This window comes from Bufo gargarizans, chromosome 3 (assembly GCF_014858855.1).
Source record: "Bufo gargarizans isolate SCDJY-AF-19 chromosome 3, ASM1485885v1, whole genome shotgun sequence".
NCBI lineage: Eukaryota > Metazoa > Chordata > Amphibia > Anura > Bufonidae > Bufo > Bufo gargarizans.
The window spans coordinates 364277452-364421630 of NC_058082.1; the positions used below are offsets into that span (position 1 = coordinate 364277452).

At 44.1% G+C, this 144179-nt stretch overlaps 1 protein-coding gene across 2 annotated transcripts; it reads left to right on the top strand.

Annotated features, from left to right (window-relative positions):
* The first annotated feature begins 5252 nt into the window (after window positions 1–5252).
* On the top strand, window positions 5253–117512 carry FGR (FGR proto-oncogene, Src family tyrosine kinase). Of its 2 annotated transcripts, XM_044288025.1 has the most exons (13): window positions 5254–5404; window positions 54835–54881; window positions 64818–65022; window positions 65948–66044; window positions 69256–69354; window positions 75324–75427; window positions 77709–77858; window positions 94408–94563; window positions 94808–94987; window positions 95096–95172; window positions 107698–107851; window positions 116560–116691; window positions 116869–117512. In XM_044288025.1, exons 3-13 carry the CDS (start codon window positions 64821–64823, stop codon window positions 117075–117077), a joined length of 1560 nt encoding a protein of 519 aa, XP_044143960.1. In that variant the 5' UTR covers window positions 5254–5404; window positions 54835–54881; window positions 64818–64820; the 3' UTR covers window positions 117078–117512. The 2 variants fall into 2 exon arrangements, with proteins under 2 accessions (XP_044143961.1, XP_044143960.1); XM_044288026.1 differs by lacking the exon at window positions 54835–54881 and having other exon boundaries at window positions 5253–5404.
* Window positions 117513–144179: the final 26667 nt, after the last annotated feature.

Sequence of the window (144179 nt, forward strand, 5' to 3'; positions counted from 1 at the left end):
GATTTTTTTGACTGGGTGACTAAAATAATAGACGGTGGAGGTGCAGTAGACATCGCATATCTAGATTTTAGTAAGGCTTTTGACACTGTCCCACATAGAAGACTTATCAATAAACTGCAGTCATTGAGCATGGGCTCCCATATTGTTGAGTGGATTAGGCAGTGGCTGAGTGACAGACAACAGAGGGTTGTAGTCAATGGAGAACATTCAAAACAAGGTCATGTTACCAGTGGGATTCCACAGGGATCTGTACTGGGACCAATTTTGTTTAATATCTTCATAAGTGACATTGCAAAAGGCCTCGATGGTAAGGTTTGTCTTTTTGCTGATGACACAAAGATATGTAACAGGGTTGATGTTCCTGGAGGGAAACGCCAAATGGAAAAGGACTTAGGAAAACTAGAAGAATGGTCAGAACTCTGGCAACTGAAATTTAATGTGGATAAGTGCAAGATAATGCACCTGGGGCGTAAAAACCCAAGGGCAGAATATAGAATATTCGACACAGTCCTGACCTCAGTATCTGAGGAAAGGGATTTAGGAGTAATTATTTCAGAAGACTTAAAGGTGGGAAGACAATGTAATAGAGCAGCACGAAATGCCAGCAGAATGCTTGGATGTATAGGGAGAGGTATAAGCAGTAGAAAGAGTGAAGTGCTTATGCCGCTGTACAGATCACTAGTGAGACCTCACTTGGAGTATTGTGCGCAGTACTGGAGGCCATATCTCCAGAAGGATATAGATACTCTAGAGAGAGTTCAGAGAAGAGCTACTAAACTAGTACATGGATTGCAGGATAAAACTTACCAGGAAAGGTTAAAAGACCTTAATATGTATAGCTTGGAAGAAAGAAGAGACCGAGGGGATATGATAGAAACTTTTAAATACATAAAGGGAATCAACTCGGTAAAGGAGGAGAGCATATTTAAAAGAAGAAAAACTACCACAAGAGGACACAGTTTTAAATTAGAGGGGCAAAGGTTTAAAAGTAATATAAGGAAGTATTACTTTACTGAGAGGGTAGTGGATGCATGGAATAGCCTTCCTGCAGAAGTGGTAGCTGCAAATACAGTGAAGGAGTTTAAGCATGCATGGGATAGGCATAAGGCCATCCTTCATATAAGATAGGGCCGGGGCTATTCATAGGATTCAGATATATTGGGCAGACTAGATGGGCCAAATGGTTCTTATCTGCCGACACATTCTATGTTTCTATGTTTCTATGTTTCTACCTGCAGGTCCTCAAAGGATCGCAACGTCTCCTGGGAGTACAATTGTTGAATTGTGTTTATCCTATTATGTTCCCAATTAAGCAGAGATATATCGTCCATTAATCCTTTCAAGGCCTCTAGAGGGGCTGTTGTTATGCAGTCCCATGATGTTTTTCCCACTGAAGAGTAAAATCTACGCCACATATCTACAGATTTTCGTATTACGTGTGACCTCCCTAAATTCATAGTGGTATCTAACATGGAACTATACAGTAAGGCTCTGAGATTTTGGGTCAGGTCTATATTTTGCTCTATATGGACCCAATGTTTATCAGTATTTCCTGTCCACAAATCTCTCAAAATAGAGACGTTGGTAGCTATATAATAATGATGAAGACACGACAACCGCAATCTTCCTCTGCCTCTCCTTCGGATCACTTATTAATGAGTTGTTTAGCTTTCTGAAAGAAACTGGTAGGTAGGGACAATGGAAGAGTCTGGAAAATATATAACACTTTAGGTAATGTGAACATCTGAAAAGTAGCTTTTCTGCCCACCCAGGAGATGTCATGCTTTGCAAAAGTGGATAAGTCTTGTTCTATTGTTTATAGGAATATAATAGTGATCGAGTCTTAGTGAGGCGGATACCCAAGTATTTTATCTCGGTGTCTTGCCAATCTAGGTGAAAGGAAGATTTCATTGCATGAAAAGTATTTTGAGAGATATTCAAGGGTAGTATTTGGGACATGGATAAGTTCATCTTATAATAAGATAGGGAGCTATACTTAGAGATGATATTTAGAGCACACTGTAGGGAACTATTTGGTTCAAAGTAAGGATGATGTCATCAGCATACAGAGAAATAAGGTGTCGTCTGCCTCCAATGTTGATTCCTTTGACATTATCATCCAGGCGCAGATGATGTGCTAAGGGTTCAATGGTCAGTATAAAAATCAGTGGGGATAGAGGGCACCCCTGACGTGTTCCATTACAGATCTGAAAGGGCTCAGAAAGAGCTCCATTAGGGAAAACTCTGGCCGAGGGGTTACTGTATAGATTTTGTATAGCCGAGAGTATTGTTCCTTTAAAGCCCATGTGCTGCAATACCGAGAAGGCAAAGGACTAATTAATACGGTCAAACGCCTTCTCGGCATCCAACATGACTGCTACCTCTGCGTAATCTAGGATATTTAATACCCGCCTGGTATTATCAAAAGCTTGTTGTGCTCTGACAAACCCTGTTTGATCAGATTGTACCAAAAAGGATATAACTGAGGACAATCTAGATGCCAGTATCTTGGCATAAAGTTTAATATCTACATTTAGTAAAGATATAGGCCTAAAGTTCTGGGGCACATCTGCTTGTTTTCCCGGTTTAGGTAATGTTATTATTAATGCAGAGAGAGTATCTCTGATGGGAATGGGGTTCCCGTTGAGGCTTGTTGAAATACTGCTTCTATGCAGGGGGATAGTAATATGGAAAGTTTTTTATGGAATTCGCCTGAAAGGCCGTCTGGGCCTGGGGATTTACTGGAAGATAGTGTCTTAATAGTGTTAAGAATCTCCATTTTTGTGATAGGGGCACATAGAGAAGTTAGCTGTTCCTCTGTCAAGTTCGGTAACTGTGCTTTATTTAGAAAGTCTTGCGTTGAGGTAGACAAATCATCTGGAGGGGGTTGTTGATCTCCAATATTATAAAGATCATGATATTATTCTTTAAATTTAGCGGCAATATCCCTAGGGTCTATATATTTGGTCCCCGTTGTTGGATGATTAATGTAGAGGATTCTGGAGAGGGTGTGTTGGGATTTTAATTTGGAAGCTGGGAGTTTGCCAGCTTTATTGCTTTGTGCATAATATCTGGCTTTAGTTTTCACAAGGGTTCGTTCATAGTCATGTAAGAGTAAACTTCTCAGTTGATTACGAACATCCCTTATGGACTGGGAAGTACTAGCAGTTGGGTTCTGGTTGTTCAGTTTCTCAAGTTTCTCTAGTTCAGTCAATAATGTGGTTTGTTTAGATTCTCTATTCTTTCTATCTTTATTACTAATCTTCATCATGATGCCCCTTATAAGCCTTAAATGCCTGCTATTCAAAGTATACATTAGATGTTGTCCCTGTGTTGAAGCTAAAAAAATCTATTGTAGCATTCTTTATTTCTTTCCCATATAAGGAGTGGCTGAGGAAGAAAGTATTTTCTCCATATTTTATCTGAATTGTTGTAAATTCCCTCTTGGATTACCAGTGTTATTGCCACATGATCCAACCATTTAATTAGATCAAAACTAGTTGAGCTGCTCCTATATAATAATGCACGATTAACTAAAAACATTTCAATGCAGGAATATGCCTTTCTGAGAAGAAAGTAAAATCCCTCTCCGTACCATGGTGTGCCCTCCATACATCAAAGAGTTGTTCTGAATGTACAAATGATGATAGGCCTATGTCCACCAGTCTAGCAGTATTGCTGGTATCCATAGAGCGATCCAAAATACTATTAAAACCCTTAATACTATTAACCATTTTCATTAGTTTACGCACAGGTTGTTTTCTGTGGACAGTTAAGGCCCTTCACATTAAGTGACATAAAGTGGAGCACCATTTAGGTGGTGTATACCTTTATGATAATTCGACTCAGGACAGTGTACATGAATACAAATAAACATGAACAAGAAAATGAGCCAAACTAGGAATGAAATCATTGGAACAGAGTCCCAAAATGTAAAAGGATACACGCACAGCTCCTGGCTGTGATTAGTAAACTGGGGGTTTAGTCCCGATGTAATACCAGAAAGAGAGTTTTACATCTTATTCTGCACCAAAGATCTTGGTAGTACAACATAAGCTCAGCCCGGTGAATGCAGTGAGGGTGAAATCCATCTTCCATCTTCGTTCCTCCCGGGTGATTTCCGAGGTTAATTCGGCTCCATGGTTACCAGACTTAGGTTCCATGAGGATAGCAGCGTCTTGCCATTGTCCAAGGTCTTGATTATATGCACAGTGCCATCCTTTTTTACCATGATCTTAACCGGGTATCCCCAGCAGTAAGGAATATTGCTGTGTCTCAGCGTGGCTGTGATAGGAGCCAACTATTTTCTTTGGCAATGATATGGCGAATATGGTTTACAGTCTTTTTAGACACAACAGAATCAACACTAGTATTTGTTTTCTACAGTGAGAATGGCATTATTGTATTTACTTTATTATTTGTGTTTGCAGAGTGCTGTTGCATTGTGTTTGTTTTACGCTTTCAACCATAGTGATGTGCACCTGCACATTAGGATATGCTGACTTACCCCCTCCCCCCCCTTTTGTCTTTACAGTATGCATTTGGGGGTGTGGCTGTCTCCATTTTGGTCATGCACTCCTAACTAACCCATATTTCCCACAAGCTGATCTTATTTACCGCAAGTATAAAGCTGTAGCCTGCTCTCATTGTATTCAATGGAGGCCATTTGGCACCAGGAAAGGTACAATACAGAGTGGGTTCAATGTATATATGAAGACTACTTTCCCTAAGTATGGCACCAGAGGAGGTAGTATTTAGGCATAGGCTCCTGTCCTAAAGAGATCGCCTTGCCGGGGCGGACAGGCAAAAATAACCTTGTGCAAAATGTATTTGCCAAGAAGCTCACATTTATATAATGAGCTTAACACTGGTATATTTTCTATAGTGAGTATGGCACTATTGTATATATTTTATTTGTGTTTGTAGAGTGTGCTTTGCTTTTGTGCTTTCAGCCATGGCGACATGCACCTGCGCATTCCACCCTTTTTTTTTAGCAATCAAATCAACATGGTACAGCATTCCTGCTGCATCAGAAACGTCATCTAAGACGTGTCACAAAACACATTGCGTAGGCAAATGTGGATAGGTGTACATAGTAAAACCTCCCAGATTTCACAAACGCTATTGCATAAATTGACATTAACTTAATGTATAGAAACTGAGTATGCACATATATCTCATGAACATTTGCAGTTTCTAAATGTTTAACTTCCTTTTATGATGTTAAAGAGGAACGTAAGAAAGGGGGAAGTGTCAGAGAAAAATTTCTTAGTGTGTGAAATAGACAGAAATTTAGAGACATATCCGAAAAGTAGATCACTAGAAAAGCAGGTTAAAATTGAAAGGAAAATCAAATATAAGCGACCGCAGAGATCATCTGATGAAATCCATCACACATTAGAAGGTAAGCAAGCAATTGTCATACACGTATATATGTTCTGTACATACTTTACTAGTTTAAATAAGGGATAGCAAACCTATCCTGGGTTGTGGCAGGAGATACTGTAATGAACTTTTCTGTGAAGGTTCTCATTTATCCAGGCCAGTTGCCTTGATTTATTCTTTACAGATGTAATGAACTTGGGAATAAATAAATCTGTTTTGACAGAAAGGTGTATAAACCATTTGCCATGGTGTACAAATCTTAAACTCCATTGATGAATTGGCACTGAACTTGGCACGTCCAAGTATTACATGGGTGGCCATTCACTTGAAATTCATTTGAAATGTGTGGTTTGCCATGCCTTCCTCTCGTGATGACAGCACCAAAGGAGGCACATGAAACAATGAAAATAGTGTTTTTTTATGCTAGAAACATTTAAAATTACTCTAAACAACCATTAACAGACTTTCAGGACCTTTGGTTATGAAAATGGATATTGGATAACCTATTTAAAATGGTTGGCCACTATCTAATAGTAGCTGCATGTGTTGGGAACAGTACATATATGAATTTAGTAGTAGGCATTATTAAACCATCGGTGCTGATGTTTGATGGTTTAATATGCCTAATTTATGATTACTTGCAGGTCCACTTCCCTGCTTCCCTGTACTGGACTCTCAAAATGGCCACAGATGGAGGGTCATGTGACCAATCGTGTCCATCAGCAGCCTCCATTCCCTTACACTGGGGATGGACAAGAACTAGAGCATGTGCAGTCTGTCCACAATGTAAGTGAAGTGAATGTTAGCCCAGTGCTGCAGCCCATATTTGCAGGCACAGGCGCCGGGCTTCTTTATTCCCTCTTGGTGCTGAACACTGTGCTAACCAGTGCGGGCAGCAGGTAGCTTAAACTGTTGTATCTGCACCCCGTGCCGGAGCTTCCTTCCTGCTTATACTGTTTGTTAGGGCGTGCGCAGGTGTGTCTCTCCTACTTTTGTGAGGCATTACATACACTCCCTCTATATCCCTGCCTATGGCTGGGTTCCAGGATGTATTTAAAGGCGCTTCCTGTTCCAGGAAGGTGCCTGAGCAATCTTGGTCACTAGCCTGTCTAGTTCCTTGTGTTAAGGTGTTTGGAAGTTTCTGTTTTACTGTGTACCGGATCCTGCTTCTCGATTAAACAGACTTTGCTTGATTGCCTCCTACCCCTGACCTTGCACTTCGATTATGGACTTTTCTTGATTGCTTTATTCAAATAGACAGATTTCCAGCACGAAGGAGATAAAATCTTGCATGTTCTTTATTGAATATTCTAAACGTACACATGGTGCAGTGAAAGAGGTCCCTCCATGTCCCTGGTCAGACCGACAGAACGATCTGATGACTAGATCATGACTAAGAGCCGGCTGGCTCGAAACATGTCGCTGAGCTGACCTGGCTTTTCTGTTGCACGACTGAACTGGTGAGCTGGATTTTTATTAATTTATACAAGGACCTTTGCTTGATTGCTGCCTGCCCTGACTCCAGACTTCCTGACCACTTCTTTTCACTTGGTGATTTGCACTGGTATCTCTGACTCCCAGGTCAGTTGCCACTGACTGGGGGACTGCTCTGGAGTGGTACCTGGTAACTACCCTAATGGCCCAAGCCTATCCTCACCTTTAGAGGCTCTAGTGAAGACCAGGTAGTTACTTAGTGGGGTATAGCTGGTCAGTGACGCAGTGGGTCCACCCTGCCTGCATAATAGATGGCCATGCTCAGGCCATGGAACCTGCTGATGTGAACTCACCAAGACTCATCGAACTGCACCGGGAGATGGCTCAAGAGAGAGAACGTCAGGATCAGATTCTGTCCTATCTGCGCAATGTGAACATGAGCCTTAATCACCTAATGCCCACCAACCCTGCACCTCAAGCTCCCCCTGCAATGGCTAACCTGGCAACTGCTCCGCTGACTCCCTATGTGCAAGGATCAAGCCTCATCTGTCAGCTCCACCATGCTTTGATGGAGACCCTAAACAGTGCAGGGGGCTTATTAATCAGTGCACTCTGCACTTTGAACTGTTGCTGCATCAGTTCATCTCTGATTGAACCAAGGTCACTTTTTTTTTATCTTGCACCTTACAGGATAAGCCCTGGCTTGGATCAACCCAAGGAAGTCAGTCCATGGGCCAGTATGTATTGCAGTTCCGGACCCTTACCTCTGAATGGGGTTAGCATAATCAGGCTTTAGTGGCCTCCTTCTGGGAGGGTCTCTCCGGGAAAATTAAGGATGTACTGGCCATTCAGGATGTCCCCTCTACCCTGGATGACCTTATTTCCCTGGCCTCCTGGATTGATCTGCACTTCCTGGAACATGCTAAGGAGGTAGCATGTGAGAATAGACCGTATCATTCAGTGAGAGTAGACCATAACATCCAGTCCCTCAAGCTTCCACGTTTGCTGCTGTGCCAGATCCCATGAAGGTTGACCTAGTCGGACTGAATGAACAAGAACGTGATCACCGTCATAAAAGGAGACTTTGCTTCTACTGTGGCTGTGCTGTACATATTCTCCATTCCTGTCCTCTGAAGTCGGGAAGCTCTTGAACCTAGGGTCTGTTGGGGACGCGACCCTAGGCAAAGACAATTTCTCTCTCCCTCTGACTCTGCCGCTAACCCTGTCGCTGGGAGATGTTCGATTCATAGAGATGGCGCTCGTCCTTCTGGTTTAAAAGCAATCCAGTTCCTGGGATTCACCAACTACTATAGCCAGTTTGTGCAGCACTTTTTGTCCTTGACAGCTCCCATCTCTGCCTTGACCCGCAAAGGAGCAAATCCCAAGAATTGGACAACTGAGGCTAAATTGGCTTTTTAAGCCTTGAAACAGGACTTCTTTGCAGCTCCAGTTCTCCATCACCCTGATGATAACAAGCATGTAAGAAGAGGGAATGTAAGGGGGGAGGAGGTACTGTTAGCCCAACTCTCCGTGCCTCCACTGTTGCCCCTACACGCGTGCATGGGCACCAGGCTCCATCATTCCATCCTGCTGCCATGCTGACAAGTGTGGGCAGCAGGTAGCTTAAACTGTTTAATCTGAGATCCGTGCCGGACCTTCCTTCCTGCTTAGAGTCCTGTTTGTTAGGACGTACATGGGTGTGTCTCTCCTCCTTTTGTAAGGCAGCACATACACTCCCTCTATCTACCCAGCTATGACTGGGTTGCTGGATGTATTTAAAGGTGCTTCCTGCTTCAAGAAGGCCCCTGAGCAATCTAGGTCACTAGCCAGTCTAGTTCCTTTTGTGAAGGTGTTTGGAAGTTTCTGCCTGCCCTGACTCCGGACTTCCTAACCACATCTTTTCCCTTGGTGCTTTGCACCGATATCTCTGACCCCCAGGTCAGCTGCCACTGACTCGGGGACTGCTTTGGAGTGGTACCTGGTGTGACGAACTGCGACCGCCGCGGCCACAATACGTCACGAAACCGTCACAGCGCCCCTAGTGGTCAATCCGCAAACAGGCCCCCCCAGCCACTTCCAGCACACCGACAGTCTAACTTGAGTCCGTACAGTCGATAGGCTGAAAGCGCAGGGAGTGGACCTCCGATTGACCGCAAGTAAGCGTGCGACGAACTGCGACCGGAACTACACACAGGGTAGTTTAACTGCCACCACCTTGCAATTTATGGGAGCAAGGACCCCACTATCTAGATAACACAACCGAGTAGCTTTCCCTTCGGAGAGGCTAGGGTAAGTTTTTGCAGTGTTTGAAAACAGGCATATGGCTAGAGAAATGACTTGGAGGTCATTTATTATATATCTATATACAATACAAATTATCACGATGCACAGTAATTATTAACACAATAATCAAGGAGAGTATAGTCCAATAAACAAAAAGAGAGAAAAGAAAGAAAATACTTAGTTTCCGCAGAAAAGATGTCCGTTGGGGAAATAGTCCGTTGCAGGGGTCAAGTCCAAGAAGCCTTTGTCCAGTGTAATATGCCTACAGCCCACAGGTTCTCTGGCTGAGGCCCTCTTTAGGTGTTGTTAAAAGTGGAGAACTCCTTTAGCAGATTCTAGATGTGTTATAAAGGGTCTCAGAATCAAGGCGGGGAATTGAGAGTCCGCCTGCTGGGGCCGGCTGTATTCCTGAGGTGAATGTCAGTTCTGAAATATGGCATGTGCCATATCGTGGGATGTCTCCGCTGTACACAAGTAACAAGCACATATTCACATTCCCTACAAAATATGGAGTTCAGGGATACCAAATATTACTATTATAACTGGTTCTATGATGGGGTAACACCATAACTTTACCTGGGCACATCTTAGAGTTATGTTTGTCCTATGTAAACAGTCCAGTGAATTCTGAGTGACACGATGATGTAATTTTTACGTCCGTAAGATGCATGGTCTCTCTTGAAAAGGTAAAAATCATATCTCAGATTCATGTTGCAGTCTGGGAAACCTTGGTGCCGGCTTGTCTGCAGCAAGCCAGCTTACAGACCCTGATAGCAGCGACACCAATCGGCTCCCCCCAGGTGCCGTCTTCACACCTAGCTGTGATATCTCTTCAGGAAGAGAAGTTCTTTTGTCAACCATAGGAAGCCAGCTGTAATTGCGTTATCTGCTAGGCATCTATTGACTGACTTGAACAAAAGGACTATGTTGTTCTCTGGGTACAACAGAAGAAGACGCTCTGAATAATCAAATTGTAGGTTCTGGGGCCTAGGGAAATAATTACTGTTTAATAAGGCAGAGTAATATTGATAATATTGGGAGGACAGTTCAATATTCTCGCGGCTCATCCGTGACACCTCCCCCCCGCGTCTGTGGCTAGACATCCGTCCGCAAGACGGGTGGCGTCGCCGCTAACCTGCGCTGATCGGTCTGGATCGCCGTTGCACCGGGATAAGCCATCCGCATTTTGATGTCTGCTGCCTGCCCTGTGCTGGATGGTAAAATCGTACTGCTGCAGCGACAAGCTCCAACGTAGGAGTTTCCCGTTGGACCCCACAGTACGGTTCAGCCAACTGAGAGGATTATGGTCCGTAATGATTGTGAAGGAGCGGCCGTACAGATAGGATTGAAGCTTCTGCAGGGCCCACACAATCGCCAGACACTCCTTTTCTGTAGTTGAGTAGGAGACCTCTCGGGGAAGAAGTTTCCGGCTCAGGTACAGAAGAGGATGCTCGTCCCCTTTTCCATCCACCTGGCTTAAGACAGCGCCGAGACCGTAATCTGATGCGTCGGTTTGCACTATGAACCGACGGCTGAAATCTGGGGCTTGAAGCACAGGGGCGCTAGCTAACGCCTGCTTCAAGGCCCGGAAGGCGTTCTCACACTCAGGGGTCCACGTAACCACTTTCGGGTGCTTCTTACCAGTGGCATCCGTCAGGGGCTTCGCGATGGCACTATAGGCCGGTACAAACTTCCTATAGTAGCCCGCGGTCCCCAGGAATGCCTGAACCTGTCGCTTGGTGATAGGCCGAGGCCACGCTAAGATGGCGTCAACCTTTCCCGTGTCCGGTTTCAGGGTGTTCCCTCCCACTCGGTGCCCTAAATACTGGACTTCCGTCATGCCGATCTGACACTTACTTGGCTTAACTGTCAAATTGGCTGCAGCCAGCCGTTGCAGTACCTGGGACAGATGTTTGAGGTGTTCTTCCCAGGTGGGGCTAAACACCGCAATATCGTCCAAATATGCTGCAGCGAACGGTTGCATTTCCTCCAGCAGGTCGTTCATAGCCCGCTGGAACGTGGCAGGCGCATTTTTCATTCCAAAGGGCATCGTCGTAAATTCAAAGAGCCCGAAGGGAGTGATAAAGGCCGACTTCTGCCGCGCATCCGGGGCAAGAGGGATCTGCCAGTACCCCCGGCTCAGATCCATGATTGATAGATAGCTGGCAGCCGCCAGCTTATCTAGCATCTCATCGATGCGAGGCATGGGGTAGGCGTCCGTAGTGGTTACAGCGTTCAACTTCCGGTAGTCCACGCAGAACCGCGTTGTCTTGTCTTTCTTGGGTACCAAGACGACGGGTGCCGCCCATGGACTACAGGACCGCTGAACGACCCCCAGTTCTAGCATCTCCCCCACCTCACGCTGCATGTCCGCCTGCACCTCCGGAGAGACGCGATAGGCGGATTGCTTGATGGGGGGATGTGCTCCGGTATCTAACCGGTGAGCGACCAGATTGGTCCGTCCCGGGATACCTGAGAAGGTCCGGTGGTACCGACCTAACACCTCCTGTAACTGCTCTCTCTGGGACGGGGAGAGCTGCGGGTTGACATTTATGTCCCCGTCCGTCTCCCGGGTGTCAGCCAGCAGATCTACCAGAGGGTCTGTCTCGCCCTGTTCTAACCGGCTGCACACTGGGAGTACATACTGGGTTCTATCGTGGTGAGCCTTCAGCATGTTAATGTGAAAGGCCTTCTGTTTTCTACCCCCCATGTTCACCAAGTATGTCAGGGGGTTTAAACGCTTCTCTATGGTGTATGGCCCCTCCCATGCCGCCTGTAACTTATTGTGCCGTATGGGAAGAAGGGCATAGACCTTGTCTCCAGTTTCAAATGCCCGGTCTCCCGCGGTGCGGTCGTACCATAGTTTCTGTTTGGCCTGGGCCTGGGCCAGATTCTCTGTTACCATGGCAGAGAGTGACTCCATTTTGTCTCTGAACTTCAGGACGTAATCCACTACAGAGACATCCGTGGGATCACCTTTGCCTTCCCACGTCTCTCGCATCAGCTGTAGTGGCCCTCGGACGTTCCTGCCATACAGGAGTTCAAACGGGGAGAACCCGGTGGACTCTTGCGGTACTTCCCTGTAGGCAAACAGCAGATGAGGCAGGTACCGTTCCCAGTCCCCACCGTGCGACTCAATGAATGTGGCCAGCATCTGCTTTAATGACGCGTTAAAGCGCTCGCAGAGGCCGTTGGTTTGCGGGTGGTATGGACTGGAGACGAGGTGCGTCATCTGGATCTTTGCCGCCAGGGCGTTCATCAGTTCAGACACAAACTGGGGTCCCTGATCTGTGAGCATCTCCGCAGGGAACCCTACACGGGAAAATATGGAAATTAGCGCATCTGCTACCTTGTCTGCCCTCAGGGAGGAGAGGGCGACCGCATCTGGGTAGCGAGTCGCGTAATCCACCAGCGTCAAGATGTACCTCTTGCCGCTGTGGCTGGGAATGGGCAGAGGTCCAATTATGTCGACTGCCACTCGGTGAAATGGCTCACTTATGATTGGCAGTGGACACAGGGGAGCCTTGCGCGGATTCCCAGCTCGTTTAACTTTCTGACAAACCGTACAGGAGCGACAATAATTGATGACATCTATCCTCATTCTAGGCCAGTAGAAATGCCCCTGAATACGGTCAAGTGTCCTGCGAATTCCTAGGTGCCCTGCCAAGGGGATGTCATGTGCGGATTTCAGCACATGCCCCCGGAAGGCACTAGGTACCACAAGCGACTTGGTACTCACGGTCATTTCGCCTTCGGTGGGTTGTATCGCCTCACTATACAACTTCCCACCTTCCCAGTACACTTTGAACCCGGCCCCATCCGCGAGGGGCTCAGCAGCCTGTCTTCTGAGACCCTCGAGGCTAGGATCGGTTTGAAGTGCGTGCTCGAAGGCCGCCTGATCCGTTTCAGCCAGCTGGCCCGTGGCGTACGAGGCCTGTGGCTGACAGTCACCCTCCCTGGGGTCAGAGGAGTGGGAGGAGACCGGAGCCTCTTCCCCCTGTTCTGAGTTCAAGTTTTGGGTGGCCCGACTCCGAGTCACAGCTAGGACAGGTATGACTTCGGAGCAAGGCAGATTAGCATTTTCAATATCACATGTAGAAATCACATTAGCAGGTACATCATGCATATCATCAACATTAATATTGGATACATTCAACCCCCCTCCCACAGACTCTTGCCCCCGGGTGCCAAGCACCTGGGTGGGGGCAGAGGGCGGACCCCCTTCCTGGGATCCCGAGGGGTTCGTGGCGGGTTCATAATAGGATACCAGCTTGCCTAGATCGGACCCCAACAAAACAGGAACTGGTAGCTGGTCTAGGATACCAACTACCTTTTCTTGAACACCCACCCCCCAGTCGATGGAAACCCGGGCTTGGGGAATGTGAGAAAGAGTGCCCCCCACCCCAGTGAGGGTGAGATACTTGTCTGGGATGATGTCCTTTGTGGGCACAAGGTGCGGACGCACCAGGGTGACATCGGCTCCCGTGTCCCGGAAACCGGTGACTAGCTGGTCATTCACTGTAACAAGCTGGTGATTGCTGGTGATGGGGTGAATCTCCTCCCCACCGGCGAACAAAACAGTTGAAGATGGTTCACGCTGGGATGCGCTGGCTGGCTGTGTCTGTCGTGGGCGAGGTACAGGTGGTTCAGATGCTGGCTGTGGCTGTCTCCGCTCAGGACAGTTGAATTTCATATGTCCAGGCTTGCGGCAGTAGTGACAGGTGATTCCATTAGGTGCCCCAGGTCTGGAAGCAGTAGCTGCACTTGGTGGTCTCTGTGGTGGACGGCCCACAGAGGCAGGGGGGTCTGCCCTGACATTGGGCAGACCTCCTCTCCAGTGCGATGGTGCAGATTTACGCAGATCGGGCACTCGGGTTGTGACAAAAGTCTCAGCTAAGTCTGCAGCAGCGGTTGCTGACGCAGGCTTCCGTTCTAGCACGAATTGTCTCACATCCGCAGGGCAAATACAAAGAAGCTGGTCTAGCACCATCAAGTCCTCTAGGATGTCATAAGACCCTTTTGTTAGGCCTAAAGTCCACTGGCGGAATGTAGTGCGTAAGCTGCTGACCACATCCGGATAAGAGTCCGTACGATCCTTTTGTAAGGACCTAAACCTTTTCCGATAGACTTCAGGGGTCAGCTGGTATTTAGCAATGATAGCGTCTTTTATGGCGGAATAATCTTCATCCTGCTCCATGGATAACTCCGCAAACGCGTCCAGCGCTTTGTAGCGCAACAGGGGTGTCAGGTGTCTGGCCCACTGCTCTTGGGGCAGACGATACTGACGGCAGGCTTTCTCAAAGGATCGCAAAAACAAGTCTATGTCAGTGTCCTTTTCAATGGGAGCAAATTTTAATTTTGCACTCACGTGTGATGCTGCTCCTTCTGCAGGAAAGTTGGGTGATGAGCTTCGGCTGGGTTGATGTATTCTGGCCATGCTCAGTTCATGCCGACGTTGGCTTTCTGCAGCAGCGGCCTCCCTCTCAGCTCGGCGTTCTTCGCGCTCCGCCATGTACTGCAGGTACTTTACCGGGTCAGTGTCCATCAGTTTTTGGAGGGCCTGCTGCATCATAGGGTCTGTACAAATAGATAGTCTGGTACTGGCCGGTTCCGGGCGAGTACTTAAAGAAAAATTAGGATCCGTACTGAAATACTGCGCTGGGGGGCCAACAGGGCCCGCAGGATGTTCCCCCTCCGAGTAGTCAGGATTCTCAGTCTCCGGTTCCTCAGGACTTGAGTCAGATGGGCCGGTGTCTCCCGCAGTAGACACATCCAACAGCCGCAGTTGTTGGTTATCCCATTGGAACAAGTCTTTTATCAGGTCGGTCTTCGTCTTGCGACCGACTTCAATGCCCCGTTCTTGGCACAGATTTTCCAGATCTGCCAAAGCCATTTTCTTGTATTCCCCGGACATTTTCACGCCAAATAAAAGATAGATAAAGAAAACAAGATTTCGGGGAGGGTACTGGACTACACAGTCTCTCAGTACACACAGATAAATGTATTGCACTCAGCCACACCACCACCAAATTGGTTTGGTTCTGACAGAGGTAAATTAGTTAATCTCTGTTCAGATGTTCTAAACACATGCAAAAAGGAATCCCAGTAGCTGCCTACCAATATGTGACGAACTGCGACCGCCGCGGCCACAATACGTCACGAAACCGTCACAGCGCCCCTAGTGGTCAATCCGCAAACAGGCCCCCCCAGCCACTTCCAGCACACCAACAGTCTAACTTGAGTCCGTACAGTCGATAGGCTGAAAGCGCAGGGAGTGGACCTCCGATTGACCGCAAGTAAGCGTGCGACGAACTGCGACCGGAACTACACACAGGGTAGTTTAACTGCCACCACCTTGCAATTTATGGGAGCAAGGACCCCACTATCTAGATAACACAACCGAGTAGCTTTCCCTTCGGAGAGGCTAGGGTAAGTTTTTGCAGTGTTTGAAAACAGGCATATGGCTAGAGAAATGACTTGGAGGTCATTTATTATATATCTATATACAATACAAATTATCACGATGCACAGTAATTATTAACACAATAATCAAGGAGAGTATAGTCCAATAAACAAAAAGAGAGAAAAGAAAGAAAATACTTAGTTTCCGCAGAAAAGATGTCCGTTGGGGAAATAGTCCGTTGCAGGGGTCAAGTCCAAGAAGCCTTTGTCCAGTGTAATATGCCTACAGCCCACAGGTTCTCTGGCTGAGGCCCTCTTTAGGTGTTGTTAAAAGTGGAGAACTCCTTTAGCAGATTCTAGATGTGTTATAAAGGGTCTCAGAATCAAGGCGGGGAATTGAGAGTCCGCCTGCTGGGGCCGGCTGTATTCCTGAGGTGAATGTCAGTTCTGAAATATGGCATGTGCCATATCGTGGGATGTCTCCGCTGTACACAAGTAACAAGCACATATTCACATTCCCTACAAAATATGGAGTTCAGGGATACCAAATATTACTATTATAACTGGTTCTATGATGGGGTAACACCATAACTTTACCTGGGCACATCTTAGAGTTATGTTTGTCCTATGTAAACATCCAGTGAATTCTGAGTGACACGATGATGTAATTTTTACGTCCGTAAGATGCATGGTCTCTCTTGAAAAGGTAAAAATCATATCTCAGATTCATGTTGCAGTCTGGGAAACCTTGGTGCCGGCTTGTCTGCAGCAAGCCAGCTTACAGACCCTGATAGCAGTGACACCAATCGGCTCCCCCCAGGTGCCGTCTTCACACCTAGCTGTGATATCTCTTCAGGAAGAGAAGTTCTTTTGTCAACCATAGGAAGCCAGCTGTAATTGTGTTATCTGCTAGGCATCTATTGACTGACTTGAACAAAAGGACTATGTTGTTCTCTGGGTACAACAGAAGAAGACGCTCTGAATAATCAAATTGTAGGTTCTGGGGCCTAGGGAAATAATTACTGTTTAATAAGGCAGAGTAATATTGATAATATTGGGAGGACAGTTCAATATTCTTGCGGCTCATCCGTGACACCTGGTAACTCCTTAATGGCCAAATCCTATCCTCACCATCAGAGGCTCTAGTGGAAACCAGGTAATTACTTAGTCATGCCTCTCCAGGGTATAGGAGAGAAAAAAAAGGGAAAAAAATCACCAAGTGGCGCCTAACTGCTAATATGATGTTGTGGATACTAGAGTAAAATAGGGGGCATATTTGGCGCCCAAAAAATTGTCAGTGTCACTTCCGGAAGAAAAACATAAATACAATTCAAATATCAAGGGAACAGAACACAATATACAATCTATATTGATTCTACATCTATAAAGGTCTAAATAGGCCCTAATTTGAATGTTATAGGGGCCAAAGGGGATATCGGACTGAATGTGAAGTTCCGGAAGAAAGAACTTCCGGTGTGTGGAACGCAACAACCGGAAGTGCGTTCCAAATGCCCGTCGCAGGGTGCAAGAGAGGGCTGAAAATGTCAGTGGATAGTGAGTGTTTACGGGTGGAAGCGTGCATATGGAAACCTAAAGGATAGGGTGGGGGGGGGGCTGATATGAACAAATAGGGACGAGAATAATGGTTCCGATATATGGAACGCATTAAGCGGAAGTTCCGGTGTATGTTAACCTTCGATTTCTGAGGCTGGTGACTCGGATGAACTTATGAAAATAAAGAAAACTCTTTGAATGAGAAGGTGTGTCCAAACTTTTGGTCTGTACTGTATATATATTTATCTATAACCTCTATTTTTGGGGTACATTTTACTCTAGTATCCACAACATCATATTAGCAGTTAGGCGCCACTTGCTGATTTTTTTCCCTTTTATTTCTCTCCTGCTTTACTATATTGCTCTCCTGCATATAGTTTATCACCTAGGCTGCCCTGCTTGATGGTTCTATCACCTCCCTGTTCAGTACTATCTGGACTCTTCTACACTTTTTCACTCCACTGTGGTCTTTACCTCTGGCGCCCTGTGCGTTTATCCCATACCTCCTATTCTAGGAGTACAGGATTAACCCTCTTTTTTTCTCCCCTTACCTCGTCTCCAGGGTATAGCTGGTCAGTGGCACAGTGAGTCCTCACCCGCCTGTATAACAGTGAATGGATGGGACTGGTAAAATGGTTCTCGATCAGCATCCATTATGGCAGTACAGCAATGAGAAGCAGATAAGCGGGCCTGCGAATAAATAAAAATTAAGCATATTAATTCATCAGACAAGCTTTAACCCCCTTCAGGACCATTTTTCACCTTAAGGACCAGGCCACATTTTGGAAATCTGACATGTCAATTTATGTGATAATAACTTTGGAACACTTTTACTTATCCAAGCCATCCTGATACATCATATGACACATTATACTTCATGACAGTGGTAAATTTTGAGTCAATATATTTTACCTTCATTTATAAAAAAAAATATAAGATTTACAGACAATTTGGAAAAAAATCACAATTTTCAATTTCAGTTCTCTGCTTTTAAGACAGATAGTGATACCTCATAACATAGTTATTACTTTACATTTCCTATATGTCTACTTACATTTTGTAAATGTAATGTTATTGTTTTTCAGATGGATTAGAATTTTAGATGTAGTTTTTTAAATTTTTAAGAAAATTTCCCCCCAAAAAAACAGATTTTTAAAGGACCAATTCAGTTATGAAGAAACAAGAAAATGTCACTTCTTTTTACAGATTTTCCACTTTGATCAATTTTTTCCAGTAAGGCAGCAAGGGTTTCCAGCAAAACAAAACACAATTTTTTTACCCTGATTCTGCAGTAATACATAGTAGTACGTCAATTTACGTGAAGTCACTTCCCGCTGAGAAGTATTATTACGTCAAATGTCACCAAGGGGTTAATAATACATATTAACCCTTTTACACATTTCGACGTAACTGAATGCCCAAATTGCAAGTGACTTTCCGCATTTGGACGTACACAGTCACGTCCAATTTGCTTACCGGGGCTGTCACACTATAAAGTCTCCCAAAGAGCAGAGACACTGGGGAAGCCGGCAAGGGACCAATGGAGACTAAACAATTGGAGTGCTTCATTGAGAAAAATTATGGTTTCAGACTGATCTCCACGCTCGAGATCACAGCCTGAAATCAGGCATGACTGCCGCCATGTCCTCTCTGCCGGCTGTGATGGCTGCCATCAGCAGAGAGTGTCTGCTGTAACTTACAGCTGACACTCTGCTGCTACAGCCGAAATCGGTGCTTGCACCGATCTTGGCCGTTTAACTCCATAGATGCCGCGGTCAGCAGCCACCAGCAACCATGGGGTTGAGAGGGAGGGAGCTAAAAAGATTTCAAAAAGTGAATAACTTTTTTTAAAATGCAAATAAAACTAAAATAAAAAATTGTCTTTTCTCATATCCGTTCATTTATGTCATAAAAAAAATTAAATCAATAAAAAACTACACATAATTGGTATCGCATCCTCCGTAACAACCTGGCCTATCAAAATATCATATTATAATCCCGCGCGATGAACCCCGTAAAAAATAATTTAGAAAAAAATTACGGAATTGCAGTTTTTTTCACCTCACGTCCACAAAAAATAAGTGATCAAAAAGACACCCCAAAATGATACCAATAAAAACTACAGCCCATCACGCAAAAAACATGCACCCAAACAGCTACGTTGGTGAAAAAATAAAAAAGTTATGGACTTTAGTATATGGCGATGCAAAATTTAATTTATTTTTAACAAAAAAGTGATTTTATTGCTGAAAAAGTAGTAAAACATAAAAAAACGCATAAATTTGGTATCGCCATAACTATATCCACCCACGGAATGAAATAACCATAGAATATTTACCACAAGAGGAACCCCATAAGCAATAAAAATAAAAAAACACTGTCAGAATTGCCATTTTTGCCCACTTCACCTCCACAATGGTATAAATAGTGATCAAAAAGACAAATGTACCCCAAAATGATACCAATAAAAACTATAGCCCGTCCCGCAAAAAAACAAGTCTCCACACAGCTACATTGGTGAAAAAATACAAATGTTATGGGCCCTAAACTAATTTCAGCAAATTACATGTTAGAAAATCCCAATGCCGCTTTTACGCTTCTGAATGTTGACGTGCCCCCAAACAGTGGTTAATGACCACGTATGAGGTGTCACAAATTTTGAAGTGCATTTTCTCCTGTTACCCCTTGTGAAAATGAAAGATTTGGGGCTAAAGCAACTTTATATTGGAAATAAAAGTTATTTTTTATTTTACACAGGCATGTGTTTCTAAATTCTATGAAACGCTTGTTGGGTCAAAGCATTCATTTCATCGCTAGATTTATTCCTTGAGGGGTAGTTTCCAAAATGGGGTCTTTTTTGGGGTTTTCTTTCTAGGGGTACCTCAGCAGCTCTTCAAATGTGACATGTCACCTGAAAACCATTCCAGCAAAATCTGTCCTCTGTTAACAATATGACACTCTTTTCCCTCTGCACCCTGCCATGTGCCCTTAAAGCAGTTTATGACCAAATATGGGGAGTCCTTAAAAAAGTGGGTTTTGGAAATTTTGTAAAAAAATTTAAAATGTGCTTCTAAACTTCTAAGTCTTCTAACTTCCTAAAAAAATAAAATGACATCTGCAAGATGATGTCAACATAAAGTAGACATAAGGGGAATGTAAAGTGATAACTATTTTATGAAGTATCACTATCCGTCTTAAAAGAAAAGAAATAAAAATTTTGAAAATAGCAAATGTTTCCAAAACTTCTGCAAATTTTTGATTTTTTTTTATGCATAAAGGTAAAACGTATCAACTCAAATTCACCACTAACACGAAGTACGATGTGGGGTCATGAGAAAACAGTCTCATAATGGCTTCAATAAGTAAAAGTTATTACCACATAAAGTGACACATGTCAGATTTGAAAAATGGGGCTCTGGTATTTGGTCCAAACTGGCTGTCACTTGAAAGGGTTAATGCATGTATATGCTGTTCCTAGCACATGTGCAGCTCGTATAGATAGTGGTCAACCCCTTTAACTTAAATGACATTCACATCCATGTCATAAGCACAGGGATTCCATAAGCTGAGACGCGGGGAGTTATTTTCAGGGTTTTCATAATGTAAAGCTGCATTAAAGGGGTTTTCCAAAACTTTTATACTGATAATGAGTATCTGATCCAGAGGATAGGTCTTCAGTGTAAAAGTCTTAGAAAACTCCTTTAACATAGGATACTGTAAGCAGAGAAGGACCCCTGCAGCTGCCCAAGGGCTTGACTGCCTCAGTTACCCCTGAAAGTGTAAACCCTAGTAAAAGTAAGCTATGTTGTGAGAACTATAAATGACTGTGTGGATCATTGGGTCATAACAGAAAATTTGTAATTGTGAAATCTTCACCCACAGCAGTAGTGCTTTGTCGTCATAGACTGTTAAAGTCACACGTCCAGCATCATGAAGTAAAAGTGGACTTTTGGGCTGGGTTCACACCTGACTGATTAACTGCGGATTTGCCGTTGTGGATTTTTTTGCAGCAAATCTGCAGCGTTGTACAATACCAGCAAAGAGGATGAGAATTTCAGAATTCTCATCCACATGCTGCGTAAAAAAAAAATGTAGCAGAAAAGCTGCAGTATTGGGGATTTGAAATCTGCAGCATGTAAATTTATCCAGCGGATTTCATCCTTTTCACTGCATCTAATCTGCAGCTTTTCTGCAACAAAATCCGCAGCATGTGCAAACACCATTTGGTATGTTTTTTTGTGCTGCAGATGTTTCCACATATGGTCCGCACATGGAAAGAAAATACGTTTGTGTGCAAGAGGCCTTAAACAAGTACTCAACAGAACAAGACCTTTTATTACATCTTGTTTTAGATAAAAGCGTTAATTTTTTACGTAAATTTGTTTCCCCTTAGTCCTAACAGCAGCACAAGTGGGGAGTTCTCCCCTGTGAAACTAGTAGGACAGGTGGAATTTTGGATGACAAAAAATTTCCTACCAAGCAATAATTAAATAATTAGTAGAAAACCCACCCCTATAAAGGGCAGACTGCTCATACTTCAGTGCTTTATAACAAGTAGAAACAAGACAAGGGTGGGAAATTTGTGTGCTGCTGTTAGGACTAAGGGAAAACAAATTTACGTAAAAATTAACGCTTCCCTTACAACCTAACCAGCAGCACAAGTGGGGACCTAGCAAGCAACACAACAAATTGGGAGGGCCTTTTCACAGGTACATAATACTGTCCCCTTTTTTATTTTATGTTAGGGCGGGCAGACAGAATGGTACGTCCGAATGCAACCTCCTGAGAGCGCCTAGAGTCTAGGCGATAATGTCTAACAAAAGTGCTGTGGGAGCTCCAGGAAGCCGCAGCACAAATCTGTTCAAGCGGAACTAGATTTTTTTCCGCAAAGTAAGTAGATATTGCCCTCGTGGAGTGGGCGGTGACAAAGGATGGAGGAGCCAAGCCTTGGGATAAAAAGGCTTCCCGGATTGCCTCCTTTACTCATCTACTTAGAGAGGGTTTGGAGGCTTTTAGACCTTTGCTTTTACCGGAGAAGGAGAGCAGCAGGTGTTCTGATTTCCTAAAGTCAGCAGTCCTGCTCAGGTAGACTTTTAGATTCCTGGAAATGTCCAAGGAGTGAAGAGCTTCTTCTTCAGGAGATGATGGAGTAGGACATAGGACCGGCAAGGAAATGGTCTGATTTCGGTTACCGAATGAGGGAACCTTAGGAGCAAAGGTTGGTAAAAATCTCAACAGTACAGAGTCATGGAGAAAGAGGGTATAAGGCTCAGTGGCCGCTAGGGCCTGTAACTTTCCAATCCTCTTGGCCGATGTTATGGCCAGTAAAAATGTGACCTTTAAAGGGGTTGTCCGGGTTCAGAGCTGAACCCGGACATACCCTTATTTTCGCCCCGGCAGCCCTCCTGAGCCTGGCATCGGAGCATCTCATGCTCCGATGCGCTCCCGTGCCCTGCGCTAGATCGCGCAGGGCACAGGCTCTTGTGTTTTCAATAACACACTGCCGGGCGGTAACTTCCGCCCAGCAGTGTGTTCGGTGACGTCACCGGCTCTGAGGGGCGGGCTTTAGCTCTGCCCTAGCCGTTTTACTGGCTAGGGCAGAGCCAAATCCCGCCCATCAGTGCCGGTGACGTCACCGGGCTGCCTGTCAGCCCCATAGAGAGCCCGGTATGTCACCGGAACTCAGAAAAATGCCTTTGCCCTGCGCAATTTAGCGCAGGGCAAAGGAGAGCATCGGAGCATGAACTGCTCCGATGCTCATGTCAGGGGGGCTGCCGGGGTGAAAATGGAGGGATGTCCAGGTTCAGCTCTGAACCTGGACAACCCCTTTAAGGACAGATACCTAAGATCTAAATTCTCTAAGGGTTCAAAGGGGGGAGAACTCCCTACTTGTGCTGCTGGCTAGGACTTAAGGGAACATGGATATTTATTTATGAACTACTTACTTTAGTAAGGGTGTTGCCATACATTCAGGTTTTTTATGCAGTTTTTTTAAAACAAAATCAGGAGTGGGTCATAAAACGAGAGTGGGTCATGAAACGATCCACTCCTGGTCTTGACTTTAACCTCTTAAGGACATAGGGCGTACAGGTACGCCATTGTGTCCTGGTACTTAAGGACACAGGGCATACATGTACGCCCTGTGTATTTTTGATCACTGCCGTGCGGCTGGCAGTGATTGAAACCCGGTGCCTGCTCAAATCATTGAGCAGGCACCTAGGCTAAATGCGCGGGGGGGTCCCGTGACCCCCCCATGTCGGCGATCGCGGCAAACCGCAGGTAAATTCAGACCTGCGGTTTGCTGCGATTTCTGCAGTTTCTGCGCAGGGATCAGAAACTTTAGCATTCCAAAAATATACCTGTATCTCCCCCCCCCCCCTGCACCCCTGAGTGATTTGAGCCCAGTGGGAGGTGCAGGGGGAGGGTTGCGGGTGGTGCAGGCGGTGCAGGAGGCGGGCGGTGCGGCAGGCGGGATCCCCGCCCGCCTCCCCTTGAATAATCGTTGGTGGACAGTGGGTATACCAGGGTGTCAGCACATTGCTGACACCGTGATATAAACGGCTGACATCTGTGCCGCGATGTCAGCCGTTTAACCCTTTCCATAAAAATGAAAAAACACATTTATCACTGATTAACAATTAAAAAAATAAAATTCCCTACACATGTTTGGTATCGCTGCGTCCGTACCGACCTGATCTATAAAACGCTTATGTTACTTTACCCGAACGGTGAACGCCATAAAAATAAAAATAAACAACTATGATGAAATTAAAATTTTGCCCACCTTACTTCCCAAAAAAGGTAATAAAAGTGATCAAAAAAGTTGCATGCACGCCAAAATTGTAACAATCAAACCGTCATCTCATCCCGCAAAAATCATACCCTACCCAAAATAATCGCCCAAAAACTGAAAAAACTATGGCTCTTAGACTATGGAAACACTAAAACATGATTTTTTTTGTTTCAAAAATGAAATCATTGTGTAAAACTTACATAAATAAAAAAAAGTATACATATTAGGTATCGCCGCGTCCGTATTGACCGGCTCTATAAAAATATCACATGACCTAACCCCTCAGATGACCACCGTAAAAAAATTAAAATAAAAACGGTGTAAAAAAATCAAAAAGTCATAAGCATCCTAAAATAGTGCTAATCAAACCGTCATCAAATCCCGCAAAAAATGAGACCCTACTTAAGATAATCACCCAAAAACTGAAAAAACTATGGCTCTTAGACTATGGAGACACTAAAACTTTTTTTTGTTTTAAAAATGAATTCATTGTGTAAAGCTTGCATAAATAAAAAAAATTGTATACATATTAGGTATTGCCGTGTCCGTGACAACCTACTCTATAAAATTACCACATGATCTAATCTGTCAGATGAATGTTGTAAATAACAAAAAAAAAAACGGTGCCAAAAAAGCTATTTCTTGTTACCTGGCCGCACAAAAAGTGTAATATAGAGCAACCAAAAATCATATGTACCCTAAACTAGTGCCAAAAAAACTGCCACCCTATCCCATAGTTTCTAAAATGGGGTCACTTTTTTGTAGTTTCTACTCTAGGGGTGCATCAGGGGGGCTTCAAATGGGACATGGTGTAAAAATAAACCAGTCCAGCAAAATCTGCCTTCCAAAAACCCTATGGCATTCCTTTCCTTCTGCACCTTGCCGTGTGCCCGTACAGCAGTTTACGATCACATATGGGGTGTTTCTGTAAACTACAGAATCAGGGCCATAAATAATGAGTTTTGTTTGGCTGTTAACCCTTGCTTTGTAACTGGAAAAAAAATATTAAAATGGAAAATCTGCCAAAAATGTGAAATTTTGAAATTGTATCTCTATTTTCCATTAAATATTGTGCAACACCTAAAGGGTTAACAAAGCTTGTAAAATCAGTTTTGAATACCTTGAGGGGTGTAGTTTCTTAGATGGGGTCACTTTTATGGAGTTTCTTCTCTAGGGTTGCATCAGGGGGGCTTCAAATGGGACATGGTGTCAAAAAACCAGTCCAGCAAAACCTGCCTTCCAAATACCAAACGGCGCATCTTTCACTCTACGCCGCGCAGTGTTGCCGTACAGTAGTTTACGGCCACATATGGGGTGTTTCTGTAAACGGCAGAGTCAGGGCAATAAAGATACCGTCTTGTTTGGCTGTTAACCCTTGCTTTGTTAGTGAAAAAAATGGGCTAAAATGGAAAATTAGGCAAAAAAATTAAATTCTCAAATTTCATCCCCATTTGCCAATAACTCTTGTGCAACACCTAAAGGGTTAACAAAGTTTGTAAAATCAGTTTCGAATACCTTGAGGGGTGTAGTTTATAGAATAGGGTCATTTTCGGGTGGTTTCTATTATGTAAGCCTCAGAGCTGTAGTGGTCCCCAAAAAATAAAATATCATTCCCAAAATAATTCAAACATGAAGTAGACATATAGGGAATGTAAAGTCATCACAATTTTTAGGGATATTACTATGTATTACAGAAGTAGAGAAACTGAAACTTTGAAATTAAATTTTTTAATAAATTTGGTATTTTTCAATGCAAAAAAAAGGTTTTTTTTTTACTTCATTTTACCAGTGTCATGAAGTACAATATGTGACGAAAAAACAATCTCAGAACGGCCTGGATAAGCCAAAGCGTTTCAAAGTTATCACCACTTAAAATGACACTGGTCAGATTTGCAAAAAATGGCCTGGTCCTAAGGTGAAATAAGGCTGTGTCGCTAAGGGGTTAAAAACTGTATTAGGCCTCATGCACACGACCGTTCCGTTATTTGCGGTCTGCAAACCACGGATCCGAAAAACACGGATGTGTCTGTGTGCGTTCCGCAAGTTGCGGAATGGCACGGACAGCCTTTAATATAACTGCCTATTTTCTTCCGCAAAGCACGGACAAGAATAGTACAGGTTATATTTTTTTTTGCGGGGCCACGAAACAGAGCAACGGATGCAGACAGCACATGGAGTGCTGTCCGCATCTTTTGCGGCCCCATTGAAGTGAATAGATCCACATCCGAGACGCCAAAACTGCGGCTCAGATGCAGACCAAAACAATGGCCGTGTGCTGTCTGCATGCGTAGTTCTGATCCGCGGCCCACAAAGCACTCAAAGTAAATGACATTATCTTGTGACAATGGTACCTGTCAAGAAGTGGGATATATAAGGCACCAATTTCTTGAAGTGGTAAAATAGGGATTGTGTAACATATCCTACATTTTTCAAGCCAGCACCTTGATCTGAATAATTTTGTAATAAAAAAATGAGTATAGCCATTGAGGTATTCAATAAAATGTATCTGTATAGTATCACCTGCTGTTTGTTCTTTTCCTTATTTCTTGTCTATGTCACTGATATGGTACAACGTGCTCTGTTTAAATCTTCAACTGTCATCAGCCATATCTTCTGTTAGAAGTAGGGATGAGCGAATCGACTTCGGATGAAACATCTGAAGTCGATTCGCATAAAACTTCACTTGAAATCTGTACGGAGTGAACGCTCTGTATAGTATTAGAATGTATTGGCTCAGATGAGCGTGACTTCGCATAATAACTTCATAGATTCTTTTTTACTGTAATAAAACATATCCCGAACTCGGGTTCGGTTCCAAGGTACAGCATCTCAGCGTCTTCTTCTGATCACGCATAGTCTGGCAGAGTCTCTCGTACTAAGCACAGGTCCCTAGCTGCAGAATCTCTTTTGTGTATTAACAGTACAAATGAACAAGATACATTACAATAAACATATAAATGCAGTTCTACAATATGGAACAGTATAAGTGCACACAACAGCATAAATCACACTGCAAGTTAACCCTTCAAAGTGCAATAAAGTAGGGCGCTAACGACTTTGCATAGTAGCAATAAGGGCAAATGTCCACAAATGTCCATAGTCTAAAGTACAATTGCTCCAGGGCACTACATGTGTACTAAGAAGGGGGCAGGTAATGGGTTGAATGAGGAACCATATTGTTTTTGGCTTTGTCCACATGTAGCAAGTTAGTAGTGAATTTAATCATAATCTGCGACCGCAAAAAAAATGTCGAAAAGTGGCTAGTTTTTGGAGTGGTCTTGTTGGCAGGGTTGCAGTCAGTCTTTCAATGCTGTCAACCTCTGCATTGCAAGGATATGGCCACACATGATGTACAGTCTCTTGAAAAACGTATCCATACCCCGTGAACTTTTCCACATTTTTTCACATTATATTAACTTAAATGTATTTTATTGGGATTTAGTCTTCCACTATAAATTGACATGCTGCTGATTTAAAACCCACAGTACAAGTCAGTTTATGCTGCAAGGTTTTCTCTGTAGTGTGGTGATGACATTTCTGATACACCCCCAAATTGCGGAACGGGTGCAGACTTATTCATTCTCTATGGGGCAGGAATGGATGCGGACAGCACACAGTCTGTTGTCCGCATCTGCATTTCCGGAGCTCGCTCCCGATCTTCTGGTCCGCGGCTATGGAAAAAAATAGGCAGACAAGAATAGACAGTTCTATGGGGGTGCCGGCCGGGTGTGTTGCGGATCCACAATACACTACGGACGTGTAATGCTAAGTTCTGCACATGGCTGGGCAGGACATTTTCAGAGGTCTTGTTGGGTCCTTGTCCTGAAAGGTGTCTTCAGTGTTATGACTTTTTGTGGATTGGATTGTGTATTGTGTTGGGTTGTTGTATATCTCGGCCCTGTGTTGCTAACTTTGCAGTCTAGAATCCATCATAGCCTCATACAGAGTGAGCATTAGCATTAGATAAACAGCACCTATTCTAATAATGTAATGTGTATAGAGACAGCCTGAAACATTTATGTATAATAAATGGGAACAGGGAAGTAGGCAACTGGCAGCCCCCTCTCGCAGTGGTTTATCTCCCTGCTGAACAAATGAATGGCGCCCAAGGGGTGCACCTAGCCATTCTGCTTCCTCTCCCCACCTGGTGCCACATTCTCAATCTAACCCTTCCCCTTAGCCCTACTGTTAAAGACATTTATGGACATTACATACACCAGTACAAAACATACAGGGTAATACAGAACTACATACCTATTACATAAAGTGATGTCTCCTCTGACGTAGACATTCTCTTTCTGCATCTTCTCCATTCAGACCGGATCGCCATGATGACTTCTTTCAGCAGAGTCTCGTCTCTGCAGAGTTTGGCACACAGACATCTTAGATTCCTCAATTTTCTATCATCCTCCCCCTTTTGTGGCTCTGCTGCACGTAGCAGTCACAACTAAACTGGTGACTTAGTGGGCCCTTTACCTCTGCCATAAAAGACATAACTATTAAATGGTACATGGCCAGTTGAGGATTTGGAACCAAGGTGCTCCACATTACACCTTTGCCATGTTGTAGTAAAAACCCAGATGCAAAGAAAGATTTTCTAATTCTGTGATGAGCTATTCTGGCCTGACTGTCCTGTGATATGTGTCATTGAGGGAGACCAAGATCAGGCATGTTTAATCAGTCAGAAGTGTCCCTCAGCTCATTCTTTCCTCCTATTACAATAAACATGCAGAGCAATCCATTTGTATGGTCTTATAGTCAGCATTATATGTATTGCCTCAGTATCAGGGGCATAGCTAAAACTGACTGGGCCCCACAGCAAATTTTTGCACGTGGCCCCCCTCTTCATGACCATCCTGGCATTGCATGTGTGTATATGTAAGAGTGGGTTCACATCACCATCTGCTTGACGTATACGTTGGGAAAAAGGTATACAAAAATGCAGCACACCACGCTTTTGTATCCTGCAGAGTCCGACAAAAAAATGTGTACTTTCTTTTACAATGGAATCCTATATATGCCACTGTATGACATCAATCGGAGTCATCTGTTAAGGTATACATTTTTGTATATGTTAAACGCATGACAAAAAGGTGATGTGAACCCAGCTTAAGTGTGCCAAAATAAGCATTAGTACACAGCGGAGCAAAATGGCAGAGAAGGGAGGTTGCCATGTACTGTAGGCTATATTACAAAAGGCTGGTCCTGGTGGTCAGTGGTGTGGACTGTGTTTTACAAGGCTTATTTACTCTACTGGGAAATACAGGCCACACTACAGCATAATATACTGGAATCTACAATATACACTGTAAATAGATTAGCCCTCCAACAAAATAATAACACCGCCATACCATGACCGGATAACACCTACATACAGTGACTGGATGACACCGCCATACAGTGACTGCATGATGCAGCCATACAGTGACTGGATGATTCCACCATACAATGACTGGATAATGCCTAAATACAGTGACTGGATAACACCACCATATTGGATAACAACGCCATACAGTGACCGAATGATGCCACCATACAGTGACTGGATGACACCGCTATACAGTGACTGAAATACGCTGCCATACAGTGACTAGATAACACCTCCATACAGTGATTGGATAACAAGCCATACAGTGACTGGACAACACCGCCATACAGTGACTGGATAAAGCCTCCATACAGTGACTGGATAACACCACCATACAGTGACTGGATAACACCTCCATACAGTGACTGGATAACGCCTCCATGTAGTGATTGGATAACACCGCCATACACTGGATAACACCTCCATACAGTTACTGGATAATGCCTCTATACAGTGACTGGATGACGACTTCATACAGTGATTGGATATAGGGTATAAGGGGGCACAGTATAGAGTATTAGAGGGCACAGTACAGGGTATGGTAAGGGGGAGGGTATAAGAGGACATAGTACAGGGTAGGAGGCACATTATAGGGTATAAGGGGGCATAGTAGAGGTTAGGAAGCACAGTACAGGTGTATCCCCTTATACCCTTGTACTGTGCCACCAACAGTGTATGTTTAGGTGGCACAGTCCAGGGTAGGGGGCACAGTCCAGGGTATTAGACTCACCAAAGCTGGCAGGGAGTCTGAAGCAGGAGGGTCCTGACTCCTGGCTCTGGCTTTCCGGCAGGCAGCAGTGGTTCTCAGAGGTGGGTGATGGGCGGCAATTCAGAGCTGTAGCTTGGCAGGCATACAAACGTGCGGCTGGCCAGGCGGCCATACAGTATGGCTGGGTGGAAGGGCGGGCAGCCATTCAACCATGCAGGGTGGCTGAGAAAGAAGGCAGGCAGCCATACAAACGTGCCTCAGCAGTAGGAACCCCCCCCCCCCACCACCACCACCACCGTCAGGGAAAGAGTGGAATAGCACCAGGGCCGTCTTTAATATTATTTGGAGTCGGACCCTGTGCAACCCAAAAGATCATTCCCCCACCCCCCTTGTACTTGTTCCGCTGATCCGCTTGCAGGCTGCTCGGGCATGAGTTCAGTCAGTTCGGTGCGCAATCACGGATTTAATAGGGCCCTGATGCCCCCCCCCCGCTGCTGCTCCCGGGCCCGAAGCAGGCGCTTCCCTTGCTTCCCCCATAGCGACACCACTGCTCAGTGCAGAAAACTAAAAATGGTAATTACACTTAATCTATATTCTTAACAGTACTTTAAGCATACAGCTGTGCAACCTTACACGGTTAGCATCTATACGTTTACACTGTGAGAACTATTGAGATGAAAATTGGCCACAGGAAGTGACCATTTCCGGTAAGTTCTTGCTGAGAATGGGCCACATCGCACATTATATATGAGCTTATGCTTCATGTTATTACGTGTCTCTTTTACTTCCCAAATAAATGTGCTGTTTTTGGAAACTTATATATTGTAATATTATCTGGCTAACAAGCATTATGCCACCCACACCATCAGGCAGGGAGTAGGACCAGTATGATGTTTCTTTATGAAGGTCTCTTCATGGAGTTGCCCATTTGGTCTCCAGATCAATCTCTAGCTATCATTGCATTTGAGACAAAAGCAGGACTCATGGCTGAAGAGGATGGACCTCCATTCCATTATAAAACTAGCTGACTTTAGACATGTGCTAAAGACAACTTTTTCCATTTTTATTATACAAAGTTGTCATTTGACAGAGATATTTCTCTCACTCAGCATGTAAAAATACACCCCAAAACACATTGCCCTACTTCTTCTGAGTACGGCGATACCACATGTGGGACACTTTTTTGCAGCCAAGATGCGCAAAGGGGCCCAATTTCCAATAAGTACTTTCAGGATTTCACAGGGCATTTTTACGAATTTGGATTCCAAACTACTTCTCACGCATTAGGGCCCCTAAAATGCCAGGGCAGTATAAATACCCCACATGTGACCCCATTTTGGAAAGAAGACACTTCTTCTGAGTACGGCGATACCACATGTGTGACACTTTTTTGCAGCCTAGGTGTGCAAAGGAGCCCAAATTCCAATGAGTACCTTTTAGGAGGGCATCTTTAGACATTTGGATCCCAGACTTCTTCTCACGCTTTAGGGCCCCTAAAATACCAGGGCAGGATAAATACCCCACATGTGACCCCATTTTCGAAAGAAGACACCCCAAGGTATTCCGTGAGAGGCATGGCGAGTTCATAGAAGATTTTTTTTTTTTGGCACAAGTTAGCGGAAATTGTTTTTTGTTTTTTTTTCCTCACAAAGTCTCCCTTTCCACTAACTTGGGACAAGAAGTTCAATCTTTCATGGACTCAATATGCCCCTCAGCGAATACCTTGGGGTGTCTTCTTTCCAAAATGGGGTCATTTGTGGGGTGTTTGTACTGCCCTGGCATTTGAGGGTCTCCGCAATCATTACATGTATGGCCAGCATTAGGAGTTACTGCTATTCTCCTCATATTGAGCACACGGGCTGAAAGAAAAAATGAACGGCACAGATTTCTTCATTCGCATCGATCAATGTGGATGAAAAAATCTCTGCCCAAAAATGTGCCAAAAAAAAAAATGAGGTGAAAGGTGTCTGCCAGGACATAGGAGCTCCGCTCAACATCCAAACCCACTGAGCTCGTATGCCCTGGAAAACCCGATTTCTCCATTCACATCAATCGATGTGGATTAGTAAATCATTTCCGGAATTTTTATATTTTTTATATACAAAGTGTTTGCCAAAGCATATGAACACCGCCCCTCAGCTCATAAGCCTCGGCAAACGCATCTTTTTTACTGCAGAGGAGAAATCTCGTCTTGCAGCGCCGCATACACCAACTTTTGTGTAATCTGACAGAAGCGCAATGTCAGAATGCACATCAGTGCTGCAGCTGGCTGATCGGTTGGTCCACCTAGAAGGTAAAAAACAGGCCGCAACGCAATAAATTTATTAACATTAACTTTAGATAACATTTGAAACAGAACATTAACTTTTAAAAACTTTATTGAACTTTTGGAACATTAACTTTTTTGCTTACCTGTGATTTTTATTTTTATTTTTTTACCTTTATAGGACAAACCTCTCCTTCCCCATGGGACAATGTGTAAAGCGCAAATCGCCCAGAGAAGTGGCGAAGTACATTATGCACTTTGTCCCATGTGAAAGGAGAGGTTTGCAGCAGCTGTGAGTGAAAGGGCCCTAAGAGCCCTGTGTGCCTGTCCTGTGTGACGCAATCCCTATACTAATAGTGTACCTGTGTGTGGTACTTCCGGAAACACTCCCCTAAGCATAGGGCAGGGTGGTCAGGGCAGTCAGGACAGAAATAGCAGGTGTCATGCCTTATTCCACTCCTGCTACAGACACAACATTTTTTTCGGGGTGGCGCTTGGTTTGAGGTACCAGCAACGACATTGGGGAAATGTCCCTCGTGTAGACGGCTCACTACACTGGTGGTTGGGGCCACGGAACCTCCTGGATACAGGAGGTTCTCGATGATCTCTTCCTGAAATTTGAGGAAGGATCTTGTTCTCCCAACCTTACTGTAGAGAAAAAAACTATTGTACAGTGCCAATTGAATTAAATATACAGACACCTTCTTATACCAGCGTCTGGTCCTGCGGGAAAGTAAATAAGGAGCCAACATCTGGTCATTGAAGTCCACCCCTCCCATAAGTGAATTATAGTTGTGGACACAGAGGGGCTTTTCAACGACTCCAGTTGCTTGTTCAATTTGGATTGTCGTGTCTGCATGAATGGAGGAGAGCATGTAAACGTCAAGCTTGTCTCTCCATTTCACCGCAAGCAGTTCTTCGTTACACAAGGCAGCCCGCTTGCGAGACGGGTGGTAACGAGCCGTTGGGGGAAGCCCCGGCAACTAGGTCGTGCGGTGCCACAGCAGCCAATCTGTTCTAAAAACAAATGCCTGAAGAGGGGCACACTTGTGTAAAGATTGTCCACATAAAGATTGTACCCCTTGCCAAATAAGGGTGACACCAAGTCCCGGACTGTCTTCCCACTGCTCCCCAGGTAGTCAGGGCAACCAACCGGCTCTAGGGTCTGATCTTTACCCTCATAGACTCGAAATTTGTGCGTATAGCCTATGGCCCTTTCACAGAGCTTATACAATTTGACCCCATACCGGGCGCGCTTGCTGGGGATGTATTGTTTGAAGCCAAGGCGCCCGGTAAAATGTATAAGGGACTCGTCTATGCAGATGTTTTGCTCAGGGGTATACAAATCTGCAAATTTGGTGTTAAAGTGGTCTATGAGGGGCCGAATTTTGTGGAGCCGGTCAAAAGCTGGGTGGCCTCTAGGACAAGAGGTGCTATTTTCACTAAAGTGCAGGAAACGCAGGATGGTCTCAAATCGTGTCCTGGAGAGGTTTGCAGCAGCTGTGAGTGAAAGGGCCCTAAGAGCCCTGTGTGCCTGTCCTGTGTGACGCAATCCCTATACTAATAGTGTACCTGTGTGTGGTACTTCCGGAAACACTCCCCTAAGCATAGGGCAGGGTGGTCAGGGCAGTCAGGACAGAAATAGCAGGTGTCACGCCTTATTCCACTCCTGCTACAGACACAACATTTTTTTCGGGGTGGCGCTTGGTTTGAGGTACCAGCAACGACATTGGGGAAATGTCCCTCGTGTAGACGGCTCACTACACTGGTGGTTGGGGCCACGGAACCTCCTGGATACAGGAGGTTCTCGATGATCTCTTCCTGAAATTTGAGGAAGGATCTTGTTCTCCCAACCTTACTGTAGAGAAAAAAACTATTGTACAGTGCCAATTGAATTAAATATACAGACACCTTCTTATACCAGCGTCTGGTCCTGCGGGAAAGTAAATAAGGAGCCAACATCTGGTCATTGAAGTCCACCCCTCCCATGAGTGAATTATAGTTGTGGACACAGAGGGGCTTTTCAACGACTCCAGTTGCTTGTTCAATTTGGATTGTCGTGTCTGCATGAATGGAGGAGAGCATGTAAACGTCAAAGCTTGTCTCTCCATTTCACCGCAAGCAGTTCTTCGTTACACAAGGCAGCCCGCTTGCGAGACGGGTGGTAACGAGCCGTTGGGGGAAGCCCCGGCAACTAGGTCGTGCGGTGCCACAGCAGCCAATCTGTTCTAAAAACAAATGCCTGAAGAGGGGCACACTTGTGTAAAGATTGTCCACATAAAGATTGTACCCCTTGCCAAATAAGGGTGACACCAAGTCCCAGGACTGTCTTCCCACTGCTCCCCAGGTAGTCAGGGCAACCAACCGGCACTAGGGTCTGATCTTTACCCTCATAGACTCGAAATTTGTGCGTATAGCCTATGGCCCTTTCACAGAGCTTATACAATTTGACCCCATACCGGGCGCGCTTGCTGGGGATGTATTGTTTGAAGCCAAGGCGCCCGGTAAAATGTATAAGGGACTCGTCTATGCAGATGTTTTGCTCAGGGGTATACAAATCTGCAAATTTGGTGTTAAAGTGGTCTATGAGGGGCCGAATTTTGTGGAGCCGGTCAAAAGCTGGGTGTCCTCTAGGACAAGAGGTGCTATTTTCACTAAAGTGCAGGAAACGCAGGATGGTCTCAAATCGTGTCCTGGACATGGCAGCAGAGAACATGGGCATGTGATGAATTGGGTTTGTGGACCAATATGACCGCAATTCATGCTTTTTTGTCAGGCCCATGTAGAGGAGAAGGCCCAGAAAAGTTTTAAATTTGGAAACTTGGATGGCTTTCCACCGGAAAGACTGGGCATAAAAGCTTCCCGGGTTGGAGGCTATAAATTGAGTGGCATACCGTTTGTTTCTGCCACGACTAAGTCCAAGAGCTCCGCAGTTAAGAACAGCTCAAATAACCCCAGTGCCGATCCGATCTGAGTTGTCTCAACCCGAACTCCAGACTGGGTGGTGAAAGGGGGAACTACTGGTGCGGCTGAAGTTGGGGGCTGCCAATCAGGGTTTGCCAGCACCTCAGGGACTCTAAGGGCTCTACGGGCCTGTCTGTGCGGTGGCTGCGACAGGGGAAACTAATGCACGTGCCACCGTACCAGCTTCAACTGCCCTTCTGGTGCTCGCCACTTCACCATGTTCTACGGCAGTGCTGGTACTAGGTCCAGGATGGGCTGAGATGCTGGTGTATGCCTCACCGCGTAATCCGACAGTGCCAGCCCCACTCTGCTGCCCTTGAAGCGGATCCAGTGCAACCTGTGGTCTAGCAACACAGGGCCGGATACGCCTGGTGGTATCAGGGACCTCAACCTCCTTGTCCGAACTTTGGGTCAGACTGCCACTGCTTTCTACAGGTTCGTATTCTGACCCACTAGATTCGTCAGATGAGGGTTCCCATTCCTCATCCGACTGGGTCAGAAGCCAAATAAGGGTGACAGCGCCAGCCCCACTCTGCTGCCCTTGAAGCGGATCCTGTACAACCTGTGGTCTAGCAACATGGGGCCGAGGTATGGGGTATTCCCTGAGACTACCCAAGAAAAAAAGCAAGTCTGTCTTACAAATGGGAGGCTAGCGAAGTAACGGAAGCCGCTGCGATTGAGAAAAAATATCAAAACTGATTTTTTTTATCGCCGCAGCGCTTGTGAAGTGATTGTGCAGTGCTAAAAAAAATCTAAAAATTTGTCACTGCGGCGGGGCGGGCGTGGGTGAACGCACGTGTGGGCAACCGATCAGGCCTGATCGGGCAAACACTGCGTTTTGGGTGGAAGGGCGAGCTAAGGTGACACTAATACTATTATAGATCTGACTGTGATCAGTTCTGATCACTTAGACCCCTTTCACACGGGCGAATTTTCCATGCGGGTGCGATGCGTGCGGTGAACGTATTGCATCGGCACTGAATCCTGACCCATTCATTTTTATGGGGCTGTGCACATGAGCGTTGTTTTTCACGCATCACTTGTGCGTTTAGTGAAAATCGCAGCATGCTCTATATTGTGCGATTTTCACGCGATGCAGGCCCCATAGAAGTGAATGGGGTGCGTGAAAATCGCATAGCATCCGCAAGCAAGTGTGGATGCGGTGCAATTTTCACGCATGGTTGCTAGGGGACAGTCTATTCACTGTATTATTTTCCCTTATAACATGTTATAAGGGAAAATAATAGCATTCTGAATACAGAATGCAGAGTATAATAGTGCTGGAGGGGTTAAAAATAAAATAAAAAAGTTAACTCACCTTCTCCTCTTGATCGCATAGTTCCCGGTCTCTTTACTTCTTGAATGATGAGCTGTGGGCTAAAGGACCTGTGGTGACGTCAGATCACATGCTCCATCACCACGGTGATGGACCATGTGATTGCAGCATGTGATCTGACGTCACCACAGGTCATTTAGCCCTCAGCTAGTAAAGAAGAGAACGGGAACTACGCGATCAAGAGGAGAAGGTGAGTTAATATTTTTTTTTTAACCCCTCCAGCACTATTTTACTATGCATTCTGTATTCAGAATGCTATTATTTCCCCTTATAACCATGTTATAAGGGAAAATAATACAATCTTCAGAACATCAATCCCAAGCCCGAACTTCTGTGAAGAAGTTCGGGTTTGGGTACCAAACATGCGCGATTTTTCTCACGCGAGTGCAAAACGCATGACAATGTTTTGCACTCGCGCAGAAAAATAGCGCATTTTCCCGCAATGCACCCGCCTCTTATCCGAGCCAAAAATAGGACGCCCGTGTGAAAGAAGCCTTACAGATACTATAAAAGTACCAATGCTGATTAGCGATACGCTAATCAGCGAATCAGTGACTGCAGTGCGGTGGGCTGGGCGCTAACCGACGCTAACTACCTAACAAAGGGGCCAAAACTAACCTAAAACCTAACCGTCAATACTAGTGGAAAAAAAAGTGACAGTTTACACTGATCACTTTTTTCCCTTTCACTGGTGATTGATAGGGGTGATCAAGGGGTGATCAAGGGGTTAATTGCGGTGATGGGGGGTGATCTGGGGCTAAGTGTAGTGTTTGGTGTACTCACAGTGATGTGTGCTCCTCTGCTGGGACCAACCGATGAAAAGGACCAGCAGAGGAGCACAGAAGCCATTTAACACCTTATATTTATAAATATAATGTGTTATATGGCTTCTGATTTGATTTTTTAAAAGTCACCAACCTGCCAGCGATGATCATTGGCTGGCAGGCTGGGGAGGAACTTCTGATGCAACGATTCCCGGCCCGCACTGCGCATGTGCAGGCCGGCTCTGATCGAAATCTTGCGTCTCGCGAGAGGACGCCCCGATGCGTCCAAGAGGAACAACAGGGCTGCCGCCATGACCCAATCCTGCGTGTGGCGGTCCTGAGCTGGTTAAACAGTGCTGACATCTGAGCCTAGGCCCATAGGGGGTCATTTATTAAGACCGGCATCTAAAACGCCTATATCTGAAGCAGACCTCGACATAACTTCGACACATCCAGCGCCAGTCTAAATGTAAGCCAGCTTCCTATCTGTCTTACATTTAGACCATTTTCTATGCCTAAAACAGGCGTAGAAAATGATGAATGAGACATGGAGTGAGCAGGGAAAAGTTAAGCGGGTATTTGTTTATTAGTGGGAATAGAGGAGAAAGCATTAGACAACTTTGGCGGCTTATCTTTTAGGATAACAAAAGGATCAGACATTAAATTTGAAAGCACCCAAATCTTTTCTTCCCTGATGTCAACTATTGGGAACGAATTGGGAGCCCTTCCCCATACACATTAGATTGTTGACTGGTGAAAATGGCAGGTTCAGTCGACAATAGCATAATGTGTATGGGGGGGGGGGGTTTAGGAAGGTGGAAGGGGGATGCTGTGACTACTAGGGAAGTACAAAGGACTTTACTACTGTGAGAAGGGGGTGCTAAGTCTACTACCATTAAAAGAAACTTCAAATGAAAAATGTCTGCTTCTAAACAAGTAGAGAATGATCCTATTTTGTTCCTATAATCGGCAACTTACAGTCCAGTATCTCTTTTTTTTTTACATGTTGGTAATTGCAGAAGTGGTTTCAGTGATCTCTTTTGGTGGAGTAGGAGGGACTTCCTGTCAGATAATGGAGTTCTGAATCACTCTGTTAATCATTTCAGCCAAGTTAGTCTAAATTGGGTTGATTTGCAGGGCCAAACTTTTAAAATCAGTACGGTATATTATTAAAATATACTGTACTTTAACAAGTTCTCTCGATTAGTGTTAAAAACCTGCCAGTCAGGATAATATATCCTGAATATACCAAGGAACCCTCATTAGCTGAAGATAATGGGGGAGGGGGGGAATATCTAATTCCCCCATGCCACTTTTCTGGCGTAAAAAAAAAAGTCACAGACCTTGGGAGGGAGCGTGGCCAGTAGGCATATTAACCTTTATTTATGCCAGTTTTCTGAACTGCCGTAGATTTTTGTTTAGGTGTACGAACTGCTGAAGAATGCGCCTAATATATGACAAGCCATGTACCTCACCATAAATTAGGCACATCTTCCAGCATCACAGGGGAGATCATAGACCGAGGTAAAATGTTAGTTTATAATAAATTTCCCCATTTTCTAAGATGTTATGTTGGTCATATTGTTCCGTAGAAGAAGCAGGGGAGATCATTATTCTGGTCCAGTTCCATGAAGACGTCTAGGATGGTCTATCACACCAAAGAGAGCCTTTTGTGTTTAAAGCCATGAGGGGATGGGGAACTTAAACTTCAGTTCAGCTGTGTTTGTAACTATACAGGTTTAAATAGGTTGTTTGAATTCTTTATTATTTTAAAATGCAAAAACTAAAAAAAGAATAACTCCCAAACCCCTCTGTTCCAGCACTTCTGCTCCTATTCTCCATGCCGCTGCAGCACCTATGATGTGATGTTCTGGCTGCAGCGATAATGTACCCCGCGTATACCACGAGCCAATCACTAGTCTCATCAGTATATGGTACAAGACCACTGAGACTGCTGATTGGCCCTAGTGATTATGTTTGATATACAGGACATCAAAGCTTGGCAGAGAGGACAGAGCAGTCTCGGGATAGTGGGGGAGGGACTGCGGGAGAGTCAGTCTAATTATTTTTTTATTATTCTACCAGTGTTCCTATTGTTCATTGTAAAATAATAATAATAATAACTTGGTTGTTCACACGTTACTGTCCATTTTGTGTGTGCAAATACTTGGACTGTATTGCATTCCAGGTTTAGGACATATATGTGTGTTTTTTGTGGATGTAGAAAACGGAAACATTTTCTTTTAAACCTGTTTATCATTTTTCTTTGCAATGGATCTCACAGGTGACATCTATGGTCTGTCTGAGGTGTTCATAGACCCATAGACTTATATGGTTGTGTTTGATCCTGAAAATGGAGCATAGTGCATGTCTCTGTTGTTTTTCCACTGACCTATGGTAAAAGGAAAAGGATTTGTGAATTAACACCCTAAAATCCACGGATACCTGTGCTGTCTGTGGAGAACACAGACAGCACACATCCACGATTCACTGACGTGCATCTACACCCTAAAACAGATATAGGTCAAGGCTGGCAGCAATCCAAGAGAAGACTCAGGAAACAATCAAGGTCAAATCCAAAGAAAATCTAAAAAGCAAGCAAAAAGCTTCACAAATAAACAGCAATGAAGAAATCTTGTAGCTGAGGTAAGGTTTACTGAGGAAAGTTTTAGGCAGCTTTGTACAGCATAGTCAACAGTTATCCACAGGCTGAGCACCGAGAAAGTGACATACACCTGTCTCTTTAAAGGTGTTGACCCATCTTGCACTTCGGTGGCACATCGCTAGGAGGTGGGACCCACACTTGCCTTTAGAACGGGGCCCCAAGGCAAAGGAGAGCATACCACGCATGTGTGGCATGCTCTGCATTCACTTCTATGTCAGTTTCAAAAAGAGCTGAGCGAGTACACTCAGCTAATTCTGGAACTCCCAAAGAAGTGAATGGAGAGCGCAAGGTGCAAGTGCAACCACCTCTCCATTCATCTCTATGGGAGTTCCAGAATTAGCCAAGCCAGCACTCTAACTATTTTCAACACTTCTATAGAAGCAGGGCCGTCTTTACCAAGGGGCAAAAGGGGCAGCTGCCCTGGGCCCAGTTGCTCCTGGGGGGCCCAAGGCAGCTGCCTCTTGAGCCCTGCTAGCTACTGCCCCGGGTGTCAGGCTGTCGGCTACACAGGCATCATGATCGTACTGTGTTAATGATCTTAATTCTAGGACCTTAATGAGTTTTGCTCTAGGACCTTAATGACATCATTACCATGTGACCAGTAACCTAGCAATTACTGGTCACATGGCTATGAGGTCATCACAGGTCCTGTGGAGTGTTGCAGAAGTTAACTGTGGAGCTTTTTTGTGTAAAGATTACATCAGAAAAAAGTGACGGGGCTGTTATGTTAATATACTGTAAACTACTGTATAGTGGGGTGCTGTATACTGTGTGGTGGGCTGTATACTGTGTGGTGGGCTGTATATTGTGTGGTGGGCTGTATATTGTGTGGTGGGCTATATATTGTGTAATGGGCTGTATATTGTGTGGTGGGCTGTATACTGTGGGGGGTGGCCTGTATACTGTGTGGGGGCCTGTATACTGTGTGGTGAGCTGTATACTGTGGGGGGCCTGTATAGTGTGAGGGGGCCTGTATAGTGGGGGGGGGGGGAGTGCTATACTGCTGTACTGTATAGTGTGGGGGGCTGTATCGTGTATAGTTTGGGGTGCTGTATACAGTGAGGTGTTGTATACCGTGAGGTACTGTATACTGTGGGCTGCTATACTGCTCTACTATATACTGTGGGGTACTGTATAATGTGGGGTGCTATACTGCATGCTGTGTGGTGCTGTATACTATAGGGTGCTATACTGCATACTGTGGGATGCTGGGGTGCACTGTAACACTAGGGTGAGCCGAGCCCTGGTCTCCTTCCTGCAGAGCGGTGCCCACTTCCAGCCTGAGCCCAGCTGCCCAGAGCACTGATCCTGAGCCGCTGGAGTCTTCAGAACTGGAAGTATTTACAGTCATTCACTGGACTCTACCAGATATGTGGATTTTTTGTGTGTGTGTTGTGGTGGAGAGCATGATTGCCTGCTAAGGTGTGGGAAGGCGGGATCCAGGGGGCCCAAGTAAATTTTTGCCCAGGGTCCAATAAATATTAAAGACGGCCCTGTATAGAAGTGAATGGAGGGTTGCAGTGGTACATCCTCATTTACTTTGAGGGTGCGTTCTAGAGATAGAAATTACAGAGAAAAGATGAAAAACAAAGATAAAAACATCCTGCATGATATGATAAATATGCGTATGTACATGGCTACATTTGTGGAAAAAAAATCACAGAAAACAATAGATAATAATTCACTAACACAACAGATGCAAGCATTATATATGGACTAAGGGGAGTACATTTCTGTGCTGAGTTGAGATTACAAAGAGTTGAGAGCTTCTCAAAGCTCAAAGGCTTCAAATATGCCAAATAGCACTCAGTTTTTCATAGAGGACTATCTTATTTATATACAGTGCGGAGAAAAGAGAAAATTTGGTTGGCATTATATAGCTCCCCCATTGGAGGGTTGTGTTTAGACCTACATTCTGTAAGAGAGATATGTTTGTTGCTAGATATGAAGTTATGTAGGGTGCATAAATTACGGGAAGACCACCAAGCGAATTTTCTTGGCCTGGAGTCCTGGGGGAAAGCAGGGTTCCCAAATATATTAACTGCAGGGGAGATAAATAGTAGAGAACATTGAAAACGTAGAAATCACCAGAGAAGTATAGCATAGTGGTCATTTATTATTCAGAAATACGCCTATATTTGGCATATTTCAGTGGCAGATTACAGCACAATGGTTAGTTACACCGCAATCTGCGACTTTTCCCCACTCACGCCAGGTGTAAATAAGTGGGCTGTTTTAGTCATAGTAAAAGGTCTAAATGTAAGGCAACAAGTAAGCTGTCTTGCATTTAGAACCAGCAGCGGATCCACCACTAAAGATGGGGGTTTATTAAGACCAGTGTCTAAAATGACGGTCTTAATAAATGTGCCTTTTTGATCAAACCATCAACGGCAGAGTATGGTAGCCTTATAAAGGCCTTCCAGTTGTAGGGTGCAAAAGGTAATTGCTCTAAAAAGATTCATAGAGGGTGAGTATCTTGCTCTAAATGAGTCAGAAACATTTCAGCTAGCCAAGCAGCCTTATAATATTTGGCAAGGTCAGGGACTGACAAACCACCCTAGGACTTGTGACAGCACATAGTCCATTTAGGGATACAAGGGTGTTTGGATGCCCAGATAAATTTGAGTAAATCACTCCTTATAGACCTGGTAGGAAAATAACTAGATAGGGAATATTATGGTGCTTAACCTGAAAATCGAACCTCTGAGGACTCTTAAGGGACTATATACGGGAGTATGTGACTGTAAATAATAATATAAGTGAAAGCCAACATGGGTTTACCAAGGACAGAAGTTGTCAAACTAACCTGATTTGTTTTCATGAGGAGGTGAGTAGAAGCCAGGACAGAGGGGCAGCTGTGGATGTAGTGTTTCTGGATTTTGCAAAGGCTTTTGATACTGTCCCTCATAGATGTTTAATAGGTAAAGTAAGGTCTATAGGTTTGGAAAGTATAGTTTGTAATTGGATTGAAAACTGGCAGAAAGCCCATGTCCAGAGAGTTGTGGTCAATCCTATTCAGAATGGTCCTGGGTTATAAGTGGTGTACCCCAAGGTTCAGTGCTGGGTCTTCTATTATTTAATTTATTTATTAATGATATCGAGGATGGGATTAATAGCACCATTTCTATTTTTGCAGATGACACTAAGCAATGTAGTACTGTACAGTCTATGGAAGATGTCCATAAACTACAAGCTGACTTGAACACTCTGAGTGATTGGGCATCCATTTGGCAAATGAGGTTCAATGTGGATAAATGTAAAGTTATGCATTTTGGTAGTAATAATGCTTTACATGTCCTAGGTGATGTAACACTGGGAGAGTCACTTATAGAGAAGGATTTGGGTGTCCTTGTAGATGGTAGATTAACATTTTTATGCTGTTATTTAATCAGCTGCTTCTAAGGCTACCAGGATATTGTCATGCATTAAACGAGGCATGGACTCGCGGGGCAGGGATGTAATATTACCACTTTACACAGTGTTGGTACTGCCTCCTCTGGAATATGCAGTTCAGTTCTGGGCACCAGTCCATAGAAAGAACGCTCTGCAGCTGGAAAAAGGACAGAGAAGAGCGCCGAACTGATAAGGGGCATGGAGGATCTTTGTTATGAAGAAAGAGTAAAATTATAAAATATTTCTAGTCTTGAGAAGAGACGTCTAAGGGGGGACATGATTAACCTATACAAATATATAAATGGGTCATAAAAAATGAGGGTGAAAAACTGTTCAATGTCAAATGCCCTCAAAAGGGGGAACTGCCTCCGACCACAGAAGAAAAAGTTCAGTCTAAAGAAGCGTCAAAGTTTCTTTACTGTAAGAACTGTAAATCTGTGGAATAGACCACCTCAGGACGTGGTCACAGCAGGAACAGTGGACAGTTTAAAAAAGGGTTTAGATAAATTCTTGAAAGTAAATGACATTAATGCTTATGAAAACGTGTAGAAATCTGAGTCTCACTTCATTCTGGGATTTGCGTCCCCACGTATCCCTTGGTTGAACTTGGTCTTTTTTCAACCGTATTAACTATGTAACTATATGAGTGTGAAGAGATCACAATTGGAGGTAAACATTGCAAGGGAGAAACTCAGATTTGGAATTGTAAATAGTAAGGCTCGAGACCACGGAGAAAGAGTCCAACACCTTCAGTAAATTATAGAGTGACAAGATGGGTTTGGTTAGCGAAAGAGGTAGATTGTCAATGAATAAGCTTAATTATGTGAGAGATATCAGGATCATGTCTGATTTTAATAGTTAGGTGTTCCATCACTGGGGCGAACAGTGCAGGTGATAAGGGGCTCCTTATCTTTCCGTTTTCGAGATCCATTCAGGGCTCCCACAAGCGGTCCAAAACTGATCAGTTTGCATTCTAATGCATTCTGAATGGAAAAGGATCCGCTCAGAATGCATCAGTTTCCATCAGTTGCAGCGTTTTGGTGTCCGTCTGATGAAACTGAGGCAAACGGATTTGTCCTGGCAAACGGATTTGTCCTGGCACACAATGTAAGTCAATGGGGACGGATCTGTTTTCTCTGACACAATCTGGCACAATAGAAAACGGATCCGTCCTCTATTGACTTTCAATGGTGTTCAAGACGGACCCGTCTTCGCTATATTAAAGATAATACAAACGGATCCATTCTGAATGGATGCAGACGGTTGCATTTTCTGAACGGATCCATCCATGACGGATCCGCACAAAACGCTAGTGTGAAAGTAGCCTTAGTCCAACGGAGAGCCTTTTGAGTGTTATCAGAAAGGAGTATGTTCAATTGCGATCTAGTATCTTTAACAGCTTTCAACAGGATTGGTCTCTTTCATGTGCCGGAACTAGCCGAGCAAGTTTGCATTCTAAAGCTATTCGGTAGCTTCCTGATCCTCGGATAAATGCTTTGTGGGTGAACCATGCCAAGAATGGGTCAACATCAGCGGTAAAGTTTTCCGCAAAAAAGTTCTGTATTTCAGAGTTAAGCTTGGTACGAATTCTAGGGTGAGACGAGAGGGATTCTTTCAATCTCCATGAATATGGCATATAGACTTGAAAAGGCTTGTCTTGATCAGACCACTGGGATGCTAAATAGATGAGTATAGCATGTACGGTAGACAAGGAGTGGAAGCTGAGACCATATCAATACGGGTATATATATGATGGATGGAAGAGTAATACATAGAACTTCTCAGGGACCCAATATGTTCTCTCACCTGATGATCGAGTGCGGTATGGGAGGAAGGACGATCTGTCTGTGGTGGAAATTTTAAATCTCTACACCAAAGGAGTTTGTGGTGGGCAAGTGGTTCCATAATCCATAATTTTAGTATGATATGTAGAAGACAAATAGGTTGAATATTGGGGTGTAGGTATTTTGGGTGGGAAAGGGAGTGAAATGGGACTCCTGGAGACGAATGACATCTGACATGTGCTTCAAATATGCGGAAAAGGCTAATTTACGCTTTTGTGGGGAATTAAATCCCCGTACAGTATGGGTGAAGATCTTACACATAAAGAGAGGATGATAATATGCTGTGTTGTCAAAGAGTGGCGCCAGACATCACCGTCTACAGGAATCCCTAGATAAGCAGAGCTTAAGAGTTACCAGTAGGTACCGAAACAGGCTCATACACGAATACAACTAACATGATTGAACAGAAAACCTGGTATTGCAGGTAACATTAGTAGGAAAATGTAAAGCGGGCCGATGTTCATATTCAAAAGTGTCCCAAGTAAGTTAAAGGGCAACATGATGGTTGGATGGTTTGGAACGTTGTGAAAAAGTTGGCAATGACAGATCATGACACAACCAGTGCCAAGATTCTAACAGTCAAAAACAATAATGCCCAATGGCCAATGAACCACCATCTTACATACTATGGATGAGAAGGTGGAGTTAAGGAGGCCGGGGAGCGGGCCGCAGAGGCTTTAGTGGGTGCTTTTGTCCAGACTCCTGCTGGGTGTTGTAGCCTAGGAGGCAAAGGAGGCATCTGGTGCACTTGTATCCCTGCACACCGAAGAATCTCACAGCTGTCTGTCAGAGATTTAACTATCTGTGTTTGAGAGTTCAGCTGGAAGGTGAGGGCGAAAGGAAACCCCCATCTGAAGCACACCTGCGCCTTTTGAAGAGCCTGGGTTACTGGTCTCATCTCTCCACATCACCGGAGAGGGGATGGCGCCAGGTCAGCATAAAGATGAATGGAGGATGGGAGGTTAGGTAGAGTTAGGTGGTTCCAAGCCGTACTAAGTATTTAGTCTCTGGGTAGTGAAATTTGAGAATTTGGAGCATACAGTATTTATTAATAAACCCCTAAACACCAGCTTCTACATAACTTCAGCCGATCCTCCGCCACTTCTAAATGTAAGACAGCTTCCTAGCCCTGCGTCTTCCATTGAGAGCAGGAGCACGTTTGACTCAACATCAGTGGAGCACAATCAGGTGTCTTTCTTCAAAAATATTGAGTCCCTCTTCTGATCTGGGCGGGGAGAAGAACTGGCTGTTGTGTCGCAATCTGCGCCTAAAAGTTGCCTAATATAGGCGTAGGTTACCTCTCTGTGACCTGTTCTTGAGGTCTTATATTTTCATGTCAAGCGCATCAATCTGGGCTGCATGGGTATTTATATCCAACCTATCTGCTCCAATGGCCTCCGCGATGTTGTCACTTGCATCTCCAGCTCAGACACTCGTTGTCCAATATCTTGGATTTGACAAGTAAAGTCTGCTACGGCATTGGAGAGTTTCAATCATAAGAGGGACTCAATATTTTTGAAGAGAGTGATCTGATTATGCTCCGCTGATGTTGAGTGAAACGGGCACCCGATCTCTATGGAAGACGGAGGGCTGGAAAGCTGTCTTATGTTTAGAACTCCGGCGGATCCACTTCCAGTACAGGGCTTTATTAAGACTGGTGTCTAAAATGACGGTCTTCATAAATGCATATAGCCCAAGTGGGGCCTTCCTCAGGGATGCTAAAAGGCCTATTTGACTACATGATTAACTGCAAATTATCGTGAATAATAGTTCATAGAAATGCTAATTCCTGATAATTGGCTTGTATGATCGAACAGATGAAACATGCCTGATTTTTGGAATCACATCTCCCTGTGTAATAGTGTATGTTAAAGGGGCTTTCCATGGCTCCATAGGATAGGTCCTTAAAATCTGATTGGTGGGGTCTGTCACCTAACACCTTTACCAAGTAGTGTACAATAATGCCATACTCTGTGTAGTGGTAATTTTTTGGTACGCAAACTAATGCTCACTTTCACGTGAAGGGGAGCTGATCTGCAGTACCCAAGAGCGACCACTATACAGTGTATGGAGAAGTGGTGTTCCAATCCCGTACATTATTAAAAGGGGTTGTCCCGGTTCAGATCTGAACCCGGGAATACCCATATTTTCATCCAGGCAGTCCCTCTGATGTTAGCATCGGACAATGTTATGCTCCGATGTGCTCCCATGCCCTGCGCTGGATCAAGCAGGGCAAGTTGTTGTTTTTTTTTACAATAATACACTGCCCAGCGGAGGCTTTCGCCTAGCAGTATATTCGGTGACATCACCGGCTCTGATGGGTCGGCTTTAGCGCTGCCCTAACCATTTAACAGGTTAGAGCAGTTCTAAAGCACGCCCATCAGTGCCGGTAGCATCACCGGGCTCACTTCTGGGCGAAAGCCTCTGCCTGGCAGCCCGTTTCATCACTGGAACTCCTGAAATTGCCTTTGCCCTGTGCGACTCTTGTCAGGTGGGCTGCCTGGGCGAAATTCTGGGTAACATAGCTTCTGCTAACAGCTGATCTGTGCAGTGCTGTTTGTAGGGCCCAAACCGATGATGAAATAGGTCAGCAGTGTACACAATCACCCCCTATGCACATTATTCTTGGAGATAAAAAGTAAAAACAAAAATAAGTTTTCAAAATTTCTTGGTGGTAGCCGATTCTGGTTGGCTGCTCCATTTTATCCTTGTTATAATTTATACTTGAGCACAAGATACTGAATTTTTCCAGTATTTTTATTAAAGTTTTTTTTTTTCCAGTATGTAATTGATACTGTCTCATTACAATTCAAACATTTCCGAGCGGTCAGAACAATAATTGTCCAATGCAAAATATTAACAAAAATAAACAACTGTCATTAATGAAACCAGGTCGCCTATACATAAAATGATCATTATTATTTCTTGAATTGTAAGTGGGCTTATTCTGCCTGTAATTGCAATTGAAAGTATGTTTGAAACTGGCTTTAGTACATAGGCCACTTTCACACTGTCAATATTTGGTTAGTATTTTCCATAAGTATTTGTAAGGCCTGTTTCACGCTTGTGTTTTGGCTTCTGGTTTTGAGATCCGGCAGAGGATCTTAAAACCATACCAAAATGGTTCCGTTTGATGTTAACACATCTAGATGCATCCGTTCTGTTAGGATGCGGTTGTGCTACATCAAAACGGAACAAACCACATCCGGCACTAAAATCATTGTAAGTCAAATGGTTTACAGTTTGTTCCGTTTCGCCGACCTGACACAAAACCGCAGCAGTTTTATGTCATAGTAACATAGTACATAAGGCCGAAAAAAGACATTTGTCCATCCAGTTCGGCCTGTTATCCCGCAAGTTGATCCAGAGGAAGGCAAAAAAAAAACTGTGAGGTAGAAGTCAATTTTCCTCACTTTAGGGGAATAAAAATTCCTTCCCGACTCCAATCAGGCAATCAGAATAAATCCCTGGATCAACGATATCTCTCTAGTAGCTATAGCCTGTAATATTATTACGCTCCAGAAATACATCCAGGCCCCTCTTGAATTCCTTTATTGTACTCACCATCACCGCCTCCTCAGGCAGAGAGTTCCATAGTCTCACTGCTCTTACCGTAAAGAATCCTCTTCTATGTTTGTGTGCAAACCTTCTTTCCTCCAGACGCAGAGGATGTCCCCTCGTCACAGTCACCTTCCTGGGAATAAATAGATGATGGGATAGATCTCTGTACTGACCCCTGATATATTTATACATATTAATTAGATCTCCTCTCAGTCGTCTTTTTTCTAAAGTGAATAACCCTAATTTTGATAATCTTTCAGGGTACTGTAGTTGCCCCATTCCAGTTATTACTTTAGTTGCCCTGCTCTGGACCCTCTCCAGCTCTGCTATGTCTGCTTTGTTCACTGGAGCCCAGAACTGTACACAGTACTCCATGTGTGGTCTGACTAATGATTTGTAAAGTGGTAGGACTATGTTCTCATCACGGGCATCTATGCCCCTTTTGTTGCAACCCATTATCTTATTTGCCTTGGCAGCAGCTGCCTGACACTGTTTTTTGCAGCTTAGTTTGCTGTTTATTAAAATTCCTAGATCTTTTTCCATGTCAGTGTTACCGAGTGTTTTACCATTTAGTATGTACGGGTGACTTGCATTATTCCTTCCCATGTGCATAACTTTACATTTGTCAGTGTTAAACCTCATCTGCCACTTATCTGCCCAAGCCTCCAATCTATCCAGATCCCTCTGTAGTAGTATACTGTCCTCTTCAGTGTTAATTATTTCATCTGCAAAAATTGATATTTTACTATGCAAGCCTTCTACAAGATCATTAATAAATATATTGAAGAGAATAGGGCCCAATACTGACCCCTGAGGTACCCCACTAGTGACAGTGACCCAATCGGAGTGTGTACCATTTATAACCACCCTGTGTTTTCTATCATTGAGCCAGTTACTTACCCACTTACAGACGTTTTCTCCCAGTCCGAGCATTCTCCTTTTATATACTAACCTTTTATGTGGTACAGTGTCAAATGCTTTGGAGAAGTCCAGATACACGACATCCATTGATTCGCCGCTGTCAAGTCTAGAACTTACCTCCTCATAGAAACTGATTAAATTAGTTTGACATGACCGATCCCTCACGAAGCCATGCTGATATGGCGTTATTTGCTTATTTCCGTTAAGATGCTCTAATATAGCATCTCTCAGAAAACCTTCAAACAGTTTACCCACAACAGATGTTAAACTTACCGGCCTGTAGTTTCCAGTCAAAAAATGCAACCAAACAGAATGGAATGCATCTTGATCAGTTTTGTCCCCATTGACAATAAATGGGGACAAAATGGATCTGTTTTGGCCCGTTATTGAGATCCTCGGCTGGATCTCAAAACCGGAATGACACAATGCAAGTGTAAAACAGGCCTTACAAATGCTGATGTAAAATACATAATCATCTACTGACTATCTGAAATTAGTCTCACATTAGTTGTAATAATGTAAATGCACATTTTATCATTGTAAGATTGTACCCCAGGTCTGTGGTATACACAGTTCCCCATTAAAGGATAGCTGAAGGACTCAATCATAACTAAGTCACGCTAAACTGTCTGCCTGGAAGAGCACAGCAACATGGATAGGTGGTGCTGGTGCAGCAGAACAGGAAAACGGGTGTGGTAGAGCTGGGCAGCCAACGCACGCAGAACTGGAAAGAGCTGGAAAACTAGTTTGTCAGAACAGGTGACCCAATGTAGTAGTTTTCTGGAGCAAAAAAGTCGCAATGTGTTTGAGACTTTTGAAACACCACAGGCACAAAAAAATGTTTGTGCTGGTAAGAAGCCATGGGCTCCTGGGACCACTGCACTATTCAACTGTATCCTAATCCAGATAATGGTAATACAGTTGGATTTAGGAGGCTGTGTGTTACCAGGCTGGATACATAAGTAGCTGATGAGAGGGTCAGACTGTTACATACCTGGAGGCCTGATGAGTGCTCAAGTGGCCCCCCCCAGGCATCGGCCTAACGAGGGTCTATGGCCAGTCCGCCCCTGATGTGGAAGCACATAACAAGTTATGCATGCTTTATTCTTATAATAATCAGTCACATAACAGTTTAACAGTTTATGTTGGGTGGTACTGCCACTATACAAGGATCAACAGTAACACATAGCAACCAGAAATAACAGTAAGAGCATATGTCTTCTTGTAAGAGGGGGTGTGCTCATTTTTAACCCTCTTACTAATTTTGGGAATGACGAATGCAGAAAATGTAAGCTGCAGTTGCGCTGTAATGGGACTGTAGGCTTTATGTTATCACTATAATTATCTGGATGGAATATTGCACTCTGGGCACTACTTGGCTCAGTGTGCTCATAATATGGTACTGTGGGCACTGTGTGGATTTATACAGACAAAAATGAGCACACTTTGGTACTATATGTGACATCTGACAGTATGCTTACCTCTACATAATTTACATACAGACATTTTTCTAAGCTCAAGAGGTCTGACTGTATGAATGTAGAATAATACTACTTCAGCTTGCAACACAAAGTTGTAGGGTTCTGTGGCTGCTGTTCTCCATTCTATACTTATGTTTCATTAATGCAGCAGAACATTGTGGTGCACGTATGACAACAATAAGGAAGTATTATCTAATACCCTTGTCTCTTACTGGGGATCCTTCTCTGCAAGTGCCAAATGAATACATATATATACATAAAGTACCGTATTTATACCAACGATTAACACGATTCCTAAATGTGCATTAACATGGAGGTTTCTCTAGCAGGTACCAGCTATGGGTACATGTCTATAGTTGGTTCCTATCTGAATGTGTATGCACTGCATTATATTGCTTGTGTGGGGATCTTAATATTTCAGTTCCTAAGTGGAAGTGTGAGGTATTTAAGCTGAGGTCTGAAACTGAGGAAAAAAAATCTCATTTTGCAAAACAAATGTAAAAGGAATCTGTCAGGAAAGTTTTCATTATTAAACTACTGCCATGCAGCTATAGTGCTTGTAAATACCTTTGGAGATGCCCTGTTGAAACCAGTTTTTCCCACAAATCTATATATAAATCCACTCAGCTATTGTCACGATTCTCCAGCTCTAGGGTGGGCCGCCAAAATCAAATCCACTGGTGGACCCTAGGCCCCACAGTCCGACACTGCAATCATATCAGATCTTTCCCCATTTTTCAGTTTTATCCTTGGTTGCAACAAATAACCCCTATTCATTGAGAGTCTTTAAAGGAAATGTGTCACCGATTTTTTTATGCCAGTTAAAACAAGATAGTGACACATATCCTTTATTGCAATACGTTTTGATTTTTTGATTGCAAGTGATTGCGTAGTCCCATCTCCTGAGCCTAGGACATCACAGCGCTGTAATAGTATGTAGCTGAACACTAGCAGTGTTGCCGGTGACGTCACCAGGCTCACTGCTAGGCGGAAACCAGGCCTGCTCATTGACTCTACCATTCATCTGCTGGCTCCGACATCTGCCTTCCTGTCTTGCACCTAACATCAATAGTACCCCACCTAATATTAGGCAGGAGCCCCAAAGGGTCCAGAGTGTGCCCCAAGGTACGAAAGGGTGCAGCCTCTATTCTCTGCATGGCCCCAAGGTGTGCTGGAGTGAGGACATCTGCCATGTACCACTATCACTCCTATCATTGCCACAACTACTAACCCCTCCTCCTGCCTATACCCCTGCCAAAGTTGCCGCAGTCAGATGCTGTTCCTTCACATTTCACCCCTGAGGCCATACCATTAATTGGCAGTGTTGATATGTATGCAGACAATGCATTACACTTTGTCAGCAACTGAAAACATCAGAAACAGGACCTTGGCCACATTTTTCACTACACGGTGCCCAGCCAAGAAACATTAAAGGGTTTCTGTCACCTGAAAAATGGGGATTAAGCTGCCGGACATTAGCGATGTGCTAATGTCAGCTGAACATAACTATATTAGGCCATCTCACTGCCTAAAAGTCTTTATTGAGAAAAACAAACTTTTATTATATGCTAATTAGCCTCTAGGAGCGGGGGGGAGGGGGGCACTGAACCTGCTCCTAGAGGCTCCATTTGCCCACCTCTTTTCACGCTCTTCTTCTCTTGATTAACAGGGTCAGGGCAGCGCTGCTCTCCTCCCGCCAGCCGTGTCTGCAGTCTAAATCCCGCGCCGTTCAGTATTCGGTGCAGGCGCAGTGAGGAAGCCACCAGCCGCCAAGTGTCCTTTCCTCACTGCACTGCTCCGATGCTCAAGTCTGGGGGGGCTGCCTGGGTGAAATTATGGGTATATCCGGGTTCAATTCGGCCAAACCTGGACAACCCCTTTAATTGTGGCAAACTTTGCATATTTTGGAGAGGGCCGTTGGTGAGAATTGTGACTATATTAGGCCTCATGTGCACACTAGTATCCATTCTGCAAAACACAGATCTGCAAAACATGGGTGACATCCGTGTGACGTCCATGTTGTGTTTGCTTTATTGCGGGCCCTTTGTTTTCAATGGGTCCGTGGTCCGCATTTTGTGGCCAAGACGCCGACATGTTCTATCTTTTTGAGGAACAGACACATGGATACGAACAGCACATGTTTTTGCGGACCCATAGAAATTAATCAGTCCAAGTGCAATCCCCCAAAAAATGTGGATCAAACACTATACAAAATGCGGTTTGTGCATGAGGCTTTATTATTAGACTTTGCCTTAGACCTGCAGCATTCGTATGAAAACCCAAGCCAAAAACTGATCCATCATATGATGGGCACCAGCACTACCCAGTGGACTCCACTGATGATATCGTGGTCGAGAAGGTTTCCATCTGGTTTCCATCTGGTTGGTCATTATCCTGAACAAAATAGCGAAGCATACTGTTTTATTTTATGTAGATTTTTTTAAGGAATCTGCAAGCCATCAATACAGGTGTTAATAAAGCCTTATATAACACCTGATAAAGCGTGGCACAGTATTTTTTTTTTGCCAGATGCTGAATCAATCTAAAAAAAAATTATTGGAAAATCAGAGATCAGAAACATACGTCGTTGAAGTATAGTTGTATAGACTTATCGGAGTTTGTTCGGAGGCATAATATAGCTGTGTGAACTTTGTACTAACAACTTATTTTTCACATACTTTCCGGACAACATGGTAGTCTCTATAAATAACCACAGCCACCAGTAAGTGTTAACATTCATCTCACCCCTATCAGTAATGATTTCCTGATTTTTGTTCTGCCTACCACATATTATTACTTGCTAGTACAGTCCCCCAGGTGACCACTACAAAGGGTTAATTATTGCTAAAAGGGTTCATTTAATTTTACGGAGTCAAAGGGGTTAAGCCATGATTCATGTAAAAAATGAAAATCAGGCAAATGGTACATGACAATCTCGTTTTTTAAGAAACTAGGACCAGCCCTGTCCTTCACATGGGCCCAGAGCTCCCCAATTACTGCCCAATTGCTCTGCTAGACTGTCTTCAGCCCGGCAGCTCAGGGAGTGTGTCCTTCCCTCTACAGCTCTCTCCTTGTAACTGCCACAGCTGCTAACAGAACATATGGATAGTGACAGTGGAAGATTTCAACTGAGCACATTCGACCATCTCAGTGAGACAGACAAAAAATATGGAAAAGCACAAACAGCAGACACATTTTATGGTATAGATCTGTTCATGAGACAGGAGAAGGCCCCATAGGTGGAGCTTGCACCTATCGGACATTGATAACATATGCTGTGGATATTATGCCATCAATGTCCAGATGGGAAAGCCATTTAATTACACTCTTCTGGATAGAGGTGACATACCCATTACTAACAGATGACATTGATGTGCTCATGAAGTGATCTCCACCATCAGAGTCAATCAGGAAATGATTGACCACCTGAACATTAACAGGAAGGAAGAGGTAAGGCGTTCTCAAATTTGAAGAATTACAGCTGAGCATTTTATGATATATCCTACACAACATCAGAAGGTCAAAGAGAAGTTTTAAAATGGAACTGAAGCAAACAAATGATAAGGATTGCCAGGTGTAAACATGGCTTTAGACACCTAGTATGCGAGGAACTATGACCCAAGTCTGTTATATAGAGAGAAAAACTTCAATGTCATGCAATATCAGAAGCCTAAAAGAATAAAGCACCATCACTGTCTCGCTATCTTACAGACGATTCCCATCAGGTGATGTCTCTCTTCTGAAGCCTGTTTTTATCAGTAAGTATAAGATCCTTATTGGTTGGGGTTGTATTGTGTTATATTGAAAATGTGAGCTTGGTCACTTTCACACGCTCAGTATTTTTCATCATTCATTTGTAAGCCAAAAGACCTAGCAGGCACAAATCTTTCCATTATGGCTTAACTTCCACTCTTGGTTTTGGTTTAGGCTACCTTCACACTAGCGTTTTTGTTGGATCCGGCAGGGTTCAACAAAAACACTTCCGTTAGGATAATACAACCGGCTGCATGCGTTATGAACGGATCCGGATGTATTATCTCTAAAATAGCCATGACAGATCCGGCACTAAAACCATTGTAAGTCAAAGGGCGCCGGATCCGTTTTCTTTTGTGTCCGAGAAAACGGATTCGAAACATTGTCTTTCATTGTGTTTCATGCGGATCAGTCTTGCTCCACATCCCATGATGCACACAAAAACGTTGCTTGCAGGGTTTTTCTGCCCGGCATGGGGTCCCAACCAAATGGAACGGAATGCATTCTGGTGCACTCCGTTCCGTTCAGTTCAGTTTTGTTCCCATTGACAAAGAAAAGGGACAAAACTGAAGCATTTCCCCCCGCTATTGAGATCCTATGACGGATCTCAATACCAGAAATGGAAAACGCTGATGTGAAAGTAGCCTAACAAATAATGGAACAATATACTGACCAAATACTGACCATGTGAAAGTGGTCTAATACTGGATTTTCTAATAAGTATGTAAATAAAATAACTTTTAGAGGCTCATGGTTGGCACAAGTTAGGCTAGGTCTACTCTAGAATTCTTTGTGGCACAAATTTTTGGGCTTGGTACAAAGGTGTTTCCATACCAATTTTTTCCGAATAAAGGATTGATCAGAAAATCTGTCAAGATAACGACTTCTGTCCAAAGGACAGAAACACATACCAGTTTGGACATAGACAGCCTGTGTTTTTTTGCAACCTATAATGAAATGGATCCTGACTAGTGATGATCGAGCATGCTCGGCCGAAAACCAGTTTGGGTCGAGCATCTCGATGCTTGGCACATGGCGGTATTCGGCCGAATACCGCATGTGCTCAAGCGCAATGCTCGAGTCTCTGCCCTGCACGTTTCTTGTCTATTACGCAGCCAATAAGCGTGCAGATAAGTACTGCCCTCACTGTAATGCCGTAGCCATGTTGGCTGATGGCATTACAGTGATTGGCTGGCTGGAACGTGTGAAACACAGACATCTTAGCTTCCTCACTTTTCTCTATTCCCAAATACTATCCTGAAGGAAAATGTGTGCCCCCATAGTAATAGTACTCCTCATAGTCCCACCAATAGTAATTCCCTTCTAGAATTCCCTCATTAGTAATACTGCCCCCTACAGTGCCCCCAACAGTGATAGTGCTCCCCAAGAGTGCCTCCATTAGTAGAAGAGCCCTCTGCTATTAATAATGTCCTTACAGAGCCCCTAGTAGAAATAAGTCCCCCCTATTGTTATCCCAGTGGTAATAAAGCTCTCTACAGACCCCTCACACTGAGTAATCTACCCCTTCACTTACCTCTTCTCATGTAGCAGACCTCACCACAGCTTCTTCCCAGGACTTCTCTTCACTGCTGAGCCGTCCTCTCTTGCACTGTTCACATGATGGTGACATCATCGCAGGTCCTTTTCAGCTACTGCATTTAGAACTGATTAGGCTACTTTCACACTAGCGTTCGGGCGGATCCGTTCTGAACGGATCTGCTCATAATAATGCAGACGGAGGCTCCGTTCAGAACGGATCCGTCTGCATTATATTAGCAAAAAAAAGCTAAGTGTGAAAATAGCCTGGGACGGATCCGTCCAGACTTTCAATGTAAAGTCAATGGGGGACGGATCCGCTTGAAGATTGAGCCACATTGTGGCATCTTCAAACGGATCCGTCCCCATTGACTTACATTGTAAGTCTGGACGGATCCGCACGGATCCGCACGCCTCCGCACGGCCAGGCGGACACCCGAACGCTGCAAGCAGCGTTCAGCTGTCCGCCTGTCCGTGCGGAGGCGAGCGGAGCGGAGGCTGAACGCCGCCAGACTGATGCAGTCTGAGCGGATCCGCTCCATTCAGACTGCATCAGGGCTGGACGGCTGCGTTCGGGTCCGCTCGTGAGCCCCTTCAAACGGAGCTCACGAGCGGACACCCGAACGCTAGTGTGAAAGCAGCCTTATATGGACTGTGATGTCATCCCAGGTCCTTCAGCTCTTGCAAGGCATTAGATTCAAATGTATTGCCGTCCTGAGGATGGCAATACAGTTGGATCTATCTGGCAGGCAGTACATTCAGGGCCTAGGACATAAGATCAGGGGCCCAGGCCCGAATGTTTTAAATGGTTTCTGTCATCAGAAAAATCGTTATGTATCTGGCTGACATTAGGGATGTGCTAATGTCAGCAGTACATAACTGTATGATTTTTAACTCCCTGCCTGCTGCCGTTCCTTCAAAGTCTCAAAGACTTTTATAATATGTTAATGAGCCTCAAGGTGCTACTGGGGCGTTGCTGCAGCACCTAGAGGCTACGTTTTCTCACCCTTTGGCACGCCCATGTCCAGTTGATTGACGTCCTAGTTCTCTTCAGTGCCCCGCAAATCCTGCGCCATCCCGTTTAGTATTCGGCGCAGGTGCAGTGAGTGAAGGACGCTCTCCTGCTGCCGGCTTCACTCACTGCCGCTGTGCCAAATACTAAACAGGACGTCGCAGGCGCGGGATTTTACGGGCACAGAGGAGAACTAGGACGTCAATCAACTGGACATGGGCGTGCCAAAGGGTGAGAAGATGGAGCCTCTAAGTGCTGCAGCAACACCTCAGTAGCACCTAGAGGCTCATTAGCATATTATAAAAGTCTTTATTTTGAGGGAATGGCGGCAGGCAGGGACTTAAAGATCATACAGTTATGTTTTGCTGACATTAGCAGATCTCTAATGTCAGCCAGATACATAATGATTTTTCTGATGACAGAAACCCTTTAACCTAGCAAAGCCCCTCGTAGACGGTGTCCGCTGCGGACAGTGAAATTAGCTAATTAGCTGTGCCACATCTCCAGTGTAAAGTGTGTGCATCCCAAAAATATCTGACATCCAGTGTACTTTTTCCGTAAACAGTGTCCGCTGCGGACAGTGACATTAGCTACGCCACATCTCCTGTGTAAAGTGTGCTCATCAAAAAAATATGTGTGACATACAGTGTACTTTTTTAATAGACGGTGTCCGCTTCTGACAGTGACATTACCAGGGGCACATCTCCAGTGTAACGTGTGCGGTAATTTTTTTTATCTGTGACATACAGTGTACTTTTTTGCGTAGACGCTGCGTACAGTGACATTACCGGTGGTACATCTCCTGTATAATGTTTCCTCATCCCAAATACCTGTGACATTCCCTGTAATTTTTCATTAGCCGCTGGTGACAGCATTGACATTATCTGCGGGATATCTCTCTATGTTTCCACATCCAAAATACCTTTTTACATTTGTTTGTGCATACACTTCCCGATCCTACACTACTGTATGTATGACAGACTTTCAATCATATATAACATTTAATATGAAGAAGGCAAGCAGTAAGGGACGGGGCGGTGGCCGTGATGCTGATAATGCATGCAGAGGCCGTGGCCCTTGGGTGCAAAGAAACTGTGCCTGCTGCTAGAGCACAAGAAAAACAATCATCCACGATACCTAGCTTCATGTCCTAGTTTGCAGGGCAGCGCAGGACACCACTCTTGAAGTCAGACCAGTGTGACCAGGTGGTTGGTTGGATTGCAGCAGATAATGCTTCCAGCCGGTTAGGCACGATTCTGTCTTCCACCAAGTCCAGTCTCAGTAGCCAAGAGTCTGCTCAACCCAAACCTCACCCTGATCCTCCTTCCTCCCACACTGGAGAGTCTGGGCAAAAAGTGATTCCACACTTGAGGACCTCTTTTCAGCTCCATTCGTTGATTTAGCCCTCTGACCAAGCACCCTTGAAGAGGGACAGTTCTTGTACCCTGATTCCCAAACTCTTGAGCATCCACAATTACAAGAAGATGACGGCGGGGAACAGCAATTACTGTTTATTAATGAGGTGGATGATGATGAGACACAGTTGCCAATAACTCAACGACAATTATTGCCTCAAGAGGTTGAAGAAGAGGATGAGACACAGTTGTCAATCACTGAGGTAGTGGTTAGGTCAACAAGTCAGGAGGGTGAGCAGAGTGAGGAAGCGGAAGAGGACGTGGTGGACAATGAAGTCACTGACCCAACCTGGGAAGGTGGAAAGCTGAGCGAGGACAGCAGTACAGAGGGGGAGCGATCTGCTGCATCGCAACAGGCTGGAAGAGGCAGTGGGGTGGCAAAAGGGAAAACTGTTCCCCGGAGCACCCCCTTGCGGAAATCTCACTTTCCAAGGGGTAGGTGTTCCGCAGTCTGGCGTTTTTTTTATGAAAGTGCTGACAACAAAAGAATTGTAATTTGCAACCTGTGCCATACAAAAATGAGCAGGGGAGTGAACACTAGCAACCTCACCACCACCAGCATGATCCGCCACATGGCATCAAAGCACCGTAATAGGTGGGCCGAACGCCTGGGTCCACAATCTGTGTCTGCGGGTCACACCACTGCCTCCTCTTCCCCTGTATTACATGCTGGCCAATCCCCTGTCGAAGGCGCAGGCCCGGATGCCTCCCGCCCTGCACCTGGACCCTTTCAAGCACCATTAGCGACCATTTCCATGTCCCAGCACAGCGTACAAATGTCCTTACCCCAGGCATTTGAACGCAAGCGCAAATACCCAGCCACCCACCCACAGGCCATAGCACTAAATGTGCAGCTTTCCAAATTACTGGCCCTGGAAATGTTGCCATTTAGGCTTGTGGACACTGAGGCTTCCGCAGCTTGATGTCGGCAGCAGTCCTGCATTACGCAGTCCCCAGCCAACACTATTTTTCAAGGTGTGCTGTGCCCGCCTTACACCAACGCAGTTACTGAGAAGGTCCACTTATCCACGGACACATGGACAAGTGCATTTGGCCAGGGACGCACACGGGGTGAATGTTGTAGAGGCCGGGAACGATTTGTACCCTGGGATGGCACAGGTGCTACCGACCCCAAGGATTGCGGGTCCTACATCGATCAGGGTTTCTGCCAGCACCTACGTTAGTGGCTCCAACCCCCCACTTCTCCTCCTCCGCTTCCTCATCCACTTCCACCTCCGATTTATCTGCGTGCAGCACCAGTCAGTCATCAGTCAATAGCTGGAAGCAGTGTAGCACTGCAGTGGGGAAGCGGCAACAGGCCGCGCTGAAGCTGATATGCTTAGAGGACAAACAGCACACCGCTGCAGAGCTGTGGCAGGGGATAAGAGACCAGACTGAGCTGTGGCTCTTGCCACTCAACCTAGAACCAGGCATAGGTGTGTCTGATAATGGCCGTAACTTGGTGGCGGCTTTGGAGTTCGGCAAGCTCATACATATCCCATGCCTAGCCCACGTCTTAAACTTAGTGGTTCAGCAGTTTCTCAAAACCTACCCCAATTTGCCTGAGCTATTGGTGAAGGTGCGCTGTGTGTGTGCACATTTTCACAAGTCATTGACAGCTTCAGCCGGTCTGTCAACGCTGCAGTAGTGCTTAAAATTGGCAGTTCACAAGCGAGAAGTGGGTATGGAAGTCTGACCTTTTGTGAGGTTTTAGAAACTTTAAGGAATCGACACAGATAGTGAGCGGCAATAACTCTATTATCAGCGTAACCATCCCACTTCTGTGTCTACTCAAACGCTCGCTGCTCACAATTAAGGACTACGCTTTTATGTGGAAGAGGTGGAAACGGGGGAAGACATTACACAGGGTGATAGCCAGGCCACCCTAAGTTCGTCTTCTCAGCATGAATTGGATGATGAAGAGGAGGAGGAGGAGCAGGAGACAGTTGCCTCCGCTACAGAGAGTACCCATGGAAGTTTAATTCCATCTCTACAGTGTGGTTGGGCAGAAGTGGAGGAAGAGGATGAGAAGATTGAGAGCGATCCTCCTGATTACGACAGTAAAGTCTTGCCTGTTGGTACTCTGGCACATATGGCTGATGTCATGTAAGGCTTCCTTTCTCGTGCCCCGCGCGTTATACGCATTTTAGACAACACGGATTACTGGTTGTTCACCCTTCTCGATCCCCGCTACAAAGCGAACTTCTCATCTCTCATTCCTCTGGTGGAGAAGACGAGCAAAACGGTGCAATACCAGAAGATCCTTGTTGAAAAATTGCTCACAAAATTTCCATCTGACAACGCTGGCGGCAGAGTCCGTAGTTCCTTGGCCAACCAAGGAGGGGAGACAGGGGGAAAACACAGCAGTTCCAATGGAGGCAGGACAACCCTCTCCAAAGCCTGGGACAGTTTTATGACACCCTGCCAGCACCCTCACCCTGATGCGTGGCTTAGTGTCACAAGGAGGGAAACATTTTGGAAGATGGTGAAGGAGTACATAACAGACCGTGTCAGCGTCCTTAATGATCCCTCAGTACCTTACATCTACTAAGCTGGACACGTGGCACAAACTGAGAGGTTCTAGCCTGCCCTGCCACCAGTGTTTTGTCTGAGCAGGTATTTAGTGCTGCTGGTGGCATTATAACAGTGTATCTGCCTGTCAACTGAAAATGCTGACAGATTGACTCTTATAGAAATGAACAAGGCCCGGATTGACCATGACTTCTCTACTCTACCAGAGAAAAGCAGCTGAACATAAAGGCACTTTAAATGTGGCTTTTATGGTGTATTGAATACACTGTATTCCCATGCACCCCTTCCACCACAAACAAGGGTATATGGTTGAATCTTCCTTTTCTCATCCTCCTCCTCCTCTTCCATCATATCAACATGCCTATTTGTCGCATATAATGCCCTCGCATATATGCCCATCACATATAATGTTTTACAGGGTCAGCTCAGCTGCAGGCCCTCGCATATAATGTTTTAGAGGGTCAGCTCACCAGCAGGCCCTCACCTACAATGTTTTACAGGGTCAGCTCAGCTGCAGGCCTTCGCATATAATTTTTTTGAGGGTCAGTTCACCAGCAGGCCCTCACCTACAATGTTTTACAGGGTCAGCTCACCAGCAGGCCCTCGCATATAACAGTTTACAGGGTCAGCTCACCAGCAGGCCTGCAACTAAAATCTTTTACAGGGTGTAGGAGTCCCACTACCTGAACAATTGTACCACAATGTGAATGAGGCCCTCTTTTATGTGATATACAGATGGTATCTTCCTTGTAATTTTTGGCAGCACCTGCACTTTATATACAAGTAAATATACAGGAAAGAATGTTTCCTAACAATTTTTCCTCTATAATCGATTTTATCTTCGGTTTTGTGCGTATTATTGTTAGTCTGTAAAAGTGGCGTACTACTCGGACAACATCGTTCCCAGCAGCGACCTGGGAGTACAATATGCATCCAAACATCCTCCCCGTGCTGTTCCCGAACCATTTCGGTGGCGTTTACATCAATTTCTGACCTTTTCTTATGAACCAGACACCCTCCCCTTTTTAGAGCAGGGGGTGCCTGGTTTAATGATCGGGTCCTCCCATTGACTTTCATTATACTCGGGTGCTTTGTAGAGCACACAAGCATCCCGATGTGCTCGGCCCGAGCACCCGAGAACTATGGTGCTCGATCAACACTAATCCTGACTGCACTACATGTTTGGATCTGTTCCTTTATTGGGGCTTTTATACAGTATAAATAATGAATCATAAATCAAAAACTAGAATGTACCCAAATGTACAGCTGAGCAAAATATTGTAGGCTGATTAGATAACTAAAAGGAGTGAAATCTACAAAACTTCCATTAACCCCTTTCTGGCACAGTCTATTTTGTGTCACTTTATGTGGTAATAGGTTGGTAATGCTTTTACTAAGGCTACTTTCACACTAGTGTTTTAGTTTTCCGGTATTCAGATCTGTCATAGAGGCTCAATACCGGAAAAAAATGCTTCAGTTTTGTCCCCATTCTTTGTCGATGGGGACAAAACTGAACTGAACGGAATGCTCCAAAATGCATTCTGTTCCGTTTAGTTGTGTCCCCAGACTAGAGAGCAAACCGCAACATGTTGTAGTTTGCTTTCTGTCCTGGCATGCGGAGCAAGACGGATTCAGCATGACCCCAATGCAAGTCAATGGGGACGGATCAGTTTTCTCTGCTACAATCTGCCACAATAGAAAATGGATCCGTCCTCCATTGACTTTCAATGGAGTTCATGACGGATCCGTCTTGGCAATGTTAAAGATAATACAACCGGATCCGTTCACAACGGATGCAGATGGTTGTATTATCAGTAACGGAAGCGTTTTTGCTGAACCCTGCCGGATCCAGTAAAAACGCTAGTGTAAAAGAGGCTTATCCAAGCGATTCTGAGACTGTTGATTGCAGTTTTAAGTATATAACATATAGCAAAAACAAAATATCTCGGGCATCGATATGAGAGTACACATATAACATGCATACTTTGCAATACACACAAACAGAACACCCTATCCATCTAATGCCCATTTTGAGAATACAAAAGAAAAATTTAAACAAAAAGACACTATAAGAGAAGAAAGGACAAGGCACACCACACAAGGAGTAGATGTGGGGACACATAGGACCCATATAAAATCATCCTAATAGATTTAAAAATGTCAAACAAAAGATCACCATGATTTCGTATGGTGGACCAAATGTGATACTGAGGAGAAGCTCTGCAATTGGTGCAGAGGAACCATAGATTACAGAAATCCTAGTATTCAGCCTTTTCAGCTGCTATCATGTCTTCCAGTCGCATAATTCTGTGCAGTGCCTCAGCCCAGTGCACAGGCGTGAGTCTGCATTGTTTTGATTTATTGCAGTCTGGAAATATGAAATGACTGCCTCAGAAATACATTTTCGTACACCCTATAGGCAATTATTAGGGCCAGTAATATACACTCCAATTTACTATGATCACACAGTACCATGAAGTCCAGGACTCAGTTTCTAAATCTTTAGGTGAACTGCTGTGTCTTCACGGGCAGACTGGGCATAGACCCTTCAGGAAACTTCCCAGTGGGTCAATGCCCAGGGGGCTGCCTGAGCTCCCCACATAGCCACCAGCCAAGTAATGACCTGACGCTCATAGAGCTGGGAAAATCAAGTACCTATGTACCTGGAAGGCAGCATCAGATGCCCTCTTGACTCCTGAAATCAACGTATTGCCATCTTGAAGCAACTGGAGTAGAGGACAGAACGTTGTGCTGGCCACCACAGATGGGCATTTTCTGGGGAGGTATTTAATGCTGCTGGAGCATTATTTTATGCTGCACTGTTGTATTTAGTTCTGCTTGGGAAGTATATTGTGCTGCATTGTGGTATTTGGCTCTGCTGGGGTGGTATTTTGTGCCACAAAAATTGTATTGCTGGACCCGCCTACTTGTGCTGTCCCCACCTACTTTTGTTGGCTCTGCCTTCTATCAGTTTAGACCTGCCTACAACATGTGGACTTTAAGTTCCCAGTACAGTGTCTTTATATTATAACTAGGGATGAGCGAAACCCTGTATATTGTCGCGTAAAACTTCGTTATAATACTGTACGTAGCAGGAGCTCCGTACAGTATTAGAAGTATTGGCTCCTATGAGCCGAAGTTATTGCTTTGCAATAACTTCATAAATTAATTAAGTGGTACCTTGGAACCGAACCCGAGTTCGGGAAATGGTTCTTTACAGTTCAAATTAATTTATGAAGTTTTTGTGCAAAGTCTTGTGAGACTTCATAAAGCAATAACTTCGGCTCATCGGAGCCAATACATTCTAATACTGTACTGAGCTCCTGCTCCGTACAGTATTAGAATGAAGTTTTATGCGAATCGATTTGCTCATCCCTAATTATAACCTGCCTGAACCTGCCCTCTGTGGGGTCCCAAAGGATGGTTAATGACTGTAGTCTCTACAGGTAATGGGCTGTGCACAGTGCAAAAAGAAGGAAGAAAAAGCAGTGGATGTAAGTGTGGAGAGCTTCTCCAGTCCACGCTATTTCCCGGATCCTACAACAGTACGCAACCAAGACATTAGCATTTCTACTATCAACTCAATATGTGTAGTCGGAGGACCTTTCTTGGGTGGAGGACAGAGAGGCATGGGTGTCACTGGATCTTCAGGTAAGGTGAAAATGAGAGTTAGCTTTAACTAAAAGCATTGCACAAGGAACCTTTAACAGCAAATGCGACATGGAGGCTCATTATAGCATATGCTTCAAATGTCTTATAGGTGGGCACCACACTTTTATGGAAAATAGCATTTCCACGACCTCAGTTGTGCCATAGAAGCAGAGGAGAACTGCTCCTTTGTCTCTCTTGTAGTCTATAGGCGTTGCAAAACAATAATATCCTACTGTATGTTAAGTTACCCTTTACCTATCATGTTAAATGAAATAGCCAAAACATTAAAGAAAAAGCTCAGCTGACCAATAGTTTAGCTCTCAAACTGAATCTGTCACCTGGGAATTCACTGTTACACCAGGCACAATACCTTGCAGTGCTAGCTCAGCTGTATCTAATGACGCCTTTCACTTAGTGATTTGTTTTTCTTTCTAAAGGAAAAGTACTTTTGATCTATGTGGAAATCAAGCATTTAAGTGCAGCGAGGGTGGGCCCAGGTCTCTGTGCACCCTTTCTTCTCCTGCTCTCTGTGCCAGCCCCTCCCTCTCCTTCCTTATACACAGGGTTATGGTCCTACACGATCATTTTGTCTTATGTTGTCAATCAAAAAGAGGGAGAGGTTGGTAGAGGAAGCAGGAGGGGAAAGGGTGCACAGAGAGGCTTGGGTCTACCCTCACTGCACTTAACTGCTCACTTGCATAGGAACTAAAAATACTTATTTTTCCAGAATGAAGAACAGCTCACTAAGTGAAAGGTATTACAATCAGCTGAGCTAGTCCTTCTGCATTGTGCATGGTTTACCAGTCAATTTTTGCTGTTGTTGTTTTGAATTATGGCAATGATCCTGCTTTACTTGCTCTGGAACTACAACCCTTATATTCTCTTTTCCCTCCTAGAGTAACCTCTGTTCTCTCCCTTTTCTTAGGAGCAACAACCTTCATTGCCCTGTATGATTATGAGGCTCGGACAGAAGATGACCTAACTTTTGTGAAGGGAGATAAATTCCACATTTTAAACAGCTCGTATGTAAAGAAAACAACTAGTAGTAAAATAACTTTGGATGTTTGTACATCACTGTAGCACTCTTAGGCCTCATGCACATGACCGTTTTTTTTTAAGGTCCGCAAAAACGGGGTCCGTAGGTCCATGATCCGTGACAGTTTTTTCTTCCGTGGGTCTTCCTTGATTTTTGGAGGGTCCACGGACATGAAAAAAAAGTCGTTTTGTTGTCCGCCTGGCCGTCCGGAGCCAAACGTATCCGTCCTGAATTTTAATGCAAGTCAATGGGGACGGATCCGTTTGACGTTGACACAATATGGTGCAATTGCAAACGGATCCGTCCCCATTGACTTTCAATGTAACTTTGGATGTTTGTACATCACTGTAGCACTCTTAGGCCTCATGCACATGACCGTTTTTTTAAGGTCCGCAAAAACGGGGTCCGTAGGTCCATGATCCGTGACAGTTTTTTCTTCCGTGGGTCTTCCTTGATTTTTGGAGGGTCCACGGACATGAAAAAAAAGTCGTTTTGGTGTCCGCCTGGCCGTCCGGAGCCAAACGTATCCGTCCTGAATTTTAATGCAAGTCAATGGGGACGGATCCGTTTGACGTTGACACAATATGGTGCAATTGCAAACGGATCCGTCCCCATTGACTTTCAATGTAAAGTCAGGAGTCCCTTTTATACCATCGGATTGGAGTTTTCTCCAATCCGATGGTATATTTTAACTTGAAGCGTCCCCATCACCGTGGGAACGCCTCTATGTTAGAATATGCCATCGGATTTGAGTTACATCGCGAAAACTCATATCCGACAGTATATTCTAACACAGAGGCGTTCCCATGGTGATGGGGACGCTTCTAGTTAGAATATACTACGAACTGTGTACATGACTGCCCCCTGCTGCCTGGCAGCACCCGATCTCTTACAGGGGGCCGTGATCAGCACAATTAACCCCTCAGGTGCGGCACCTGAAGGGGTTAATTGTGCGTATCATATCCCCCTGTAAGAGATCAGGGGCTGCCAGGCAGCAGGGGGCAGTCATGTACACAGTTCTCAGTATACTCTAACTAGAAGTGTCCCCATCACCAGGGGGACGCCTCTGTGTTAGAATATACTGTTGGATCTGAGTTTTCACGAAGTGAAAACTCAGCTCTGAAAAAGCTTTTATGCAGACGGATCTTCGGATCCCTCTGTTTGAAAGTAACCTACGACCACGGATCACAGACACGGATGCCAATCTTGTGTGCAGCCGTGTTTTTTCACAGACCCAATGACTTGAATGGGTCCGTGAACCGTTGTCCGTCCAAAAAATAGGACAGGTCATATTTTTTTGACAGACAGGATACACAGATCACGGAGGCGGATGACAAACGGTGCATTTTCCGAGTTTTCAATGGACCCATTGAAAGTCAATGGATCCGCAGAAAATTACGAAAAATGGAACAACGGCCACGGGTGCACACAACGGTCGCGTGCATGAGGCCTTAAGTTGGGCTGAAAACTTCCCATTTCACATATATTACCATGCCCAAAAATGTTGTAGAAAAGTTGCAAATGTTGTTGCAAGTGCCATTTTGTGACAAAATTTGCACCTCTTAATAAATGTGTAAGTTCTTCCGCTGGTCAATCTATGGAATCTATGGATGCATGGATGTGCAGGGTCCTCTAGAGCAGTATTCCTCAACTCCGGTCCTCAGGGACCACCTACCGTTCATGATTTGAGAAGATCCCACAAAATGAATACCTGTGGTAAGTCCTGGTGCATGGACACTAATTATATCACCTGCTGAATACTAAGAAAATCCTGAAAACATGACCGGAAGATGGGCCCTGAGGACTGGAGCTGAAGAACACCGCTCTAGAGTGTAACAATTATTTTTATTTGCTAATAGAAGAAGGTTCTGAACAGCTGAACCCCCTCAATTAAAATGGAGATCATCCATGAGCAGGATATTTACCCCTGTGCTCTCTGCAGGATTTCTAGAACACTGCTCGTGTCAGGATCATGCAGAAAGTGCTGCAGTTTCACAAACAGTGGGGCCAACTATACTTCTTGGTTACTTTTAGTATTAATTTATAGGTTTAGTGTAACGTAAAGGCCATGACAACTCTACTGAACTGAGCTTGGACAATCATAGAGCCCCATGGTTGATGTAAGTTCCCTTGGTGTCACAATATATTTAAAAGGCTTGCCTAAACACTTTGGTTATGATTTATCAATGTTTATACACCACAAAAGTGGGATAACAAAGTCTCAGATTATGGCCTTCTCATATTTGAGCTACAATTTGCAGGTCCTCACCACATTTTAAAAGTGACGAGAAAAAGGGTGAGCAGAGGGGCGAGGCCTCTGCGGTCCACCAGATTTACTATAATTTACACCAAGAGCTGGAGTAAATTGAAGATTCTAGTTAGCATAGATTTCAGTTTATGGCTCATGTAAACCCAGAAGATGCACCAAATTTGTTAAAAGGCCTGTGACTCTTAATAAATTTGGCATATCTTACTCCACCATACAATTTACTAAGGCTGGTGTAGAAAACAGCAGCCTTAGTAAATATCCCCATTTATTGCTATTTCCATTGTTTTGCTCAGTCGTAGGAGCAGCACAACGAAGATGATGGCAGTGCCCTATCCATAACATGAAAACCAAAGGAATCGAACTCCATTAAAGCAGCCATCAGGTTTCCATCATAGTAACCATCATTTTACCACCATTTTGTCTTGCCATTTCAACAGAATATGTGATGGAGGTTCGGGTAGGAGCCTCCAATGTACAATGTTGTAGATGTGAACAAAGCCTAATTTAAGCGGTCATGCACACGCCGTAAGTGTTTTCAAAACACGGATACCGGCCGAGTGCAAGTGGCTATTTTTTTTAACTCCTGTGGAAATGTCCTTTGCGGAATAGGACATGTTTTATTTTTGTTGCGTGGCTGCGGCTGCAAAATGGACTTGTGGATGCAGACAACACATGGGTGTGCTGTCCGCATCTTTTGTGGCCCCACTGAGATGAATAGGTTTGCAAAAAAACGCGGATCGGAGGTGGACTGAAACTATGGCTGTGTGCATAAACCCTAAAAACTAACGTTCTGCAAAATGTAATAATTCATAATTTGAACATCACAAGTTTCTGCTTTAAGCATCTTGTGTATCTTTTGTGTATATGTATCACATTAGTACAATAAAGCTGGTTGTTTTCCTTACTGTATATCTTTCTGTCTCTACAGTGAGGGTGACTGGTGGGAAGCTCGATCACTGCGTTCAGGAAAAACAGGATACATCCCTAGTAACTATGTAGCTGCTATAGATTCGATCCAAGCAGAAGAGTGAGTACAGAAGTTCATGTTGAATAACACTCAGTCCACATTTAATAATAGTAAAAATAATAGTAAAAATAACAGCTCTCCAGAAATGCAGTTGCTCTTACAATTCAATTATCTTTACATCACAGTAATCTAGCATGCCAATAAATACCGTACAGGCATGTGAACAACATAGACTAACAAAGATTAAGCGACCAAGGACTTTAGTGAATGTATGTATCACTATTTTATCTTTTTAAGGGTTCATGCACACAGGCGTAATAGCTCAGTGCCCATGCTGCGGACTGCAAATAGCAGTCCGCAATGCACAGGCACTGGCCATGTGCACTCTGTTTATGGATGCTGACCCATTGACTTGAATGGGTCCGCGATCCGGAAGATATGGACAAAGATAGAACATGTTCTATCTTTTTGCGGTGCAGAGGCACAGACCAGAAAGCCCATGGAAGTGTTCGTGGTGCTTCTGTAGGCTTCCGATCTGTGCCTCCGCTCCGCAAAAGATAGGTGACGTCTTGTCTTCAGTCGTATCTAGCGGATTGCGTACCCATTCAAGTCAATGGGTCCCCATCCGCACCAAGGAGTGCACATGGCCAGTGTGTATATTGCGGACTGGCCATTTACAGTACGCAATACTGGCACTGATCCATAACCTCTTGTGCATGAGCCCTAAAGCAGTAGATTCTAAGGGGCTATTCCCATGAGAGTATTCCAGATGTATTATCCATCCATCATGGATCTTTATGATGTTTCGAGTTTGGTTCAGTTAAACCAACAATCAAGCCTTATTTTTAACACCAAAATACTGGTGCGAAGGTGCTGATAAATGTCTCCCTTTGTTTTGACCTTAATGTAAATGTTATAATCTACATAGTGAGACCTAGAACCATGGCTATAGCGGTGGCAGTTGCAACCAGGTTTCCAAGCCAGGGGGCCCCAGAGGTCCCCATACACCAATAATGCCGATTCTCCACTTGAAGATCAGGCAGAGTGCTTCTGATTAGTTTTGGTCAATGATTGGGAGAATGCTGCAGTGGTACATTTACATCATCCTCTCTATCTCCTATCTACACCGATCTCTATAATCAGTGCAGGGAGGAAACAGCAAGTTACAGACAGGGCAACGCTGAAGCCTGGAGAAGTGAGTAACTAGAGTTGAGCGAACACCTGGATGTTCGGGTTCGAGAAGTTCGGCCGAACTTCCCGAAAATGTTCGGGTTCGGGATCCGAACCCGATCCGAACTTCGTCCCGAACCCGAACCCCATTGAAGTCAATGGGGACCCGAACTTTTCGGCACTAAAAAGGCTGTAAAACAGCCCAGGAAAGGGCTAGAGGGCTGCAAAAGGCAGCAACATGTAGGTAAATCCCCTGCAAACAAATGTGGATAGGGAAATGAATTAAAATAAAAATTAAATAAATAAAAATTAACCAAAATCAATTGGAGAGATGTCCCATAGCAGAGAATCTGGCTTCCCGTCACCCACCACTGGAACAGTCCATTCTCAGATATTTAGGCCCCGGAACCCAGGCAGAGGAGAGAGGTCCCGTAACAGAGAATCTGGCTTCATGTCAGCAGAGAATTAGTCTGCATGTCATAGCAGAGAATGAGGCTTCACGTCAGCCACCACTGCAACAGTCCATTGGCATATATTTAGGCCCAGCACCCAGGCAGAGGAGAGAGGTCCCGTAACAGACAATCTGGCTTCATGTCAGCAGAGAATCAGTCTTCATGTCATAGCAGAGAATCAGGCTTCACGTCACCCACCACTGTAAGAGTCCATTTTCATAAATTTAGGCCCAGCACCCAGGCAGAGGAGAGAGGTCCCGTAACAGAGGATCTGGCTTCATGTCAGCAGAGAATTAGTCTGCATGTCATAGCAGAGAATGAGGCTTCACGTCAGCCACCACTGCAACAGTCCATTGGCATATATTTAGGCCCAGCACACAGGCAGAGGAGAGAGGTCCCGTAACAGACAATCTGGCTTCATGTCAGCAGAGAATCAGTCTGCATGTCATAGCAGAGAATCAGGCTTCACGTCACCCACCACTGCAACAGTCCATTGTCATAAATTTAGGCCCAGCACCCAGGCAGAGGAGAGAGGTCCCGTAACAGACAATCTGGCTTCATGTCAGCAGAGAATTAGTCTGCATGTCATAGCAGAGAATGAGGCTTCACGTCACCCACCACTGTAAGAGTCCATTTTCATAAGTTTAGGCCCAGCACCCAGGCAGAGGAGAGAGGTCCCGTAACAGACAATCTGGCTTCATGTCAGCAGAGAATCAGTCTTCATGTCATAGCAGAGAATCAGGCTTCACGTCAGCCACCACTGTAAGAGTCCATTTTCATAAGTTTAGGCCCAGCACCCAGGCAGAGGAGAGAGGTCCCGTAACAGACAATCTGGCTTCATGTCAGCAGAGAATCAGTCTTCATGTCATAGCAGAGAATCAGGCTTCACGTCACCCACCACTGTAAGAGTCCATTTTCATAAATTTAGGCCCAGCACCCAGGCAGAGGAGAGAGGTCCCGTAACAGAGGATCTGGCTTCATGTCAGCAGAGAATTAGTCTGCATGTCATAGCAGAGAATGAGGCTTCACGTCAGCCACCACTGCAACAGTCCATTGGCATATATTTAGGCCCAGCACACAGGCAGAGGAGAGAGGTCCCGTAACAGACAATCTGGCTTCATGTCAGCAGAGAATCAGTCTGCATGTCATAGCAGAGAATCAGGCTTCACGTCACCCACCACTGCAACAGTCCATTGTCATAAATTTAGGCCCAGCACCCAGGCAGAGGAGAGAGGTCCCGTAACAGACAATCTGGCTTCATGTCAGCAGAGAATTAGTCTGCATGTCATAGCAGAGAATGAGGCTTCACGTCACCCACCACTGTAAGAGTCCATTTTCATAAGTTTAGGCCCAGCACCCAGGCAGAGGAGAGAGGTCCCGTAACAGACATTCTGGCTTCATGTCAGCAGAGAATCAGTCTTCATGTCATAGCAGAGAATCAGGCTTCACGTCAGCCACCACTGTAAGAGTCCATTTTCATAAGTTTAGGCCCAGCACCCAGGCAGAGGAGAGAGGTCCCGTAACAGACAATCTGGCTTCATGTCAGCAGAGAATTAGTCTGCATGTCATAGCAGAGAATGAGGCTTCACGTCAGCCACCACTGCAACAGTCCATTGGCATATATTTAGGCCCAGCACACAGGCAGAGGAGAGAGGTCCCGTAACAGACAATCTGGCTTCATGTCAGTAGAGAATCAGTCTGCATGTCATAGCAGAGAATCAGGCTTCACGTCACCCACCACTGCAACAGTCCATTGTCATAAATTTAGGCCCAGCACCCAGGCAGAGGAGAGAGGTCCCGTAACAGACAATCTGGCTTCATGTCAGCAGAGAATTAGTCTGCATGTCATAGCAGAGAATGAGGCTTCACGTCACCCACCACTGTAAGAGTCCATTTTCATAAGTTTAGGCCCAGCACCCAGGCAGAGGAGAGAGGTCCCGTAACAGAGGATCTGACTTCATGTCAGCAGAGAATTAGTCTGCATGTCATAGCAGAGAATGAGGCTTCACGTCAGCCACCACTGCAACAGTCCATTGGCATATATTTAGGCCCAGCACCCAGGCAGAGGAGAGAGGTCCCGTAACAGACAATCTGGCTTCATGTCAGCAGAGAATCAGTCTTCATATCATAGCAGAGAATCAGGCTTCACGTCACCCACCACTGTAAGAGTCCATTTTCATAAATTTAGGCCCAGCACCCAGGCAGAGGAGAGAGGTCCCGTAACAGAGGATCTGGCTTCATGTCAGCAGAGAATCATTCTGCATGTCATAGCAGAGAATCAGGCTTCACGTCACCCAACATTGGAACAGTCCATTGGCATATATTTAGGCCCCGGCACCCAGACAGAGGAGAGGTTCATTCAACTTTGGGTTGAATGAACTAAATAACTTTCCCAGCCACAACAGGACAGCGGTAACGAGAGATTTAGCGGGATATAAATTTGAGGCCTAGTATTTAGGTGCTGGGTGACCGGTATGGATTTACTAACAGAATTGGACTTGGAAATGCACAGTAGCGTGTGTGTGAAGTTATTTTGAATGACCCTATGTGCACCTTGAATATTATATACCCTTTTAGGGATAGATTTCAAATAGCTCTGATATAGCAGAAACCACTAAATTATGAAATTGCTAAATTGGGAATTGTATTTCAACCCTGAACAAAAAATGTGCTTTGACGGACACTAAATAACTTGCCCAGCCACAACAGTACAGCGGTAACGACAGATTTAGCGGGATATAAATATGAGGCCTAGTATTTAGGCGCTGGGTGACCGGTATGGATTTAGTGACAGAATTAGACTGGGATATGGCCAAAAAATAACCACACTATTGCTGGTTAAATGCACTTGGTGACGGGCGCAGCTTGCCCCTGATGTAGTATATGGCCAAAAAATGAACAGACTATTGCTGGTTAAATGCACTTGGTGACGGGCGCAGCTTGCCCCTGATTTAGTATATGGCCAAAAAATGAACAGACTATTGCTGGTTAAATGCACTTGGTGTGATAGCTTGACCAACCACACTACTGAGGGTTAAATGCACTTGGTGACGGGCGCAGCTTGCCCCTGATGTAGTATATGGCCAAAAAATAAACAGACTATTGCTGGTTAAATGCACTTGGTGTGACAGCTTCACCCTGATGTAGGCTTTAGCCAAAAAACAACCACACCATTGAGGGTTAAATGCACTTGGTGACAGGCGCAGCTTGCCCCTGATGTAGTATATGGCCAAAAAATAAACAGACTATTGCTGGTTAAATGCACTTGGTGTGACAGCTTCACCCTTATGTAGGCTTTAGCCAAAAAACAACCACACCATTGAGGGTTAAATGCACTTGGTCGCAGCTTGTGCTGGCGCACCACAAGACACAAAATGGCCGCCGATCACCCCAGAAAAATGTGACTGACAAACGGTCTGGGCAGCCTAAAAACAGTGAGCAATTGAATTTCAGCAGCTCAATGACCCACAGCTGCAGATCGATCGATTAATCAAGTCCTTTGGAGGAGTTAATCTGCCTAATCTCGCCCTACTGTCGCAGCCGCAACCTCTCCCTACGCTAAGCGCAGAGCAGAGTGACGGGCGGCGCTATGTGACTCCAGCTTAAATAGAGGCTGGGTCACATGGTGCTCTGGCCAATCACAGCCATGCCAATAGTAGGCATGGCTGTGACGGCCTCTTGGGGCAAGTAGTATGACGCTTGTCGATTGGCTGCTTTGCAGCCTTTCAAAAAGCGCCAAGAAAGCGTCACAAAAGCGCCAAGAAAGCGACGAACACCGAACCCGAACCCGGACTTTTACGAAAATGTCCGGGTTCGGGTCCGTGTCACGGACACCCCAAAATTCGGTACGAACCCGAACTATACAGTTCGAGTTCGCTCATCCCTATGAGTAACCCATGTATGCAGCATTAACCCTTAACCCCACCACCAGGGATATTAGCATTAACCTAAAATACTGACATTAAACCCTAGACCACATCAACCCCTTCACTGACCTAGACCACCAGTAATACTAGAATTAACCCCCTCACTGCCCTAGACACTAGGTATATTGACATTTACCCCTTCACTGCCCTAGACTACCAGGTATTCTGCCATTAGCCCTTACACTGCCCTTGATCACAGGGATGCTGACACTAGCATTGTTACTGCCATCCAGGCATACAGACATTAACCCCTTCACTGCCCTAGCCCCAGATACAGAGGCATAGAGGGGACATTACCAGCATTGGCATTATTTTGCTTCTGTATACACCGTATACAATATTTTTGACATTTCTCAAACCTGGTGCAAACTGGTGGCATAATTGCTTTTATTTTCTCAATGCACCAAACTTCATCAAACTTTAAAGTGCGTCTACATGAAGTGCAATACATTTGATTAGTTTCCTATCTTCTCTCCCACAGGTGGTATTTTGGTAAACTTGGCAGAAAAGATGCAGAGAGGCATTTGCTGAGTGAAGGCAATATTCAAGGAAGTTTTATGATCAGAGAAAGCGAAACTACAAAGGGTGAGAGTTGGGAGTAATTATATGGGATGGACCTGATCATCATTTGAGTATGGTTGGGAGAAATATAAGAACGTGAAGGTGCCACCAATAACCTGTATAGCGTGGACTCATAAGGCTATATTCAGATTTATAAATTTAGATAAATTCAGACACAGCAGCTTTTCTGTGACTGAAAATCAGCTCCATCTGAATGGGGCTAGTACACATCGCAGCTGTGTGTTTTGGCGTGGCAAGAAACACATGCGGTTTTTGGTAGCAACATACCTTGTGCGTTTTCTCCCATGAAAGGGAACACACACAGCAAAACTTAGTTGCACTAATTACAAAATAAAGTTAAATTAAGATATAGTAAGTCTGCTCTGTGTTTTCCCTTTGCTGGAATAAAATGCACCATAAGCATGTTGTTGCAAAAACAGCATTTTTGGTGCATTTTTTTGTCTCCCCAAAAATGCAGCACAGCCGCGACGTGTGGCAGCACCCTGACTGACATAGACAACATTTTATATTGATAATCATCCATATGACATGAATGATGATGGATTTTTTTATTTCGGTTAGGTTACATAATGCATATATTTTTATCTGTGTTTTCAGTACACTAGACAACTGAGACCTCTGTATGGCTGATATATTTTCTGCGGGAAGACAATGTGTCACAGATAACATCACCACAAGCTTCTGCAGTGTAGAAACATACTGTCAAATCCTGTTTTACATATTGCAACTGTTGTTGTGACTCAAACCAATCTGAGTGTCCACAATGATAACTGCGCTATGTGAATACAGAAAACGAGAATGTTAAAAGCCTTCGTTACCCGTGGTAAAAAATGATTTGTGGGACAAAAGAAATGTTGGTCATGTACATGTTCATCATCTGTACATATGCCCCAGCTGTATGTAACTGTATACCTCTAAAATTGTATACACCATTGATTGCCATTTAGCACAAAAACGTATACCATATATATGGTTATAATGAAACACATGTGAAGGAGAATGGGGGTCCTGTATCCTCCATTTGTACTATCACTTATTTCAATCTCTATGGGACTGCTGGAGATAATGACATGGTGCTTCCTTTCGTACATGTACATTGTTATTTTTGTGTCTAAAGGCCCTTTCACATGGAACAATTTTGCAGGTGATTGTCGTGAAGGAAGCGTTCCTTCCCGGCAATCGTATGCTTGTCAGCGGAGGAGACCGCCACATTTGCATGCAGTGATCTTGCCCGCGGTATGCGGAGGATTGATCACTAATGCCATCACTCGTCCCTATACATACTCGTTGTTTGCTGACAGCAGAGGCTGTTTACATAGCACGATTTACAAACAGAGATTTTTGTGTCCGCATGAATGATGCGATTACCCGATGAATAAGAGGAACCTTTACACCGCCAGACAGTGGTGTATCTTGGTTTTGTGCTGCCCTAGACGAGACTAAACTCGGGCACCCCCTAATATAAATTTGACTCACCCCTTCCTGTCAAGACCAAACCCCTTCCTCTGTAAACCCCACCCCTTCCTCTTTAGGCTCCACCCTTTCTTGTTAGAGCTAAAGATAGTTCAGTATTAACCCCTCCCTAAATCTCCCCCCCTCTAACCACCCAACGGGTCCCAACCCCCTTACCCCATAAAACAACTAAGTAATTAATTTTTTGTGAATTACTGTCATTTAAGTACTTACAGTTTTTGAAGACAGCAGGCTCAGGGATCAGTGCATTGGTGGCCGGGGCCTGGCCTCAGTGTTCACAGTGACCGTGTGCAGGATCTGTTCTGCACTTGGAGGAGATAAGGCTCACCCTAGCGTTGCCGGCCCGTGACTCCACCTCCGTGTGACATCACGACGGCAACGCAAAAGGCAGGGGAGGTCGGGAGGAAGTCAGGAGGAGGAGGAAGTAAGTCTTTCAACTCCTTCACTATTCGGCACCGGCAATGCCACTCGCATACTGAAGGGTCGGATCGGACAGGGGTAAAAAAAAAATGTTGCATATTGTGTAACTATCACTAAGCAAACAAGGCATTTTGCCGCCCCATTGGCAAGTGCCGTCCTAGGTAAATGCCTTGTTTGCCTCGTGATAGATACACCCCTGCCGCCAGATAATCGCTTACAAGCGTTCCTATAAATGCTCGTTAGTGATTATCTGGCAGATTCTCGGGCCCATGTAAAGAGCCTTTAAACAGGCAAAAATGCAACTTTATGGGGTTTTTCATCCCATGTGGCACGATCCTCAAAAATCGGTTAGGCTTTCATTTACCTGTTGCTTCTCCTATTCTTTATATAGGTGCATTCTCACTCTCTATTCGTGACTGGGATAATAAAAAAGGAGATCATGTCAAACATTACAAGATCCGCAAGATTGACAATGGAGGATATTATATCACAACACGAGTTCAGTTTGACAGTGTGCAGGAGCTGGTCCAACATTACACAGGTATGAAACATATGGAAACCTCTTCAGCATTTGTATCAGATTAGCATAATAGGGTGTGCAAACTACTAGCTATGGCTTTTCCAGTACTTAAAGGCTATGTCCACCTTCACAAACATTTTTTTACTGCCCCAATAAATCTAAAATGAAAAAATTAAGCAACTTTGCATTAGGTGTTAAAGAGGACATGACACTATGAAAATACAGTGTAATCTGCCAGCAGCATGCTATACAGTAGGAGGAGCTGAGCAGATTGATATATAGTTTTATCAGAAAAGATTCAGTATAACCTGTATTTTACACATTTAAATTCCTGCTAATTCTGGGCTTTGAAGTGAAGGAGGCGGTCCCATCAGTGATTGACAGTCTTCATCTATGACTGTGCATACAGGGATAGCTGTCAATCACTGATAGGACCGCCTCCTTCACTTCAAAGCCCAGAACGTGCAGGAATGTAAGTAAATGAAATACTCTTTAAATTAGTTCCATCTTGTCATTTATACATGTTTTGGTGGGGATATTAAATAATGCAGTTCCGACATTGTTTTTGTTTGTTTTTTGCATTTTTTACTGTTTAAGTGTGGTATACATAATGTGCCAAATGGCTTGTATATATTAGACAGCGGCTCACCTCCTTGCTACTTCTGGATTTGGTGCTCTGTTGAGATTGACTCACCCCGTCAGAGTTAATTATCTATAAATAGCTAGGACAGGCACTCTGCATTTGAAACCATCCAAATGAGATACATCTTTTATAAAGGTAAATGGTATTTAATATTATACAGTCACATAAACATTTTACATAAAACCTCTTCAAAACACAGTTAAAAACAAAAGAAAAAGTAAATATTAAAAAACTAAAAATATACCCTGTTCAATGGCAATATCACACTTCTGGTTGTATGGATGGTAGATCCACTAGAAGTTTATTGAGCAGTAAATATATCTAATATATAATTGGTAACTGTCATACATACAACCACATTAAAGTGCCATAGTGTAAGTTAGATTTGCATATTGCTATAATAAATTATACACAAGCGCTTTGCTTCTTTCTGATTAAACCCATAGACGATATTAAAAGGTTTCTATATTCTGCTTCGATAATCCGCGTTGATCGTACTTAAAAGTCTTTTAGTTTGCTCAGTACATATAAGTCTGTTAGTTTAGTACACCAGGATGGTAAAGCGATACATTAAAGTGTTGTTTCATATTGTATCCGTCATACACTTATAATTTCTTTTAGCTGCTTTTGCAATCACCTATATTGGCGTTGATTGTTTCAAACCATAGGGTTCTAACAGTGGTCAATGCTGGGTACTCACTGTTAGTTGTCATTCACCAACCGTGGCGTCCCACGTGATAGTCTGCAGACTTACCTCTGCCTCCGCGTCTCTATATTGTGTGCCAGTGATGTTACCTCTTTTGCGACAGAGAGGTAACATCACCACCAATGAATATAATTAACCCATTAATGCAAATGTAGGCTGCTGGTGCCGGCTCTATCACACAGCCGGCACACAGCCTCTATGACAGGGCGCTTCAATCACTGTCATTTAACACCTGAGGTGCCGCACCTGAGGGGTTAATTGACATGGTTCGGATGATCTCCGCACCCTGTCATTGAGGACGGGTGCCAGGTATGTGATACAGCCGACAGCCACAGCCTACATTTGTATTAATGGCTTAATTATAGTTATTGGTGGCACAGTGGCCACAGCCCCTCCCCTCCTCCTCAGTACTATGTCTTCATTGGTGGCAGTGGTGGCCGCGTCACATTAGGGAGGGAGGGACTCTCTCCTTCTCCACTGTGCTGCTGAGGAGAACATGGTGCTTGCTGCGAGCAGCGTATGCCATGTTCTCTAACTGATACTAGGCTGTGCAGTAGCGCAGCCTAGTATCGGGAAATAGCAAATCCCGTATCATATAGATCTGGGTGTAAAAGTATCAATAGTTCCATATCCAGTGCAACCCTATTTAGTAGCTAAGAGGGTGATTGTTATTTTCATATAGAACCAGGTAAGGCCCTTTTTTCAATACATGAAATCATTTAAAAGCAGCATTTTGTATTTACTTGGGCTATCTTTGCTTAATATTAAAATGATAGTTTTATGACCTGAAACTTTCAAGTGTAACAAATATGCTAAAGCAGAAGAAATTGGGAAGGGGCATCTACTTTTTACAGCACTGTAGATAAACATGTCAACAGAGGAGCATTGCATTGATCAGCATAGCGTGAGAACCCTGACCAACCACACTACTGGGATAGGAGAAGTGTGGTGATCTAAATAAGTCAGCACCAAGTTTAACTTGTAGTAACGGTACAGTGTAATAACAACTACTTGTCCCGCTCCGTGAAGAGCGAGCGCTGGGGCCTTTTCAAGCAGCTGATCTGTGGGGGTGCCAGGATTCGGACCTCTGCCAAAGTGGTATTGATGACCTATCCTGAGGGTAGGTCATCTTTATATTAGCACTGCACATACCCTTTGATTGAGACTGTCTGCTGTGTTAAAAGTTCACACAAAGAGGAAGTTAAAGACCCTAATATCACAACAGAAATAATAATAAAACACACACAGCATTACAGAAAATGTACTGTAAAGAGGACCTGGCAGTTAACGGGACATATTTCAAATCCCATCGGGAAGATTATGAGGTGGCAACTTAGCTTGATATGAAAGGGCCACATTCACGCGACCGTATTTTTGGTCCGCATCCAATCCGCATTTTTTGAGTATAGGATGCGGACCTATTCATTTTAATGGGTCTGCAAAAAATGTGGACAGCGCACTTTGTGCCTGTTCCATAGCCCCACAAGAAAGATAGAACATGTTCTTTTCTTGTCTGTTTTATGGACAAAGATAGGCATTGTTACAATGGATACTGGTTATTATGGGGGACTTCAACTACCCAGATATAGACTGGGAAACTGAAACTTGTATATCTCATAAAGGAAACAGGTTCTTGGCAATAACCAAAGACAATTACTTCTCCCAACTGGTTCAGGACCCGACTAGAGGGACGGCCATACTGGACTTAGTATTAACCAATAGGCTGGACAGAACAACAGACGTGCAGGTTGGGGGACACCTGGGAAATAGTGACCACAAAGTAATAACCTTCCAATTATCATTCAAAAGAGCGTTTCTACAGGGAGGAACAAAAATACCAAACTTCAAAAAAGCTAAATTTAGCCAACTAAGAGAGGCCATAGGCCAAACTAACTGGGACAAAGTCCTCAAAAATAAAAATACAGCCACAAAATGGGATATCTTTAAAAACATCCTAAAATCTCATTGTGAGAGGTACATACCGTATGGTAATAAAAGGTTAAGGAACAAAAAGAAACCAATGTGGATAAACAGAACTGTAAAGAAAGCAATAAATGACAAAAAGAAAGCATATAAATCACTAAAACATGAGGGTAGCATGGAAGCGCTGAAAAACTATAAGGAAAAAAATAGAACATGTAAAAAACAAATAAAAGCGGCCAAACTAGAGACCGAGAGATTAATTGCCAAAGAGAGTAAAACTAACCCTAAAATGTTCTTCAATTATATAAATGTTAAAAAGTATAAATCTGAAGGTGTCGGCCCTCTAAAGAGTAATGAGGGGGAAGTCGCAGAGAGCGATGAGGAGAAAGCAAAGCTGTTAAATATTTTTTTCTCCAATGTATTCACTGAGGAAAATAAATTGTCAGATGACATGCAGAATGCAAAAATAAATTCCCCATTAAAAGTGTCCTGTCTGACCCAGGAAGAAGTACATCAGCGACTTAAAAAGATTAAAATAGACAAATCGCCAGGACCGGATGGCATACACCCCCGTATCCTAAGGGAATTAAGTAATTTCATAGCCAGACCCTTATTTCTGATATTTGCAGACTCTATACTGACAGGAAATGTCCCACAGGATTGGCGCATGGCATATGTGGTGCCAATATTCAAAAAGGGGCCAAAAACAGAGCCTGGAAACTATAGGCCGGTAAGTTTAACATCTGTTGTGGGTAAACTGTTTGAAGGTTTTCTGAGAGATGCTATATTAGAGCATCTCAACAGAAATAAGCAAATAACGCCATATCAGCATGGCTTCGTGAGGGATCGGTCATGTCAGACTAATTTAATCAGTTTCTATGAGGAGGTAAGTTCTAGACTTGACAGCGGCGAATCAATGGATGTCGTATATCTGGACTTCTCCAAAGCATTTGACACTGTACCACATAAAAGGTTAGTATATAAAATGAGAATGCTCGGACTGGGAGAAAACATCTGTATGTGGGTAAGTAACTGGCTCAGTGATAGAAAACAGAGGGTGGTTATTAACGGTACACACTCAGATTGGGTCACTGTCACTAGTGGGGTACCTCAGGGGTCAGTATTGGGCCCTATTCTCTTCAATATATTTATTAATGATCTTGTAGAAGGCTTGCACAGTAAAGTATCAATTTTCGCAGATGACACTAAACTGTGTAAAGTAATTTACACTGATGAGGACAGTATACTACTACAGAGGGATCTGGATAGACTGGAGGCTTGGGCAGATAAGTGGCAGATGGGGTTTAACACTGATAAATGTAAAGTTATGCACATGGGAAGGAAAAATGCAAGTCAACCGTACATACTAAATGGTAAAACACTCGGTAACACTGACATGGAAAAGGATCTAGGAATTTTATTAAACAGCAAACTAAGCTGCAAAAACCAGTGTCAGGCAGCTGCTGCCAAGGCCAACAAGATAATGGGTTGCATCAGAAGGGGCATAGATTCCCGTGATAAGAACATAGTCCTACCACTTTACAAATCGCTAGTCAGACCGCACATGGAGTACTGTGTACAGTTCTGGGCTCCTGTAAACAAGGCAGACATAGCAGAGCTGGAGAAGGTCCAGAGGAGGGCATCTAAAGTAATAACTGGAATGGGGCAACTACAGTACCCTGAAAGATTATCAAAATTAGGGTTATTCACTTTAGAAAAAAGACGACTGAGAGGAGATCTAATTAATATGTATAAATATATCAGGGGTCAGTACAGAGATCTCTCCCATCAGCTATTTATCCCCAGGACTGTGACTGTGACGAGGGGACATCCTCTGCGTCTGGAGGAAAGAAGGTTTGTACACAAACATAGAAAAGGATTCTTTACGGTAAGAGCAGTGAGACTATGGAACTCTCTGCCTGAGGAGGTGGTGATGGTGAGTACAATAAAGGAATTCAAGAGGGGCCTGGATGTATTTCTGGAGTGTAATAATATTACAGGCTATAGCTACTAGAGAGGAGTCTTCCTCTGGATCAACTTGCGGGATAACAGGCCGAACTGGATGGACAAATGTCTTTTTTCGGCCTTATGTACTATGTTACTATGTTACTATGTTACACAAAAAACATGGATGCAACACTGACGTCACACGAATGTCATCCTTATATTTTGCGGATCCGTGTTTTGCGGACCATACGATTATGTGAATGCACCCTAAGGGCTAATGCACATGACTGTATGTATTTTGCAGTCCGCAAAAAAATAAGACAGATGACATTGTTGTGACGTTCATGTTACATCAGTTTTTTGGCGTATTCATTGTAATTATGCCTGTCCTTGGCCGCAAAACGGACAAGAATAGGACATTTTTTGGGGTGGAATGGACTTGCAGACATATGGACACAGAGTACACACATTGTCATTTCCGTTTTTATACGGCCTCATTGAAATGAATGGTTCCGCTTGCAGCCCGCAACAAAAAATGGAATAGACACAGACAAAAAAATATATGTTTGTGTGCATGAGCCCTAAGGCCTCGTCCACATTTCCATTTTTCACTGAAGTATGCAGTCCGTGACGTGGCTGATCTGTGTTACTAAGATTAAATTATCTGTACCGCTAGTTCTCCTTTGGTTACCGCAACCAGATTTTATACCTTCTGGATATAATTTGCCCACCATTATGATCTTAGCTGCTTGTCTTCTTATTCCTGTGGAGGTGGAGATGAGAGGAGCCCCCGACCATGGAGATGTGGTTGGAAAGACTTCATACAATTTGTGGGATGGGAGACAAAAATTAGACAGCAATTCCTTAAAGGGAACCTGTCACTGGGATTTTGTGTATAGAGCTGAGGACATGGGTTGCTAGATGGCCACTAGCACATCCGCAATCCCCAGTCCCCATAGCTCTGTGTGCTTTTATTGTGTAAAAAAAAATATTATTCGATACATATGCAAATTAACCTGAGATGAGTCCTGTACGTGAGATGAGTCAGGGACAGGACTCATCTCAGGTTAATTTGCATATCTATCAAATCGCTTTTGACACAATAAAAGCACACAGAGCTATGGGGACTGGGTATTGCGGATGTGCTAGCGGCCATCTAGCAGCCCATGGCCTCAGCTCTATACACAAAATCCCGGTGACAGCTTCCCTTTAAGACCAAGGGCCATGGTTGGAGAGAGGAGTGCAGAAGGCCTAAGCTCAGACCTTCACATTTGACACCCTTGTAGCTTTTGAGGTATATACAGTAAGTATTATGTCCTTTTTCCAAATATAACTGAATAATACTTACAGTAGTGCCCATTCATTGTCTTGGATTTCTGGGGATATGCTTGTGCTTGCCTATTGCTCTAGGTTCTTTTTTTCTTTTTGTTGGACTATTACACACAACTGGGACATTTTCAGATTTTTCATACTTTTGAGATGACAGCGGGTGTGTCCAGATGCAACATTCCTAGTATTCCCATTTACTTTTTATGTATCTTGATTGGTCACTGGTGATGTAATAGTGTCTGTTCTTGCATGACTGTTTACCTTAAAAGAGTTATCTAATAGTACAAATACCCCCCCACAACGCCCGTGCTCCTCCTATAGATGATACTTACCCAGTCCCCGGGACCCACATTGCTACGGAGGCTGGTGACAGTCACCGCCTGCTATTGGCTGCTCCCCCCAATGCTGGATGTTTTAATCTGCACGACTGGAAGATGTAGTGGTGGTCGTGCAGGGATCTGGAGTTATGCAGGTGCCAGGGATCGGGTAAGTATGGTCTATAGGAGGGGCCCGGCATTGTGGGGGGTATTTGTGCTGTTGGATAACCCCTTTAATAAAAAGATAATTTACAAATATTAATTGGCAGTGAAAGAGAAAGCTCTTTACATTCAGATGCTACAAAGCAGGTACATGGCTAGTCTTGCTTTCAGCTGAGAAGTAGATACCAGGCTACACAACCCTATATGAGCTAAAATCAGCAGCAGCAGCCCAACCCAACCACAGTTGTATCCACTTCTCAGCTGAAAGCAGGACTACCCATTAATGTAGCAGCAGATTCTCATTCCCTGAAAATAACATCTGAAAATGAATAAATATATATAAGCTTTGTGAAAATGTCTTAATAAAACTACAAGTTTTTTTTATTTTACAGATTTTTATATTAAAAAATACGTTATATTAAGGCCAAAGTACATAACATGGGATGATGTTGCCATCATGTGGATACATTTGGTATTGCAGCTTCAGTGGTTTATTTTTCTTTTGGGCAGCAGGACAAATTTGAAGAATATACTGTAACTGTACTAGGCATAATTAATACCTGACACCAGCCAAACCCCTCTTAGCAATACCAGCTACATCCTACAGCAATACTCAAATACTTTTACATACAGTAATAGCTACCAGGTAAGTAATGATCTGACACGCCCCTCCTGTCTCTTGAATTCAGCTGTATTACCATCATGAGGCAACTGGATTAGGAAGACAGAACATGACAGCTGGTGCTAGCCACAACAGAGCGGCAGTTTTTGGGTTATTTTGTGTTGCTGGGGCAGTATTTTGTGATGCCCTGTGGTATTTGGCTCTGCTAGGGTGGTATATTGTGCTGCAATATGATAATATTGCTGCAGCCTACTTGTGTTGGCCCTGTCTGGTGTCAATATGGACCAGACTACATAATTGGCCCACTTTAACTTTTTTCCAGGGCCACTTAAAGTTCCCAGTCTGGCCCTAAGTGCTTGTAATCTTGGTCCAGCAATCAGTGGATCATTTAGCAGAGTCAAATGCACCCATAGCGCATATGTTTATTAGCGCATTTTATCCACAAATTAGATGCCCATGCAAGGTACTGTATTCTAGCTGAACGCTGTCTACAGGATTAATGCAGTGCTGTATTCATTCAGTACTGATCTCTGGTGGGCCCAGTGCATAGGTTTCATCATACCTCCCAACTTTTAAAAAGCACAAAAAGGGACAATATGTTCAGCGCACAATGTTTTTCACAGTAGGGCATGCCTCTAACTCCACCCAAAACCTAACTATACACACCCAATCCCACCCAGTCCCCTTAATGCTCCCACATGGTAATTACTCTCCCTTTGTGCAACCACGCAGTTGTTATGCCCACATTGTGCCCCGTCACAGTATTGGTGCCCACACTGTGTCCCTCACAGTAGCAATACCCACACTGTGCCCCTCACAGTAGTTATGCCCACATGTGTGTCCTTCAAAGTAGTTATGCCCACATGTGCGCCCTTCACAGTAGCTATGCCCACATGTGCCCCATTACAGTGATGCCTACACTTACCTTTTCACGGTAGTTATGCCCAGATATGTGCCCCCTTTCACGGTAGTTATGCCCAGATATGTGCCCCCTTCAGGGTAGTTATGCCCATATATGTGCCCCCTTCACAGTAGTTATGCCCAGATATGTGCCTCCTTCATAGTAGTTATGTCTACGGTAGATATGTGCCCCCTTCACGGTAGTTATGCCCAGATATGTGCACCCTTTACATTAGTTATGTCCAGATATGTGCTCCCTTTACATAAGTTATGTCCAGATATGTGCCTCCTTCACAGTAGTTATGCCCAGATATGTGCCCCCTTTCACGGTAGTTATGCCCAGATATGTGCCTCCTTCATGGTAGTTATGTCTAGATATGTGCCCCCTTCATGGTAGTTATTCCCACATATGTGCACCCTTTACAGTAGTTATGCCCAGATATGTGCCCCCTTTAAGTTAGTTATGCCCAGATATGTGCCCCTTCACAGCAGTTATGCCCAGATATGTGCCCCCTTCACAGGAAGAAGGAAAAACTGTAAATACTGTGCTCTCCAGCAGCAGTCAGGATACTGTTACACATTACAGTGCTATGTAAGATGAGCAGAGGCTGATGCATGGGCCTCCACTGCTCCACCTACACAGTCCAGCAGTGGGATCTCTGACTTGATAGTGCATGTTGAGGATAGCCGCAAATGAACACTGTATGCCGCAGCTGAGCTGAATGGTGAAGCAAGGAGCAGATGGCTCCCTGCTTTACAATTACAAGCAACAGTCTCTGTGTCCTATGGATGTAGAGACAGCTGAGAGCGGGACATACCTCAGCCATTTTGGCACCGTGGGACTGTCCAGCCATATCCTGGGAGGTTAGGAGGTATGCGCCATGTGAGCTGGATTGTAATTGACAGAACACGCAGCCAAATGCAGAGCAGCCCACTATGACCTATATTATTGTCCCCCTCCTCAAAATACTAAAATCAGCTGCAGTTAGTCTTCTCCTCTATCCCAAACCTCCCTCATTTGGTTAACTTATTGGTTAACAAAGCCTGGACTAGGCTACATAGGTTGCGAGTGGGCCCAGCTGCTCAGGGAACTGCTGTGCTGGAGGTCGGATCCAGGCCACGGAAGCCACTTGAATGATTCACACATGCGGGCAGGCATCAACAATCATCTGAGGCTCATGGCCGCTAATATGGCATGGGTAACAATTAATACAATAGGTGAAGCTATGTTCGCTCCGCCCTGATACTGCCCTTGGTAGTGGTGGTGAGTACTTGGATTACAGGGGCGCTGCTGGAACTACAGGGTCTGCCACAGGGAGCGAGACCAGGCTCAGTAGCTTTCCACTCTCCACACATTAGTTTTGAGTACCTACTTAAAAATATTTTGGACCAGCTATCCCCATATGCTGTAATCTTTGGCCTTATATTGTACACTAAGACACTGAGGTAGCAGCATTATCTAAATGATATAGCTAATAACCTTCAGTTGCAGCATCCAATAACCATTTACTATCATAAACAATGGGACAGATTTATCAAGTTTCCTGTGCCAGAACAGTAGCACCAAAAAGTCTATATTTTTTGCACAGGTCCCGTTTTGTGTAGAAATGTACAACCTTTTGCCATTTCACACCAAGCGTTTACACATCGAGTGTATTCTAGACGGCCTGATACATTTATTATAATTTGCATCAGAAAACTGGGGTAAATTATATCTGAAATCTATGCTAACTCCTAGCTGGTAAATATTTGAGTTCTGGTGCATGGTCATCCGAAGATGCAACACAAGTAGGAAGTGTGTGCCTCTTAATAACTGTGGCACATGTGATGCCAGTGGATCACAGATTAACACTGGAATGCATTACCCGTTGAGAAGCCGGAATACCCAACCATTAACAACACATTAATAACGACCACTGATAAATAACTTATCGTCTCGCTCCCTGACAGAAACCAAGACTAAATTACTCAGACGAGGCCTCTCCTTTGTTCCTACTACCAGATTTGATCTATTCCGCTGGACGTGTGATCTCCACCTCTGCCCGAAAGCTTAGGTGGCATAAGTACCATAAATTGAGGGATAAGAAAGAATTAGGCATTCCGGTAGAGATCCTGAGTGACGTCCGCTTGCTCTATAACCTTGATAGTACACCCACTAACGTTGAGGGGGTGGGTCTCTTCACTTCATTGAAAAACAAAAGCACTAAGATGCCTCCATTGGGAGACCTCTTATGTATTGACGTCTTTCTTAAACACACCACATCTGAACTCTCCGCCCTTAGTCCTATTCCCTCTAGGTACAACTGTAGCAAGGAAGAGAGATATGCTATTAAAGCTCTAGAGACAGATAAAAACATCACAATCAAACCCTCAGACAAGGGAGGTAATGTGGTCGCCATGGACACCTCAGCTTATAAAGAAATGTGTCTGACCATTTTCAAGGATAAAACTTGTTACGAAATCCTCCCTGGTGATCCTACTGGCAGACTACAGGGGACATTACGGCAGATTTTACTGCAAGCCAAATCTGACAGCTTGATTAACAATGAGGAATATGATTTCCTTTACCCCGCCATCCTGTTACAGCTACCTTCTACTGCCTACCGAAGGTCCACAAGGGGACCTCCCCCATTAAGGGATGCCCCATCGTCTCTTGGGTGGGTAGCTTGTCACAAAAGTGTGGCATTTATAGTACAGACCAAAAGATTGGACACACCTTCTCATTCAAAGAGTTTTCTTTATTTTCATGACTATGAAAATTGTAGATTCACACTGAAGGCATCAAAACTATAAATTAACACATGTGGAATTATATACATAACAAAGAAGTGTGAAACAACTGAAAATATGTCATATTCTAGGTTCTTCAAAGTAGCCACCTTTTGCTTTGATTACTGCTTTGCACACTCTTGGCATTCTCTTGATGAGCTTCAAGAGGTAGTCACCTGAAATGGTTTTCACTTCACAGGTGTGCCCTGTCAGGTTTAATAAGTGAGATTGCTTGCCTTATAAATGGGGTTGGGACCATCAGTTGCGTTGTGGAGAAGTCAGGTGGATACACAGCTGATAGTCCTACTGAATAGACTGTTAGAATTTGTATTATGGCAAGAAAAAAGCAGCTAGTAAAGAAAAACGAGTGGCCATCATTACTTTAAGAAATGAAGGTCAGTCAGTCAGCCGAAAAATTGGGAAAACTTTGAAAGTAAGGGCTATTTGACCATGAAGGAGAGTGATGGGGTGCTGCGCCAGATGACCTGGCCTCCACAGTCACGGGACCTGAACCCAATCGAGATGGTTTGGGGTGAGCTGGACCGCAGAGTGAAGGCAAAAGGGCCAACAAGTGCTAAGCATCTCTGGGAACTCCTTCAAGACTGTTGGAAAACTATTTCAGGGGACTGACTACCTCTTGAAGCTCATCAAGAGAATGCCAAGAGTGTGCAAAGCAGTAATCAAAGCAAAAGGTGGCTACTTTGAAGAACCTAGAATATGACATATTTTCAGTAGTTTCACACTTGTTTGTTATGTATATAATTCCACATGTGTTAATTCATAGTTTTGATGCCTTCATAGTCATGAAAATAAAGAAAACTCTTTGAATGAGAAGGTGTGTCCAAACTTTTGGTCTGTACTGTACGTGGACCAAATCTTACACCCTTTTGTGCAGTCCCTACTCTCCTACGTGAGGGACACAAGGGATCTTCGGCGCATCGCACAGACCTGTTACTCACCAGTAGGAGGAGCGCCGGCCGGCCACAGACAGCGCAGGTAAGTATAAGCTAAGTAACCATGGCAGCCAGGACTGCAGTAGTGTCCTGGCTGCCATGGTAACCGATCGGAGCCCCAGCGATTAAACTGGGACTCCGATCGGAATTGCCTCTCTGCTGCCACCAATGATGGGGGGGGTTGTTAGCCTGTGGCCACTGCCACCAATGCTTTTAATACTGGGGAGGGAGGGGGGGTGCACAGGCCACCAATGCTTTTAATACTGGGGAGGGAGGGGGAAGGGGCGCACTGGCCACCAATGCTTTTAATACTGGGGAGGGAGGGGGGTCTGGCCTCTGCTGCCTGTCAGCACCCGATCAGGGGGCTGATAGCCGCACAATTAACCCGCAGGTGCGGCACCTGAGGGGTTAATTGTCCGGATCACAGCTCCCTGTAAGATATCGGGTGGTGCCAGGCAGCAGGGAGCAATTATGTACACAGTTCTTAGTATATTCTAAATTGAAGCGTCCCCATCACCATGGGAACGCCTCTGTGTTAGAATATACTGTCGGATCTGAGTTTTCACTCAGATCTGAAAAAGCTGTTATGCAGACGGATCCGCACTGAACGGATACCATAGTTTGCATTATAGGTACGGATCCATCTGGTCAGATACCAGACGGATCCGCACCGAACGCAAGTGTGAAAGTAGCCTTAACTGGGTTTAATTGTGATGTTACATAATTCATTTATGGTCTGTATTCTATTGTGATAATGTCAAAATAGTCTCTATATTCATTTGTACATTGTGTTATGATGTTATAATAGTTTTTCTCCAGGGAAATATTGGGAAAATCAGAAGATGAGGCCAATACAAGTAGGCATGGTCAGCAATACCACAGTGCAACACAAAATATTACCCCATCAGAACCAAATACCTCAATGCAGCACAAAACACCTCCCGAGCAACACCAAACAGCAACACAAAATACCTCCCCAGTAGCTGCTCCTTTCAGATGGCCATATTCTATCCTCCTCCAGCTGTCTCCAATTCAGACACTGAGGACAGGGCTCTGGAGGTGAGCCCTACCAACAGCATGCTGCTAATACACATACAGGAGAAAACAATACTGCATACCAATTACGGTACATAAAGTGACATCTTCTTTTATTATAGCATTTCTCTTTCCTCATCTTATTCATTTGGCTCAGACCACCTTTCAGCGTTATCTCATCTCTGCAGAGTTTGCCACACAGACATCTCAGATTCCTACCTTTTCCATTATCCCCCTACCGCAAATCAAACTCCCAATACCTGTGCCCAGACAGTGTCATCCTGCTGCCACCCCTAGTAATGTGAAAGTTGTGCTCACCAATGACTCCAAATACTATACTGCAGAAAAAGAGTCCACCTGAAAATACTAGTACTATATAAAAATAATTGTGCCAAGCAGAGTGCCCTCTATAGTTAGGGTTCCTTTATCATGCCCCCAGTGGTAATATGCTCCCCCAGAGTGGAACAAGTAGAAATAAAGCTCTCAGTAACAATAATGCCCCCTATGGTGCTCCTTGTATTAATGCCCACTATAGTGCTCCCAGCAACAATAATATTGTACCTCTATAATATCCCCAATATGAATACCCCCTATAATACCTCCAGCAATAATAATGCCTCCTATAGTGCTCATAGTATTAAAAATGACCCCAATAGCACCCACAGTATTAATAATGCCCCCTAAAATACCACCAGTAGTAATAGTGGTCCAGTATTAAAAGTGCCCCAGTAATAGTAAAATGTCCCCCTACAGTGTAGTAATTATATAGTAAACATATATGGGGTCATTTATCAAACTGCCCATAGCAACCAATCAGATTCCTCCTTTGATTTTTGACAGCTCTTTGGAAAATGAAAGGTGGAATCTGATTTGTTGCTATGGGCAACTAAGCCAGCTCTACTTTACACCAGTTTGATAAATCTTCCCCATAGTGCTCTCAGTAGTGCTCTCTAGGAGACTGAAAGTTAAAAAAAAATACTCACCTCATCTCCATTGTTTACCGCTATCTGCTGCTGTGCAGACCATGGGTCTTTTCCGGTCTGTGGCCTGTGATGCCTGCACGATTCACACACCACCTCACAGGCTTCAGGTATAGGGTACATGGCAGGGGAGGGAGCCATTGGCTATTGTACCCTGCCACAGTACTCAGCAATATTGCTGTCTTGTGGACAGCTGAATTCAGGCACCTGATGCTCCCAGTGTTAGTGTTGGCAGCGTCGGGTCATTTTGTACCTGGCTGTGGGGTGTCAGGTGACCAGACCACTCCCGATCTTCATTCCCAAGCAGTGTTCAATTTTGATGATGTTATAATAACGTTTACCTTTTTTATTAGACATATATTGTGAATAAGTCACAATAGGTATTGTATTAATTCATGTGTTCAGTTGTTATGATGTTACAGAAGTCTTCGTATAGTATGTGTTTATATATTGTATTCTACTGTGATGATGTCACAATATTTATACTTTGTGACATCATCACAGTAGTAATTGTAGTAATTGTTTGTCTCTTCTATTGTAATGTCAATAATTATTCATTGTGATGAATTAATGATGTCATAGTTATGCTTGTCTGCTTGTCTTCATTCCAAGGTTGTGCTCCATTGTGATAATGTCACAAGAGTCTCTGTGTGCAGTTATAAGGACCTCATTTTAACTTATTTAATGTGAATTAGAAAATTGAAAAAAAAATATAAATTGAAAAAATTTCAATTTGCACAATTTACTCCTAATAAAAAAACAACACCTATTAGTACAAAATAATCCTATGTGTCATTAAAAAAAAAACTATATGAAAATGATTTTGTTTTGTCAGCATGTGCAATAAAATGGTCATTTAGGATCAAAACATTCTAGTTGTCAGGGGGTTAAAAAGGGGCAGTATATCCTTCGAAATTATCTGATTTAAAAGGGTTTTCTGGGGCTTTACTTAAAGGGGTTCTGCAGTTTATTTAAACTGATTATATATCCTCTGGATAGATCATCAGCATCTGATTGGCGGGGGGTCCGACACCCGGGACCCCCACCGATCAGCTGTCTGAGAAAGCAGCGGCGCTCCAGCACCACCGCGGCCTTCTCACTGTTTACTGCCGACCCAGTGACATCACGACTAGTATCACTGGCCTGGGCGGGGCTAAGCTCCATTCAAGTGAACAGAACTTAGCCCCACCCAAGCTAGTTGATAATAGTCGTGACGTCAGTGGGCCGGCGGTAAACAGTGAGAAGGCCGCGGCGCTGCTGGAGCGCCGCTGCCTTCTCAAACAGCTGATTGGCGGGGGTCCCGGGTGTCAGACCCCGCGCCAATCAGATGCTGATGATCTACCCAGAGTATAGATCATCAGTTTAAACAAACTGCAGAACCCCTTTAATTTTTATCTTTCAGCTTACGGTGGAAGAGAGTTTCATAAGTACTTACTCTTCCTTTGTGCTGCAGATTCTGCGATCTCAGCTGTAATCACATGACAGTCTGCCAGGCTACAGTCTCTTCCACTTAAAGGGGTTATCCGATATATGAAGCTGTACTTGTATTGTCACTTCGGTTATTTCATCCATTTAAAATTCCTGATAGTTAATTGTTTACATGAAAAATTGTAAAAATGCACTTTTATTATTGTACTTTTTTCTCTAATAAAAAGACAATTATATAAAAAAAGGGGTTATCCGAGGCTGGAAATGTCCCACCATTTGCCCAGGCCCCTCACACTGATTTTACTTGGTTGACCGCTTCCTGCGCCGCTCCTGTAGCTGCTTCTACCCGTGCGCAGATAAAAACATCCGGTGTCGGGGGGGAGCAGCCAATGGCATGTGGTGACGGGGACGAGCCTCCCTAGCGTCACCTGCGATGCTAGGGAGGCTCGTCCCTGCCTGCCATTGGCTGCTCCCCCCGACACTGGATGTTTTTATCCGCGCACGGGGAGAAGCAGCTACAGGAGCGGCGCAGGGAGCTAGGAAAGTCGAATCAATGTGAGGGGCCCGGGCATATGGGGGGGCCATTTCCAGCCTTGGATAACCCCTTTAAGTCATGACTAGATGTGATCCTGTTACTTCCTGTTCAGCTGCAGAATGGAGGAAGGAGCACATTGTGGAATCAGCAGTGCTACAGAAGGGTTAGTACTGCTGAAACTCTTCTTTCCACAGGTTAGTTGAAAGAGAGAATTTAGTTAAAGCCTTGGAGAACCCCATTCATTTTTAGATTTTTAGTGTACGTGTCTGCTAGAATACCATTCTTATTGATCGGTTATATGATTTTCCATCATCTCTGCAGAATTCAATGATGGTCTTTGCCAATTGTTAACGAAGCCTTGTGTCAACCTAAAGCCTCAAACAATGGGACTTGCAAAAGATGCCTGGGAAATAGCAAGGGAGTCTATCACGCTAGATAAAAAGCTGGGACAGGGCTGCTTTGGAGATGTCTGGAAAGGTATGACTATATTTGTTGTTTCCATAGTTGGGAGGATAATTAACCATAATAATTTAGAAGCAGACTATGGATTTCTGGTGTTCAAGAGCCATGTTAGTTTAGGTACGTTTATGTGTCCTATCAGGTAAAACTGCTATAAAATGGTACTGGGGATTACATTCCCCATAAGTGGACTCTTCTTTACCATTTTTGTATGTGGTGGCATTTGTTTTTTCACACAATCATTCACTTTCACGCTTACAAGGTACATGGAATGGTACAACTAAAGTAGCTGTGAAGACACTGAAACCCAGCACTATGTCCCCAGAAGCATTTTTGGAGGAGGCTCAGATTATGAAAAAGCTTCGCCATGATAAACTGGTCCAGTTATATGCAGTGGTTTCTGAGGAGCCCATATATATTGTCACTGAATATATGTCACATGGTGAGTTTATACAACATGGGCCTGACCCACATTGCTACTGAAAAAGCATTGCTACCATAAAATGTGGTTGCAAAGGCTGGTCCAACAATAGTATCTTCTGTTCTCCAGGAAGCTTGCTAGATTACCTGAAAGAAAAGGAAGGGCAATACTTGAAGTTACCACAGTTAGTGGATATGTTAGCACAGGTAAGTGGGTTCTCACGGTTTCTCTAACTTACAATAAAGTAAAAATTTTAATTTAAATAAATACTATATCTTTTTTTATTATTTTTATTGTCTTTCCTTTTTTGTGATTTTAAGCGGTCTCGGGGCTATCCTCAGGACCCAACTCTTTAAAGGGAACCTCTCATCAACTTTATGGTGACCTCACTGAAGGCAGCATAAAATAGTGACAGAAATGCTGATTTCAGTGGTGTGTTACTCATGAGCTAATAGTAAGTGGTTGCTGAGAACCAGCATCATAACCATTGCAGCACAGGGCTTGAGAAGAGTCAAATCTACCTGAGAAGAGTCCTGGTTATTCATAATCTCCTGCTCGCTCACCCACCTGCTGATGATTAGCAGTTTTCTACTAGAGAGAAAGGGAGACAACTAGGTAGAAGACTGTGAATAATCAGCAGGTGGGCAGGGAGAGCAGGAATTCATGAATAACTAGGACTCTTCTCAGATGGCCATGACTTTTCTAGGCCCAGTCTGCAATGATTGTGATGTTGGTTCTCGGCAACCGCTTACTTTTAACTTATAAATGACAGACCGCTAAAAATAACTTGCCTGTCTCTACTTTGTTCTGGCGTTAGTATGCGCAGCATACAGTTGATGACAGGTTCCCTTTAAGCCCCCTGACCCTGCAGTCAAGAATACTTGATTAGCTGGTATACCCCTTTAAGCTAAATATGTTAAATATACTTTACATTCTAAGAAAGATGAATATGAATAGTCTGTTTGCAATACAATTTGTGAAAGAAATATTAAATAAATTGGTGCAAATATACACAGTCGAGTCACATTATTATGACCACCGGCTGATATCCAGAGTAACCACTGTGAGCAGTATGAACACCAGTTAGAGGGGCTGAGAGTGAGTCAATAAAGTCCTGGTAGGTTGTCACAGATATCTGGGGCCATGCTGACTGCAGAGCATCCCACAGCTGCTGCAGGGTGTGTGGGGGAAGATTCATAGGGCAAACATGACAATCAAGGTGGTCCCTTCGAGGTGGTGCCATAGTTGCTTAATTAGGTTCAAGTCTGGGGATGTATTGGGCCAGGGCGGGACTTGGAAGTCTTGGTCATGCTCTTCCAACCAATGTTGGATATTTCTAGCTGTGTGAGATATCGCATTGTCTTGCTGGAAAATCCTATCCACCCCAGGGAGGACAGTCAGCATGTATTGGGTGTATATGATATACAAAGATGGATTTATACCCAAATTCGTTAAGAGAGCCTTCCACATGGTTGAGTGGGCCCAGAGAAGGCCACAAAAATATTCCCCAGACCATAACGCTGGCACCAACAGCTTGTGTTCTTCGAGCAATGGCTGCAGAATGTTTGTTCTCTGATGTTTCTTGCCTGACATTTTTCCCTGAAAACTAGGGGCTGCATTGCTATCCTTGCTAGAGTGTAGAACAAACCGAACACTGACCCATTATAGTCAATGATCCAATGGACATGTGCAGTTATCTGCATAGACCATCGATCAATGGACGGCACTATGCTTGGTATACTGTGAAGAGGTTGAAGCACTCATCAATGCACAGCAGCTTTTTCAAACAGCTGATCAGCGGCTGCACCAGGTGTCGGAACCCCACCGATCAGATATTGATGACCTATCCTGAGGGTAGCTCAATAATATTTTCCTCCTGGAAAACCTCTTTAATATGCTTGAGCTAATTAAGGGCTTATGCACACAACCATAGATCACCTTTCTTGCAGATATTTTTGCAGATCTGTGTGTCCATTCTGCAAATGTCACTGCAGGTCCTAGTCTTGTCTGTATTTGCAGATGAAAATAGCCCTTTCTATTGATGGGAGTGATAAAAATACTGAATGCACACAGAAGGTATCCATATTTTGTGTATGTTTTTTTGTGGATCGAAATATGGTCAATGAATGATGAAAAAAATCACTGTGGAATTGCTGTCCATAGGACATGCATTGAAAAGTGTTGTAGTCTAGATTGGAATCTTTAGAGATTAAAGGGGTTATCCAATAGTACAAATACCCCCCACAATGCACGGGCCCCTCGTATAGGCTATACTTACCCGGTCCCCAGCACCCGTGTCCCTCCGGATCCCTGCACGGCTACCGCTACATCTCTCCACCGTGCGGATTAAAACATTTGGCGACCAGAGGGAGCAGCCAATAGCAGGCTGCGATGGTGACCAGCCTCCCTAGCATTACAGGTGGGGACCAGGTAAGTATGGTCTATAGGAGGGGGCCGGGCATTGTGTACTGTTTGTACTATTGGATAATCCCTTTAAGCAGCGATTCCGCAACAATTTTATTGGCAAGAGATTTTCGTGTTAGGGCTCATGCACATGAGCGCATTTTTTTCCATGCCCATTCTGTTGTTTTTTTTTGCAGCCCATATGCGGAACTATTCACTTCAATGCGGCCGCAAAAAACGGAAATTATTCTGTGTCCGTATGTCCTTATGGCTGTTCCGCCAAAAAATAGAGCATGTCCTATTATTGGACATGAAACAGTCACAAAACAGGCAACGGCCATTTGCACAAGCCCTTACTCTATGGAGGAGAAAGTAGCTTGGAAATAGCTCTGACATCCCAGTATGCAGCAATACAAACAATGCTAGTTACTCACTTGTCTGCGGTGATTTCACAGCATTTTTATCTCTAGCAAATAAATTGCTGCAGCAATTTAGAAATTATTTTCAAGCGACATTGCATTGCTTATGGACAGTGAATAATTTTTCTGTAGCATGGCGAAAACACCTAGCTGTAGCCTTAGCCTAAGCACAGCCGTGCTGAAGGTATCTAATGCTGGTTTGAAACAGTATACATTAAAAGCTGAATCTGGTCAAGCAACAGAGACCTTCCCATTGTTATTTGGAACCTAATGATCAAGAAGATAATGCCTACACCGTGACATAAAAAGTTTACGCCTTAGGGGCTCAGAAAATTCTGACTCTTGATGCAGGTGTCTATTTACCAATGTTTTGAGGGACCTAACCTGTTTTTTTCTTTATTCCTACTAATGCCAACTCACAATATAGTTCTATGCTCACATTAGTCCTCTAACAATTCTTCCCAGTTCCCCTTAAGAATCCATTTTCCAAATAAAAGATTGCTGCAGCACAAAGCGAGACCCCTTTTCCACATTATTTCTATGCCCTTGCAACTGTTGTGAATGAAAAGCTCAGAAAATGTAGCGGTTTTGCTAATACTAGGTGCTGTATTTGTGGAGTTTATAGACATGTCTGGTTCAGTCACTCGGGTCATATGCTCTGGTTATTATGTTGTGGAATTCCACCACAATGGACGCTCTTTATGTCAGGCTGCCTCTTAGGATATGGTGAGAGTTAGGCCTCTTGCACACGACCGTATAGCTTTTTCAGTGTTTTGCAGTCCATTTTAAACGGATCCGTTTTTCCGTTTTTTGTTTCAGTAATGTTTCTGTTCCACTTCTGTTCCGTTTTTCCGTTTGGTTTCCGTTTTTGCAGATCTCAAACGGAAACAGAAGCATAGCATATACAGTATACAGTAATTACATAGAAAAATTGGGCTGGGCATAACATTTTCAATAGATGGTTCCGCAAAAATTGAACGGATACGGAAGACATAGGCCCCTTTCACACGAGCGTGACGGATTAGGTCCGGATGCGTTCAGGGTGCGTTCAGTGAAACTCGCACCATTTTGCAAGCAAGTTCAGTCAGTTTTTTCTGCAATTGCGCTCAGTTGTTCAGTTTTTTCCATGCGGTTGCAATGAGTTTTGATGCATTTTTCACGCGCATGATAAAAAACTGAAGGTTTACAAACAACATCTCTTAGCAACCATCAGTGAAAAACACATCGCACTCGCACTTTATTGCGGATGCAATGCATTTTTCACTGAAGCCCCATTCACTTCTATGGGGCCAGGGCTGCATGGAAAACACAGAATATGGCCTCATGCACACGACAGTTTTTTTTCACGGTCCGCAAAAACGGGGTCCGTGGGTCCGTGATCCGTGACCGTTTTTTCATCCGTGGGTCTTCCTTGATTTTTGGAGGATCCACGGACATGAAAAAAAAGTCGTTTTGGCGTCCGCCTGGCCGTGCGGAGCCAAACGGATCCGTCCTGAATTACAATGCAATGGGGACGGATCCGTTTAACGTTGACACAATATGGTGCAAATGCAAACGGATCCGTCCCCATTGACTTTCAATGTAAAGTCAGGAGTCCCTTTACTTTCACACTTGTGTTCATAATGCAGACGGTGGCTCCGTTCAGAGCGGATCCGTCTGCATTATATTGTTAAAACATTTCTAAAGTGTGAAAATAGCCTCAATGGGGGACGGATCAGTTTGAAAATTGAGCCACAGTGTGTCATCTTCAAACGGATCCGTCCCCATTGACTTACATTATAAGTCTGGATGGATCCGCTTGCCTCCGCACGGCCAGGCGGACACCCGAACATAACTTGAAGCGTCCCCATCACCATGGGAACGCCTCTACGTTAGAATATACTGTCGGATATGAGCTACATCGTGAAACTCATTTCCGACAGTATATTCTAACACAGAGGCGTTCCCATGGTGATGGGGACGCTTCAGGTTAGAATACACTGAAAAACTGTGTACATGACTGCCCCCTGCTGCCTGGCAGCACCCGATCTCTTACAGGGGGCCGTGATCAGCACAATTAACTCCTCAGGTGCCGCACCTGAAGGGGTTAATTGTACTATCATATCCCCCTGTAAGAGATTAAAAATCGTTGGTGGCACAGTGTGCGCCCACCATCGCCCCCCCCCTTCCTCCCTCTATAGTTAAAAATCGTTGGTGGCACAGTGTGCGCCCACCATCGGCCCCCCTCTCCCTATAGTAGTAACAACCATTGGTGGCAGTGTGCGGCCTCCCATTCCCCCCCCCCCCCATCATTGGTGGCAGCGGAGTTCCGATCGGAGTCCCAGTTTAATCGCTGGGGCTCCGATCGGTAACCATGGCAACCAGGAAGCTACTGCATCCCTGGTTGCCATGGTTACTTAGCAATAGTACAATTGTAGAAGATTCAGACTTACCTGCTTGCTGCTGCGATGTCTGTGACCGGCCGGGAGCTCCACCTACTGGTAAGTGAAAGGTCTGTGCGGCGCATTGCTAAAGAACTGTCACTTACCAGTAGGAGGAGCTCCCGGCCGGTCACAGACATCGCAGCAGCAAGCAGGTAAGTATGAATCTTCTACTGTGGGGGGGGGAATGGGAGGCCGCACACTGCCACCAATGGTTGTTACTACTATAGAGAGAGGGGGGCCGATGGTGGGCGCACACTGTGCCACCAACGATTTTTAACTATAGAGGGAGGAAGGGGGGGCGATGGTGGGCGCACACTGTGCCACCAACGATTTTTAACTATAGAGGGAGGAAGGGGGGGCGAAGGTGGGCGCACACTGTGCCACCAACGATTTTTAACTATAGAGGGAGGAAGGGGGGGGCGATGGTGGGCGCACACTGTGCCACCAACGATTTATTACAATAGAGGGAGGGAAGGGGGGGGGCGATGGTGGGCGCACACTGTGCCACCAACGATATTCAAACTGGGGAGGGGGGGGTCTGCCCCCTGCTGCCTGGCAGCCTGATCTCTTACAGGGGAATATGATAGTACAATTAACCCCTTTAGGTGCCGCACCTGAAGGGGTTAATTGTGCTATCATATCCCCCTGTAAGAGATCGGGTGGTGCCAGGCAGCAGGGGGCAGTCTTGTACAAAGTTTGCAGTGTATTCTAACTAGAAGCGTCCCCATCACCATGGGAACGCTTCTGTGTTAGAATATACTGTCGGAAATGAGTTTTCACGAAGTGAAAACTTAGATCAGAAAAAGCTTTTATGCAGACGGATCTTCGGATCCGTCTGTATGAAAGCAACCTACGGCCACGGATCACGGACACGGATGCCAATCTTGTGTGCATCCGTGTTCTTTCACGGACCCATTGACTTGAATGGGTCCGTGAACCGTTGTCCGTCAAAAAAATAGGACAGGTCATATTTTTTTGACGGACAGGATACACGGATCACGGCCTCGGCTGCAAAATGGTGCATTTTCCGATTTTTCCACGGACCCATTGAAAGTCAATGGGTCCGCGAAAAAAAACGGAAAACGGCACAACGGCCACGGGTGCACACAACGGTCGTGTGCATGAGGCCTATAGAACATGCTGCGATTTTCACGCAATGCCAAACTGATGCGTGAAAAAAAAGGCTCATGTACACAGACCCATTGAAATGAATGGGTCAGGATTCAGTGCTGGTGCTATGCGTTCATGTCACGCATTGCACCCGCGCGGAAAACTCGCTTGTGTGAAAGGGGTCATACGGATGCATTCCGTATCTGTTCCGTTTTTTTTAAAGCCCCATTGATTTGAATAGAGCCACGGAATGTGATTTGCGGGCAATAATAGGACATGTTCTATCTTTGAACGGAATGGAAAAATGGAAATACGGAAACGGAATGCATACAGCGTACATTCTGTTTTTTTTTGCAGACCGATTGAAATGAATGGTTCCGTATACGGAACTCAAAAAACGGAACGTAAACGTAAAAAAAAACATTCGTGTGCAAGAGGCCTTATTTTGCAGCTACCTTATTTGTTACATTTGTTAACAATTTCTGTCTCTCTCTTCCTCTGTAATATTAAGCCATTTATAACCTCTTCATCAATTTGCAGAGGGTTTTTAAGACCTGACGAATATACAGATGTTCATTATGCTAGCAGCATGCGTCCCTGTACATGCTAACCACTACCAGGCTGCTAATTACAGGGTTCCAGGGACACAGCCAGGAAACATTTTACGCTGTTGCTAGCCAGTCGATCAGGGCTGCTGTACATGCAGACTGTTGGACTTCCGCATCTGGATAAACCTCAGTTATGATTCTCCTGGGATTCTTCAAGCAGAAATGAGAGCTTCTTGGTCCAAAGAAACTAAACCTAGTTTAAATATTTTGTGTGTGGCCCAATCATTGATATTTAAGCTTATATATTAGATAAAGCATTACTGTATTTCTAGAGATTGGGAAATAGTTGGGAATGAAATGAATTGTACATGATACAAAATGTGATCAAACCAGCCACTATTCCCAATCTTTAACATATTTTGAGAACCGCTACTTTAAACATTTATACAACACCAAAAGCATCCATAGCCTTAATGTTCCCATAAAAACGTATTTTTATTTAATACAGTTAAAAATACCAAACACAATGAATATGATGGGGGTAAATCAAAATTCCTACCCTCGGACATCCAGAAAGGTGCTGTTCATTGACCTTATATGTGAACAATCTATGTTATTAGCGGCCTGAATCTGCCACATATAAATGCTTACTAGGCTGAGTCACAAGTAACAAGTCCTATCTGACTATATTAAGTCACGTAAATATATAAGTATGGCACTGTCAATTTAATATACTGCAATAGGCATTAGTAGTTACCCAATTCATTAACACTGTAGCACGATATCACTTGCCTACTGTGACATAAAATGATGCATGCCAGCGGGGTGTCCGGGTTCCTCTACACACTGACAGAATCGCAGGTATGGGGCTAACACATACTTTCAGTTATATTCTATTAGTAGTGACATATGGGGTGATGTATGCAGTCTATGCTTTAGGCTTCTATAGTTTTCTGAAAAGCCTTACTAAGCATTCGCTATGGGCTGCCCTAACACAGTAAGGAGACCTGTTCAGTACAGGTATATGAACAACTTGTATTCAAACTGTTCAAATTTCAACCATAGATTTAGATCTGGTTCGGCCAAGCATGTATGTGTTGTCATACGGAGAGAGAAGAAATCCGCTGCTAGACACATCTAACCAGGGGACTATCTACAGGAAGAACAGAAGGATTGGGTGTTGAAAGTCAACCTGCCCAATCCTTCTCTTCCCCGACATCATCTGTAATGTATATGGGGATCTTTACATGCAGGAGTTTAATAGAGGCACTTAAAGGAGCATCTCTAAAACCATCATCGTCATCGATCAGAGGTGATAACTAATGTTGAGCGAAGTCCGAAGTCGCTTCATTCAAAACTTCGGATTAATACTGTACGGAGATCCATCTCTGTACAGTATCAAAATGAAACTGAACTCGGTTCGGTTTCAAGTTTTAAAGTGGTTTTACATTCTAAAAATCAACTACTGAAGTTATTCAATAAAGTCACGCGCGACTTCGCGAATAACTAACTTCGGCTCATCGGAGCCCATACATTTTAATACTGTACAGAGATCCATCACCGTACAGTATTAAAATGTATGGGCTTTGATGAGCATCCGAAGCTCGCTTCACTCAACACTAGAGATAACATTTCAGATTTAGGCCTCATGCACACGACTGTTCCGTTTTTGCGGTCAGCAAATTGCGGAAGGCACACATGAGGCCCATTGTAGAAATGCCTATTCTTTTCCGCAAAACGAACAAGAATAGGACATGTTATATTTTTTGGGTGGACCACTGAACGGAGAAACAGATGCGGACAGCACATGGAGTGTGCACATCCTCCAGCGGCACAGGGGATATCAAGATTGGCATAGCCCATAAATTTCCCCTTTGGCTGAATTCACACGTCTGTGGAACACGGTCCGTGAGATACCGGACTGGCATCCTGCTTAGTGCAGGAGCGCACAGCGTCATTGGTTGCTATGATGCCGTGCGCTTCGTGCCACCGCTGCTGTACATTATTACGCTTGCATAGATCATACTAGTGTATTACTGTACTGCGGCGGCGGCACAAACCGCATGGCGTCATGGCAACCAATGACTAATCAGGATGCCAGTCCAGTATCTCACGGGCCGTGTTCCACGGACGAGTGAATTCAGCCTAAGCATTTTCAAATGGGAATTTTGGTGTCTGAGATTAAGTGTCTATTCAGACGTCTGTAAGCGTTTTGCAGTGCGCAAATTGCGAATCCGCAAAACACGGACACTGGCAATGTGCATTCTGCATTTCGCAGACCGCTCATCGCCGGCACTATAATAGAAAATGCCTTTTCTTGTCCGCAGTTGCGGACAAGAATAGGACATGTTCTATTTTTTTTCGGGAACATAGTGTGCTGTCCGCATCCGTTCCGGCCCCATTGAAAATGAATGGGTCCGCACCCGTTCCGCAAAATTGCGGAACGGATCCAGACCCAAGTTGTGGACATGTGAATGGACCCTAAGGTGGGCAAAATTTTTATTTCCAGTGACCACCAATGTTTATGATTTGACATTAAAACTGTTTTTGAGCAATAATATTGTACAACCAAAGTAAGAAGGATTTGGAAAAAGAATTGGAAGCCAATGATGACGAGTGTTTGCAAAACTAATCTATGCCCATGCACCTTTAATAGCTGTTTGGCTGTCCGCTATCTCTCCAGACTCCCCCATACACATCCAGTTGTGGCTCAGCCAGGCATGGATGTGTTTTTAATAGGGAAAGAGAAGAAAGGTTCTGGGAGACACCTCTGGTGGAAGCTTGTCTCCTGGAATAACAAAAGAATCAGGCATGGAAATAGAACGTACCTGATCCTTCTCTTCCCTGACATCGTCTGTTGGAGTTCGCTATACATCAGTGGAGTAGGGATCGCCGTAGCAACCATAGCAGTGGCTATGGGGCCCTACGCCAATGGGGGGCCGTCCGGACCGCCTTCTGTTTTTTTTTTTTTTTTTTATTAACACACACACAGGCAGCCAGGCCCGAGCCGCGGACCGCCCGCCCACTACACTAGACTAGTGTAGTGGGAGGGGCGCGGGTGGTCCGCGGCTCGGGCCTGACTGGGGAGAAGGAGTCAGGACTGGAGCAGGACGCACGGCCACACGAGCAGCAGATGAGGTAGGCGGTGGAGGGGTTGGAACGGGGGCGTACCTGAGGGACGGAGGCGGAGCCAGGCACCAGCACAGGAAATTGGAATGAATCCTATCCTAAGTAACTTCCGGAATCCATTGTTAGCTGCAGGGCAGGCTAGGGGAGGGCCGAGGGTGGGCACAATTAGTGGAGCAGGCGAGCAGCACAGATGAGGTAGGCAGTGGAGGGGGCCGGACCGGGGGCGTACCTGAATGGAGGGAGGAGGGACTGGACTGGGAGTGGTCCAGTCCCTGGAGTGGAGGGACTAGGGAGGGAGTGGTCCCGCCGGCCGCACTGGCGCCAGCCAAATTCCCGCTCTCTGACTGCACGAAAACCAGTCTGAGCAGCTCAGCAGTGTCTGACTGACATTGACTGAGTGACAGCCAGCCTGTGCCTGCCTGCGCTGTACTGGACAGGTCCTCTGCTCGGTGCTGCTGCCTCCTCTTCCTCTGGTCTCCAGTCTCCAGTCCTGCCACTCCAGTCTGTGCCTGCTGTGACTCTAAATAAAAGTAAGTGAATTTAAGAAAGTGAGAAAGAAGTGAGAACTTATGATTTCTGAGATACTTGATCTAAATTCTGAAGTTAAAAAGAGCTGCCTGCAGAGTGGGACCCCCAAGAGAAGCAAGGGGCGCCCTCCTCATCCTTGCAGGTCTGCAGGCAGCTCTTTTTAACTTCAGAATTCAGATCATCAGACTCTCACTAATTACAAATTTACAGCACACACACCTGTAGTGTCCACCATCAGACAGGGGAGGGAAGAAACCCCAGAACTAGATTGTTCCCCCAACTTGGGGGGCACACTGACACTCTAGTTCTGGGGTTTCTTTTCTTCCCTCCCCTGTCTAATGGTGGACACAACAGAGGTGTGTGCTGTAATTAGTAAGTGAGAGTCTGATGATCTGAAGTTAAAAAGAGATGCCAGCAGTGATAAGGAGGGCACCCTGTTCAGCCTGTCGGATCCGTCCTTCCGCTATTTTGCTGGACCGCTGCTCCGCTGCTCCGTCCCCATTGACTATAATGAGGATGGGGCGGAGCTCTGGCGCAGCACAGCAATGCGCGGTGAGAGGCCACCAGACGTAAAAGTTGGACTTGCAGTATTTTTCGGCCGCCAGCCTTTCACCACACACTGCCGCGCTGCACCGGAGCTCTGTCCCCGTTCCCATTATAGTTAATGGGGATGGAGTGGCGCAAGTGTGAAACTACCTTAAGTTCTGCTCCTTATTGAAGGTTGCTGTACTCGCAGTAGATGGTTCCACTGTGGGCGGGCTCAGGGCTGGTGGTCTGGTGGTGCCACTACTGTGGCAGGCACCAGGCTAGTCTGGACTGGGAGTCTGATGGGACTGACTTGTAGAAGTTAGATGAGAGAGAAAAGTCTGAGTGTACTCAGACTTTTCTCTCTCATCTAACTGAAGACGCATGGTAAGGCCCCATTCACACGTCCGTGAGTGTTTTGCAGATCCACGGGCCCATGGATCGGCAAAACACTGACATCGGTAATGTGCAATCCGTTATTTGCGGACCGCACATTGCCGACACTGCATAGAATATGCCTACTTTCGTCCGCAATTGCGGACAAGAGTAGGACATTTTCTATTTTTTTTTCGGGAACGGAATTTGCGGACCCGGAAGTTCGGGTCCGCAACTCCGTGTCCAGGCTGCACATCGTGCGGCCCAATAGAAATGAATGGGTCTGCAATTACGTTCCGCAAAATGCAGAACAGAATTGCGGACATGTGAATGGGCCCTTATTGGTAGGTGCCAGACCAGATGTGACAACTCCAGACCCTCAGACTCTTCTATGCTCATGGTGGTGGGAGATCTAGGATGGGTGTTTGGGTGGAAGCTCTGGAAGGGGTGGTGGGAGGCCCGATAGATATTTGGGGGCTGGGGGGGCCCATAATTTTTTTTTGCTATGGGGCCCATGCATTTCTAGCTACGCCCCTGCTATACATAATTGTATAATTGTTGGCTTGTCTAGCCGAAAATGGCTGGTTCAGCCAACAATACTCTAATTGCCATGCCTTTCTACAAACTAAACTTGAACGCCTCCTGTAATGGTGGCTGCAGTCAGATAAACGATCCCTATCGCTGCAGTCAATATCAAACTAGCTTCAGAGGGTGGAACCCCAAAAATCAATGGTGAAATTGCTGCTTTTTTCTTATCCCACACTATGTAGCATGTACTTCAGAATGGTACCATTAAAGACAACTCATCTGGGAAATAACAAGCCCTTGTGTGGCTATGTCAACAGGAGAAATAAAAATGTTATGGCTCTTGGAATGCGACAATGAAAAAAAAAGGAAAATGAACTTGCTTGGTAATTAAGGCCTAAAACAGACTTGTCACTAAGGAGTTAATATCCCTGTAGCTAATTAAGCTGGAAAAGAGGTCACTTCACTATGGTTATGTGGTAATTCGAGGATCAAATCTGCAGGAGCCCAGAGCCACTGCCCCATAATACATGTCATATGTTTTAGTCTTTTTTTCCTGCCACTTTCACGTTGCTTAGTTTACCTCACCGATTGTAGCCTTGAGCATTCATCTCCTCCAACCTTTCTTTCTCTAGCCACAACTTATAGTCCAACAACCCATAACTACACATATCTACTCCTTATTCACTTGTGTTTTACTGAAGACATACCAGACTCATATGAACAATGCATGTCTTCTCTTTTAGATAGCTACGGGTATGGCGTATATTGAAAGAATGAATTATATTCACCGTGATCTCAGAGCCGCCAATATTCTGGTGGGTAACAACCTGATCTGTAAGATAGCAGACTTTGGCCTTGCACGGCTCATCGAAGACAATGAGTACACAGCTCGACAAGGTAACTGTTCTTCAAGAGATGTTAAAATGGAATTTTGAATGTAACATACGTAACCTATGAGTTCTATCCCTTTATGGGTACTAGCTTTAGACATTTTTAAAAAGCACTGTGTTAACACTTCTGAATGGCAGATGTGTGTTTGTACTAGGAAAACAGTCAATTGAACAATACAGGCTTGCAGGCAATTGTTCTCATCAACTTTCAGTGAGTGCACCTTCAATACTTCTTTTATTACCTTGCAGATTTTAATGTCACAGAAAAAGAAAAGAAGTTCTCCAGCACGTCTAAAATCTTGATCCTTTATTGTCACATCCTTAAAATCATCATAGAGATAATTAAAAAAGACGCTTATGTGTTTTAAACACTTAAATATGTGTCCTTAATGAAATATATGTCCTTAAAAATGTGTCCTTAAACAGGTTGTCTCATCATAGACAATGGGGGCATATTGCTAGGCTATTCCCCCATTGTCCTATAGGTGCAGGTCCCACCGTTGGGACCCACACCTATATCGAGAACGGAACCCCACAAGGTGGTGGCTGGAGGACTCCTGCCAGGCCACCACCAAGCCAGCTCCCCATAGAAGTGAATGTAATGCACCGCACATGCCACCGCTCCCATTCACTTCTTTGGGCCCGATGGAAATAGCTGAGCCAGCACGCGGCTATTTTCAGCGGCCCCATAGAAAATGAATGGAGGGCGGCTGCACATGTGCAGTGCGCCCTCCAACACTTTCAGGGTCTGTTCTCTATACAGGTGCGGGTCCCAGCGGTGGGACCTGCACCTATAAGACAATGGGGGCATATCCTAGCAATATGCCCCTATTGTCTTTCATGAGACAATCCCCTTAAGCAAAGTCTTCCTAACAAAATGCAGTTCATACAGCCCTCCTCCTTCCAAGCACTGGTGAATCAGTTCAATCATATTCATTAACTCTTGGTTTGCTCAATAGAGAACCAACATTTGAAGGCTACACATGATACTACATACCATATAATACTAAGGAACATACATAAGATCTGTCCTTTTATTCATACAACTAGGTGATGTTGTATCTAAATTCAAAATCCTGAAAGCTTCTCTTGCATGAAGTTTTTTCCCCCACTCTCCATCCCTTTTGGGGCAACCTACCTTTTCAAGACCTGTTACTTGTAGCGAACATAAATCTCCATGGTGTATATGTAAAAAATGTCAAGAAGCAGAAGATATAGCCCTGTTACTTTAACTAGTTTCTTGTGAAATATGTTCACTCAGCCTTTTCCTTAATTCTCATAGTAAATCCTACGTATTGGGCCTTGCACAAAGTGCAGGCAATCACATATATGATATGATTAGTGTTACAATTGATAAATAAACCTATTTTATACTGCAAACCAGAACTATATGAAGACACACTTCTGGACTTACCGCATATATTTACAAATACCACATCTAAGCGATCCACATTTAACCCCTTCACTACCGAGCCACTTTTCACCTTAAATCCCAGGCCGATTTTTGCAAATCCAACGTGTCACTTTATGTGGTAATAACTTGAAAACGCTTTTACTTATCCATGCCATTCTGAGATAGTTTTTTCGTCAGATATTGTACTTCATGATAGTGGTAAAAGTGAGCCAGAAAATTTCATTTTTATTTATAAAAAAATACCAAATTGAGTAAAAAAATTCATTTTTATTTATAAAAAAACCAAATTTACCAAAAGTTAGAAAAATTTGCAAATTATCAAATTTTAATTTCTCTACTTTTATAATAGATAGTAATACCTTCAAATATAGTTATTACTTTACATTCCCCATATGTCTACTTCATGTTTGCATCATTTTGAAAATGACATTTCATTTTTTGGGATGTCAGAAGGCTTAGAAGTTTAGAAGCAAATCTTAAAATTTTTAAGAACATTTCCAAACCCCAATTTTTTCAGGACCAGTTCAGTTATGAAGTCACTTTCTGGGGCTTGCATATTAGAAACCACCCATAAATCACCCCATTTTAGAAACTACATCCCTCAAAAAACTGATTTTACAAACTTTGTTAACCCTTTAGGTGCCCCACGAGAATTAAATAAAAATGGGAATAAAATTATAAAATTTCACTTTTTTTAGCAGATTTTACATTTAACTCTGCAACACATCAAGAGTTAACCGCCAAACAAAACTCTAAATCTATTACTCTAAATCTGGAGTTTACAGAAACACCCCATGTGTGCTCAAAAACTGATGTATGGGTGCACAGCAGGCTTCAGAGTGGAAGGAGCACCATATGGTTTTTGGAGAGTGGATTTAGCTGGAATAGTAATTGGGAGCTATGTCGCATATGAAGACAACCTGAGGTGGCCCTACAGTGGAAACCCCAAAAATGTGATCCCATTCTGGAAACTATACCCCTCAAGGTGTGTAGTGAGCACTTTGACCCATCATGCGTTTCACAGAATTAGGAAATGCTTGGCTGTGAAAATGAAAAATTACATTTTTTTCCAGAAAAAAATGTTTTACACCCACATTTTTCACTTTCACAAGGGGAAACAAGACAAAATGCGCCCCACATCTTGTTCCCCATTTCCCCCCAAATATATCAACAGCCCCATATGTGCTCAAAAAATTATGTACGGGTGTACAGCAGGCTTCAGAGTGGAAGGAGCACCATATGGCGTTAGGAGAGAGGATTTAGCTGGAATGGTAATTGGGAGCTATGTCGCATGTGAAGACACCCTGAGGTGGCCTTACAGTGAAAACCCCCAAAAAGTGACCCCATTCAGGAAACTACACCCCTCAAGGAATATTTCAAATTGTGTAGTGAGCAATTTGACACATCAATTTTTTCCAGAAAAAGGTCCTTTACATCCACATTTTTCACTTTCACAAGGGGTAACAGGACAAAATGCACCGCACATTTTCTTCCCCATTTCCCCCCGAATACGCCAACACCCCATATGTGCCCAACATGATGTATGGGCGCACAGCAGAGCTCTAGAGTCAAACAGCTAAATATGGATTTTGCTTACCTGAATTGGCAGACATTTATTTTAGGTGCCATGTCGCATTCAATAAATTCCTGAGGTCCCCAGAAATTAAAAACCTCAAGAGCACCCCAGTACGAACATTTTAAGTGGTGGAAAGCGTACTTTTCAGCAAACAGGTGACTCACAGATGGCAGAAATACTAGAGAAAGCCTTTCAAAGCACACATTTGTAAAATTGAAAAATTACTAGCAGACCCGAATTTTTCACTTTCACAAGGGGTGAAAGGAGAAAATGCACCCCAGTATAGGTTCCCCATTTTCTCCCCTTTTTGCAAACACCCCATATGTGCTTGTAGGCTGCTGTATTGGCGCACAGCAGGTCTCTAGAGGCAAAGTGTAAAAAAAAATTTTGCAGGCCTGAAGAAACAGACATGTATTTTAGGTGGCATGTCGCATTAAATACATTTCCTGAGGTCCCCAGAAATGAAAAAAAACCCTGAAACCGAAGAGTTATAATTGCCTGCTCCGTGGCACTCCGGTCCTCTGCACTGCCCCCACTGCCTCCATCTTCTGGTCCAGTGCATGGGCATAGTCACATGTATCTCTCCAGCTTCAGTGGTGATGTGGCCAAGAGCAGCATGTCATGTATGTGAATATGCCCATGCACTGCCAGGTGTAAACAGTGCGGGAAAGATGGAGGCAGTGGGGGCAGTGCAAAGGACCGGAGTGGCATGGAGCAGGTAAGTATGCTTCTTGTATTTCAAGGACCATGCTGCAGGAACTTGTTAAAGTAAATAGGATACAGCGGCTCACTCCTACTTCGTATGGATAGGTGCTCACCCTCTGGTCCTACCCTCAGGACCAAGAAAGAATAATATAACGTATGTATGGGCGAGGGGGCACACTCAAGAGGAAAACACTAAATGGATGATTCAAAAATAATTTAATATTCTAAAAACAAACCCCTAAAATACACATAAAACATACATCAAATTATCTAAATATGTGATATGCAGCAATATGCAAAAAATACAAACAGTATCCCACTTGTGGTTGCAAATATGTAGCAGCCGAAACACTGCCGTAGGTATGAGTTCACAGCACACAGTTCATATAGGCAGTGTCCAAATTCTAGTTATGGTATAATAGTAGACAGCCTACACAGTGCTGTGGGTGCAATGTTGCGGCCCTAAATACAGACAATATTCCAATTGGGAATATGGTGTAGACGTCTAAATCGGTGATTTTCAATGTCCCGTACCTTTGGATAAGTGCGGCACTGCAACCCCTTGGGGTAATAATAGACAGCCTGCACAGTGCTGTGGGTGAGATGTTGCGGCCCTGAATGCAGACAATATTCCAATTGGAAATATGGTATAGATGTCTAAATCGATGATTTTCAATGTCCCGTACCTTTGGGTAAGTGCAGCACTGCAACCACCTGGGGTGGTAATTTAGCGACTCAGATGGGGTGCAAATCATATGCCAATGTCCGGTATTAGAAATATACAGAGATGCGTATAGAAACCTCCGGGTTACTTACAGTTTCTTGCCGCTGTAGTTTTCCAGTCTCACCCCTCCTTGCTGCGTGACTGCAGCGCTGGTTTCCCAGGTGGCCGTACACGGCCGGCTGTGGCGTCCCACGTGACCTGGTCTCTGGGGTTCCGGGTAGGCGCTTGTATGACGTCACTACTGTGCGGCTGTAACTTTAATTGTGGAGGTGAATCGCTGGAGTTTTGAATTTTGCTAATGTCCAACTTCTTTATTCATTGCTTGGAATCCACGCTCACTCTGATATGCCAGACGCGTTTCAGGGTCTTACACCCCTTCCTCAGTGGCCACCGAGTGAGTGGATTCTCACTCCTTATGTATAATGTTATCCCCATTATACATAAGGAGTGAGAATCCCCATATACATAAGGAGTTATCCCTATATACATAAGGAGTGAGAATCCACTCACTCGGTGGCCACTGAGGAAGGGGTGTCACTTTTTTTTATTTTGCATTGTTTCTTTTAAATGTTTTACTTTTATTTGTATTAATATATTTTTTTTTTTTATTGGTTTATTACTTTTTTTTTAATATATTTTGCCACATAATATGTCCCCCAAGAGGTCATAAAAAATACTGTTGAGGGACAATGAACACTCTTATTTTTCACTCTTTTTATTTGTTTATTGTATTTGTATTTCAATCAGACATTTTCTTTTTTCTGGACAACTTAAAGGGAACCTGGCACCAGGATTTTGGGTATAGAACTGAGGACATGGGTTGCTAGATGGCCACTAGCACATCTGCAATATCCAGTCCCCATAGCTCTGTGTGCTTTTATTGTGTAAAAAAAAAAACGATTTGATACATATGCAAATGAACATAAAAGAGTCATATCTTACTTGTGTGACCAGAGAAGAGTCATATTTTCAAGCTCTGACTCTCTCAGGTTAATTTGCATATGTATAAAATCGGTTTTTATACACAATAAAAGCACACAGAGCTATGGGGACTGGGTATTGCGGATGTGCTAGCGGCCATCTAGCAACCTATGTCCTCAGCTCTATACCCAAAATTCTGGTGACAGGTTCCCTTTAACCCAAAATGATGGACAGCCAACATTTTTTATGGATAAATTGGAAACCCATGTTGAATGATAAAGATTATTAGAAATACATGTCTATAGCTCAATATACTGATAGGAATTCATTACCAGCATTTACTGTGAGCTCTAAAAGGATGATAATTAACACCAAAATAACATAGTCAAGAACCACCAGCTTCAAGTGGAAAAAAGTCTCCTATTTTTACAGACTGTCCAGAAAATTCTGGACGGTTTGTAACCATGCCGAGAAGCAGGGGCGGACTGGGCCGGGGGGCAGGGGGGCAATTGCCCCCCGGGCCTCTCTAGCTTGCTGTCCCGGCCGGCCGGAATAATGTACAACTTTAATCCAGGGAGACGGGGAGCAGGGGAGGCGTGTTGCCGGCAGCCTATCAGAGAGGCCGCCGGACAGGCGCAGGCGGCGCGATGACGTCAGCGGCGCGATGACATAATCGCGCCGCCTGCGCCGGTCCGGCGGCCTGACTGAGTAATTACATCTGTGCTGGCTGGAGGCGGGACCGGAGTATTCCAGAGAAGCAGGGAGGTAAGTATAAGTCTGACTGACTATTTATTTATTTTTTCTTTATTTCTGTCCCTATCTGGCTACTGGGCTGGCACTTTATGAGGGGGGTGGGGGGCAGTATCTGGCTACTCCTGGCACATTATAGGGGGGCCCCCTATCTGGCTACTGGGCTGGCAGTTTATGAGGGGCGTGGGGGGCAGGGGGGCAGTATCTGGCTACTCCTGGCACATTATAGGGGGGCCCCCTATCTGGCTACTGGGCTGGCAGTTTATGAGGGGTGTGGGGGGCAGTATCTGGCTACTCCTGGCACATTATAGGGGGGCCCCCTATCTGGCTACTGGGCTGGCACTTTATGTGGGGGGCAGGGGGGCACTATCTGGCTACTCCTGGCACATTATAGGGGGGCCCCCTATCTGGCTACTCCTGGCACATTATAGGGGGGCCCCCTATCTGGCTACTCCTGGCACATTAGTGGGGTGGTCCTATCTGGCTACTGGCACATTAGTGGGGGGCCTATGGCTACTGGCACATTATAGGGGGGCCCTATCTGACTACTGGCACATTATAGTGGGGGGACCTATGGCTACTTTCACATTATAGGGGGCCCTATCTGGCTACTGGCACATTATACGGGGGCCCTATCTGGCTACTGGCACATTATAGTGGGGGGGCCTATGGCTACTGGCACATTATAGGGGGGTCCTATCTGGCTACTGGCACATTATAGGGGGCACTATGGGGACATTAGCTCAACTGGGGATATTACAAGGGGGTATTTTGTGCACTGTCTATTATAAGGAGAATTATTTCTACTGGGGGGGTGGGGCATTATGGTGGGCTTTATTACTCCCCCATGGTATGACCCCCTAGTAGCAGCACCAGCCTCTCCCTGCTCTGCTATCCCTCTGCCCCTTCTCCAAATCCTTATTATGAAATCTTTCTCATTAGGATAAAACACAACATCAGCTCCGCCGAGCCCCCGGCCAAAGTGTGGAAGTGGCGTCCGAGATCCCCAAGGGTCAAGTAACTAAGTTTTCAAATGAAATATGTTTATGTTATACACATATAGCCTACACTGTGCCACACAATATACAGTTTCTCCTGCAAAAGTCATCAAGTGTCATGGGGGGGACACAGAGCAGCGCCCAGCGGGGAGGAGAGAATACACGGATGCAACACTGTATCAGCCAGAAAATGACACTTTCGGCATTATACCAAAAATGCAATTTTCGGCTGATGTGTTTCGGCGGCCGATATATCGGAGCATGCCTAGTTTATTTTGTTTTACTGTGTTCTAATTTACATGGCTGACGAAAGTGGGGGGTGGGGGCTCAGTGGGCCTCTGGGTGTTACTTGCCCCCTGGGCCAAAAGTTGCCAGTCAGCCCCTGCCGAGAAGGCAGGGAGTATAAAACATACCGTATTTTTCGCCGTATAAGACGCACTTTTTCTTCCCCCAAAATGGGGGGAAAATGCCCCTGCGTCTTATGCTGGCAGCGATGTAAAGCGAGCGGGGACTGGGAGGAGGAGCTGGGGCCGGCAATAGCGGCGGGGCGGTGCAGTCACTGTACTAAAGGCCCGCCCCGCCGCTCCGGTGTACTAATAAAATATGTCATATTCAATTAATGGTTATTAAATATGCCCCTTTATGCCTAATAGTACCTTAAATCCTAAGCGCATCCGTACAATGCAGGCCGGGCGGGCGGCAGCGTAACTCCCTGATGTCACGTGCCTGCGCCGCCTACTTTATGAATGAAGCAGGCGGCGCAGGCAAGTGACGTCAGTGAGTGACGCGCCGCGCCGGCTGCCCGGCCTGCCGGCATTGTACTGAAGCGCTTAGGATTTAAGGTACTATTAGGAATAAAGAGGCATATTTAATAACTATTAATTGAATAAGACATATTATATTAGTATACTGGAGCGGCGGGGGATCTGTGGATGGCACAGTTATGGGCTGGGAGGGTCTGTGGATGACACATGTATAACAGTGCCATCCACAGATCCCCCCCCTGTAACAGTGCCAGCCACAGATCCCCCTGTAACAGTGCAAGCCACAGATCCCCCCATAACAGTGTCTGTCATCCACAGATCCCCCATAACAGTGTCTGTCATCCACAGATCCCCCCATAACAGTGTCAGTCATCCACAGATCCCCCCATAACAGTGTCCGTCATCTACAGATCCCCCCATAACAGTGTCCGTCATCCACAGATCCCCCCATAACAGTGTCCGTCATCCACAGATCCCCCCATAACAGTGTCCGTCATCCACAGATCCCCAGTAATAGTGCCATCCACAGACCACCTAGTTCCAAACCCACCAAACCCACAGCACACCTTTTGGTAAAAAATATTTTTTTTCTTATTTTCCTCCCCAAAAACCTAGGTGCGTCTTATACGCCGGTGCGTCTTATACGGCGAAAAATACGGTAAACGCAAAAATGGAAAATTGCTGCGCCAGGAAGGGGTTAAATGTAATTTAGGACTAAAAGGGTTATCTGTTTCAAAATCTTTGTTATATGCCAAATAATAATGTGAGAAATAAAACATTGCCATTTCCTCATTCTGCATAAGACACAAGCCCCCAGACTGTTAATGACTCCATCTTTTCATTATCACTGTGCCTCCAAACAGGTACCAAATTTCCCATCAAATGGACAGCTCCTGAGGCCGCTATGTATGGAAGATTCACCATTAAATCTGACGTCTGGTCATTTGGAATTCTAATGTGTGAGCTGGTGACGAAGGGAAGAGTTCCGTATCCAGGTGCAAAAAGTCTGCTTGGCAACAGAATCGGGGGAGCTTACTGTGCTGTAACTGCACACAGCTGAGCTCAGAGCACACGTTTCTATATACATGGATACATATATTTTACATATACATATAATGACAGTGTTCTCCCAACTTTCTAATCTTTACCTTTTCTATATCATTGTAATCTAGGTATGAGTAATAGAGAGGTACTGGAGCACGTAGAAAGGGGCTACCGCATACCATGCCCTACAGATTGCCCCCCATCTCTTCATGACCTTATGCTACAGTGCTGGAAGGGGGATCCCGAGGAACGTCCTACATTTGAGTACTTGCAGTCCTTTTTGGAAGACTACTTTACAGCTACTGAGCCACAGTATCAGCCTGGGGACACTATCTAAAGCTTAAGTGTGATGGCAGCAAAGAACATGGAGTACAACTTCATGAAGGAGGCCACTGAAGGATGTTAACCTTCAGAAGATAGAGAGATGAAGATATATTGAGTGACCTTGAATTTTTTGCATCCAACTATGGGATGGTACCTAAATTTTTAAAGTCAGACTATACTTGAAGTGCCAAAACGAGCAACAATGCCCATATCACCAGCAATATCAAGTAAATTTCATACAAACGGATATGATTATGAATGAATTTGTTGTAGACAAGCCATAATAGCTATAATAATATGTATTTTGGAATCTCTCAAATGTCCTGTTTGCTTTATGCTATGTTCTACAAGGTGTTCTTGTGTGAAACTTATGTGAAAGAAAATATACATAGTTAGATTCTGTGCATATCCATTCCATTTATGTATTAAATACTGTTTCACTATTAAATATATTGAGGCTCATTTATTAGGGCTCCAAAGTGCTAGTTGAAGAAAAGATTTATGACTTTTTAGCCTCTTCCAACATCCGGACAACTTTTCCAAAAAGTGGGCAAGTTGTAAGGGAGAAGGCAGGCCTGCCAGTGAGCCCTCCACGGCCTGAGTCATTTTACACGTGCAACAGAAAACTGGCGCACCTTACACCAGAAATCTACTTCACCTTCTGGCTAGAGTAGATTTCAGTTCTGAAACATGGACAGCAGAAGATGCGCCAGATTTATTAAGAGGCACGTGTCTCTTCATAAATGAGTTGGATCTTCCTCCAGTGAGGCTTTTTACTAAAACCAGTGTATGAAAAGCCATTCTTTAGTAAATGACCCCCAACCTCTCTAAATTGCCATTGGTTTCTTGCTGACTAGATTTGCCGCTATCTATTTGCAGCCATGTAAGATTTTGGCCCGGGAAATCAGGCAGAACGACGTTCAGTTAACATGTTTCTCCAATGTGAAGGTAGCTAGGCTAAAGTGATACAGAATTGCATTAGTCGCACATCCCTAAAATGCTGTCATTAGTTGAATGTCTTCTGCAGCAAGAGCAGAGCAGCCAGAGGGAATTAAAATTCCCCCTGGTTGCCTAAGAGCTGGTCACAAAACTCTACTCTGCTATTTACAGCAATCTGTGGTCTACCTAAGAGAAGCAGGCCATATATTCTCATATAAAACCATCTAGAGCTTGTTGGCAGGGTGCAAGGATGCCTCAGGAAATTTGATTATCCTGTGGTTTCTCTATACTGAGGTGGCTAATGAAAGTACAGTGAGAAGATGCTAATAATATAGATCACTAGGTGCCTGTGAAGAGATATAGTAGAAGGCACCTGGTCACAATGGTAATAAGGCTTTACTAGCCCACTCCATGATATAATCTACAAATTATAATCAGACATTGGATATATAAATCAATCCGTTGACGTGTCTGTTCCTTCATTCATATCCAGAATCAATCTTTCCAGTACTTTTTATGCTAACAAGCCTATCGTTTCCTTTTGCAAACTGAATCTTTCTTTCCTTACCATCCCTATCTTTTCTCTGTATCTCTTTCTGTCTCTTCTCCCTCTCTCGGGGTTATATTACAGACACCTCTCAGCTGATTCAGATGTTTTCACACCTCCCTCCTTGTGTAAAGTCCTCTCTCCCTCCTCCCTTCAACTCCCAGACTGGATTTTTCTGCTGTGTGTGCAGAGACAGATTGGCATTAAACCAGTCCTTTCCCCGTGCAAACAGAATGCCAGCCCCTTGCCGCCCTTTCCACCTCTGGGAGCTGTAAAGGGATAAAAAAAAATAGGAGAAAGGAGAGGAGTAGTGGAGGGGCAGATGGTGTCATGCTCTTAAATGGTTGGCAAGATGTGGGGAGCCATGGAGTGTGGAATGGAATCAGTAATAGGAGCTGTGATGAGGGAAGGTGGTGAGAAGCAGCAGGGTGGTGATTAAGAGTTAGTCGGGGTGGCTAAAAGTAATTGAAAGCTCTGTAGAGGAAGGGAGAGAAATGCAGGGTAATGAGGTGGTAGGAGGTCACAAGGAGAATGAGTGGTTGGAAACAAGGAAGTGGTTGAAAGGAATTCTTGTTAGAAGGAATATCGTGAAGAGAATGTAAGAAGATGTCTCGTGTGGGAGGGTGTCAATAGGGTGACATGGAGCGATTGCAAAATACTTTTAAATGCTTGTTCATAGAGGTCATATGTTAAATGGCTATATATATATATATATATGTATATATCTGCTAAATACATACAGGATGGGAAAAAACATAAACTTTCAGCCAGAGAATGAATTCAATTAACCCATTAGATGTAAGTACACCCATTTGAGCACAGGTATGAGATTTTTATTAGCAGGGCAACGTACTGCCAACGAAAGAAGTTGAAAGTGTCACATGAAGGATGCGGTCACCTGACAAATGAGCGGGCCAATTACCAGGAACAAGCTTTGTTCCCAATAGTTGGACTGCTCCTCGACCAGTGTAAAAGGACCCCAAGAGTAATCTGTTCTTCATACACAGACTTCCTGGACCTGTGTTTACACATAGCAGCCAATATGTGGGGGCAGAGTTCAGGGAGAAGGGAGGGAGCAGCCAACTGAACCATTGATGAGGTGAGAGGTGTGTCTGGAACTACCGCAGGCTCCCTGCAGACACTGTAGGTAAATTGTAGTCACAGCTTTGCCCTATGGATGAGAGCAAACACTAAGGCCTCTTTCACACGGGCGAGTATTCCGCGCGGATGCGATGCGTGAGTTGAACGCATTGCACCCGCACTGAATACCGACCCATTCATTTCTATGTGGCTGTTCACATGAGCGGTGATTTTCACGCATCACTTATGCGTTGCGTGAAAATCGCAGCATGTTCTATATTCTGTGTTTTTCACGTAACGCAGGCCCCATAGAAATGAATGGGGTTGCGCAAAAATCGAACCGCATCCGCAAGCAAATGCGGATGCGGTGCGATTTTCACGTACGGTTGCTAGGAGACGATCAGGATGGGGACCCGATCATTATTATTTTCCCTTATTACATTCACGATCAAGTGGACTAAGGTGAGTTACATTTTTTTTTATTTTTTTTTAACCCCTCCAGCGCTATTTTACTATACATTCTGTATTCAGAATGCTATTATTTTCCCTTCTAACCATGTTATAAGGGGAAATAATACAATCTACACAACCTTGAAGAAGTTCGGGTCTGGGTACCACATTCAGTTTTTTATCACGCATTTGCAAAAATCATTGCACCCGCGCGATAAAAACTGAACAACGGACTGCAATTGCGTGCCTACTCGTGCGGGTTTGCCGCAACGCATCCGGACCTTATCCGGACATGCTCGTGTGAAAGAGGCCTAAGGCCTCTTGCACACGACCATATGTATTTTGCGGTCTGCAAAAAGCGGATCCTCAAAAAATACGGATGAAATTCGTGTGCATTCCATATTTTACGAAACTGAACAGCTGGTCCTTCATAGAACATATCCTTGTCCCTAATGCGGACAATAATAGGACATGTTCTATCTTTTTGGGGAACAGAAATACGGAAATGGAATGCACACGGAGTAACTTCTGTTTTTTTACGGACCTATTGAAATTAATGGTTCCATATACGGTCCACAAAAAAACGGAACCGACACAGAATGAAAATACGTTTGTGTGCAAGAGGCCTTAGGAAAAAAAATAGCAGCAACCAATCAGATTCTACCTTTCATTTTACAGAGCTCCTTGGTTGCTATGGGCAACTAAGCCAGTTTCACTTTACACCAGTTTTGATAAATCTCCCCCGCAGTGTTTGCTGTAGGGGCATTTTTAAGACATGGGGCAACTGCAAATATTGTTGCTGCAGCAAAATAGCACAGCAGCAAAACTAGTGGTTGTGACTAGATGCATTTGCTGCCCACTTCTGTTACTTAAAACTAGGACAAGATCCAAAACGTAAAAAAAAAAAAAGATATAAAGGAAAGGATTATACCTCTTTTTGGATTGGATCCCGGTTTAGGGTAAAAAAAAAAACAAAAAACAGTGCGGCACATGCTCCACCATGTCTCTAGCTTTAGGCCTCATACAGGTTTGCTCAATTAAATACAGAGTTTAGAACTGACACAGATCATTTTGTCTATTTTTCGCTTAGTATTGTTCCAACATGTGTCAATATATAAAAAAAATACAGCCATACAGCTCTGTAGCATAACAATGGTTCTGTATTTGCAACATACTCCATATCAGACAATGGAGCCAAATTATACAAGTTTCAATGAGGTCTTAAAGGGGTTAGGCTTCAGTCAATTTCCTACACAGAAGGGTGCGCCCTGCTGCAGCCAATGAATGGCCTCAGCGGTGACGTATTCCCAAGCGGAACATGATCCAGTAGTGATGCGCACATGACCCTGTCTGTATGGGAAGTTGACAGACAGGGACCAGAAGTCCAATTAAGTCCACTTAAAGGTGTAATATGGGTCCATATATTTAGAAACAAAAATTGGTATTAGAATATGGCATGTGTAATTAGTACAGCCTTATCTGTAAGGGTATGGACACACTTGGAGTATTTTTTTACGTAAAATCCGCAGAGATTTTGAAAAGCATTTATTACAAAATCCACCGTTGCATGAGGATTTAGTCATTGACTTGGCTGCGGATTTGCCACGGATATCACACTGCATTGTTAAGACTATAATTCCCAGCATAAATTAGCATGCTACCGATTTATTATGCACGAAAAATCAAAGTTATGGAATATTTCCATGTGTGCATTAGATTATTAAATATCTCATCCACTTTACCACTACTGTAAATGCTGTACACAATTCCGCAGTGCATATGCCGTAGGTGGTCTTACCACTTAGGGTAGAGCCACACGGGATGGATTTTCTGCAGTGGAATTGGATTCGCCTTATGCATTACAAAGGGTGAACTCCACAGTGGATATATATACAGTATAAATTGGCCTACTGCAGATTTTGTTTTCACAGCATACGGCCTCATTCATATGTCTGTAATGACATCCATGACAAGATGGTCAATATTTCATCCGCGAAGATGTCTGTGAAGAATCTATATTAGTCCATGTGTCCATTTTCTGTCATCCGTGTTCCACGTACACTGCTAGACTGAAATTTTATTTCCAGAGCATCTTCTACCAATGGTCTGTGAAAACTACGGGTTGAACACAGATGCCATCTGTTTTGTCAGTAATGTTTGGTCCCCATCACAGACCAAAGTAGTGCACTGACCCACGGTCAGGGGAAATTCAGTGATGTGTGCATAAACACTTCAGAATCAAAGGGTTGGTGTGCGCTCCATGGAGAACACAGACAGCACACGCCTGTAATTCACTGATGTGTAAAAGTGGCCTCAGGATGAGATTTTTTAATTCTCATACACTTTGCCGGTAATGTAAAATGTAGTGGATTTGCCACTCACAAATCCATGGTGTCAAATCTGCAGTGTATCCGTCCCATTTTGATGTACCCTATGGCTCCTAAGGCCTAGTTCACACAATCGTTTTTTTTGCGAGTGTACGGGCTGTTTTTTTTGTGTTCCGTATACGGTCCGTATACGGAACTATTAATTTCAATGGTTCCGCATTAAAAACGGAATGTGTTTCGTAAGCATTCCGTTTCTGTTTTTCCGTTCTATTGAAAGATAGAACATGTCCTATATTTGGCCGCAAATCACGTTCCGTAGCTCCATTGAAGTCAATGGGTCTGCCAAAATTGAGGCTCGGATGCGGACCAGAACAACGGTCGTGTGCATGAGGCCTTAGGCGGGATTTCCAAGTTGTTTTGCCTATTTTATTAAAGTGGCGTAGGCCTGGAAAGATACTAAAAACACTGAAACTCACCTTCCTGCGCTATCTACAATCCAGCGCCATCACTCTGTCCTCTTGCCTGGGCTGATGCCAGTGATGTAATGTTGGGGCTGCAGCGGTGACCTTACATATACTGCTGCAGCCAATTACTAGCATTAGTAGACTGGTGAGGCCACTAACTGACTGAAGCAGTATATCGGATGTCACCACTGCAGCCACGACAATATACCATCACTTGCTGCAGCCTGGGAAGGAGGAGTTAGCAGCAGCACTGGAGCATGAACGGGAAGTTACGTGTAATTGGATTTTAGTCATGAGCGAATTGATTCTTACAAATTGGTTTGTTCATCTGAATGAATTCTCTGCCTGTGAGAGACTGTCCCTCTACAGACGATTCTCCACTGCGGGAAAATTAGTTGCATCCCATGCAATTATATATATTTTTATTGTGAAAAAAACATCCAAAGGACAATCCAATAATGATTCATTGATCCTGAGAACACCATATATACACAATCCCAACATGCACACATAAAAAACCTCTTTGAAGGCTATGGACAACTTTCGCAGCAATACTTGTGTTCTTGCATGGCAAGACCACTTACTGTTATCTCACATATATATTCTTAGTATTATAGCCAAATTTGCTAGCCTAACTCCTCCCACAGTTTTTACACTCAAATTTGAATGGCAATTTCTGAACTGCGACTGTGCCTTCATACTATGCATCAAAATGTAGGTCTGGGTCTTGTGATTCTCACAATATAAAGCTCTTCGCTGTAGGATTTATAATTTTTCAACTACAACTGTTTGAAGATGGCAACCGCCAGTGAAGTGAGCAAGTTGGAGCAGTTTGTTTTTAACCGCTCTTCTCTGCCCTTGCTGTAGAGTGAGTTGCCATAGGAACCCAGGTGTGTGAGCAGCCAGCAGAGTGACAAAAGCTAGAGTGTGAGCTGCAAAATCAGGACATGATTTCTAAATTGCCAACACTCCCTCATTTTCAAGCCCACCTACACAAATCGGCTGCTAATGTTTTTATAAATGTGTTTTAATGTAACTGTGAAACACTTTGGGCAACAACATTGCAATTAAATGTGCTATATAAATAAATATAAGTTTTAATGCATTTCTCACTCTATCAAGCTTGCCATGTGCACTTTTTACATTTGATCAATCAATTGGTTAGTGTAATGTTTACTATCTTTACTCCCTCCAAACACTCCACACAGATACTCTGCCCACTCCAGTTGTAGACTACTGGTGGAGGCAAGAACACTTCACACAATTTCACCAGAAATTATAGCTTTTCTAGTTATTATTATTATTATTACATTCTACTCATTTGGGCTAAAATATACATTTGATTGGCCTTTATTAAAAATGTTCAACAGTTTTTCTTCTATAGCTTTCAGTTTCAGTGCATTTGCAGACTAGCAGGCTTCCAGCTTCACATTGAATCGGTCAGGGAGCTGCTCTTATATATAGAGCTTATCTCTGAACTTCTGACATCTCATAAACAGTAATTTAAGCTAAATCCTAATCAACCTGATAAGAATTTAGTTATAATAAATGTTCATGAGCTGTTAGTATGAAGTATGCATAAGGGCTTCAGATCCAGCTGACAGAGTAGCTCTCTGATGGATTCAATGTGAAGCAGAAAGCCTGAAAAACAATTGCAATTTTTTTTTTATTATGACCAAATGAAAAATTATTTTAGACCAAAATGAGTAGAATGCTCCAATTATGTCCATAGCTTTTAAAGGGGTTATCTGAAATGCGGCTGTGATCACGTGTGGCTCCCGCTCCCACATGCCATACATTCGGAATGTGCTCCCAGTCTGGAATTACAACCTGTACAGCAGATAATCCCAGAAGCGTTGGCTACACGGGATTGCGGCCACATCTCAGATAACCCCTTTAAGGGTATTTAATCTAACACTAGGACTGCTGATGGCACCAATGTGGTTATGAGTAATTAGTGGCTACTAGTCATTGGGCCAACAAATCAAAAAGGGTCTGACAGCAGAATAAAATAAATGTTTATGGGTGGTCACTTATGGAACGTAAATTGTAGATTTGCTGCTGATTTAAAATTACTAGGTAAATTTCCGCACAGATTCTGTTCAGTTTTTTCCACAAAATGTGGATTATGTAAAACTCATCTACTTTGCTGCTACTGTAAATATTGGGGATCTTATGCCACCAATTCTGCAGCAGAAAATTCATAGCATATCCACCCTGTGGGAACTTACTCTATTGATTCCTCTCCAATGGCTGTAACCAACATTTTTCATATAATAAATCTGCTTCAGTACACCTAAATCACTTTTTTGTACCATAATAATGTCTCTGTTCTCATATGGCAGTACATGAACTAGGATGACTGTGAGTAAATTTATGACATTTGCTGTCAATTTTCTATACAGCCTTCTATACAGATTGCAGGTAAGGATTATAGTCATTTAACATAAATGTCTGCGACTTCTATCCAGTAGATGTCAGCATTTTACCTCGTCATCAAACTGTTCTCCACAGTGGAGAAGGGAATGGGATAGAGAAGAGGTGGGATTAAACAACAACAAAGGGTATTCTCATGGCTGCATGCTGTCGAAAGACAATTTCACTGCTTTTATATAAATGTCTTTTTCCACTAGAAGAAAGGAAGATAAAATAACAGTATATTAATATTTCTTTTATAGACAACACAAATAAAAATAGAACAAAATACCTCTAGTGTCCCTTTAAATTGATGAAATAAAAGACCACTGAAAAATAACAATACCCCAAGGAGAACTAGTATCACATTTGTCCCTCTGATATCACCTGCACTGGCAGAGGTGATTTATTTCTTTTTAATGATGATAGCCCCTGGTGAACTAGATGGTCATTCGGTATCTATTTAGGAGGTAAAACTTACATTTTTACATGTATGTGCTATTCTAGGCATCTCATATATCTGAATATCTTTAATTACACTCCTTAACATGGAAATTGTAGTACCAAAGACAAGTCATAAGGTTATGCATATTGAGGAAGTAGCAGGTGTCATCAAGATCTGTACATGATCAAATTTTCAAGCACCTAGCTCCAATCTATGGCATGAGGGAGGGGCATAATAGCAAGATTGAAAGCAAAGTCTTTTAGCCACATGAAACCTCAAATATCGGATCAAGTCGTGTGGGATGTCACAAGGTCACGATGTCTCCTGTTTATCAATGTGCCAGTTATCACCACTTTTCGCAAACTGAGAGGGGACAGAATCCTTGATCTGAGAGATCCGGCAGATTATTAAGAGTCTAGGCTGAGATGTCAGCACTGTTCAATGTTGCATTTCCAGATGGTTAGGAAAACAATGATGAGCTGGAGTGCCAGCAAGAGGTGCACAGAGGCAAACCTGACAATGGAGGCTCGCTTTTGTCTCGAATACAATGATAGACATGGCCCAGAGACCACGTTGGTAACACATACAAGGGAACATCATACCAGTCCTACTCTCTGGATTATGGTGTGGGATGGCATAATTTATGGTAGCTGGAGTCCTCTAGTGTCCATTTCAGGTACACTAACTGCTCAGTGTTACATTGATTTGATCATGGACCAATGGTACGGCCATTTCTCCAAAGTGTCCTAGGAGCAATTTTTCAACAGGACAACACCAGGCCGAATGTTGCTTGTGCTACTGTGAGCAGCGTGATTGGCCTAAACATGCTACCATGGTCTGCAGCATCTCCGGTCTTGTCTGCCATTAATAACATCTAGGATGTCATTGGTCTGCAATTTCAAAAGGAGTTGGCAGCAGCAGCAGTGGATCTTAATAATTTGCATGCCCAAGTGCATTCAGCATGGCAGAACATTCCTCAGACAACTATTAATAACCTTATTGAGAGCATGCCAAGATGTATAAGTGCATGTATTTCTGCGTGTGGTGCTCAGACTCAATACTGAATAAATTGAGATGTTTTCAATATTTTGTTTCCATTTTTTTATCATATGCATATCATCAACATGTCTATCAATTCTGTGATTTTCATAATTCTACAACCTTTCATTCTTGGTGTTGCAATTATAATGTTGAGGAGTGTATGTGACAGTATGTCTGCTAAATTAATAGTAGGCCCTGTCTGAGTGGCATCTATGTAACTTTTCTGCTCTGTTAGCCACATGAGTGTAATGGAGGTATAGGTGCCAACGTATCTCAATTAATATTAGTAATACCTGTATGAATCACATTTAGACTAAATTAATCTGGACTACATCAACAATTATTTAGATTTAAAAATGAACCTGAGAAGTGTCTCTCATGTGAAATACATCATATGGATTAATATGCAAAGCAAACATGTAAAGCCCATAAACTTGTGTAAAAGTTAGCTTTTGGGTCCTTATACACGTGAATTTGCACTTGCATTTTTGGGGGTATGTGAATATTTGTTTTCCCTTAGTCCTAACAGCAGCACAACCGGGGTATTACTGCCCCTGTGGACAATCAGGACAGGTTTTATTAATTAACTTTTATTAATTAAATCAAAATAAAGTGATAATTAACTAATTTGGCCCCTATAAAGAACTCCCTAACACAAACACTGTGCGAAATTAGAGGTAGGGATATACAGTACGTGTGCTGCTGTTAGGACTAAGGGAAAACAAATTATCGTTAGAAATTAACGATTCCCTTAGGTCCCAACAGCAGCACAACTGGGGACTTAGCAAGAAGAGAACCTATGAAGAAGGGTCTTCCAGCTGAACTGAATTCAAGACAGACCTGCCAAAGGCGGTGTGTTCTGAACTCCTTAAGTCAAGCCTATAATGGCTTACAAATGTAGAGTAGGAACTCCATGAGGCAGCAGCACAAATGTGCGCCAAAGGTACTAGGCTCCTCTCAGCCGTAGAGTCAGCTACCGCTCGGGTAGAATGAGCGTGGACAAAAGCAGGGGGCGCCAATCCCTGAGTGACAAAAGCTTCTCTAATGGCTTCTTTGATCCAACGGCTTAATGTCGGTTTAGAAGTTTTAACACCTTTGTTCCTTCTGGCAAAAAGAATGTAAAAATTCTAGGATCTTAGAAAGTCTTCAGTTCTTTCTAGGTATATTCTCATACTTCTGGCAACATCCAGGGTCTGTAGGACCTGCTCTTCTTCCGACACTGGAGACAGATAAAAAACAGGTAAAGAAATTACCTGGTTTAAATTGTGGAAAGAAGGTACCTTAGGAACAAAGGTAGGGAGAAACCGCAGGAGGACTCTATCTGGTAAGAATAGATAAACCTACAGCAGAACAAAATAGTCCTAAACGGCAATGTGTACAAAAATACAACAAAATTTTATTGAATACATAAATATAAAATAGAGATGACAAAACACTCACAAAATGTGTGATACCTCCTGGCAGACAGGGTATAAATGGGTTAATTGGTACAAAGTGAGCATATGTAGGGAGAACCTGCAAAGGTCTAAATACTAAGTAGTTTATATAGTGCTAAGTGCAGGAGGCATACGACCTGCAAAAGCAGGACCCAATCAAAAATCTATAATAGTACACACACAAAGTATATGCATAACAAAAGTGGACATATATAACAGAAGCCTACAAAGGCTATATATTATTTAGTTATAAGGTGCTGAGTGCAACAAACAAAAAGCCTACAAAAGGCAAAGACTAGTCAGGATTTTGCAATAGCGCACACATAGAGCAAAACATATGCACATACTATAATATTAGCTTACCCTTAGTAATGCTGTCACCACCAGGAGGACCACACTACCTGACGCGTTTTGGCGGAAACACCTTCTTCTGGGGGTGTCCCCCAAAGGACAGCTAAAAAAAACCATATTCTGTACCCCTCTCTTATAACCTGAAGGACCCACTGGTCCGAAATTCTGTGTTCCCATTTTTTTTTTATGGCGGAGACATTCGCCTACTAGAGTGAGCAAGCCGGGGGGTAATAAGAGGGTCTACAATAAGACCTGCCAGGGGAGTAGAGATGGCGTCAAAGGCTCGATTTCTTCTCCTTAGGGTCTTGGGTGCGAGGATTTCCTCTGCCGCTAGAGCCTTGTCCTCTGCAGGATCTATGGTAGGATTGGGATCTGGATCCCCTAAATTGCCTACCTCTCCCCCTAGAGGATTGCTGAGGGAGACATATTCCTTTTTTATCAGGGAGTCGCTCCATAATCCTATCTAGATCAGACCCAAATAGTCTCTCTGGTTCGTAAGGGAGATGACAGAGATTGTACTTAGAGGCATTGTCTGCCTTCCAGGGTCTGAGCCAGAGGGGCCTCCTACTGGCCACAGAAAGAGCCATCGACTTTGAAGGCAACCTAAGCTGTCGAGATGCTGCCTCACTCAAGAAATCCGCTCCCAAAAGAGCAGACCTGAACTGAGAACTGATATCAGTTCTAGCCACACCAGAGTTTACATCTGTTTGAATTTCCAGGAGCTTCTTCCTGAGAAAATTAGCAACCTCAGAGGATGCAATTGCAACTGGGGCGGAGGCGGATGTGGCAGAATACCTTCTTCTTAAAGTTCATTCAATGATTCTATCCAGTGGATCCTGGAGATTAGTGTAGCTGGCCCGCTAAGACCTGTCCTAGGTTGCTAATATAGATTATATGTTTATACAGCTAAACCTGCCAATAACCTTAATACAGTTCCTATGTTTGTGTGTTAAAGACAAAAGCAGAGTTATTTACAGTGACCTCATGTTTGCATGTCATAAAACTGTTATATATTGTGTTCACAGAAGCAGAAAAGATAATATGCCTTTAAGATTCATTATATAATGTAAGGTAAGCTCAATGACTCAGCAGAAACAACAAAAAGCATAGAGTTAAACTGTTGTTTCTGGAGTCTTGACCAACCACAGCCAGCCTCACACACAGCAAGAGTTTTGACCAATCACAGCCAGCCTCACACACAGCCTGTGTGGGAAATTACCCTAGCAGGAGCTGCTAGAATCATTATACCAGAGGAGAGAAGCTAAACAGACATTCACTCCACTAAGAGCTGTGTTTTATGGAAGCAGAGAGGCCAAAATAGTTCCACCAATTGCAAACTACAAAGTTCACAATCCAAATTCAAATTCCATACAAACCAAACTGCATAAAAAATTCAAATATCATATTGCAATCCAAATTGCATACAACCATACCAGATCATACTCAACCAATCTGCAAATAGTTACTGCTAACTGCATGCTGTAAATTGCAACCAAATTCAGCAAGTAGAACTATTAGTTAGACCTTAGGTATACCTATCAGAGAGATCATAAAGTGCTTAAATTACTTAAAGTGAGAGTACAGATACTGAAGAGAGAAATATATCCACCATTTTATTTTAAATGACAAGATTGAACAGTTGAAACATCTTATGCATACGACCATTTTAGGAATATTTATGCAACACGTGTTTTGTACATGGACTATCTGCTGCGGAGGCGGCAGTGTTATATGAAGAACAGTTGAGGTTAATAAAGAAGTTATTTCAAGCATTTGGTGTGCTCTTTAAACCTACTGTTTCCATAGAACGGCGCTAAAGAAATTACAGAGTAACAGACAGCAGTGGCGTACCAAGGGGGGGGCGGCCCGCCCCGGGTGCCACTCACAAGGGGGGTGCCATGACGGAGTCACCCCTCCATCCACTGCCGCACCGCGACGCGACTCCGCCAGGCGCCGGCTTCTGTGGAAGGATTATTGCGGCGGCGCGCAACATGACGTCACGACGCTGACGCCGTGCCGCCTTCACCGAAGCGGAAGGATCCATTACCTGCGGTCGGACGGAGCCTGAGGCATCATCAAAATGTGAGTAAATAATTGTGTAATTAAGGGGTGTGTGTGTGCGTAATTAAGTGGGGGTTTGTAATTAAGGGGGGGTGTAATTAAGGGATGTGTGTGTGTGTAATTAAGGGAGGGGTAAGGTGGGGAGGGAGGGGGTGTAATTAAGGGGGGGAGTGTGTAATTAAGGGGGGGTTTAATTAAGGGAGGGGGTGTAATTAAGGTGGGAGGGAGGGGGTGTAATTAAGGGGGTGTGTGTGTAATTAAGGGGGGTGTAATTAAGGTGGGGAGGGAGGGGGTGTAATTAAGGGGGGGAGTGTGTAATTAAGGGGGGGTGTAATTAAGGGAGGGGGTGTAATTAAGGTGGGGAGGGAGGGGGTGTAATTAAGGGGGGGGGGGTGTGCCAAACAAAGGGTTCGCCCCGGGTGCCAAATGCTCTAGGTACGCCCCTGACAGACAGTCTGGTTAGACTAAAAGTTAGAGATATCAGAATTATTCTAATGCCACAGCGCAAAAGGCACTTCATAGTGCTGTGCCTGCCACAATTAGAACCATCCTCAGAGAGAACCACAGTGCATCTTGACTGCTTGGATATGGCTAAATCCACCTTGGGAGGAGGACCCCATTGGTCCAGTTGACTTTGGACTAGGGGATATAAGGTTCTGAACCTTTTAGATATTACCGCTCCCTTTTCTGGATGCTTCCATTCAGTTGTCATCAAACTTCTGAGCGACTCTTCCACTTTGAAGGCCCTAGGCCCCATAGAGGTGGTTGTAGAAGCTTCTCCTTGAACAACATCCTGGTCCCTTGACCTGATGGATCTTAATAGTAGCTGAACTTTTTCCACCAGGAATATCTGGGTGGTAGTGTCCTCATCTTCCTCACTATCTGAAGCCGAGGAATGGGCTTTATCAACAATCATCAGGTCTTCTCCAAAAGACGAAGATCTCCTAGGAGAACTATGTCTAGGCTTTTTCTGGGCTAATGCGTCAGTTATGGACTTGCCCATGAACTCTTTTACCCAGGTTATAATTTCCAGGGAATGGGGCTCAGAATCTTGAGGGGGGCGACAACTCAGACATTTTATATAGATATAGTCATCAGGCAGCAAGGCGCTACAGCCCCAACACGTCAGGTGCCTGCGTTTGGAAGAGGACTTCCGTCCCGAAGAGGGCACATCCCCCAAGCTCGGAGAAGACATTTGAAACAATTCAGAAAAAGCTATTGAAGAAAATTACGGATAGCAGCAGCAGCTGTGGTGGCTGGAGAATTAGCAGATAGCGTCAGCTAGGAAAGTTTCTCAGTAGTGCCAGCACAGTAGCGTGCGTGAGCACAACCATGTCAGCACTATGGCATCAGCAACTCTCAGAACAAGGAGTGAATGGAGAGACAGCTGAAGGAGAATGAGCTTCTTAATTAGCAGAGAGAGGAAAAGAAACAATCTTCCGCCTCACTCTGACATCAGAGAGCCTTACTCCACAGAGTAAAAAGGGGAAGGGGAAGCTGAAAGTAGATGCACAAAAAACCAAAGGTTTTATGTCAGGGAAGTAAAACAGTGATGAATAACTTTAAGTTTAAAACAGTACTTCCGGTCCGAAGCCGGACTGGAAGTTCGGCGGTTCCCTGATCCCCCCGCCGACTGGAGAGAGGCAGAGACGCTAGGAGGACCAAAATGGCGGCAGTGGAGCATAGTAGGTTTAGAAAACGCTACCTAAACTGCTCTACACATAGTTAAACATAAAGACCCTGTCTGTGTTCAGGAACGGACAGCTTAAGGCACAAGGGGTATGTAGCCCAGTGGAAACCGCACGCCGGATCCTCGCGGCTTATAAAACTGCAGGAACAGAAAATAGAAATTAGATTACATATAGAAGAAATTGGTCTCCAAGGGACCACCACCTGTCCCCAGAAAAAAAACTGCACAGTGTTTGTGTTGGAAGGGTTCTTTATAGGGACCAAATTGGTTGATTATCACTTTATTTTGATTTAATTAATAAAAGTTTCACCTGTCCTGATTGTCCACAGGGGCAGTAATACCACAGTTATGCTGCTGTTGGGACGTAAAGGAATAAGTGCATGTCAGATTTACTATTAATATAGATGGAGTAAACTTAGACAGGCTGTCTTAACATGTACCAGATTTATCACAGGGGCTCAGGCTGGATGATAAATGCAGGGGTAGAAACTTTTGTCTAACTCTAAAACAACTATTAGTTGGCATACTTTGAGATGAAATGTTACGCCGGGATTGTCGCGCAATTGTTGAGCCACATTTTCTTCATTGGGTTTTTCCCCTAAAGCGAACGTGATGTAAAAACACCTAAAAGAAACACCAAGAGCTACATCTCTCTTCATTTCTGAAAAGACGCCGGAACAACAACAAAAAACACCACCTTATTAACAAAAACTCTAGAAGCATAATATTTCCCATATACCTTTAGCTATCATCTGAAGCTGGCATTTTACCATAAAATACATTTTTGTGTTTTATATCCCACCTGAAAGTAACGCATTAGACTGTATCAAGCCATTATCATCCATTTTGTTTATGTACAAAGGAGCATACCAAATAAGTATAAGGGGCGGTTACCATCATGTTTTTGTCCCCTCCATAAAAGTATTCAGAAGTGAAGTATACTACTTGTTCCCATCCTGCAGAATCAAGCAAGAAAAGTATATGTTTTTTACAATAGTACCCTATGGTGAAGGATGGCACTGTAAGACATCCATCTTAGGCATCCGTTTAACGTATTTCATGTGTATACATTAAACATAGGACAAAAATGTGAATACAGCCTAAGAAGTCAAGTCAAAACAGGTGACTCTTTTCTTCTTCTCCACATCTGCGTAATGCTCTATTTCTTATGAAGAATAAAGACTAACTTAGACTTCCATATTACAGATTTTTTATAATGCTGTTATTTTTCTTTGACAAAAAGGTACCCATACATTTAGATGGATTTATTTACATTTCCATTTTTATCACCATATTTTTTATGCACATGGCATTTTTTTCAGTACATAGCATGTTCTAAGGGATCTGCATTGGTACCATGTTTAGCGGGAAATAAAAATGGAACAAATATAGAAGAAAAATGAATAACATCGCAAAGTACAGAACAAATTTGAATACAATGCAGAACAAAAAACAAATTGTCATAAAAATTATCTACTGCGCCTCTGCATTTGATTGGTATTTTCATATGCAAGAGTGAAAAAGCTCTTACAGAAATAGTTGGACATACTGGCTAGCAATTGCCATAACTCTTATAGACTTTTAACCTTTTAGTCACCACCCGTATGCATTTTTACAGAGGCCTTCAGCAAGGTCTTTTTACGGAAGCTTGGTTTAATCACTGCAATGCCTCTCTGGCGCAGCTTGCTGGTGACTATCAGTATAGCACTGACAGTATAATACTCTGCACTGCATAAGCAATTAGGGCTCTTTCACATGAGCGTGTCCCTTGAGGGAATCACGCTCCATGTAAGAGAGGGATCATGCGTTCTGGACTTAGGAAGCGCAGTGAATTATCATGATTGATAATGCTGTGTGCCTCTGCCATGACCTTTCTGTAACAGAATCATACCGACATAAAGCTGTCAGTATGATTCTGTTACAGAAAGGTCACCCAGAGGCGAACAGCATTATCAATCATAATAATGCACTGCGCTTCCTAAGTCCAGAATGCACAATCCCTCTCTTACAGGCAGTGTGATTCCCAAAAAGGACTGCCACCGCCAGTTCTGTGAGAAGATCTGGCAGACGTTCTTCTCTACCTCTTGTATGATGTTCTTTTTTTTAGTTTCACTTTCTCATCTCCTTTCCTTCTGCCAGGTGTCACTTATTTCGACTAATCGTCTTCCTTTATAATTCCTCCCATACAATCTCACTTTGCGGTTTATACTACTTCCTGGATGAGGTGTTCACTGCTGGAGGCTGCTTCTGCTGTTTGTTCAGATAAGTAATTTACTTTATTGTGTTTCCTTGCTGGCTTGATTCTAGGTGACCCTGACTGCGTCCATATTAAGTACAGGGAGCCGGTGGTCGTGTCACCTCACTATTATAGGGTTTTCAGGTATCACACAGTATTAGGTACACAGGCATGCAATAGTCTACCATACAGACCCTCGCATGTGCATAGCAGTCAGGGAGAGCTCTTAGGGTTTTATAGGGCTCACCTATAAGCTCCTTAGTTTGGGATCAAGCCAGTCGCTCTTTTATTTATATGTTCCAGCTATCTGCTAACTTCATCCGTGACAAGGACACACTCCAGTGAAAGAGCACTTATTGAGGCGATCAAAAGATCGCCTGTTAAAAAGTCCTCTTGTGGGACAAGTAAATTGTTTTAAGAAAAGTAAGAAAAAAATGTTATTAAATAAAAAAAGTATTTAAAAAAATACAAATTTTCCATAGATAAAAGGCCATTCAGTGGAAAACATTGCAAAGATAAAATCTCCACATATTTGTTATCTGTGGTTTTCATTGGACTGCAGATAACACTACCACATTATCAGCACTAGTTCAATTTTGTTGGGCCCAAAGGTGACTGCGTGGAATTGGGACATGTATAGATAGACATTAAGCAGGGTTAGAGGCATGGCTTAGGCCCCTTTCACACGGGCGAGTATTCCGTGCGGATGCGATGCGTGAGGTGAACGCATTGCACCCGCACTGAATCCCGACCCATTCATTTCTATGGGTCTGTTCACATCAGCGGTGATTTTCACGCATCACTTGTGCGTTGCGCGAAAATCGCAGCATGCTCTATTTTGTGCGTTTTTCACGTAACGCGGGCCCCATAGAAATGAATGGGGTTGCGTGAAAATTGCAAGCATCCGCGGATGCGGTGCGATTTTCACACACGGTTGGTAGGAGACGATCTGGATGGAGACCCAATCATTATTATTTTCCCTTATAACATGGTTATAAGAGAAAATAATAGCATTCTGAATACAGAATGCATAGTAAAATAGCGCTGAAGGGGTTAAAAAAATAAATAAAATTATTTAACTCACCTTAACCTACTTGATCGCGCAGCCGGCATCTCTTCTGTCTTCTTTGCTTTGTGCAGGAACAGGACCTGTGGTGACGTCACTCCGGTCATCACATGATCCATCACATGATCTTTTACCATGGTGATGGATCATGTGATGGACCATGTGATGACCGGAGTGACGTCACCACAGGTCCTGTTCCTGCACAAAGCAAAGAAAGAAGACAGAAGTTCGGGTTTGGGTACCAAACATGCCGATTTTTCTCACGTGCGTGCAAAACGCATTACAATGTTTTGCACTCGCGCGGAAAAATCGCGCATGTTCCCGCAACGCACCCGCACCTTTTCCCATCTGAAAGTGGCCTAAGTATTAAACAAATTTGCTGTGACACGCTATGAGTGCCTGATCATGGCCTTCCTTGGCCTTCCTTTACAGGTCCCATTCTCCCATAGAAGTAAATGGAAGAAGCCATACATGTTGAGCCACCTCTCCATACACTGCCATATAGGCAATTGTTCTCAAGAGAGTCAGCATCTGTCGCACTTTTATTGTAAATCCACAAAAAAGTTAGAGATGAGACTTCCCCTTACCTAGTGGCTGCTACATGGGAATGCACCTTTAGTAAGAAATGACCCACCTTTCACGATGTATTGCCCAACCTAACTGCTCTGCTCAGTGACAGCAGAGGCTTAGAGGGAACACTGCTTCCAGTTTCTTGATAGGTCACCAATACCAAATCGGTAGGTGTCTGACACCTAGTGCCCTCACCAATCAGCTGATTTCAGCAGCCAGAAACAAAACAGTGGATGGAACAAGAAGAAAGCTCCATGCACGGTGTAGTCGCCATGCCGGAGTACTGCATCTCAACTGCCATTTTTAAAAGGTTTTGCTAACTGATGATCTATCCTTTGGATAGGTCTTCATCATCTGGTAGGTAGGAGTCCAACACCTGGGACCCCCACTAATCAGCTGTTTGATAAGGCAGCAGCGCTCAGAGTAGTGCCTCAGCCTTCTCGTTGCTTCCTGCAAGCCAGTGATGTCATGACTATGTCACATGCCTGGGCACAGGCCATGTGACACAGTGTCAGACCCCCGCCGATCAAATGCTGATGACCCCTGCAAACGATAGATCATCAGTAAGAAAAAAGTAAAGAACGCCTTTTAGCTTTTAGTGGAAACAGTTTTAGCTTTAAACTCCCATTTTCAATGAAGATGGCCCAATGATCAACTTACCACCATGTGAAAGGCAGATTACAGCAATCACCCTGTTATTGCCAGGGATAGTTCTGGCCAAGCATAAATTTGCAGCGCACTGGCAGGAAAATCGTAGTAATATATGGCAGCTATTCAAATTGATGGCCATCCATGTAATCCATGTGTGCCGAGTCTGCCAGAGTATGAGCTGTTCTCCTCTCTGGCTCATAAAGAGGGGCCCAAGCAGGAAAATCCTTTCTACGACATCCATACACTAATAGGGCAAATGGAAAAAGGTTGCCTTAGTGAGACAGCTCCTCTAAACCAACATTACATCTGTCCCATAAGGAAACCAGAATAACAATATTACATAAACTCATTTTACAAAATGCTGTATGTGAGATTTACAGTACAGACAATAAAGTTCCCATTTAGTAGTGGATGCAACTGTGGATGGCCCCTTTACAGTCGACACAGCAATGTCTCATCGCTCCTCACAGTCAGACCTTTGACCCGTCACCTAGAAGCCTGCCGTCCTTCAATCAGTAGTGTCCCCTGCTTTCTAATGGCACCATTTAATATTGCATAAGATGTAATGGGAAGCTGGAAAATAAGGGTAGAATATGGTAACTTTGTACAAAAAATGCAATTCCGCCATAGTTTTATGCTTTCATTTTTAAGGCTTTGCATTGCCCTATTATGACCCCCATAACTTTTTTATATTTATGTCTGAGGTGCTGCGTTCTGCCTCATTTTTTATTTTATTTTTTGCAGGTGATCTGTACTTTTTAGTAATATCATTGAGAGTTTATACCTTTTTGATCACTTTTAATTTTTTGAGGAGGTGAAACAACGAAAAAATTATAAATCAGACATTTTTCTATTTTTTTCTGTACAACATTCACTGTATGGGATAAATAGATATAGGGGGTCATTTATTATTCTGAAATGCGCATATATGATATATTTTCTAATGCTGTTTTAGGTGTAGAAAATTGTCTAAATGTAAGCCAGCTAGGAAGCTGGTTTACATTTAGACTAGCACTGGATATACCGAAGTTATGTAGAGGCCTGCGCCAGTGGCGTGCCTAGGGTGTTTGGCACCCAGGGCAGGTCCTTTCTCTGGCACCCCTGCCTAAAACTTTCACAGTAGTTATGCCCACATTTTGCCCTCTCACAGTAGTTATCCCCTCTCTGTGCCCCTTTGACAGTTGTAATGCCCTCTTTGTGCCTCCTTCACAGTAATAATCCCCATTGTGCCCCCTTCACAGTAATAGTGCCCATTGTGCCCCCTTAATAGTAGTAATGCCCACTGTGCTAGTAATGCCCTCTGTGGCCCCTCCATAGTAGTAAAGTCCTCTGTGCCCCGTCCATAGCAATAAAGTTCTCTGTGCCCCCTCTATAGTAATAAAATCCTCTGTGCCTCCTCCATAGTAATAACGTCTTCTGTGCCGCCTCCATAGTAATAAAGCCCTCTGGGCCCCCTCCATAGTAGTAAAGTCCTCTGTGCCCCCTCCATAGTAATAAAGTCTTCTGTGCCCCCTCCATAGTAATAACCTCCTCTCTGCCCCTTCTGTATAAAAAATAAAATAAAATACTCACCTTGTCCCATTCCTGAAGCTCACAGTCCTCTCTCCCCTGCAGGCACAGATCGCTCTGCAGCACTGTAAGGGCGGAGCTTATGCAGATTTCCGGGCTGCAGGCTCCACCCACACCGGATGGCAGCATGATCTGTGTCTGCAGGCTGAAAGGTGGAGCGGGGAGAAGTCTTCCTGCTTCACCATTCTGTGCGCTGCCGGCCTGAAGGAGGGGAGGAGCGCAGGGAGCTGAGCGGTGAGTGACAGGATTGCAGCTCCCGGCGCTCCAGCAATGAGCGCTTCAATCTGTATTGATGAAAGCGCTCATTGCTTCTGGCACCCCCCTGAGAGCTGGCACCCGGGGCGGACTGCCCCCCACTTAGTACTCCACTGGCCTGCGCCTCTACATAACTTCAGCAGACCTACCGTCACATGTAGCGGTTATTAAGACTGGCATCTAAAACGTCAGTCTTAATAAATGACCCCTCTAGATTAAATTTTGTGGGTGTTTTGGGATGCAAAGTGATTTGAATTTTAACGTTTTTTTCTACTTTTTATATTTTTTTAAACATTTTTTTTCCTTTTTACACATATTTAAAGTCCCCTTAGGGGACGTTAAAATGAGATTGTTAAATCACTTGTCCCATAGACTGCAGTGAATTACCATTGCAGCCTATGGGAGTTTTGCTGCGTTCCTATGGAGCCTGCCACCATACAAACTACTGCTGTTGTAGCCTCAGATCCTTCAGAGGAAGGAACAGACGGCTCCCCCGATTGCAGACATTAAGCCTGGGTATCTTCCCTATTCTACTCCGTGTTCTAATCCACATTATGGTAAGAACCACTCAACTAAGTAGAGAGAAATGACAGTTCAGACATGAAGGTCAGTCAATCCAGAAAAATTCTAGAACTTTACTGGTAATATAAAGTACAATTATGAAAAATGTTAAACCTTTAAACACTAAGATGGAACCCAGGAAAGGAATACCAAGTTGCTGCAGAAGGTAAGATCATTAGTTACCAGCCTCAGAAACCACAAATTGACAGTACCTCAAATTAGAGCCTACATAAGTACTTCACAGAGATCAAGTACCTGAGACATCTCAACATCAACTGTGTTAATCAGGCATTTATGTTCTGAATAAAGCCTCTACTGAGGAATAAGAAGAGAATTGGGCCAAGAGTCACAAAGAATAGGCATTAGACCAGTGTAAATCTGTACTTTGGTCTGATGAGTCAAAATTTTAGATTTTTGGTTCCAAGTTCCAACCATCATTTCTTTGTGAGACGCAGAAAGAGTGAGCAGATGATTTCTATGTGTGTGGTTCTCAAAGTGAAGCATAGAGGAGGAGGTGTGATGGTGTGGAAGTGCATGGTGACATCGTTGTTGATTTATTCAAAATTCAAGGTACACTTAAAGGGGTTATCCAAGAGTATAAAAAGGTCCCCAATATGCCGGGCCCCTCACATTGAATATATTTACATGCAGCTTCTTCCCGTGCGCGGATGAAAACATCTGGTGTTGGGGGAGCAGCCAATGGCAGGCGGGAAGGGAGACGAGCCTCCCTAGCATCGCGGGTGATGCTAGGGAGGCCTGTCCCCAATTGTGTATTTAATGACCTCAAAAACACCTCCAGGTTATATAACAGCTATTTGAGTGATGGGGTGCTGCATCAGGTGCATCAGATGACATAGCCTCCACAATCACCAAACTTTAACCTAATTGAGATGTTTTGGAATGAGTTGGAGAACAGAGTGAAGGAAGAATCTAAAATACTAAATATTCTGGTTGGGTTTAACACTATTTCATTTACTACTTAATTCCATATGTGTTCCTTCATTGTTTTCATGTCTTCAATATCTACAATGTAGAAAATTAAACAACAAAAAAACAAAGAATTAAAAGGTGTGTTCAAACTTTGGACTGGTACTGTAAGAGGAACACTCCTCTTAAGAAATGTGTCACTTTTGTGCTGTCCACACATCAGAAATTGAAATCTACATAAGCTAGGAGCTGGAGTAGATTTCAGAAATAATTTTCTCCAGTTTTCTGGTGTAAATTATTGTATACATGTTGTGCTGTGGTGGCCACACCCCTTTTCAATAAACATCACTCATTATAGAAACATGTCAAGTGGAGCAAGAAAAAGGTCTCATTCAGACAGATAATGGTATATCAGTAGTAATAACTCTGCCCTCCACCTCGCTAAACAGACTTACTTCACCACGCTAATCTCCTCACTGTGTCCAACAACCCAAAAACAACTTTGACACTTTCCACTCCCTCCTCAGTCCTAAAGTTCAGGCACCCATCACAGACGTCTCTGCTGAAGACTTAGCTGCCTACATCACAGAGAAAACAGATCATATCCGGCATGAATTCAGCTCCCAGCCACTAAGTGGTATTGAACCTCCCCCCCACCACCACCCTGCGTCTCCTCTGGCTCACTGTCCACATTTGACCCAGTCACGGAAGAAGAAGCCTCCTCTCTTCTTCTTGTCCTACTACATGCGCCTCTGACCCCATGCCCTCACACCTAGTCCAGTCTCTCTCTCTGGCTGTCACCACTCACCTAACAAAAATCTTCAACCTCTCTCTCTCTTCTGGTATCGTCCCCTCTTCTTTCAAACAATCTATCATTACTCCATTATTAAAAAAAAAAAACATCTCTCGACCCATCCTGCACAACTAACTACAGACCAGTCTCCAATCTTCTCTTCATCTCTAAACTCCTGGAGCTTCTGGTCTACTCTCGCCTCATCCGCTATCTCACTGATCACTCTCTCCTTGATTCACTACAATCTGGTTTCTGCACCCTACATTCCACAGAAACTGCCATCACCAAAGTGACAAATGACCTCCTGACAGCAAAATGCAACGGTGACTACCTCTGCTCATTCTCCTTGACCTCTCTGCAGCTTTTGACACTGTAGACCACTATCTCCTACTCACCATGCTCCAATCCATCGGCCCAAAGGACACTGCCCTCTCCTGGTTTTCTTCCTATCTCTCAGGTGGCTCTTTCAGTGCATCATCCCCTTCTTCACCTCTCCCTCTCGCTGTTGGAGTTCCTCAGGGTCCAGTCCTAGGCCCTCTCCTCTTCTCTCTGTACCCCCACCCCCAATTGGACAGACCATCAGCAGATTTGGTTTCTAGTACCATCTCTATGCTGATATTACACAATTATATACTTCATCCCCTGACATCACCCCTGCAGTACTACAGAACACCAGTGAATGTCTCTCTGCTGTCTCTAACATTATGTCCTCTCTCTATCTGAAACTAAATCTTTCAAAAACGGAACTTCTTGTGTTCTCTCCATCTACTAACCTACCCAAACCTGATATCTTCCACTCAGTGTGCGACATTATCACTCCTAGGCAGCACGCCTGCTGTCTCAGGGTGACGTTTGACACTGATCTTTCTTTCACCCCCTATATTCAATCTCTCTCCTGCTCATATTGCATGCACCTCAAAAACACCTCTAGAAACCGCCCCTTTCTCACCATGGAAAAAACAAAAACTCTCATTGTTGCCCTGATCCATTCCCGCCTCGATTACTGCAACTCACTATTAATTGGCCTCCCCGTCACCAGACTTTCCTCTCTCCAGTCTATTTTTAATGCAGCAGCCAGGGTCAACTATCCGTCCAACCGCAACTCTGATGCCTCCGCCCTGTGCCAGTCATTGCACTGGTTACCCTCACACTATAGAATCCAATTTAAACTGCTTGTCCTCACCCACAAATCTCTCCACAGTGCTGTACCCACCCCCCTACATCTCTCCCCTCATCACTGTCTACCACCCAAACCATGCTCTCCGTTCACACAATGACTTATGACTTACTTCCACCATAATCCGAACCTTTCACTACCGGCTCCAAGATTTCTCCCGAGCTGCACTGGTTCTCTGGAATGCCCTACCCCAAGAAATCAGGCTAAATCACAACATACACAGTCTTAGACGCTCCCTAAAAACACATCTTTTTAGGGTGGCCTATCATATCCCCTGATCTAACTCCTCTCCACATAGCCCATTTATCATTTCCTGAACCTGATCCTCCACCAAACTTCTCCACTGCACCCAGAAGCACTTCATATATTGTCTGCTGACTGGCTCATGCAGCTTTATTTCTGCTCCCCTATTCTCCCAAGATGGCGCTGGACCATTGTACAAAACAAGCACTTCTACCTTTTGTGTCACCCCCTATCTCCTAATAGATTGTAAGCTCTTGCGAGCAGGGTCCTCATTCCTCTTGTAATTATTGACTTGTCTGTTGCTATGTTATTTATGACTGTGGTACATGAATCCCTGAACTCTAAAGCGCTGCGGAATATGTTGGAGCTATATAAATAAAGATTATTATTATGTCAGAGCAATTGGACTTGTACATTTTTTCTTCAAGACATTTCTCTACTGACTGTGTTTCTCAATTAGAAATTAAGGATGCCAGTCGGATGACTAGTAAAATGCTGTCCGGAAAGAAATATAGGTCCAGTTGCCTTGACATTACTGCTGATATTGCCAAATTTGTGCACAAAATGCACTTTCCTCTATATTTTGCTACTTTTTTACACCAAAATCCTCTGTAAAAGCCTCTGTAAAAGACCCCCATTGTGTGACATTTGATCAATTTGACACAAATTACAGACACAAAAACTCCTGCAAAACTTACAAAAAATTCCCATTATGATAAATATGTCTCATAGCACTGTCTTTATCCAACAGCACTTTGAGCTCTTTCTGTCTGGCAGCAGTGATCTGTGGCTGTCTTGGCTGGCAGAAATGAGCCAGCCTAACATCATGCAGTGGGCAGTAGGAGAAATGTTCCAGCTACTGAATGCATAGATGACTGATCTGGTCACCGGGGTCAATTTTTTGGTCGCCATAACAACCTGTTCACCAGTTTTGTCCAGCATTCGGAATAGGTGCTGATGTGAATAATTTATATCACACTGTAGAATAACCAGGAGCTATATAATTAGCTGGCAATACATAGTTTTTAAATAGTTTTTTATCCTAAACCAGTGGACTACTAGGGATGCTATTAAAACCACTGGAGAACTTATAGACAACAAATTTCCACAAACCAGCTGGAGTGAACCCACTGTGCCACATGTCCTACCTCCTCTAAGGGCGTTGTCTAAGTGAACCCCTAGATCTTCACAGTACACCTAATGGTGGGGATAGACTTTCCTGAGGGGAACACCAGGTCGCTACCTCTTAAGGAGGATTGGCACACGAGGCAGCTGGTCCAGGCGGACCAAGAGGTACCTGAGCAAGGTATAGGAGGTACAGACGTAGTCAGCAGGCCTAGTCGTAAGCAGGAGCAACAGTACAGGACCGAAGGATGAGGCAGAGGCGAAGTCAAACAAGCAATAAGTCTGGCAGGCGGCACAGGTACAGGTCAGGTAATCTGGTTGGCAACAGGAGAGTCAAGGCAAGCAACAGGTAGCGGAGTCCAGAAACACCAGCACTAGTCAGGTACACAGGAACACAAGCAGAGATAACAGCAACCTTAGCAGGACACAAGGACCTTGATGCTGAGGCATCTGGGAAGGGGGCTGAACCACTTATATATGTGCAGGGCTAGGATTGTTCAGCAAGGTCACATGATCTAAACCATAAAGCACAGGAAGTGACGCGTGTCGACCCTTAAGGAAGTGCTGCAGGAAACAAGCAGCAAGCGTACTGTGGCCAGGGGTGAAAAGAAACTGTGGATCAATCCCAGAACAACAGTACCTACACAGACAGAGCCTAGGACTGCAGCGGTGAATGGGGAAGCACTGGCAGAACAG

Bases quoted from the DNA above. Each gene is read 5' to 3' on its own strand.
- FGR (XM_044288026.1), top strand. From the start codon at position 64,821: ATGGGCTGTGCACAGTGCAAAAAGAAGGAAGAAAAAGCAGTGGATGTA. The intron at 65,023-65,947 runs GTAAGGTGAAAA...CCCTTTTCTTAG, and splicing joins GGGTGTCACTGGATCTTCAG to GAGCAACAACCTTCATTGCC. The intron at 69,355-75,323 runs GTGAGTACAGAA...TCTCTCCCACAG, and splicing joins GATTCGATCCAAGCAGAAGA to GTGGTATTTTGGTAAACTTG.